The sequence below is a fragment of the Chelon labrosus genome, assembly GCF_963514085.1.
Source record: "Chelon labrosus genome assembly, chromosome: 16".
Lineage (NCBI taxonomy): Eukaryota > Metazoa > Chordata > Actinopteri > Mugiliformes > Mugilidae > Chelon > Chelon labrosus.
In genome coordinates, this window is record NC_140349.1 from 3,331,029 (window position 1) to 3,462,327 (window position 131,299).

The window sequence follows — 131,299 nt, forward strand, 5'->3', positions numbered from 1 at the left end:
GCATCACTTTTCCGTATGAGCCTTCCCCCAGCAGCTTTAGGACCTTGAAGTGCTCCGATGTGTCCATGGCTGTGAGAGACTGAGCCGTCAGATGGCACATCTCATCCAGGAGCTTTGTGGCAGCCTGAGCAAGCAACACAGAAAAATCACTAACTCCATAATCACATTTATAGCATTTATGACAAACATAGATTAATGCTTGAGCTACTCCTTCTGCGATAGTTCTTGACCATGGAGTGTATAAAAGTGAACAACAGCTCTTGAAAAGTGAAGCCAAAGCAAGTAGAGCTCCCCCTGGTGGCTGGCTGCAATATAAGCCATAAGCTCCGCCCCCCTCCTTGTTAGTGGATGGGCCAAACTAAAACACTAAAGCTTGTTGCATACTCCGTGAGAAGCGAGAAATTTGTTCTTGCTCGTAGTACTGCGAAAACAAGAACAAATTTGGTCAAGTGTTGAACTCCGGGGAAGTCCTCATAGGCCCCTCCCACTGCAGCATACGTCACACCCGCTAAGGATTGTGGGAGATGTGGGAGATAGGTAACGAGAGGCACTTTTCTTATTATTTTTTAATGTCGGCCAGTCGTTAACCCTAACCCTAACCCTAACCCTAGATTAATTCTTTGTCCCTAACCCTAACCCCTCGGATCACAGCGTTCATTCAGCATGCACCCACACACGACGATCTCTACCCAGGAGAGATTACTGGCCACGCCCACTTCCAATTTCTGACCAATCACAGAACAGTTGCTTGACACGCCACAAGAAATTACTTCTGCTCAGTCGTTGTGTCAGCCGCAAGTTGCAGGAACTACCAAACGAGGGGTGCTAGAACAAAATGACATCAACTGTCTTAACGTTAAACCTCAACTTTCTTTTACAGATTTAATTTTCACTGCAGGAAAACAACACAAGTACAAAATATTGTTGCAGATTTGTGTTTTATTTATTTAATTCTCTGCTCCCTGGAATGTGACCCAACCGTTGCCCTGATGATGATTGTTGCCGTGATGATTGTCACCATGGTGACGCTTACAACACTGATCCACGGGTATAAACATGTCTCTTAATAGCCTCGTAAAATCCTCTCTATCTCTCTCTCTCTCTCTCTCTCTCTCACAGACACACACACACACACACACACACACACACACACACACTCAAACACACACACATGAATACACATCGATCTGTGTTTTGTCTGATGGTGGGACGTTGATGTTTCCATCACAGCTGACACCCCCGTGGGCTCAGGCCTGGATTCGGTGTCACACGTCCAGACGCCGGTGGACTCATTACGGCTCATTAGCGGACAACTGAAGAGCCGTGAATGTGCTCAAAGCGAGTGCCGCAGTGTTTGAGAATGACTCGACGATCTTAATCCTGTGAAATGATTGTCAGTTTAATTTAAGTTCCGGGAAATTATCAGGATATACACGTTAAACACGAAACGTCGAGTGTTTCTTTTGGCCCCGGACGTTCTTTCATTTTTTGGAGCTACAGCGAGGCATCGTATGGCCAAAGCTCTAATCCTCCTCCACTATGTGTGAATTCATTTTTAGAGTAAGCGGTAACTGAGCCTCCTGGTGTCTGTGCTTTAATAACTGAGGTATTCAGAACCGTCTTAGACAGCCAAGATCAAAACACCTTGACATTAGTGAGATATCTCGGCTTGAGGAATATTGTGAATAAGACAGTGGACTAGATTCCTGCTCAGATGAGTGGAGACGTTGAGATTAAACCACAGAGAGTCCCTCGGTGTGGAGGACGAGGGGCTGGGGGAGGTATTCAGTGAGCTGCATAGCTGACGCTCTCGGACTCGGTCGGATTCAGACAGGCGTAAGATGACCAGACGAGAGCAACTCCGACTCAGTGGGACGCCCGGACGCCCGCATTACATAAGACAGACACGCAAGGTTGGACCTGCTGTATGTGTGTCAGAGATGAATGTCCTGATGATGTCCTCTACATGGAAACGGATCCCTGCAGACCACAAACGCCAGTGTGTTGAATGACAAGACTGTCGCTCTATGAGTTTTATTTGGACACGGACATAAGTAAACCCAACTTGTCTTTTTGGTAACATAATAAATCAAATTTTAAATAACTGATAAGCTTATCGAGGTTCAAATGACATCCACGTTAGGAATTATTTGCAATTATATTTATTATTAAATGCACACTTTGAGTAAAAGTCGTGTGTCTGTGCAGATTCTCCAGAAAACGAAGCTGAAACAAAAGCGACCGGACGTGAACTGAAGACGCTACTTCAAGAAATGTCTTCAAGGTTTCTTTTGGATATAAATAAATTGTTTTAATTTGAATGGTTTCTAGATCTAAACATTTTCACTTGCAGAAAATGAATAAAGCATCACCATAAAAGTGATGAAACCTGTGCATATTAAAACGAAGATTGTGATACTTTATGCAGACGATGCAGTAGTATAACATGGTAATAGTTATAGCATTGCTTATGATGGCTTTTCACTCTGTATCTGGTCTTTCTACATTCTTGTATTTAACTCAAGTCAAATTGCAGCTATCTATACTCTACTTTGTCAGATATTTCAGAGTTTTCTAACTTTCTATATCCAGAATCATGACCCCTGTTAATCTTGATGATCAGACCCAAATAAACTCAAACTGCATGCTCCAGCAGGAAGAAGATAAAACATGTGTGACATATATAAAATGACAGGGTTAACATTAAGTGAACCTCTTCCAACCAGCTCAGACTTACTGTCATCTTTCTGCCGTGCTTCAGTTGCGTTGATCCTCGGTGTAACTTTACTTCATTTGGTGGGTGCACCTGTCAGGAAACGCTTCAGAACAACACCGTCCGCTCAGAGAGGAAACTCTCCCGACTCCTCGTTGGACGCTTTCATATCTGCTGCTGCAACTTTTATCCCAAAGTGATTTGTCCTCACCTCCCCTCTTCCCCCCTCCTCCCCCCGTCCTCTCTCTGCTGCTGCTGCTGCTGCTGCTGCTACACTGCAGGGCAGATCCTGAAGAGTGTCATTCATGGTTGTGTTTCATAGAGAGATAGTGTGTGTTGCCTCATACTTCTTTGGTGAGGCATCGTTGTGTCAACAATGATACTGAGTTCAGTAAAGAGTTTAAAGAAGACTCCCTGGAGTCTAGATGCTGCTGGTGGTGGAGGAGGAGTGGATGAAGGAGACCTCTGATGAAGAGTCCTGGGACGACCATGAAGAGGTGGAGATGTTGAGGAGGAGGGTTGTGCTCTAGATGGCTCAGTGTTTCCTGTTTCATTTTGAAATACTCCCACCTGTGTTGTTAAGCTCCTCCCCTCATTCATTTCAACGGTCCTTCATTATTCAGCCCTTGTGTATCTACGCTGATCAGCCACAACATTAAAACCACTGACAGGAGAAGTAAACAACATTTAAACCATCTTGTGACAGTTCAATGTTCTTCTGGGAAACTTCTGGACCTGGCATTCATTGGTGTGGATGTTACTTAGACATGTAGCACCCACCTAGACCAGACCAGGCACCCCCACCCCATAGCAATGACACTCCTTGATGGCAGCAGCCATCCCCAGCAGGATGCAGCCTGACACAGACACACACACAAAAACACTTTAGGAACAACTAAAAAAAAAACCATGAAGAACAGCACAAGGTGTTGACCTGGCCTCCAAATTCACTAGATCCCAAACCGATCAAGTATCTGTGGGATGATCCACAACAGCTTCAACAAGCAAAGACTGTGCAGCAAATCTAGAGATAAATGACGACGGTTGACTGCACATGAACGGTGAACAGCGTCCTCTGGCAGCAGGAAGAAGAACTGCTCCTACTGGATTTAAATCATACAAATAATAAATAATAATAAAAGTAAAAGCATATGCAGCTGTTGGTCCATCAGTCAACAGATCATCACTTCTTCCTCTCTCTGCAGACACAAACATGTCTACACTACATCCAGTGGAGGGATTCTCCTCCCAGCTGCTTCCAGTGATCAAAGTCCAGACATACAACTGCAGCCTGAGGCTGGAGGCCGGCGTTCGTGACCCCTGAGAGTGAGATCATCTGTCTGTGGCCGTATGTCGACATCAGGCAGGTCACGCCGGTCAGTCGTGGTCGGTATACCTCCCTCACGTGTCCCCACTCAGCCTTTACCAGTGTTTTCATTTCAGCTGCAGATGTTTCAGTAGATCTGCACCATTAATCAGATTCTGATTACATTTCTTGCTCAGGCAGAATCTCAAACTTCTTATTTTATGGTCTTGTTATTGTGTGTTATCCTTAAAGATTTTTAATTAATTAATAGTCACATTCAGACTGGTTAATTTCAGAGGTTGTATAAAACCTTCTGTGTCTCCAGAGGGAGCTGTGTGTAATGTGATGATGGCTATTTTGAAAATGAAACCATGACTGTCCGAGATGGAGTTGCATTGTGGGTAATGCAGTCTCCAGCAGATATGACATACACTATATTGCCAAAAGTATTCACTCAGCCATCCAAATCACTTCCACGGCCACAGGTGTATAAAATTAAGCACCTAGGCATGCAGACTGCTTCTACAAACATCTGTGAAAGAATTCCAGCGTAGTACTATGATAGGATGACACCTGTGCAACAAGACCAGTCGTGAATAGTGCGCAGAGGTCGCCAACTTTCTCCAAAGTCAATCTCTACAGGCCTCCAAACTTCATGTGGCCTTCAGATTAGCTCTAGAGTTCTAGAGCAGTGGAGACGTGTTCTCTGGAGGGATGAATCACACTTCTCCATCTGGTAATCTGATGGATGAATCTGGGTTTGACTCTTGCCAGGAGAACGGTACTTGTCTGCTTGCATTGTGCCAAGTGAAGTTTGGTGGAGGGGGGATTATGGTGTGGGCTTGTTTTTCAGGAGCTGGGCTTGGCCCCTTAGTTCCAGTGAAAGGAACTCTGAATGCTTCAGCATACCACGGGATTTTGGACAATTCCATACTCCCAACTTTGTGGGAACAGTTTGGGGAGAGTCTGATGTGGAAGAACTTGACTGGCCTGCACAGAGTCCTGACCTCAACCTGATAGAACACCTTTGGGATGAATTAGAGTGAAGACTGAGAGCCAGGCCTTCTAGTCCAACAGAAGGCCTGGCAACAGGTCAAACATTCCCATAAACACACTCCTAAACCTGGTGGAAAGCCTTCCCAGAAGAGTTGAAGCTGTTATAGCTTCTTATTTTAGACTTTCTTCCTTTTTCCACACATGTTGAATCATTATTGTTTAATTTACTGGACTTATATTTATTGTACTAACCACCACAAAATATTCCTCGTATGTGCGAACACATGTAGAAAGAGAACTCAGATTCAGATGATTTTATTCTTTTCCTGTAAAGATGAATGAACAGCTTCACTCACAGCCAGTCATTTGTGACCGGGCAAACACGATTGACAAACCAGCACGTCGCCTCGCTGTCTGAGGGAGGGGGTTCCCCTCTTCATATTAGACGTTAGATGTTGCAGCCATTTAGCTATAAAAAAAGATGGACAACTCCTCTATTACATCACTCGCGGGTTCCTGCCTACTTCCTCTGTCTTGGCAGTTCCCAGTTCACAAGAGGCGAGTGAGAGCTGAGGCACGTACCTCCAGCTGCACTAATTTAATGTAGACGAACCTTACGTGACTTTAACAGCAAGTTTCCCAAAGAGCAGTTCTGAAGCTCAGTGCAGTGTCTCCGGCCTGCAGTTTGTTGTTTGATGACTTCTGTGCTTCGACTGCACAGTTTTTTTGTAAAAGGCTACACTAGCGTAGGCAAACTAGGAGGTCAAAGTGCATTTAATCAGTTTGTAAACAGGCTTTGGGCTTGAAATCATCAGTTATACCTAGCCTCTAGTGGCCATTTGGGGAACTGCAGTTTTTAGAACTTATGGTCCAGAGTTCACGAATCCACGCAAGTTACCTCCCGATGCGTCGTTGGGGCAAGACCACATCCAGGACTGTACTTGGTCAGATGTGTGCATCAAGTAAAAGACAAGAACACCCAGTGCCACGTACGTCAAATTAAGCAGAAACATCAATGTTGACCCAATAACATGGGAAAAATATACATGAAAGATGTAAATATAATATATTTAACAAACAACTTACAGTTTTTCTCTTAGCCTGTCAACCAAGGGTAGCGCTCATTAAGAAAGTAGCTATCAAAACGTAAACGGGGAGGATTTGCTTGTGCAGCTCGTAACAGATGAACATGAACCGCTAGCTTGGCTTAAACGGAGCGGCTCTCTGATCGTCCAATCAGAGGACGCGAAAAAGGCCTGAAGAATACCAACTTGAAAAGTGATCGGTTAAAGGAACAGCGTCATTACGATGTGTTTCAAGCTTCAGTTTTAATCGTGAAGGCCCAGGCAGATTTCTTTGACTCCATGCAGCACATGACGACTGAAATATGATTGGATAAAAGCTCTAATGCTAAGCTACACTGCAGGAATCGCCACAGCAGCAGAGAGACAGACGTAAAATAAAAAGAATAAGCTATTGGGAAATATTTATAAGACAAATGTGAAAATATTAAAATCTAAATCAGTGATTTTGATAAAGTTAAGACCAGTAGAGAAGGCTTTGCTGGCCTTGACGACCAACACTGAGAACGCCCAATAATCACCTCTTGAAAAATGAAACCAATGAGACGTCACGTTTCTGTTTCAGTGTAAAAATTTATTAATAACTTCAAACATAAAACAAAACGTACAAAATACATAAATAGCACATTAAAAAGTCCCTAGAGCATGACTGTACTTCAATATTATTATCGTTATTAAATATTATATAATACCTTACAAATAGAAAATAAATGTTCAGCAACAGATGCCTGCATCTCTAGCTAAACAAATACATATAAATATAAAAAGCTCATAAATAAAATACTTAATACAAATAAAATGAATGATAATAATAATAATAATAATAATTTAAAAAAACGAATTGTTCCAAAATGTTTTTCTCGTCTTTTAGATCAACACGTAGCAGGCACGGTGAGTGTAAACAGTCTCAGTCTTTTAACTTAATAAATAGATGTTAATGTGACGACAAATATCGTGTAAACAGAGCGCTCTCATCAAGAAATAAATGCTATTCCAGGCTAAAGTTCAACTCGCTAACGTGCTCTCAGTGAGATGTCGCCTTGTTACACTCCTGAACCCTGGAGGAAAACATTCTCTCAGTACTTCATTGAAATAATTCACAGAACAAGTAAAGAGCTGGATATCCTGTAATCCTATAACCCTCTCAAAATGCCACCAACACGGTTGAAAAATAATATACAAAATCAAGTGGTTTCGTGGGAAGACGTTAGCAGACGGCCGACGTCAGCTGGTCCTCGGCGGTTTAACGTCTGCTGCAGAGCGATTGTTTCTGGAAGTGCCGTAACAACCTTTTGGACCAGATGGAGAAGACCTGTAAGCGTTCAGAGATCTCCACGGAGAATCTGAGAGTGTCGAAGGCCGTGGAGACGACCGGGAGCGAGGGAGCCGCCGACTGAGGAACCTCGGCACTGATCTGAGGACGGAGACAAAGAGGACTGTTTAGGAAGTATTTTACAACTCAACTGGACACACTCCTTTTCTGCACAACTTTAAGAGTTGATGTACTAGGAACAGGCTAGTTATGTACAAATTCTCCCCCTTAGAGCTGACATGGATAGAAAAACATGAAGGTCAATGGGGACTGACTCATTTTTGGAGCCAGCATCTAGTGGCGATCAGAGGAACTGCAGTGTTTGATGTTTTTCAGGTTGCCGTTTATAGTTGCAGCAAAAAAACGCATTTCTGTTGGTTATTCCCTGTTTCCTATCTCTTTGATGATTATTGCATTTACAGGAGTGATTGTTGAATTCCCGTCAACAGGATCTAGTCTGAAAGCGAACACTTTCAATTGAGAGATTTCTTGTGCGGATAATTTTGGCTAAAATGCAGGTTGATTTAAAACTTATTTTTCAGGAAACCCTCCAAGTCCAGTTGCCATTGTTTCAGCCTTTTTGCATTTACAGCTGCTTATAATGTAAAATTCACACCTAAATAAAATAAGTTTGGAGCTACTACTTCTACTAATTTGCCATTTGTATGACCTAACCTTGCTCCTTCTGTAGAAGTTAAAAGGATAAGGTAATATTTTTATTGTCTCACCTGCTGCAGAGAGTTCTTGACGATGTTGGAGATCTTCAGGAGGTGAGTGCTGGCGCCCTCTGTTGGCTGGGAGGATTGACTGTTGTTGTGTTTGGCTGTTTTCAACCAGTCCACGTGGAGTCTGAAGGACTCAGTGTTCCCGTACAGCTGAGACAGAGACTCGTTGACCTGCGGGGACATTGAACACACAGTTACCCACTATAAAAACAAAAAAACAAAACGTTATTTGATAAGGTATATTTAGTCTGATTACCTTCAGTTTGCCGAAATGATGAGCAGCAGTGTGTTCAAACTGAGGAAGGCTGTCCAGTCTGTGTCCGAGAGTATCGAGGTCATAGAGCTCTCCTTCTGGCTGTTGGAGACACGACGAGAAGACAAAGGTTAAAACACATTTAAATACTGGGGAAACTTGAAGAGAACGTAGTAATAAATACTGAATCTGTGGATTAATCATTAGAGGTTTAATCATATCTGATAAATGTCGTAAACACTGTTCACATATTGATAAAAACAATTTTGTTGGGTGCATAAATCCAGGTTATTAGAGTCCATAGTATAATACTTCCCAATGATAAAGTAATATTATTTTTTCGGGAATTTATTAGACATGGAAAAGGTGACGACCAGCTGATACTAATAACTGCTCCTACCAGCAGGTGGCAGTAGTCTGTATTTAAATAATTTAAAAGAGGAAACAGGAAGAGTTACTGTTAGCTGCTTTTACATTTTATTTAAATAGCTGGCAGGTGAAGAAAATCTGGGCTCATTTAAGATAAATCTAAAAATAACAATAAATATAAACGGCTGTTTTGCTGCTGGATGAGTTCTATACTTTAATTATATTGGTTTTTATGAGCAACTACACTGGAGTAATCAATCTGGGTGATTAAAGCACTAAACAAAGTATTAATCTAACATTTTGGGTCGTTTATTTTGAGCGTTTTGTTGTTTTCAGTACAGCTTTTGTGCTGGAAGCCATCAGCTGGATCTCCTGAATGACTCTGACCAGTTGTTCTGCAGTTGTTGTGGAGATATTTGTGGATCTGAATGATCAGATGAGCTTTCTGTGTGACACACATTTGTTGTTTTGTTTGCTTTTATCACTTCCTGTTTCCCTTCTTGTGCCCAACCAGAGAGCCACCTGACTGAGGGCCTGACACTGGTAAATGTTCAACTATCAGCTATGTGTGTTACATGTCATCCAAAAATCAGATTTTTACAAATGTGACATCTTTAAAACACTACCACAGAGCTAAGGAGAAGAAGAAGGAGTGTGGAGTGAAGCCTCACCAGGTCGGGGAGTTTTTTGGACGCAGTCATCAGCATCTCCAGGTGATGGATCACCGAGGCAAACGAGCTGCAGAGGGAGGTGCCGTGGACGGGATGGGACGAGGACTGGACAAAGAGCTCGGCCAATAGCAGAAGGTGCAGGAAAAAGGAGGCGGAGTCATGGAATACTGCAAAGACAAGACAACAGTTTGGTTTATAAGTGTGCTGTGAATTAGCTTCGGTGCAAAATGTCTGTTTTTCAAACTGCAGAGAAACATTTGTCTGCAGCTGCTCAGAGCTGCACACAGCTACACAAACAGGTGGCTGCTGCTGTTGAAACTGACACAACTTTGGTTTCTCTCCCTTCTCACTGACCTTGAGCTGCTGTGTGTGAATCAGAAGGGAAAACCACAAAGCTACTTGGAAACTCGCTTCTTTTTCCAACTTACAAACCACACGAGCCACAAGATTAAGCTCAAGGTTGGGACGGTGTGTGTTTGTCACGGCAGAAAGCAAAACGTCAAACCATTTCTCTGGCATAATTGGCAGATAATAGTCGGTGCCTGCCAGAGGAGCATTCATACGTTCATTAAAAACCTCAAACAGGAAGTAGATAGCGCTGCCGTGCATACATTTTCAGAAAGAAAGAAGAAGAAACATCCTGCAATCCAGACATAAACAGTCATTCAGTTGATCAGATAAGAGCAGCCGATCAAATATGAGATTAAAAGGTCGGTGGCGTGGACGAACGACACCAAAATAGGTCGTTTGCATGTTTAATGAGCGTGGGCGGAGGAAATGCACATGCACATTTCTCAGAGACGTTGCTTGTGATTCTGGGAAATTTAAACATTTGGTTGAAAGGTCAGCTCAATTATTACGTAACAGCGTATCAGCCGAAGATATGAAGTGGTTTGATTTAAAGCAAACATCAGGTTTAATTGAAGCATTCGCACAGATTAAAGGATAACACGGACGCATTCTGTGGTTTTATAGACTCTGCAGAGAGCTCAGATAAAAAGAATATAACAGATCTGCATTTTCGCCAAACTTATCCAGGCGAAGGACTGCTTCTGTTTCAGTTTTACGGCCAAATACAGATTAAGTAGTTTTGCAGTTCCGTTTGCTGTTCGGTCACATGTTAATTTAGAGCATGAAATGAGAGGAGAAGCATTTGGAATATACCTAAATAAAGAGGGTTATAACCAGGGAAAATTCGTCTTTTGTGCATAAAACCGAGCAGCAACTTGCAAAACGTGCAGTTCCTCAAATGTCCACTAGATGCTGATTCCGAAAGTGAGTCAACCCTCGAAGATCTCAATGTAGAAAATTTTTTTGTGTTCCATCTTTATTGATCCAAAACAATTAATTAGAAAATTGTGGAGATGGAGAAGCCGCCGGAAATACACATCAGGCTACGGCGTCAAATTGACGCAGAAGCAAAAAACGTCCATTAGCTAGGTGGAGCCAAGATGGCGTTGGCCAGAGACGCTACACTGAGCTTCAAAACTGCCACAGTCGATGCGTTGTTGATTGTATTTAAAAAAAATATTGTATTTGAAAAAGAGACAAAAAGTTGAGCTACTACAACTACGTACTAGTTCAGTTTACTTTTCTGCCTCTAGTTTTGGTCTCTACCAGTCTCTACTTGATGCTAAGTGTTCACGGTGGATTTATCAGAGCTGAAAACTGCTGCCTGCTGCTGCAGCGAGGTTAATAAACCAGAAGTCGTGGGCTGTAAAATCAACAACAATGAGACGCGAGCGCTGTAAAGCTGAGAGGAATTTAAAGAGTTCAGTGACAGATCTCCGTGGGTTTGCCCACAAACATTCTTCTACGTTTAAATTATTTTACAGGTATGTGTAACACGTTTAAATCTGCAGGGAGAAGAATCGTCAAGCTCTCGTTTCCCTCAAATCCTCTCTAGTTTGTTTTGTCTTAAGCTTCCTTAAACAATGATGAATCTATTCGAGGAAACACTAACGCTTAAATAAAGATTAGCGTCCATGTCGGTAAATCTATCTGCTGGTTTATGCAACCTGAAAAAATCCCAAATCCCCAAGTAACAAAGACACGGCCTGTCTGTTACCGTTAAATCAGGGTTAAGGAATGAGAGGTATGCTGTGGGTTTTTTCTTTTTTTTTGTTTTGTTTTTTTTGTTTTTTCCCAGCCTGCTCTGGGCCTCCTGTTGGAAAAGGAGAGGGGATGACTCAGATTAATCTCTTTGCGGTGACATCAGCGGGGCAGACGCCTCGGGCTGCACTCTTTGGAGGCACAAAACATGCACTTTGTCATGCCTGTCGGGGCACTTTAAACACTTTTACTGCCTTTCACACACTAATGGCGGTACACTTTAAGGATTTTATTGAGGTCAGAGGTCGAGAATGAGACAAGGCAGGGCCCCGAGTTTATACTAGAGACACTATTTTTGGAAAAACTCCATCTCCCATTCATTAAAGTCGTCTAAAACCAATGTTTTCTTTTATTTCCCTTCGTAGTTCATTGCTATAAGTTATGGTTCAACTTTGACCTAGTTTGCCACTTACTGTTCCTCAGTGTCAGGTTTCTTATATCAAGACCAGCTGCTGTGTTTGTGAATAGACTCTAAAAGTGTTCCACCAGTAAAGCTGGATTTTATCAGATGTTATGGTAACGTCGTTACTTTTTGTTTTCTGTGTAAAGAAGTTCCAGTTACTTCTACATTTCTTTGACAAATAAACTCCGAATCTGAATCTGAAGTACGAGCTTTAGCGTTAAAGTGTTTTCCAGTCTCGTACGCGTTAGCTTAGCACGTGGAAAGTGTTGTTATATACGCTTTAACATGAAATAAGCTTCATCTGCTCTTAAAGTGGCGACCTACGGGAAAGAAAAAATCAATCGGGACAATTGTGCAGTTCCTCAAATGGCTGTTAGATGCTTCCTCCAAGCCTGTTTCCACTATATCGTGGCTAAAAGTCATGCATAATATCTACCTGGGCATCACCCGCCCACACGGAGTCAGGCACTGACAAGATGGAGACGACCAGAGACGCCACGCTGAGCTTCAAAACCGCCCACGAAGGGTTCATGCATGATATCTGGGAACCTCCCAGGACCAGAGCGAACATCAAATCTGTGTATTAATACGTTTAATAGCTTGTGTTATGTCTATCTGGACATGCAGTGGACATTCAAGTGTCTCTGGGTGGTCCATTGTCCCAGTCAGTCACAACCTGAGGAGGTGTGGGTAAAAACACACTCCGGCTGCATATGTCACCACTTCCTCGTTCGTCTTGTTTTTTTTTAGGTCACAACCCTTGTGATACTAGTCCCATGGAAATTTAATGAAGTCATTCATGACAATGACCATCACTTGTAGGTGCAGTGTTTCTCCACCAGCACTTTGTTATCCTACCCTTGCACTCGTGTTTCCTAGCGCTTCATCTCCTGCCTGAGATCACTGACGTCCCCGGCGGGACCAGAGGCCCGCTAACGCGCCGTCCTGACGTCACACAGACTATCCCTGTTTAGGGCTTTCCCCTCTCAATCTTTATTTTCTTTGCTTGTTTGTTCCTGTTCGGGGGCCGTGTGGCAGCTGCAGCCTTTTCCCAGCAGCATTAACTGGACAAGGAAACAGAAAAGATGAACAGCTGCGAAATTATCGTCTCCCCCTCCCTCTAAAGTCACGTCTGGATCTTATTACAGGACCCAGAATAAAAATAAAAAATAAATCCCCTCATAGAGATAAGTGTAAAACAATGCAGCATATTTTTCAGTGAGTCAGACGTCGTCTTCCAGACTTTGGGGATCATTGTCTAGTCTGTTTGACAGCATTTTCCGGGACAGACAGTTTTGATGAGCTCAGCTGAGGTGAAGGTTCACCTTAAAGTGAAACCATTCACGACTGTCTGATAATAAACTGCATCTAAAGCTAAAAAACTGCACATGTGACCCCATTACAGCCCCAAAATGTCATCCACTCTTCTACTCCAGCATCCAAAACCAGCCAATAAATCCATTTCTCTTCATGAAATAACAGGCTCTGATTGTTTTCAGTCGGCTCAGGACACAAACTGGAAATCTGGATTATTTCCATTTGGCTCGTGGAAAATTACCCAAGAGGGACTCAGCGAAAAACACCAAGACAACATCCAGCAGCAGCGCAGCGTACATTCATGTATCTGGCAGAGTAAACAGCTGTGACAGCATTAACAGCTCACAAAGTTGCTTAAGAAGCAGCGTGGACGGGTGGAAGGTCTTTGATCGCCGGGAGGTTTCGTCAGCGCTCGTTCACTCTTACACGAAACATCAACACATAATCACGCACTTCCACGGTTTCCGTTTGAGTTCGTGGCCCCTTTTTCTTTTGCTGAGTCAGACAAACAAACACCAGAGTTTCCTGTGTGTTTTTTTTCTCTTTCCTCCTCTAATACAGTGAGCGCCTTATTTCTGACTCTTGAGAACTCCTGGTGAACTTCTGTACAGGTGCTCTGTTAACTTTCAAACGTTCAGGTTTCAGGATCAGGTCCGGCGAGGACACAGACTCGTTTCTCTAATTTTTTAGTATAAACTCAGTCATTTAAAGTCACTACAGATCAATTTAAAGCTGCAAGAAGCAATACGTTTATATTAAAATGCATGCATAACGTAAAATGCTGCACCCACGGAGGCAAACGAACTCAAATTATCACCTGACCGTGGTTCATTCACCTCTTACAAACATTTTAATGTCTTTACAACTCACGATTTTGCAGCAGTTGGCAGCGGTTTACAGCAATAAACCAACTATAGACGTGCTGCTCATTGACAAACATCAGATAAACTCGTGAAGCATTTAACAGAGAAACAGATATTTCCCTTTAGGAGATGGTGGAGACCAAAACGAGTGAATAAATTAGTTAGTTTTACATCAAGAACAGTTAAAGGTGCAGCCTACAGCTAGCGTGGCGCGGCTAAACTCAATTCCTATAAGAATATGAGTCTGGTGACACAAGGACATTAACTTTAGTTAACTTTAAAATTCCTTCTGTCTTTGATTTTTCATCTTAACGCTGTAAAAATAAACTTAAAGCTGCAAGAAACCACACTTTTATGTTAAATCATCAGTTGTCACTTGATTGTAGTTCCTTAAAGTCTAAACAAACATTTTAAAGTCTTCACAAGTCGTCAAACGATGTGATTGGCCCGGCAGATCTCTGCAGGAGAATAATCAGTTACTAAGGGAGAGACTCCAGACCGTTACACTGTCATAGCCTCTAATCGTTTAGTTTCTGGGTTGTTCGACTGCTCAACTTTGAATAAGACTTGGAAGAAAAGCCTCAAGTTTGAACAAGTTCATTTTCATGAGAATCTAACTGAACCCTCAGGTTCCTTGGAAGAAAAGGAAGACGATCTGAAAATATAACTTGATTATGGTGATTTCAGACTGTTAAAGCAACACAACACCTGACTGTTTATTGAGGTCAGCCTTTATAAACTGTGGGTAAACTCCAGTGTGACATGCCGCGGTGTCTCGTTTACTAATGTTGCGTCAACGCTGGAGGAGACGGCGTGATATAACAGCAGGAAGCAGCTCTCTCTCTCTCTGGAATTAACCGCTTACTGGCTGCTGTAAAACAAGTCAGTAAAACTTAGAAACGAAAGTTCACCTGCTACCTGAACACAACCTCTGGTTCACCTCGAGAAGTTATGACGAACGATGGTTTATTGTTTTAGCTTGACGCTGATTATGTCACGTCATCCATTGAAGAAAACTCATTTGATCTTGTTGAATGAACTCACGGTGACTCACTAGTTCAACTTGACGACCTACGAGTTTTAACTCACATCTCGCCTGGAATTTAACATTTATTTTATTTAGGCTGTTTAGAGAGGAGCACAAAAACACTTTGAAGCTAATTCCTGGTGAGGAAACAGCTTCTAAAATCCACCCATCCATTACACTTATGGTGCCGATATCTGTGCTTAGAGGTTTAATCCTCTTTCGTAGAGTCTAGTTTCAAAGGTATTGTCATTTTATAGTCGTAATAATGTCTAATTAAATAATGAGGAAATAGAGGCAGCCTCTAGATTCACGAGTTAAATGGACATTGACCACACAGATAAAACTCGGAAGAAGTCAAAACTATGGATTACTTTAAGTTTAAGTTTAGAAAACTTATCAAATCAAAAAACCTAGCAATCAAAAACCTGTCATGAGAGTTAAAATAGAAGAAAAACATTCACATGACTTCATTGGGCTATAACGTTTTACAGTGTATGACACGGATGGAAACTGGACCATAAAACATTTATCTACAAGTTATTTTTACACATATTTAATCACAGATGGAGCAGAGATATTTCATTTCAAGTGATTTTCATTTTCATTTTTAGTTGCAGTACCACATCTGACCACTAGGTACATGGATGCTGAGTCACCACTCCCCGCCCCTCGTCCCTCGTCCCATAGGCACATCATTGATCTGGCCTCATACAGTGAGCTTGCAGATTACATTACAGTAAGCGTCGTGGTGATGTGCAATGATGACATCACTGTCTGTCCGTCCGTCTGACTCGTATGCCTCACTTCTCTCAGACAAAAACAAGCTCTTCCATTCCGTGCAGCTGTTCATGTTAAGAGTTTTCTCAATAACTTTCATAACTGATCACTTTCCTTGGATTTCCTTAGATAACACTGAGAAAAATAATTCTGCATTCTCGGAGCAAGGAGTTCACTATTTAAACACAACTTCTGTTTACTGTAAAATCTGTTTCTGACCCCTGCACACGTTCAGTTTCATTATTAAATCTCCTCCAAACACCTTTGGTCGCCGGCGCCGGCAGGTGGAATGAGGAAGTCGAGGTGTAGTTCACTACGAGAATTTACGACTCCTCTGCACTTTAACCACACAAAAGGGACAAAAGAGTGGGGTGCAATGACACCGGACAGAGCAGGAAGACGGAAAATGCTGCAAAGGTCTGAACAAAAATCTGCGTCACTTAGATTTTACTTCAACAGCACAGTTACGAGTGAATATATCACAGTACTACTTCAAGGTACGTGTCATTTGTTGCTGTATTTAATCGTAAATGTTTTCTGTCTTGCGGCCCTTTGGAGGGACACGCTCCTTATGTTTGAACCACTTTTAAACTGTGTTATTTTCTACAAAACAAGTGAATCCAAAGATGCGCCAGAATTGCAAACGCAGGTCTTTAAAGTTTTTTAGCTACGACTCAGTATCTGTTAAAGTGCACTACTACCATCCATGGACCACATGGGGAAACCCCTAATGCAACACACACACACATTCACCCACACACACACACACACAAGCATACCAACCAATCAGAGCCCAGCCTGAAAACAAACAGCGGGTCATTCATGAAATTCAAACAAAACCGGTGAAAACACGTTCAGACTGCAGCTAGCGTTCATCAGTCACGGATCCAACTTCACATTCATGTATTCATTCATTAATTCATTCATTCACAGACTCAAACTTTCTCAGGTTAAAAGTAAAAGTAAAAACCACGTGTGTTAAAGCCCCCCTCTCCTCCCTGCCTCCCTCTCTCTCCCCCTCCCTCCCTCCCTCCCTGGTAACTATAATCACACAAACACTCACATCTCAGGTCTTAAAGAATCATAAACTCACTTACGTTTCATTTTTCTTCTGCCGCTGTAGTAAACAAACCCTCTGGGTCCAGAGTGTGTACTGTACGTGTGTGTGATTGTGTTTGTGTGGCCAAAATGTAAAAGTTCCCTTTTATAGCATTGGAGTATGACACATCACCTGAGTCATCAGCCTCCGTCGCCATTCAAACATCGGCGCCCACGCTGCCCCCCCCCCCCTCCTCCCCCCCTCCCCTCCTGCCCCAACCAACCCCTCCAACCCTCCTCTCTAACTGCCTGCTTTGTTTGTCTCTGAATTAAAGTCCTCTGAATAATTATAATCATAACAATAAAATAAAAAATACCAAATTGAGCAATTCTCAATTCTCACTTTTCCTCCCTCCCTCCCTCCCTTCCTTCCTTCCTCCCTACCTCCCTTCCTCCTTCTCAAGAATCAGCCATCACCTCATGCGCTTCTTCTTTTAAAGCCTTTTATTCAAAAACAAAACTAAGAAATGTGGCAGAAATTAAAATAACAGGAGAACTCAGATAACTGAAAAGTGTCAAGAAGAAGAAACCTGTTCAGTGGTGTTGTATTGAGAGTTTTAGATCACACACATATTCTTCTTCTTCTCTGTAAATCAGACATAAAGACATCCGCTTCTAATAAATCTACAGAAGCTGATCAAAGACAGTAATCTCACACACTGACTTCCTGACTGAACTTATAAAAACTTGGTGATAAAACTGTTTCACTTCTGTTTTTGACACATTTCTACGCATTTGCTTTTGTGGAATTTCTAGAATTTATTTATTTTTTGACTTTTTACTATTACTTCAAAGTTTTATAACTTCCTGAACGGAGAGTTTCCGTTCCATGACAGATGACAGATAATAATATTGCTCAAATATACATCATATGTCTTTCTCGGGAAAAACGGATGCGACACGCCCGTTAAGTTCTGCAGCGTTAACATAAAGATTTCAGTGACGTTTGTCTGGCAGACGTCCGCTAGTGCTGCATTTGAAGAGACAGAAATGTGTCTCGGATGTTTGTGGGCAGCAGAATTGGAGCTAATGGCTACGAATGCTGGCCTCACCTCCATTTATTGTCTAATCTATATTCATTTAAAAGGCGGCAACACACCAAGCTGATGGTCAGCGATAAATAAACTGCCCCCCCCCCCCCCGTTGGTTTCAGCACCTACCTGTGTACAGTAACTGGCTGCTGGACTTCCTCACCAACAGACCTCAGTGTGTGCGTCCTGAGTCCGCTGACGTTCACGCTGATGACCCACGACTGCAGCGTCAGATTCACTACAAACCACATCATGAAGTTTGCAGATGACACAACAGCAGTGGACGTCATCAACGACAACAATGACCAGGCTAACAGAGAGGAGGTGAAACATCTGGTGGACAGGTGTGAGACCGGCAACTTGATCCTGCAAAAACAAAAGAGATCATCGGGGTGGAGATCGTCAGCAGCACCAGGTTCCTGGGGGTGCAGATAACGGACCCAGCAGCGTACCTGCTCCCATTCTCACCACCTTCTACAGACACTATAGAGAGCACTGACCAGCTGCATCTGTCTGGTCAGGGGCCTGTAGCACCTCCGACTGGAAGTCCCTACAGAGGGTGGTGAGGACAATCATCGGGGCTTCCTTTCCTTCCATCCAGGACACTTCACCTCAGACCCCTCCCCCCCACCACCATGGACTGTTCTCGTTGCTGGCCTCTGGAAGGAGGTTCTGCACCGAAAAATCATTTTGATGTAAATCTAACTGACAAATAAAGTTGGTCTAAGTCTAAGACAGATTTTAGCTCTTCCAAGCATCCTAGCCTCCAAGCTAACAGTACCTCTTCCTAGTCTCCCAGTTACTAGTAGCTCTTTCTAGCTTCCCAGTTAATGGTAGCTCTTCCTGGCCTTCAAGCTAACAGTCACTCTTCCTAGCCTCCCAGCTAACAGTCACTCTTCCTAGCCTCCTACCCAACGGTACCTCTTCCTAGCCTCCCAGTTACCTGTAGCTCTTCCTAGCCTCCAAGCTAACAGTCACTCTTCCTAGCCTCCAAGCTAATGGTAGCTCTTCCTAGCCTCACAGCTAACAGTCACTCTTCCTAGCCTCCAAGCTAATGGTAGCTCTTCCTAGCCTCACAGCTAACAGTCACTCTCCCTAGCCTCCCAGTTACCGGTAGCTCTTCCTAGCCTCCAAGCTAACAGTCACTCTTCCTAGCCTCCAAGCTAATGGTAGCTCTTCCTAGCCTCACAGCTAACAGTCACTCTTCCTAGCCTCCAAGCTAATGGTAGCTCTTCCTAGCCTCACAGCTAACAGTCACTCTCCCTAGCCTCCCAGTTACCGGTAGCTCTTCCTAGCCTCCAAGCTAACAGTCACTCTCCCTAGCCTCCCAGTTACCGGTAGCTCTTCCTAGCCTCCAAGCTAACAGTCACTCTTCCTAGCCTCCAAGCTAATGGTAGCTCTTCCTAGCCTCACAGCTAACAGTCACTCTTCCTAGCCTCCAAGCTAATGGTAGCTCTTCCTAGCCTCCCAGCTAATAGCAGCTCTTCCTGTTTCCTCTATTGAATGACAAATTAAACAACATTAAATGCATTTTCCGTTACCCTTAACAGGAATAAGCGGGTACAGAAGATGAATGAATGAATGAATGAATGCATTTTTCCTGAATGTCTGACCACTAGGGGGCAGCGGAAACCAACTGTGAACACAACAAAGACACATGAAGAGGAAATTTAAGGAGTTAGTGTTCACTTGATAAATACAGGTTGAACATTCATTCTCCTTTTAGTTCTGCTTTCACTTGTGTTTTTATTAAATCTGAAACCTGCGGGTGAATTTGCCAACAGCTTCCTCTGCACATCCCTGCTTCCCTGTCCCAAGACCTTGTTCCTTTCTTCAAGGTCTTTACTTCGTTGGTGCAAAATGTTTCACAACGTCTAAGCGTGGAATCAACCACTTTCTGTAATATCCAGCTGTGGTGCAAGTTTCCTCGATGTTTCCGCCAGAAAGGCTTTCACTTCCGTCCCTCTGGAGTCATGACGTGCGTGAGCCTTTTTATTTTTTTACTTTTTGACACTGCATCCCATTCATAGGTGGTCTGTGGAATTCAGGTTGGGCCTCTTGTTATCTTAACTATAACTATCATTCCACATGTAGCTGGTATGCTTTGGCTCACCGTCACCCTGCTTCAAGTATTTCAAGTTTCCACGAAAGTGCATGCCCCACACTTTGATGCTTCCACTTTCAAGTTTCACCTTACCCGCACTGCAGCCTGGTGGTCTCATTCTTTGAGCGTCGGCCAAATCTGTACCAGCTGATCTCATTTCAAACGGTCTGTGGAGTGTTTTATCTGACAAATCTTAATTTTGCCCACAATCACACTTTGAAGTCTGACAGCTCTGCGAGTGCCGCTGCTTGTTTTCAGTTCCTTTTTTTTTTTTGGCATTTTCTGCAAATAAACAACACGCTCGCCATCTTTGTTGAAGATTTAACCAACATGTAAAAACGTGTTTAACAGTGGATGATGTCAGGAGTTAATATTCAGCACACTAGGTTGCTGTAGGGGGTCAAATCTAGTACAAACGGCTTAAACATTAAATCTTCAGCCGCAAAACAGGTGGCATCAATGCAATGGGTGTCAGCAGGTTGAACTTCTGTTCAATGCATTAGGACTTACTCACGCACGTTAAGTCACAAATTGTCAGCAGTAAAAGTGCACATTTTATGAATTGGAGCATTATTATCTCATCAAACTGAGTCAGGACTGCAGCGTCAGGGTGGATTATTAAAACAGAGGAATGACGCTGCAGAGTTTCCCAGAAGGCATAAAATTTCCTGCTTCTTATGAAATGTTTTTGATACTGTATGACAAATGACCCTTTTCCCTAAACACCCCTACACCCCCCCCCCCCCCCCCCCCCCTTTTTTTATTTAAGAAAAAAGAAAAGGTCAATGTAAGTGTCATTAAACAGCGTTGGGTCGCAGATGGTGTTTTTGCTGAACTGCTGAACTTGGTGCCAGTGAAAGTGATGCAAACAGAGGAAAGCACGTCATAACGGTTGCAGGCTGAGTCGTAGCTTTTTGTCATCAGAGATAATGCCATATGGGGTAATGGAGAGGCTGTGTGTGTGTGTTCAAGGGGGGGTTAGTGGGGGAAGGGGGGCAGCTCGTCCTCAATAGTGGTTTTCACAGTCGGCCTTACTTGTTTCATCATTTCCCCAGCCACCCACGTTCCGGATATCTCTTTACTTTTTAGTTCCCCGCCCCTCCCTCTCTCTCTCTCTCTCTCTCTCTCTCTCTCTCTCTTTTCTGACCTCTGTTGAATGGAGGAATGTGAGGAATGCAGCAGTGAATGGGCGAGTGGGGGAGGCAGCATGCAAATCACTGACGAACGCAGGTTTTGTTTCTTTCTTTTCTTTTTTTTTTTTAACTTTCTGGAGACGACACCCGTGCGTGCACAGGCCAACCAGTCCAAACATGTAGCGATGCGAGCCAACACCTGCATTAAAACACATGAAAGGACACACTTTGGGCTCGTTGGCTATTTTAAGACATCAAATAAACCTCTAGCCTCAATCCAGACTGCCACCAATTCAGACGGCATTAGGCAGAAATGCAGCATGGCAGCCAGATATCCGCATAGATGCTAAGTGGAGTATGTCATCAAAGTAACCAGCGTGTCGGGGCTTCCTGTGGAATTCCTTGATGATGTGGGAATTTGACGTTCTGTCTGAACCCCCCCAAAAAACACGACTGTGATCTCATTCTGGACGCTACTTTGGAGGGGTTTAGGTCATCACATATGGATTTTATACATGTTGTGTAGTCGGTTCAATTCCCAACTGAGGCTACCCCTCCACCTCTGTCTGTGTTTCATTGCACAGAAATGTAAAAATCTGGCTCGTCTTTCGTCTCTTTCCTCTCATGTTGGAGGACATTCGTGTTGAACACATAGCTGCTGCTGATGGACGCCAAAAATAGCCAGATGATTCCCGAACCCTGATGCAACATTCCCCTGAAACACAGCAGATGTTTAGTCCAGCTTGTCATTTACCGGTTGCTACTGATGCCAAAAACCATCAGGCATCAAACATCACCACTGAAGATGGACGAACTCTTCATGAAAGCACCCAGAGATTTCTGGACCAGTGGTTTTAAAGCTCAGCTTGTTTGCTTCCAGCCTTCGCCATCTTTGCAGTACCGAACTCTGACTTGTTCCCGGCCAGTTTAAAGAAAAAAGAAGCCAAGAGCAGTCAACCCCCTTTAATTATACATAATTTAAACAGGTTTATATGCCTGTGAAGGTTCTCAGTCATCTAGGTCATGGTGTATCCGAAATCGCTAAAGAAAGGAAACTGGACTTGTAGAGTTTCTTGAAGACGTTTCATCCCAGTTGCGTCAAGAAACTTGGTTGACTAGCGTCTATTGATGACCAGGTACCCACCTGTTGTTGAAGGAGACCGTTTGATCCTGTCTTAGGACAGCTTGTCATTTACCGGTTGCATCAAACATCACCACTAACGATGGATGAACCCTTCATGAAAGCACCCAGAGATTTCTGGACGAGTGGTTTTAAAGCTCATCTTGTTGGCTTCCAGCCTTTGCCATCCTCGCAGTACCGGACTCTGACTTATTCCCGGCCAGTTTAAAGAAAAAAGAAGCCAAGAGCAGCCAACCTCCTTTAATTATACATAATTTAAACAGGTTTATATGCCTGTGAAGGTTCTCAGTCATCTAGGTCATGGTGTATCGGAAATCGCTAAAGAAAGGAAACTGGACTTGTAGAGTTTCAAGATGTTTCATCCGAGTTGCGTCAAGAAACTTACTTGACTAGCGTCTGTTGATGACCAGGTACCCACCTGTTGTTGAAGGAGACCATTTGATCCTGTCATAGGACAGATGTGCCTATTCAAACCCCAACTTTCCATTAGTCCTTTCGAACTGAAGACTACTTGGATGAAACATCTACAAGAACAAGTCCAGTTGCTTTTCTTTAGAATTTTTTGTTTCATATAACAAGTGATATAATTATTTAAAGAAACAGTGGCATGGTGGTTAGCACTGATGCCTCATAGCAAGAAGGTTCTGGGTTCTAATCCATCATGGGCCAACTAGTTCCTTTCTGTGTGGAGTTTGCATGTTCTCCCTGTGTCTGCATGGGTTCTCTCCAGGTTCTCCAGCTTCCTCCGACCGTCCAAAGACATGCTGGTTAGGTTCACTGGTGATTCTAAATTGGCCGTAGGTGTGAGTGTCTCTCTGTGTTAGTACCCAGCCTCTCGCCTAATGACAGCTGGGATAGGCCCCATCCCGTCCCCCCGCGACCCTCCAGAGGACAAGCGGTTACAGTAAATGAACGAATGCTGCAAAACTGGACATTTTAACACGTACCTCTACGGGAAAATTGAGTCAAATTGAAAATTGGAGATAGCATCTAAAAAAGTAGCAAAAGTTTCACACAGATAATCCGAGAAACCATGTCATATTTCATGTAGGTCAAAGTATTGCATCACAGTGACCTGCTCTTACGATTGCTGACTTCTGACTCCGTAATACTCATCATGAACACCAGTAAATCCCCTGAGAACTATGTCACTGCTCCGATTAAAGAAGTTTCACATTTCCACTTCGCACGTGACTGGAATCTTGTACGTGAGCCAGAGAGAAATGAAGGGAAGCTTTTCTGACCTTTTCACCTCCAGCGTTAGTTTATAAAGGCAAGTTCTTGACTCAGACCCAAAGCCCCAATTTAAACTCTGTAAACATCGGAAGTTTATTAGACGTTTCAAACGTACAATGATGCCAAACTGGAAATGTGCTCAACAACAAAAACAAAAAGGCTTAACTAAATATTTGCATGACGAGGCTTCGGAGAGTCACTGAAACAAGCAGAGTTATAGATGTTTTTGTTGTTTTAAACTGGAAAAAAGTGGTAAACATTCACAGAAACACAGATATTCCTGTAACATATACTGTGAACTACTTTGAATTTAATTAAAACTGAAAACATCTGGGTTTGTAATGATGCACAGTGGGATTTAAATATTTTTATTGTACAAAAACACACTGGTGCAGGAGTTATCGGTGCTTCGTTCATTCATCTTCTGTAACCGCTTGACCTGTGAAGGGTCGCGATGGGGCACCCATAGAGAGCTTTCACTGGCTCTCTATGGGTGCCCCATTCATTCATTATATACCTTCTCACTAGTCCTCACTCTACACACATTCCTCTGCCGTCTCTTTTTTCTTCTTCTGTTCAGACACGTTAGAACTTGCTGAGACATGTCTGAACACTGATAGCAATCTGTGTCAGATTCATATCAGATTCATATTAGCTAAATCATCGCTTTCATTTGATACCAATCTGTGTCAGATTCATATCAGATTCATATTAGCTAAATCATCGCTTTCATTTGATACCAATCTGTGTCAGATTCATATCAGCTAAATCACCACTTCCTCTCAACTTTAGTTCTGATCTGATCTTTCTCTTCTAATTAGTGAGAAGGAAAAACACTCAGCTACAACTCCATTATTGCCTCCTCTTATCTTCTCACATACATTATCTCTACCCACTGATACTCTTATTTTCACGTCTTTGTAAAGCTGGATTAATGACCAATTTCATACTTTCTATAAAGATATAAGACAAAACTCTTACATATTTCCATCACCACTTCATGATTCTTCATGATTAGCATTATGAGCATTATATAAAACATTATTTCTTAGTTTTCTTTCTTTTACTCTCTCTCATTCCTCATTTGTGCAGATATAACTTTTTCTATCTCTGTTCTTATAATTCAAAATATGAGTCTGGTAACATCTGGATTTCGATATAGGTTGTTTAAACCAATGTAGAGAAATAAATACCTCTGCAATAGTCTACTAACCAATCAGAGCCATTTAGTTGTGAACTAACTAAACTGTCGGTTTCCAGGCTGAGTCCCTAATAAAAAAATGTATTAGGGACTCAGATACCTGTTTATTTCAGAACAGTGTAGGCGTCTTCACCTTTCAGCTCAATCTGCTAAGAAATTCTCCATCACACTGATGCTAATGCACTGAAATCTATAACTTTATGCGAAAGTTTATACGTTTGCTTTCAATTTGGCGACGTAGCTTACGTACCCTAACGCCGTAGCCTGACGTGTACCTCCCCACAAATATAAGTATGCGTCACAGCAACGCAGACAACAAGAGCTGTGATTGGTCCACTTGGTAGCAGCGTGTTTATTCTGTAGTATTTCCGGCTGCTTCCCCATCTCCACAATTTTCTAATTGATTGTTTTAATTGATTTGGATTTGAATTGATTGGACATAGAAATAAAAAAGACAAAGCGTTGACTAGTGTTTTGGTGGCGTTTTTACAGATTGAGCCAGACTGACGAGGGCACAAGTATAAATGGCTCACACCGATGTAGGCTACATATGTAGGTTACGGCGTCTACGTCCCACAGAGGGGGACAGGATCCAGACAGACATCAGCTCTATATTATTACTTTTAGTTATTTATTAGTTCACCTGTGCAACACACTTCCTTTAGAAATTGTTCTTATTATTCTTACAGCTTGTATTGTGTATTCGTAAGTTGCATGTGTGTATGTTTGTGCATTTTCTTTCCTCCTGTTGAGCTGAGTTTCGTTGCATGCACCGTGCAATCACAACAAAAAGGAAACTTAATCTTAATGCAGTTCAAAATTAAGTTATCAATAAATTTTGATGAAAGGTTTAAGCTCAAATCTATCAGGTCACGCATATTGAACATGTCACCGCAAAGTTGGTATATTTCAGAAGGTGAGAGCAATATTAGACGGCACGGATGAATTTCACTTCTGTATGGAAGTGTGGCCTGACTCTGTGTGAAAAGTGAAAGTAAACTGGTATTATATTGCGTTAAATGGAGGATTAGCAGCTGTAATATGGGGAAAAGAAGATCTGCTTCCATTCATACTAATGTTCAAGACATAATTTCATGAGCAACACCACTCTGTGCAGAGTGCCCTTCAGATTCGTCATTTATTTGCATTTCTTTAGAATCCAGTCAACTGATAAGTAGAGATATAATCAAGATGACGTTGTCTGTATTCACTCGGCTATGGTTTTTGATCAGTATGAAAACCCCAGGGGGATAAATGACTCTTGAGTTTATTCACCCGATAGTCTCCAACTGAAAACCAACTGACAACCCACAAGGTAATGAGAAGGAATCCAGAAACAGTAAAGTATAGACTGTAAAACCAAAAGAAAGAGCTTAAAGACGCCAAAATGCCCCATAGAGATGAGTGCAATTATAACGTTATGTCCTTTTGTTTTACTACTCTTGATATAAAGACAGTGAGCTCACACAGACATGGCTGAGATCTGACCACGATGCATGACATAAAACCAAAAAAGTCACTAATTTCAGACTTTTCAACTGCTTCACACTCTTCATTCGGCAAATGGAACTATTCTATCTCTTATCTGATCCTGAAGATGAATTCATTTGTGTTTATTTAGGTTTTTCATAAAGTTTGGTGTCAAGTTTAAGACCTATTAATGTAAAGAAATCTACCCAAATTCCCCAAAGCGCTGTCAATTTTTGTAACGTGCGATTAAAGGAAGTGTTCGTTGCTGCAGCGGCAACACCGTGGAAAGCAAGCAGAGCTTCAAGTGCATTTGCAGAAACAGACCCTGTAGGGTCAAAACTACCAGCAAAAAAGAAGAAAGCAACAACAAATGAGCAGAAAAGGAAAAGTAAAGTCTTTTGAAGTCTTTTGAAGGGTGATTTTAACTTCAAAGCCACGCTAGATGCGTCTCTAAACAAGACTAAAGTTATCAATGTTTAGGTCAACCACACAGCTGAGAGCGCAGAGCTTTCAAAGCAGCGGAGATGTCGATAAGAATAGTAAGAACATGAAAAAAATTGCACGTAACTATGCAAATAATCGCGATTAAGCATTATAATGTATTGACAACCCTCATGCTCATGAACCAGTCACCGCCTCCAGCTTTCTTATCATATTTCCTGCCCGTGGTTCTGTCTTTCTTAGAAAAGACTTTCTTATACGTTGGAAAGCCGTTTATCTAATCACGCACAGCATGAATGCACCAGTTTATATTGGTCTCTTGAGACGTTGCAGCACATTATGGAAAAAAATAAAATTATGGGGAAAGAGAGTAGGAAAAATGAAACATTAGTCATCCCGACTTCCCGCCTACGTTGGTAGAAGACGTAAGAGGACGGGAGGAGGACAAGACCGTGACGTGCTGAGGACGTCTTATCACACTCGTGTCGTCTTTTCTGAATTTTCGGCTCAACTTCAGCCTCTCGGAGAGACTTGGATGTGAAAAACAAACAGAGGAGGAATGTTATCCAAAATGACTTGGCAGAGCAGTGAGATGTAAAAGTTTCAAGAACTGAGCCTCTAATAATTAACTACGAAGATTATGAGGGCTTCCAGGAATAAAATGTGATGCTCATGAAGCATGGTGTAGGCACGGGTTAGGGTTAGGGTTAGGGTTATGCAGGGTGATGCATATACAAAATGCTAGCTTACCACAGCAGCAGTCATTACGTAGAGGATACTCCCCATTTAATGTGAGGAAACCCTCCTTGACGCAGAAAGTTTTCCTATTGGTTTCTTCCAAATTGTGTCATCAGATGAGATCAGACGAGGGAAATCTGTCACCTGTGATGCATTCACTTATTTTGCAATCAAGTACTTTTCTCTTTGTATTCACTTTCCCCTCCACTTGCTTTGTTTTTTTAAGTCTCCTTCCCTCCATGGAATCATTTCCAACAATCGAGGCAACAGAGTAAATTCCTCCAAAGTTTCGGCCACGATTATTCACAGCCGGCACGCGTCACGGTCGACACGTTCGCCTTCTTGTTTATTTAGTCTTGTGTGCGTAAAGATGAGTCTCAGTTTGTTGAATTCTGTCAGAATTTGTAATTTATTTTAGTTAAATGTGTCACGACACTCGTTGCTGTAAACATTTATCTTTCACTGATGTTTTATAAATAATTGCCTCGCCTGATTTGTGACCTCAAAGTTGACTTTCCCACAACTTTACTTAATCCCTTCTCCGCATCTTTACCTCATTGAAATCACTTCATTTTGTGGCTTCACTTTTGTCGTACTTCGTTCTCGTCTTTCCTTTCCCACATCTCACTACATCTGTTACAGCTCTGTTTCTTTGTTTCTCTTCAGTGCACATAATTTTATTTTACTTCACTTTTACTAGCACAGACTGATTTTTACCCGAGCATTTGTTGTCATGTGATTTTCGTTGTGTTGCTGTTGTCTGATTTGCGTGGGTCCTTGGGTTCCTTCAGGCTGCTCAGTCAACATGTTTGCGTATTAAATCAGACAATCGTAATCAAGTTTTTATGGCAACATACCGTGCACAGCTAAAATCCTGCCACAGGCTTGGTTAATCTGGCACGCCAACAAGTGAATAAAACATAACCAAAGCTAGTTTATGCAACGCATGTTTATTCTTTGATAACTCTACTTGCGTGTCCTTATTTGGTGTAATGCCTATGAATAAATATCATTTCGTGGTAATTTCCAAGGGAATTCATATGGTCAAAAACATTTTCATAGTCGGCTCGTCATTTTTAGCCTCTCAAAAAGTGCCATTTTTTGACCATATCTCCCAGAGTAGTTAGTGATGTAGGACGACTGTATCTTCACAGTGCAAGTCTCACATGTCCCAGGAACGAGAGGACCGAATTTCAAGTTCCAAGCCCCGTTCTTTTTTTTTTTTTTTAAGATTTTTCGCAAATTTTAGAAACTTTTTATGTGAGCCCCCTAAGATATCTATATTTGACGTTTTGTAGTTTAAAATAAAAGAAAAGTACTTCAATTTACCATGTATTGTTGTACTTCAATATATTTTGATGAGACGTATTTTTTATCAGGTGAAATATACTCAACGTTAGTGATGGTGTTGCTAATGATAACGTTAGTATTCTAGGGTTAAGACGCTTTATTTTCTTTCTTTTTACGCAAATTCAATGAATTCAAATTTATTCATTTCCCTTCACTCTCTAACATTTCTTCACCTCACTACACTCAACCTTCTCTCCTTAGACCCTTCGCAAAGGCTGTGAATACTTATGTACATGTGATTTCTTAGTTTTTATTTTTAATAAATTTGCAAAATTCTCCCAAATTTTTTATTTTTTTTTCACTTTATGGGGTGTTGTGTGAAGGATTTTGGGGCAAAAATTAATTTAATCCATTCTGGAATAAGGCTGTGACATAACAAAATGTGAAAAAAGCTGTGAATACTTTCCGGGTACCCCGTACATGACTTTTCAGCTTTGCCCAACTTCACTTTAAAACTTTTAATTGACATTTCCTCACATCATCTCACGCTTCACCTCTCCTGACCTCTCTTTAGTTCCCTTTACTTCACCTCATTTTACTTTATCCTGACACTTTACCACTTCTTCTCTTAGCCTTACTTGTCTTTATCAGGTCTCCATTATTAAACATCTTATACAAAAGAATTGGCGCCAAAAACCAGTCTCTAAAAACACACATTCTCCTGCTGTGTGATTAACTATGTGTTTTGTCTGGCTCAGGTAGAGTAGACTCGTACATCGCCAGAGGTTGAGTCATCCGTCGTTGCATACAATGATGATGTGTTTTTTTTTTTTTTTTTTTTTTTTCCCTCCCTTCACAGTACGTGAGTAAGTTCACAAGATTCACTGAGTGTTTCTTAATCACAAGTTATGATCTGCAGCACAGTTGACGGGCGGTTACGAGCGGAGTCAGAGAGGTCAGAGCTTTCATGGTGGAGTTTTTGAGGAGGAGGAGACAGATTTCTGGTCAGATCAGTATTTCACCTTCACTCTTATCTGTAATGAGGTGAAGCTTGTGAAAGGTTAAAGTTTTATCTAAAAGAAACTGGCATGAAACAGATTTATCTCTAGAGTGTGTCAAGAAACCGCCTGGAAGCCAGAGGGAGGATGAAAGCAAATACAAACTCAAAACCAAGAACTTAATGCACTAGCAGGAAAGACAGAGTTTCCAAAAAAAAAAAAAAGGACCAAAAACCAAGACAAGAACTCTGAAAAACAAGGAAATGCACAGTGTAAAAACAGGAGTAACACAACAGTTGACATGACAGTGAACAAAGCGAAAGGCAGGACTATATATAGCCACATGGTCAGAGGGGCTAATGAGACACAGGTGAAACCAATGAGGGCGGAGCCACAAGGAGAAACCAATCCAACAATAAAAGTGGGAAAACACAGGAAGTAAAACAGGACAAGAAATGCCAAGGAAGAACTTCACAAAATACTCAAAATTCAAAACCATGGTACCCGGTTTAATTGTAAAGTTGTTCTGGAGTCTGTCCAATGGGAACCGATTCTGCTCCGGCAAAGATCTACCAGGCCAATCCAATCGTTTGGGGCATGGGGCTGAATTTGTTTGCACCAATTCTACCACCAATTGGTTGGAGGACCATCCGGTTGCATTCAGAGGTTTTTCTTTCTGCTGAATTGGTTGAAACACGCATAAATGTTCTGATAAGAGTTGAGTCTGGCAATGACAGGCTGGGTACCATCTCCTGGAGTTCAAAAATAAAAAAATAAAAAAATAAATATATGTGCACGTGAACATTACACTCTTGTGTTTGCTGACAATCTCGTCCCAAAAAGCCACGGGCGTCTCTTTGGTGCTCTCGTAGTTTCTGGGCCTGGCTGCAGGGATTTGCTTCCACTTACACACAACAACAGCGAGGTCTGGATCACAGTCGGACCTCCAACCCATCTTAAAGTCGTTGCATGGAGGGAATCATCAATGCTGAAGTGAGAAACCTTTTCTCGATGGAGGTGGGTTTGTTCACAAGGGTGGAGATTCAACCCTTAGAGCAAATAACTCATCTCAGGAGTAATGCTAAACTATTTTTATCAACATATAGCAGGTGAGGAAAAACTTATGTTACTAGATGATCATACATTTTTTTAAAAAACTCCAAGAGTTTCTCTAGTTCCAAGTGTAGCGGCTGGCAGGAGAGTTGGCATCACTCAAACGGTGTGGAATTTAGAGACAGGACCGGTTGTTTGGAGCATGGGGAGAAAACACCAATGAAAAGGCAATACTGTCATTCATTCATTCATTCATTTTCTATAACCGCTTGCCCTCTGGAGGGTCGGAGCTGGGGACTGGAGCCTATCCCAGCTGTCATTGGGGTAAGAGGAGGGGTACACCCTGGGCACACCTACGGGAAATTTAGAATCACCAATGAACCTAACCAGCGTGTCTTTGGACGGTGGGAGGAAGCTAGAGGGGCCTTTGTGTGTGCAAACACCTAAAGGCCCCAGTCGGGACAATGGATTAGAACCCAGAACCTTCTCACCAGCTGTGAGGCATCAGTGCTACGCTACGGCCATTCTCAAAATAAATCCTACCATGGATTTTTTATTCTTTCTGCACTTTTCAGACTGAACAGAGTCAGTTTCTCAGAGTTTCTCCATCTAGAGACACAAAAAGCACAAAAAACGACTTTTTCTATTTGTATTTAAGAACATTAAACAATAAAAAACCTTCATCATTGTGAATTCATAAAGATATGTGTCAGTGATTATTATTTTAGTATTTTATTCCTGCAAGTTTGGCGCTGCAAACTCATCATATGACAACAACACAGCATCAGAGCTTCCACCACAGTGACTGTCAAAGCCTGCAGCTGGGTATACGTGTGAATAATATACACAGCCTAATGGTTCATTACTCCCGTCAGCGCCAAGATGACTTCTTCAAACGCTGACTAGTTAAAGAAATTCCTCCGTCTGTGTCAGAAATCCCCGGCGGGTCAAGTCAGAGGGAGTCGTGTTGAAACAGGTCGAAACTCTCGATGTGTTGAGTCTAACACGTCCGTCATGAACGAGCAATAAAAAAATCATTACGAGGGAAAGGAGGAAGTGAGAACGTGCAGGACGGCGTCAGCGGATTAATGAATGAACAGAAGAATTCAACGACTCAGTCATCGTTATCTAAGAGTCAATTTACTGTTAAAAAAATATCTCTGAAATACATATTTTCTGCATAAGGAAGTCAGTGTGTGCAGATGTGGGGATTTGTTTTAAACTTAATCTGAAAATCAATTAGTAATTACATCAGTTAAATTAATTCAGAGAGTATAAAAGTGCTAAATCCAATAAATCCGGTTATTCAAATTTGCTAGTAACTGTACTTTGTATATTATTGTTATATCTGATGAACCAGAGATTTATCTTGTGACATATTTTCTCCCTCTGTCTCTTTATTCTTTTTCTGTAATCTTTGTATTTCTTCCTGAACTTCAGTCTGCACCACCGTTGAGTCTAATGAGGATCGTGTGGTTACATCCAGGAGAAACTGCCCCTGTAGTCTGAAATGTCAGAGGATATTTAAAAGAAGATAACATTCTGCAAGGAGCTGCAGGTTTATCGTGTGTCTGTGCTTGGTTTGACATGAATGAAGATAAGCGCTGAGGCTCTGGGTTGTTGCAGATGGTTTGGTGCTGCCCTCTTTTGTCAGCAGAGAGGAAACAGAGCAGACAATGCTCTGAATGTAGAAGACATCTGAGGCGTTGAAGGTCCCTGTGGACGTCCAACATCTATACATCAAAGTTCTGCTTAAAAAAATAAGAAAAAATAAACAGAAACAAAGAGTTTAAACTATATACAGAGATCAGCCACAACATTATGACCATGAGAAGTGAATAACATTTTAACCATCTTGTGACAGTACAGTGTTCTGCTGGGAAACTTCTGGACCTGCCATTCATTCATGTAGATGTTCCTTAGACTTGTAGCACCCACCTAGACCAGACCAGGCACCCCCACCCCATAGCAATGACACTCCTTGATGGCAGCAGCCATCCCCAGCAGGAGCTGTGGGATGATCCACAGAGGCCCCTCCCCTCAAAGCCCCCCACTAACATCATTCTGTTGCCAGACACCACAGGACACCCTTAGAAGGCCCATGTCCATTCTCTGATGAGTCCACAAAGGAGACCCGCACAATATTAGGAATGTTATGCCTGATCGGTGACCTCACCCATTCCACCCCCACCCACGTTGTCCTGCAGCCATAAACACTCCCTACCAGACCAGACTGCGTTCCTCCGACAGAAACTCTTTTGCGCACCTCTTTAACGATTTCCTTCTCTAGTAGGAGCCCAGTGTTGACACAAAATCTGGCACCAGCTTCACCTGTCATGAATGAATGAGTGGATGAACGAGTGAGTGAGTGATTCACCTCCTGCAGCATTTCTGTCTGCTCCTGTCTGGAGCCGTCCCGAGGCCTACAGGGCCCCCGGACGGAGCGGGACGCGCTGACTCATAGAGGGTCTGTCAGGGAAAGAAAATGATTGATTGTGAAAGACTGCATTAATTCTGTGCTTTGAAGGGCTGATACATGGAGGTCAGGACGTGCCAGAATAAATACTGAAATGTACAGAGCGTCTTAATGGTGGTAGCTGTCATATGGAGCCGGGAAAAAGGAGGAGGAGGAGGAAGAGGAGGAGGAGGAGGAGGGGGGCTCAAATGATTGAACTTACAGGGAAAACTAAAGCTGCTGCATGTTAGAGCAAGTTTGGTCTTTGCTCAAGGTGTCCCAGACATGGAGGGGATTGAACCATTGACCCAACTTTCACAGTTTATGTGTATCTTTATAAGATAATGTTGATGAAAGGTCAAAGGTAGGTACAGCCGGTGCAGGACATAGTGAGATGAGAGGACGTTCCTCCAGGACCATGGAGCTGCATGAAGACACAGGCCTGAGGACAATACATAAAGTGCATATGTGGACTTTGGAGACAATGCACCTATAAAAAGAGATTACACAGAACAGAGTATGAGTTAGGGTGGCATATGAGTTATCCGGGTCCGGGTCACGGGGGCAGCAGCTTCAGCAGGGAAGCCCAGACAGCCACCCCAGCCACTTCAGCCAGCTCCTCTGGAGGAACCCCCAGGCATTCCCAGGCCAGACGAGAGATATAATCCCTCCATTGTGCCCTGGGTCGGCCCCAAGGTCTCCTTCTGGTGGGACATGCCCGAAACACCTCTCCTGGGTGGCGTCCGGGAGGCATCCTTACCAGATGCCCTAGCCACCTCAACTGACCTCTCGACGTGGAGGAGCAGCGGCTCTACTCTGAGCTCCTCCCGTATGTCCGAGCTCCTTACCCTATCTCTAAGGCTGAGCCCGGCCACCCTGCGAAGGAATCTCATTTTGGCCGCTTGTATTCGCAATCTTGTTCTTTCGGTCATTACCCAAAGTTCATGACCATAGGTGAGAATTGGAACGTAGGTCGACCGGTAAATCGAGAGCTTCGCCTTTCGACTTAGCTCTCTCTTCACCACGACCGACCGGTTAAGCATCACTGCAGATGTCACTCCGATCCGCCTGTCGATCTTCTGCTCCCTCCTACCTTCACTCATGAACAAGACCCCGAGATACTTGAACTCCTCCACTTGAGGCAGGACCTCCTCCCCGACCCGGAGTGGGCAATCCACCCTTTTCCGACTGAGGACCACGGCCTCAGACGTGGAGGTGCTGATCTTCATCCCAGCCGCTTCGCACTCGGCTGCGAACCGCCCCAGCAAGAGTTAGAGGTCGTTGTTCGATGAAGCTAAGAGGACCACATCATCCTCAAAAAGCAGGGACGAGATCCTCCGATCACCGAACCTGACACCCTCCCTCACCCGGCTGCGCCTAGAAATTCTGTCCATAAAGATTATGAACCTCACTGGGAACAGGTCCGACGTACTACCGGCTACACGGACCGAACTCGCACTCCTTTGATACAGGGACTGAATGGTCCTTAGTAAAGAACCATCCACCCCATACTCCCGGAGCACCCCCCATGCAGGATGCTTCTGGGGACACGGTTTAATTATGAGAGAAAGAAACATTTAACAAAGCTTAAAAACAAGAGGGAACCCTCAAAAGCTAATTCACTTTAGGACACTAGAGGGCAGCACAAGCAGGAGTAGACAGACAGACAGACAGACGGCGCCTAATCTAGTCCTCCACAGAAATGAAACCACCTTAATTAAATACCTAGCGCCCTCCACATGCAAACATCTGCATTTACATTTATTTATATTCTTTCATTTGTAGCCACTTGGAGGGTTGCAGGGGGGCTGGAGCCTATCCCAGCGAGAGGTGGGTGAGACATCTACGGCCAATTTAGAATCACCAGTGAACCTAACCAGCATGTCTTTGGACGGTGGGAGGAAGCTGGAGAACCTGGAGAGAACCCACGCAGACACAGGGAGAACATGCAAACTTCACACAGAAAGGAACCAGTCAGGACGATGGATTAGAACCCAGAACCTTCTTGCTGCAAGGCATCAGTGCTACGAAACAGTCATTTCCAAAATAAACCATAGCATGGATTCAGCAGAACCAGAGATGCCCTTATTGTTGTTTCACTTTCAACACGTGTAGCTTTCAGACTTAACTGATTCAGTTTCAGTTTCTCAGAGTTTCTCCATCCAGAGACACAAAGAGCTTTAAACGACTTTTTCTATTTGTATTTAAGAACATTAAACAAAATCATTGTGCATTCATAAAGATATGTGTCAACAATTCATATTTTAGTATTTAATTCCTGCAAGTTTGACGCTGCAAACTCATCAGTTTCTGTTTGTAACTGTTAAAGCTTGCATGTTGCCTGCAGCTGGACGTATGTGTTCCTCTTGCTGTGAGGCATCAGTGGTAACCACCACACCACTGTGCCACGCCATATATTTATACCTGCACAATAAAACTGAAAACACTTGCGGCTTTTAACTTTGAGAACATGAAGATTCACGCTGGGTGTTTCAACATAAAACATGTGCAGAGAAAAAGCTTCGGTGTTGTTCACAGGCCCGTTTGTTTCTTCTGCTTTCGAGAGAAAATGATCTTCCTGTCGTAACTTTTTGCCACGTGGACCCAAGGTGACAGCTGAAGGAGGAAGTCCATTATTGCACATTATCTTTTGCAGCCTGGTTTTGGTTTTGGTTTTAGATCTATACAGATATATCGTCTTTTTAAAGGCGTCTTTAAAATCATCCTTTTAATCCGACAAAGCGGTTAAACTCAGACGTTTTCTCTTATTATTTATTAAACTGGCTCGATGTGAACGCCTTTTTTTTGCACATTTGAAGAACAAGTTAATGATCATAAACCCAAAGATTCCTCTTCTTTTTATCAGATTTACCAAAGTTACCAATATTTGCCAATAAACTCACAAACCATTCTTTACTTATTACCGATCGTTTGCTGCATCAGCAGTTCAGTAGAAACCTCGTTCAGTAGAAATACGTCAGACCACACCCGGTTTCTAACAAACAGATCAGTTCACCACATGTGAAGTAAAGCCACGGTCATCTTTGAATAACAAACAACAAAAAAAAAAAAGAAAAAAAAAGAAAATAGAGGTATTTTTGGTAGAAAACAGTTTTTGTTTGTGTCCAACCTGCGTGACTTTACTTTAGTTGATAACACACGGTCATTCATAGACTCAGTCTGGAGCAATGTGACTGGCCGTGCAGTCTGAAGGGGAAAGTAATAACTCTGATTAATGTATTGGTCATCCGCTCTGTGTGTGTTTATGCATGCATGTGTGTGTGTGTGTGTGTGTGTGTGTGTGTGTGTGTTACAAGGACCAAGGATACAGAGTGAGTGTGGCTGTGAGAGAAAAAAAGAGAAGCAGCTGTGCAGAAAGGAAGACGAAGCCAGACACATGACATGAGAGGGGAAGTGTGTGTGTGTGTGTGTGTGTGTGTTCTTGCTGTTATTTAGTTGTTGGAGACAAATTCTTGCAGAATATTGACATGGCGGGGTCGTTACTTTCTGGACCACACGGTGTTTTTGAAGGTTAAACTCCGTTAAGACTTTTAGGGTAAAGGTTACAGCTGGGACGTTTCAAAGACAGAGATGTGTGCATGTTTGTGTGTGTGTGCATGTTTGTGTGTGTGTGTTAAACAGAGGACACAAATAACACCCATCAGAAGATGCATCTCCACTTCTGCCTCCGACCACTGAGACTGAAGCAGTCGACCTCAGGGCTGAGATATCAGTGAGACATGGACAGGTAAGACTTATGATCACTTTCTAAATTTTCTTACATGTATGCCTGAACATGTTCCTGTAGCTGTAATAAGACAAAGTTTAAAAAATACAAAACTTGATATCTGAAATCCTAAAAGGTTTTGTTGCTGCAGCAGGTTTGCAGGAGTTTACAGATTAATATTGTGCAGATTGTGACATTTGTTTATTAAATTACTGACAAAAAAAAAAAAATCCTGCAAGCTAATATTTTGTTGGACCGCCTTCAGCTTTGATTACAGCACACATTCTCTGTGGTATGCTCCTGCAATGTCACCAGATTTATTTCCATCCAGTGTTGCATTCATTTTTCACCAAGATCTTGTATTGATGATGGGAGAGTCTGACCACTGCACAAAGCCTTCTCCAGCACATCCCAAAGATTCTCAATGGGGTTAAGGTCTGGACTCTGTGGTGGCCAATCCATGTGTGACAATGATGTCTCATGCACCCTGAACCACTCTTTCACAATCTGAGCCCCATGAATCCTGGCATTGTCATCTTGGAATTTGATCCATTGATGGAATAACCTGGTCATTCAGTATATTCAGGTAGTCAGCTGACCTCATTCTTTGGACACATAATGTTGCTGAACCTAGACCTGAGCAACTGCAGCAACCCCAGATCATAGCACTGCCCCCACAGGCTTGTACAGTAGACACTAGGCATGATGGGTGCATCACTTCATCTGCCTCTCTTCTTACCCTGATGGTTCTCCACTATCCTTCCAGTTTTTAATAATGCGTTGGACAGTTCTTAACCCAGTTTTAGTAGTTTCTACAATCTCCTTAGATGTTTTCTCTGCTTGATGCATGCCAGTGATTTGACCCTTCTCAAACATCTTTTCCACAACCACAGGATGTGTCTTTAGACATGGTTGTTTAAGAAATGAGAAGCTACTCATTGCATCAGTTGGGGTTAAATAACTTGTTGCCAGTTATCCAATAGAAAGCTCATACCTATTTGCTTTGTTGAAGCCAGGAGGCGACTTTTTTTCCTTGCTCAGACAGTGTTGTTTGTTTTGCACAGTCATAGTCTGTAGGCGGCACAGTTGTTGCGGGGAATCGCTTCCACACTAGTGGTGCCAGAGAAAACCGCGGTAAGACAGACAACTGTATGCCATCAAACACTCTGACTGTAGCTTGAGATAAAGATCAAGACGCAGCAGAAAGTAGGAGAATGTGCATTTCTGCAGGCTGTGGTCGGTTGTTTATTCACACTTTGAGTCACTTAATATAAGGACGATGGCAAAATGCAAAAAGTGGAATAAATGCAGAAAATACATCACGGCAGATTATTTAAGTTAATTCTTTTTAAACCTTCGCCTCAGTGACCTTCTTCTAATCATTCACCACTGCCTTTCAGATCATTGGTCAATTTCTAAACGTAAACATTCGGAAAAAGTCAAACTGCAGTCACGTTTTTAACTTTTTCTTTACTTTATTATCCATGTCAAGCGTGACTCCCAACCCCCTGGAAGGATCTTTACACTCAGTTTTGTAAAATAATTTGTAGATTATTAGAAACAGGAAGCGCTCCACAGCTCACACTAACACTAACCTGGTGATTGAAGCTTTTAAATGATGACGTAGTTGCATCCTGCTTTACAATAACATCCCTGATAAAATAAAATAAGAAGTTCAAACTTCGAGAACCACAAACCTAAGTCATTGTGCACCAACATGCAAACTACTTGTTCCTGTTCCTAAAGTATGAACTAAAACTGTGGTCGATTGCATCAGTGTAGAAAAGTTCAAATGTCTGCTTGCTTCTTATTCATAATTCTTTGACACATGGTTTTATATCTTTGGTCTACTTTAGTCCAGCTAGCTTCAGACATTTGTTTATGACGTTTAAGAGTAGACCAGTTTGGCTCTGGTGGTTGGACTCATGCATGTTACCCAGCAAGTTGTTAGAAGTGAAGCAGAACCCGGAGCTGAAACTGAGTTTGTGGTGAGCTGCTGTTCAAGTCATCTGCAGTGGTTTCAGACGTCGTCGCACCTCTTCTGTGGTATTCTGATAATGATCTGTGTTCAAGTGTCTGGTACTTCCAGTTGATTCAAACATTTGCTTGTTCACCTACGGGTAGTTATTCATGAGAAAAATGCAGTTTCAGTTGTCCCAGAGGAAGAGAGTGCGCAAAAACCCCTATTCTTTCCAGTGGTTAATGGTGGGTTCACTTTATTGGGGTTTATTGTTTGAGTTGGACCCATTTTTAGAGATGCTAACTTGTTTTAGCAGCAAGATTTATTTGCATTTATGAGGCAGATGGATTGTCAAAACCTGAGCTTACATTCAAGGCTAAAGCTGAATGTGGTCAGAAACGTGGCTGCAAATAAAACTTGTATTTCAGGAAACTGCCTCCTGTTCTGTTACACGTATTTTCCTTTAATAACTTTATTATCTTTACAGTTTTAGCAGAAGCTTTATTGTATTAAAGCAGGTGGATAACTTCAGATAAGGTGAGACAAGTGAAATCTTTTAAATCAATCCAGGGACAGTGATGAGAATTTGCTCATATCATTTATAAATTTTCTTGGATTGACGTGATTGTGTTTTGCACAATTTAAAACTTCTCTACTGCCTCGTCATTCCAATCAGCTCATCCTCATCCTACATTCATTAAGTCTTGGTCTTTCATTCTTATCTGCCTTCTGGTGATCGATCCTGCACACTGCGTCTATTTTGCATATTAGTTCAAAGCGGAGAAGCAAACAGGAAACGCAGAGGGAGAGGAGTGCATCCACTAATGTGCATCCCAGAGGTCGCTGACTGAAGTGGGAATGTTGTGGTTAATGCATTCTCCAAAAATTCTTGTTTATCCGAGTCCAGATTCTGAGGAAACTCCACGGGCTGTGAACCAAGGGGGCGGGTTGGGCTCGATCAACACTGGTCGATGAAATGTGTTGTGCAGATAGACGAACATAACTCTTTATCAACTCCGTATATGGTAAGGGAAGGTTGAAAGAAGCGATTGAAGAAGATGTCAGATGTTAAATTTGCAGGAATGTGTCCGCGGGAAATCGGACACGAGAAAAGACGTTGAGAAGAGCTGTCAAGTCAAGTCAAGTTGACCCCAAGAGCTTCCCAGTCAGCCAAAATAATAAAATAAACCAGACAGAGTAACCATAGGGCAACCTCAGACCGAACTAAAAGCAAACAGTCGATTTAAAACAGTCGATAGTGGAGCAGGACTTAATGTGGGATGGAAGACTATCCTAGAGTTTTGGAGAGGCAACTGAGAAGTCACCTTTCGATTTAATGCGAGAGTTAGGGATTGAAAGTTGTGAGGATGACCTTAGTGACCTGGGGGCTGAATATGGAATTAGCATGTCCTAGATGTACTGTGGAGCTAAACTCTTTAGGGCTTTAAAAACAAATAGTAAGATTTTAGAATCGACTCTGTACTTCACAGGGAGCCAATGCAGTTGGGCCAAAACTGGAGTGATGCAGCCCAGAAAGGGTGGAATGGGTCAATCCTGTATATAAGGAGTTGCAGTAGTCAAGCCGGGAGGTTATAAGAGCATGGATAACTGTTTCCAGGTCCTTCCAAGATAAAAACGGCTTTAATTTGGTGATAAAAAAAAAACTTCCTTTCACCACACAATTCACTTGCCTCTTAGAATTCAGAGAGGAATCCAAGAAAACACCAAGATTTTTAATTTCTGAGTGCAGGTTCACAGACATGGGCCCCAATGAGATGTTTAACTTACTGACCGAGGCACTTAACCTGAAGGAAGTTTCTTGCCGTCCAGTGTTTGATGTCATTGAGACAGTCAGAGAGGTTTTGAAGTGAGCTGGCGCAGTCTGGTTTAAGTTGAAAACTTAGGTAATTAAGTAATAAAAGTAGTTTATAGCAGATTTAAGTTCAGCTATGCCTTAAGCACATTTTACTTGTTTCTAGACTCACTAAAACTTGATTTAAGAATGGTGGCCAACTTACTAAGACAAAATGTAAGAATTAAGGTCAGATATGAGGAGATCTGGGAGAAGACAAATGGGTCTGTAGTTATTGTAGTCATTGGGGTCTAGGCTGTTTTTTTAGTAGCAGTTGTACAGTTACATGTTTAAAACTGGCAGGGACAGAAACATTATTTAAACAGTTGTTAATTACGGCCAGGATCAGGGGGCAGATTGCGATGAAGACTTCCTTGAAGAGGCAAGATGGAATGATATCTGAGGCTCAATAAGTAGGCTGAAAGCCAGCCGCCTCTAGGGTGAAACTGTTGGAGGCGGCTAGCTGGATGAGGTGGCTCTGAATTATCAGAATCTGGGGGTGAGATGTTAGATTTAATATTGTTAAGGAAGAAATTCAGAAACATCTCACAAGTCTCGGTAGTTGGAAGAGGGGTGGCAGTAACAGCAGTGTGCTGAGTAATACTTGAGGTCTATGGGGATTTTTATTAACACGGCATAATATTTATGGTAAGATTTTAAAATCGTGTGTTCCCAAAAAAGAAAATTGTTGAGGGGAAAGAAACAAACTTGCAAACGATTAAGGGTGTCTGCACATTTTAGAGAAGTCCACCTTGATGTATTAAGTCATGACATACAGAGCAACAGACCAATGTCACGTTCTCTAAAATCGTGATGCTAGCGTAGATATAGATCCTGAAAGCTGCTGCTGTGACTTTATTGCTTCAGTAGATTTCACATACTCGTGTTGCTACACTCCAGAAGCTAAAGGATTGTTCCAGTATTGCAGAAAATCAGTTTATCTATATTTACTACACGATTTGGAAAGGGTAAAGGGAAACCCACATCTCTGACGACAATCTCTCCTGGTTGATTCACACCACAGCTGTTGTGAAGAAGATACGGCAGCGACTGCACATTTACTGAAAGTCCTGAATAAAAATAACTTGAAACCATGACATCAGAGACACCTGCAACCTCTCAAGAACTCTTCTCACCTCAGCCACCACCTGTTTGACCTCCTGACCTCAGCAGCTCAATGGCTCAATTACGGCCTTGATCTGTGTGTGAGTGGGACTGTTTGTGAGTGCATGTTGTGGAGTATTTCAAGTGTGTTTCTATTTTGCAATTCTGTTGTACCATGCGTACACTGACAATAAAGACTTGTCTGTTTCTATTTCTAATACCGCAGCTTTGCATACATTTCATTTCCATCTTTAAAGGAGCTCTATAGCTACCAGTGGAAGGCCGTGCATTTTCCACTTAGCCCTTCAATGACCTCCAACCTCTTAAGACAATCGTTATGGCACCACTGCAGTAGAAACTATTAACAACATAGGCACAGGATGTTGCATCGTAGACGAGTGTCTCATATAGAGAGACGAATGTCATTACTCAAGCAAGAAACTCATTTAGAACAAGTCTCCTCTCACTCACTGCAGCCACCAGCGCGATATACGTCAAATCCAGCATGTCAACCCAATAAAAAGACAAAAATACACATAAAAGATGTAAATATAATATATTTTACTCAACAGAACTTAAAAAAACAACTTCTTCCGAGCCTGTCAGCCAAGGGTAGCGCTCATAGTTGCTGACCTGAAAGCTTTTCCGGCTGGGTTTGGCTAGCTAGCTCTGGGTTTGGGTGGCCTTTCCTCACAATAACCAGCTTTTCCTTCAAAGTTGAAAATGTCTCTCTAAGAAGATCTGCAACCTAATCGATAGCGTCTCCTTACGCCATCGTGAGTTCAACAAATAGCTATCAAAACGTCAACGGTGACGATTTGCTTGTGCAGCTCGCAACAGATGAACATTAACCGCTAGCTTGGCTTAAACGGAGCGGTTCTCTGACCGTCCAATCAGAGGACGTGAAAATGCAGATGCCACCATATCCCACAGAGAAGGCCTAACTTGAAATGTGATTGGTTAAAGGAATCATTACAATGTGTTTCAAGCTTAAGACTCCTGCAGTTTTAATTGTGAAGGCAGATTTCTTTGAGCCAAGAGACAGACTATTGGGAATAATTTAATAAAATTAATGGGAAAATATTAAAATGTAAGTTTAGGCCACTGGCAGCTACTAATACTTAAATTACTACTTAAAATAGGACTCGTCATTGCAGGAGTAGCTCAGGTGGTAACATCGTGATCGCTCCTTCCTCTTTACGGCTCTAGCAAGCAATGGTGGTGTGACTATGAGTCATAATGTGCAGCTAAAATATAATTCAGCCATCGTTAACATCACATTTCACTGCAGAGTGAAGTCTGAGCTGAATGCCGAGATAGAGATAAAAAGAGATGCAGAGATAAAAACGTCTCCAGGCTTGTTGTTTTGGTCTGAAGCAAAAAGAAACTTTACAGTGATGAGTAAAGTGTGACGAGAATGACGACCAGAACTGTGAAAAGGGTTCTGAGATGGGAAACACCTGTGACACCTTATCAGAGCTTGTTTTCATCCGTCTCGTGTCTTCGTAAGTCTGTGGTTGGGAGGTGAATTTCCTCCTGGTAAACCGCCGCATGTGTCACTGTAAAATAAGAATAAAATCATTCAGAAGTAATTATCATTATTATTATTTAATATCACGGTTTTTATGACACACCGGATTTTGTTTCTGCCTGAATAATTTAAAAGGTATAAAGTAAAAATTATCAGACTTACTGTACATCTGCTCCACAGACATGGTTTTTATAACTGGTGGATTGGCGTGTCACCATTTCTGCTTTTGTGCTGAGCTTCTGCAGTTCTTTGATCAGATTAGCACGAGACCAACTGTCTTATTATCCCCCCCAGGAAACTGTTCTCAGAAAAGTGGCAGCGAGCACGTTTATCTTGATTTTCTATGAGTTATATTCGTTGTCATCGCGTCAGACACTTCATCACACTTTACTTATAAGATGAGATAAGATTGGCGCACAGACAGGGACGTCGTCTTAGAGTCGCCTCCGATCGTGTGTGAGAAGACAAACAAAACAAATACCCAGAAATCTGCAGAGAAGAAGAAGAAGTTTGACATAAGTTTGCAACACCAGACTATTGAACAATTTCTCCCTCAAAGCCATCCAGTCCCTTAATAAACACACTAGTGACTATAAATAATTTGTGACTGCATGTTGTAGAGTATTTCATATGTGTTTGTATTTTGCAATTTCATTATATCACGCAATAAAGGCTTTTCTGTTTCTATAAGAAGTTTGACATCCCTGTGTCTTTAGAGGATAACCCAACCTGTTAGTAATAATAATCATAACATCTCCTACTGTAGGAAGATGCCTTAGCTTTCATAACGATGTTTTATTTCACATACAGTATCGTGAAACGCCCTAAAAACACTGCCTGGCCAAAAAAAAAGTCTCCACCTGGATTTAACTCATCAAATAAGTAGGAGCCTCCCATTGGATAATTACTGCATGGGTGATTATCTCTCAGCTGACAACAAGTTATTTAACCCCAACTGATGCAATGAGTAGCTTCTCATTTCTTCAACAACCATGTCTAAAGACACATCCTGTGGTTGTGGAAAAGATGTTTGAGAAGGGTCAAATCATTGGCATTCACCAAGCAGAGAAAACATCTAAGGGTTAAGAACTGTCCAACGCATTATTAAAAACTGGAAGGAGAGTGGAGAAGCATCAGGGTAAGAAGAGAGGCAGATGAAGTGATGCACCCATCATGCCTAGTGTCTACTGTACAAGCCTGTGGGGGCAGTGCTATGATCTGGGGTTGCTGCAGTTGCTCAGGTCTAGGTTCAGCAACATTATGTGTCCAAAGAATGACGTCAGCTGACTACCTGAATATACTGAATGACCAGGTTATTCCATCAATGGATCATATTCCAAGATGACAATGCCAGGATTCATGGGGCTCAGATTGTGAAAGAGTGGTTCAGGGTGCATGAGACATCATGTCCACACATGGATTGGCCACCACAGAGTCCAGACCTTAACCCCATTGAGAATCTTTGGGATGTGCTGGAGAAGACTTTGTGCAGTGGTCAGACTCTCCCACCATCAATACAAGATCTTGGTGGAAAATGAATGAAACACTGGATGGAAATAAATCTGGTGACATTGGAGAAGCTTATGGAAACAATGCCACAGAGAATGTGTGCTGTAGTCAAAGCTAAAGGAGGTCCAACGAAATATTAGAGTGTGGGACCTTTTTTTTGTCAGTAATTTAATCAAATGTCACGATCTGGACAATATTAATCTGCAAACTCCTGCAAACCCGGCAGAACAAATCGTTTTTCACTCTCAGCTTTCCTCAGCTGCTGGTCAGCAGTTATACATTTTAGATCAGACCTGTGTTGTCTGCATGCAGGATGATCCCATCTTTTGTGCATCCGTTTTGTATTTTTAAGACAGGCCCTTTGGCATATTCTCAGACAGTGACTCCTCTGGGCATATCTGACTCATTCTGGACATCACATCACATCCAGCTCACTCATCCAGTCTGAAGTCTATTTTTCACAGCATCATATGAACATGAAAGCTCGTGATTAGAAAAAAAAACGTACGTGTCTAAAGGAACAAATTGTAGAAAAGGTGTAACAGGAAACAGCCTCGAGATACTGACTGAGATACTAACTCAAATGGTGCTCAGAGCAGTGTGGAAGCAGAGCAAGGAATGATTATATCAAGTAATGGCCGTACAAAACGCTTTTTGTGTCTTGTCATCGGATAAAAACTGGTTTTAACTCGTGCATTTTGTTTGTGTCGAGTATGAACAAGTTCCGTTAGTTCTACAACTAACGGGACTTCTTTCTTTTCCAGCAACACGATGTCTGCCAACGCCTCTCTGTCCACACACGTGCTCAAGTCCACCAAGGATGACCACGGGACAAAGGTGGACATCGACGCCGTCATGGACAACATCAGCATCGTCCTCTACACACTGACCGTGGTGCTCGGCATCACGGGGAACGCTGTGGTGATCTGGGTGGCCGGATTCAAGCTCAAGGTGGTTTCACGGGTTTTAAAATGGCTTCTATAGGCACCATCTTGTGCAAATTTTGAATCTCTGCCGGCAGTTTCAGTCATGACGCAATGCGTTTCGCTTGCATAAGTTAGAGGTGAAGGTTTTTGGTAAAGCAACAGTCAAATTAAATGAAATAAGTGCAGACAGCTGTGCAAAAGTAATGAGTAACTGGGATACTGGTATTTAAGGGCGTAACCCTAACCCTTCCTTTGTTTCTTTTTCCTGTTTCTTTTTCCTCCTCAGCCGAAGGTCACCAACGTGTGGCTGGTGAATCTGGCGATAGCAGACCTGATCTTCTCCTTCACACGAGTCTTCTCCCTCTTAAAGAAGCTCTTCTTCGACTACTGGCCTTTCGGCGTCTTCCTCTGCAAGTTCAACGGCTTCTTCAAATACGGCAACATGTTCTGCTCTGTCTTCCTGCTGGCCGTGATCAGCCTGGACCGGGCGCTCTGCGTCTGGCAGCCCGTCTTCGCGAAGCGCCGACGCACCCTGTGTGCCGCCAGGGTGGTGGCCGTCTGCGTCTGGGCCGCAGCAGCCCTCTTAAGCACCCCTTACTTCATCTACCGCCAAGTCTACGTGGGGAAGAACAACCTGACCAAGTGTTCTTTGGAAGTGAAGGAGGCGACAGAGGGGGACAACAAGACCAAGGTCGCCCTCTACTCCATCCGCTTCCTGTGCGGCTTCATGCTGCCCTTCACGGTCATCCTCATCTGCTACATCCTGGCCGGCATTGGCATCCGACGCACTCGCCTGTCAGGGAAGCATCGTCCTCTGCGTATACTGGCATCGCTGGTGATAGCGTTCTTCCTGTGCTGGGCGCCGTACCACTGCCTCCTGCTGGTGAAGATGGTGGACAGCAAGAACGTGGTGGTGAAAATCTGGCACCCCGTTGCGAAGGGCGTGGCCTACTTTAACAGCTGCGTGAACCCGCTGTTGTACTTCTGCATGGGGCTGGACGTGAGGGGGCGGTTCAGGCAGAGTCTGATGGGCGTCTACAAGAGGGCTCTGGCAGACGAGGGGGACGGACAGACGACCCAGTCCAATGAGCGCTCTCTGGACGACAGCACCGGGACGAGGCACAGCACCATTGTGGTGGCAGGACGGAATCAGACATCAGTGAACGTAGCTAACGTTTAACTCTCTCTTAGAAGTTTTAACCCCACTTAAGATTTAGCTTTTGTCACAGATCCAGAACCAGAGTGAATCTCATTAAATCTCATTTAATCTCCTCTTCTTCAGTCAATAGTGGTTTTCTTTTCCAGCACAAACATCTCAACTGAAGGATATTTAACGAATGAACTGAGCAAACGCACCTGCACCATTATGCAGGTTTGTCAGGACACAAACTACCAAGTTTTCTGTTTCTGCCCAAGTTCTGTTCCAATTCAAAGTACACCAAAATCTGACCAAATACAGTCCAAACACCTGGGTAGGTTCTGGCCCCACCTGTTTTGTAGAGCTTGCATCGGGAGGTAACACGTGTGGACTTGGTATAGCTACATATCCCAGAATTCATTTCAAGTACGCTGCTGTCCTAATTCCAGAATGACACGTCATGTTTCCCACCGCCCCCCAGAGTCTGAACTTGAAGAATTTAACTTTATGCCACCACAAAACAGCCATGACCTGTCGAGGCATGGACTCCTCTAGACTTCTGAAGATGTGCTTGGGTATCTGGTACCAAGATGTTAGCAGCAGATCCTTTGAGTCCTGCACATTGTGAAGTGGGGACTCCATGGATCCACCCTGACTGGTCTGCAGCTACGCAGCCCCATAGAAAACAAACTGTGTTCTGACTCCTTTCTGTCAGAACCAGCATTAACGTTGGAGCTACAGGAGCTCGTCTGTTGGATTAGACCACAAGGGTCAGCCTTTGCTTTCAACATGCATCAGTGATCTTCGGCCAACCGTGACCCATGTCTCTGGTTCTTTTATCTTCCTTGAACCATTTTGGATCAGGAACCAGGAACACCACACAAGAGGTGCAGTTCTTGAGATGTTCTGATGCAGTTGTCCATTACAGTTTACTTTGTAGTGTCTCCACAAACTTCAACTAGTCCAAAACGCTGCAGCCCGTATCATCACCAGAACTCCCTCCATGGACCACATCACCCCAGTTCTTCAGCAGCTCCACTGGCTTCCAATAAAATCCCGCACTGAATACAAGATCCTGCTACTAACCTTCAAGAGCCTTCACAACCAAGCTCCTTCAAATCTGTGTGAACTTCTCCAATTATATCCAAAATGTGTTTAAAAAGGCAACTGGACTTGTAGAGTTCACTTTGCTTTTTGGATATACCATAACCTGGATGACTGAGAACCTTCACAGACGTTCTCAAATTATACGAACCCTGCCGTACTCTCAGATCCTCCTCAGCCACCCAACTTATTGCACCACCTGCCCAGCTGTCCACCATGGGTTCTAGAGCATTCGGTCGCTCAGCTCCACACCTTTGGAACATTCTCCCACCTGACGTGCAAAACATAGACTCTCTGACATGTTTTAAATCCAGATCCTCAAAACACATCTTTTTAAAATAGCTTACTCCATCTAACCTACTCATTGTTATGTACTGTAATCTGCTTATATGCCATTGCATGGTATGTTTTATTCTTAATGATGTTTTATGTAAGGTGACCTTGTGTGTTTTAAAAGGGTTATAAATAGCACAGGATTAGAACAGGTGTAAATTTACGTTTACCATTTAAAATATGTAAAAAGTACAGTTTCCTTGTTTTTACTGGAACAAGGCTTCATGATATCCTCAGGAACATCTATCTTAACACAACAAAATAGTTTTTCACCATTTTAGTAAATTCTAAAAGCCTCTAAAAAATAAAAAATAAAAAAAATAATAAAAAGTGACATCTGTGGTGTCAAAAATGACCCGCCAAGAATATTGGTAGTTGCAGGCATCCATGCATCATTTAAAAAGTTTTGGGTTGCTGTGTGGATCAAATTTGGCTCAATTTACACTCTCCACACCACACACCACCCTACCAGACCCTCCACCACCCTTCCACCCCTCTTCCACGTCTCCTTAAGCATCGTTGGGGACAAAGATGCTCAAAGAGAGGTCTTCAAATACAAAAATGATGATATTTCATCCCCCACTCCACAAACGGATGAAGACAGAAACCAAAGTGACATTGAGGAAGATGTGTCTGAGAATGAGGATGACGTTGAGTATGATCATGAAGAAGCGCCTACCAGATATGCTGTGTCACATGTTCAAGACATCAAGACAACATTTGAGCTGTTTATACCACCATATGTTGAGAACATCTTGCTTGAGATGACAAACATTGAAGGTAGAAGGGTGTTGTGCAACAGCTGGATTGGAAACAACAAACTGGTACCAGTTGGTCCCAGTGTAAATGACAAACTTGCCATACATATAACAAACCAGAGACTATATTTGCATTTGCAATTTTGAGCAAAATAAAGTTTGGTTCCAAGTATAAATATGTACGGGTCAGTTTTGACCCGTAACACAACAGATGTCACTATGGTTAATATTATATAGGTAATATTAAGTACATAAAACTCCACATGTAATTTATTTTTGGTGGTATGTTCTAATATTAATCTATGATAGTCAGATGGAGTAACTGTCCATTGTCTTCACTATAACAAAGATAAAAAGTGAATTTTAATATTTTTTCAAATGAAAACGAGTGGTGTATTCTAAGGTAAAGGGTATATTTGGCCAAAAAATAACATTTAATACAATGCTTACATGGATATGAATGCAAAACAAGTTAGATATGAGGTGAAAAACACAACTGGTTGACAAGAAGTGTTCTTTGATGATTTTGGGCTGTATTAAGCCACGGGTCAAAAGACATGGGCAGCTTTCTAACACATTACAAGGGTTAACACCCACACAGTATCAGACGACAGCAGCAGGTGTGTGAACAGTAGACAGGAAAAGTTTTTAACCTTCTTCACAGGATGTAATTTATTTAAAAGTTAGGTGTGACGTTGTGAGCTGCGTTATCTGTCACCATATTTAACAAGTATCGACTCAGTCTTTATTTATGTAAACTCCATATCAGCAGCGGGACGGCAAATGTTTTATGGAAATATTTATTTAAAGTGCTTTTGCTTATTTTATCTTTACGTGTTTCAAAGTGCTGACTTTACAGAGAAGATGTGACCAGATAAAAGTTCTCAAACTGAGATTAGACAGTTCCTCAGCTGTAAAAATGTGTCAACAGCTGGTGCATGCAATTAAGGTCAAAGAGGCAAAAGTGGAACTGTGAGTCTGGAGCTGCAAGAAGGACGGGACAGGGAAGTGAGACCTTAAAAAGGAAGGCATGGTTTAACTTTAGCCATGTCTGTCATGTGTACAGAGGTCAAAATGAGGGTTAGATGAATCAAAGCTGTACATTTAAGCTTTTTAAACGACCTACTTATGGTTTTATGACGTTTCTGTTGAGCTGTGCTGTAACATTTGGTTGTATAATATCTGTATAATATATGTAAAAGAAAAAATAATTGTAAATACTGCAACATGATTGATAAGAGAAGCAGTGGAAGTGGAAATAAATAAAGGCTTTGTAAATGGTTTCATTTTTCTGAAGGTGTCGACTCAGACGGCTGCGACATATTAACTGGTGCGCCAAGATGCTAAAGAGAGAGATATGTCAAAAGAATAAATGCTCACATGCTAATTTAGATCCAGTGGAAAGATTTAGTGCAAACACAGGAACCAGACAGACAGCGAGGACGTGGAGGTGGTGTTGGTGGAGTGTGGCATGTTTCCTTTCCATGTTCTTTATAAATATAACAGCCTCAGTTAACACGAGCTGACTAACGCTGAGTGAGAACAGAGGAACACGTCTTCAGGGGGTTTTATGCGGGGTTGGTTTCTCCCCAGCTGATAGATAAGCGTTCAGCAACAACGAGATGAGTTAAAGAGAAAGCCATAATTAACTCAAACTGTTCTGGGTGGTAGCTTTTAAAGAAAGAGTGGGATCCGAGAGCGCTTCAAGTTAATGGGTTTGCTCCAAGCTCAATTAATGCCGTCATTTATTTTCTTTGGAAGCTCGGCCTCCAACGTTTCCTCTGAAAAGCTGAAATATTATAAACAGAAAAAAAAAAAAAAGAACTTGAAAAGGGATGTGATCTAGTTGGTTCTGTGAAAACCACAACAACACAGAAGTGTCATGTTTTTTTTTTTTGTGTTTGTTTTTAATGAAAATCCAAAGACTTGAATCCCTGCTCTCACCACGCTCGCTTTGGTTTTCCATTTGCCCCAGGTATTAAACCTGACGAGTGACAACATCTCATCAACCTGATTCAGCAAAGAGACATGACATGCACACACATTCATGACTTTATATCCACACATAGGCTAACGAGGCACAGGTGAGACGACGGGGGGGGGGGGGGGGGGGGCTGGAGCGTATCCCAGCTGTCATTGGGTTAGAGGCGTATATAACAGGGCTAACACAGAAAGACACTCACACCTACGGCCAATTTAGAATCACCAGTGAACCTAACCAGCATGTCTTTGGACGGTGGGAGGAAGCTGGAGAACCTGGAGAGAACCCACGCAGACACAGGGAGAACATGCAGACTACACACAGAAAGGAACCAGTCGGCCATGATGGAACCCAGAATCTTCTTGCATGTGAGGCATCAGTGCTAACCACTACACCACTGTGCTGCCCCATCATGTAATCATAGGAAAACACAGACAGGAAGTAAAACAGGAAATGAAACAAGCAATGAAAGAAGCTTTCAAAATTAAAAACAGGAAACGCAAGGAAAACCAAACAGGGACTCAGAAAATACTCAAAGCTCAACAACATGATATGTACGTCTGACTGAGAGCTCCCTCTGATCCTTCTGATTGAGGTTGTTAGGTTTATTCTATGTTTCCGATTGTTAGTGGAATTCTAGCGTCCACGTAAGAAAAGTTTAGTGTGTCATAATTTGACATACTGCATGTGCACACACTGCTATCTAGAACTAGGAAACATCAGGAGCTAGAAATTGTCTCTGAATTCAAGAACCTTGGTGTGACACTTGATTCCACACTATGTTTCAAGAACCACATGAAAAGAATATCAAATACAGTGAAATTCAATTTGAACAGTTTGAAACAAATACGAGCTTTCATAACAGTTGGTGCTGCTAGAATGTTTTTACATTGAATGGTCACTGGCAGGTGTAAATACATGAAAAATCATTGAGTCACTCTATAAAAAATCATTAAAGGTAGAAAAACCACGTCATTCCACATCTGTAACATCTTAAAGAAGTACAACTTATTGAGCTTCGAGAATTTTAAACTTTTTAAATTTGCTTGTTTGATGTTCAAGGTGTTACATGGACTTGCTCCACCTCCCATGTCTGACTTTCTTAAGACAGCGGTCTCAGGACCAGGGCTTCCTCTAGAGGGGACTGTGAGGTCCCACACAGAAAAACAGCCTTTGGACAAAATCCTCTTTCTGTAAAGACCCGTAAGATCTGGAACAGTCTTCCACTCTCCATAAGGGAGTGTCCCACATTACAAACCTTCAAAACTCACCTCAAACCAGTCTGGTAACCACTGACTTTCATCTTCTTAGTAATGTACCGCCTTGTGATGTGCTCTTATTGTGATGTTTTTGTGTTACCTGTGTAGGGACTGTGGATGCAAATTAGCATTGTTGCTATAATCTGGCATATTTACATCCATTGCTGTCTGAATAGATGTTCATTGATGTGCACTGTGCCTGTCAAATAAATAAATAAAAACAAATGAGTTTAACTGGTTCTATCAGACTCACATTGACAGCTTTAGTCTGCACGCACACACAAACAACAAAAAGAAAGGGATCTGACTTCTGATGCCTGTTGATTCAATGACACACCACAAGGTGGAGATAATAGACTGATTTCTGCTCTGTGCTGCTCAAAGGGATCTGGGACTCCAACAATAAAAGTAATACAGTGAATATGTTCATTCATTCATCTTCTGTAACCGGTTGTTCCTGTGAAGGGTCGCCAGGGGGCTGGAGCAGGGCTAACACTGAGATACAAACAACCATTCACACTCACACCTACGGACAATTTAGAACAGTCTTTCACTCTCCATAAGGGAGCGCCCCACATTACAAACCTTCAAAACTCACCTCAAACCAGTCTGGTAACCATTGACTTTCATCTTCTTGGTAACGTACCGCCTTGTGATGTGCTCTTATTGTGATCTATTGTCCTGTCCTATGTCTCATCATGTCTTTGTGTTACCTGCCCAGGGACTACAGATGCAAATTAGCATTGTTGCTATAATCTGGCATATTTATTTTCATTTAAGTGCATTGATGTTTGCTGAGCCCTTATCAACATTCAAATGAGGGTAAACTAACATGGTTTCATTGTAGTCAGACAGCTGATTAGCCACAATGGCTGTTTTGGTTTGTTTTGGTTTTGAACTTTTCACCACAAAAGGTTCAACATATCTGAGACAAATTCCAGCTTCTTATCACTGTTTCTGGTCTTTATTGTTCTGCTCAACCAGGTCAGGTACTTACACGCATGGAAAGAAAGGACCAACCCTTCCTTGGAGTTGAACTAATGCATTCTTGTATAAAAGCCCACGCTAAATCTTATCTTCATGAAGGTTCTGGTATTTGGCGTTAGTTTAAAGTCCACTTCCTGGCCAAAAAAAAAAAAACAATTTGTTGGACCGCCTTTGATACAGCCCGGATTTTCTGTGGCATTGTTTTGATAAGCTTCTGCAATGTCACCAGATTTATTTCCGTCCAGTGTTGCATTCATTTTCCACCAAGAGCTTGTATTGATGATGGGAGAGTCTGACCACTGCACAAAGCCTTCTCCTGAACATCCCAAAGATTCTCAATGGGGTTAAGGTCTGGACTAGTAGTTTCTACAATCTCCTTAGATGTTTTCTCTGCTTGATGCATGCCAATGATTTGACCCTTCTCAAACAGACTAACATCTTGTCCACGACTACAGGATGTGTCTTTAGACATGATTGTTGAAGAAATGAGAAGCTACTCATCGCCTCAGCTGGGGTTAAATAACTTGTTGCCAGCTGAAAGATAATCACCCATGCAGTAATTATCCAATAGGAGGCTCCTATCTTTTTGCTTAGTTAAATCCAGGTGGAGACTTTTTGTTTGGCCTTCACCTTGAAAAACAATTTCAAGCAAATGGTAATGTTCATCTTAAAAAGGGATGAGGCGTCATATTTCTGTCTGCAGTGGGAAAGCATATTTATCAAGAAACCAAACCAACTCAGTGTGGACTACATTTTTCGGCGAGTGCATCATTTGTTTTCCCTCTGTGAGCAGATTCAACCTTTTCACCAGGTCTTCATGTTTTGGTTAATCGGTAGATCTAATCTGGTTATCAGGTTCTTCTGGAATTTAAGTGACCAAAATAGAAATAAAAGTCCTGATTTTACTTTCTGTTTCTAAATGTTGACATTTATTTTAAGGCTGCCATCCGTAAATGTTTTGGAAATGTGCGCCTGGCTGGATTTGGTTGATGTAAAACATAATTTCACACGGTTTCGTTAATCATCTACAAAGACCGGTGTTATGGCTTTTATTGCAAAAGAAAGATGGACTTCTCTGGGGAGTCAAGAAATTAACACTGGGTTCAATCCCATCTCAAAACCCACCTTTTTCTGCAAGCATACCCTCCCTGACTGTCAGATTTTTATTTTTTATTTTTTTTTGTATTTTAAACCCTGTTTTACTTGTATGGTGACCTTGGGTGCTTTGAAAAGCGGCTATAAATAAAATGTATTATTATTATTATTATTATTATTATTAATAATAATAATAAATCCCGAGCTCCTACTAAGTCTGGTTCATAGCATCCTCATAGTGCAGCACGAAGGTGGACGCATCATGCTATGTTGCTTCTTGGCAGCAGGAACGGAAGACAGGATGAAACCAAATGCTGAGAGTGCAGAGGCTTCCCATCCAGTATAATGGAGTTTAGGATTATTTTTAAAGATTAAGATAAATTGCCGACCGTAAACTGTAATTATGACCAAAGGATCTTCTAAAAAGTCCTGGATTAGAAAGTGTCCAAATAAATTGTGTAAATGGGAGATTTACTAAAACATTAGGTTACTGAGTGTAGAGAGAAGGAGAAAACTCCTAACAATGGGTTAGGGTTAGGTTTGTGGTGTTGGAGGACTGAAATACTGATAAAAATATAGGTTTCTGTTATGTGTTCCATGTCAGAAATACATTGTGGGATATACAATATACAAACTTTGTATATAAACTTAAAGTATTCTGATGTATCCTGAGTAAGAGTACGAGTTAAAGGAATCACTCGAAGTAAATCTCTGACTGACAAATTATTTCATAAATATAATTTATTTTAAATTCTTCATCCCATAATGCACGCATCCAAACAACAAACAAAACTGCCATTATTGCATAAATGGTAAAGAATCTCCTCGCAGCATAGAAATATCATTTTTCTAAAAAAATATTAGGTAAAAACAATTCAAGCATAGCACTGAGGCAACACATAAATATACACTTCTAGACAATGACCAGGAACAGATAATGAGACAAAACTGATTAAAGCTGATGAAAGCTAATTCACCGTTTAAATTAACTTAATTTGACATTATAATGAGTTAGAAGCAGCTACCTCACAGTAAACTTCAAATTATTAATAAATAACGACCTGTTTCATTTGCTCGTAGACTTCATTTGATTCCTCCGAACCAGTTACTGACAAAGTAGTTTGATAAAAGCATTTTTTGTAGATAAAGTGCTCATAGCTAAAATGTAAACAAAAGAAAGAAAAAACAAACAAAAAAACACAGTTCTGGTAACATCACATGCCTAATGGACATTTTACAAAAGCAGTTAGGTTCATAGGATAACTGACTCATCATCGCTGAAGTCGTCAAAGCTTTCCATGTCTTCCTGGGAGCCGTAGGTTGAATCTAGAATGGAGGTGGAGTCATCCTGGGAGGAGAGTGAATAAATATTAGCTGATATGAACATCACAACACCTGGAACACATCTGGCAGGTGACTAAAAGAGTTGTCTTAGTGTCTGAAGGCCTAAGTGATTAGCTTATTACTTAGTAGGTTAGTAGTAGACACTAAATATTCTCATTGGCTATATGCTATACGTTGGAATTTGATCCAGTTGTAAGGGGCTGCACGACTTTGTATATTTTAAAGTCGACAGTTATGTGAGGAAAGACATGACTAGTCTCTGATGATGTCACTAATAAAACCCCAGTAGAAAGTAATGAAATCTAGATTCTTGGCCTGAATACATATGCTGAGAACAGACAGCTCATGTGCTACATACTGTGAGCTGCAGATATGTATAGCCTGTATAAAAACAGGCTGCAACTCAGCACCAATAGCAATAGCATCTAATAGTACTCCACAGCAGTGAAGTCGACAAAGTGACTAGTTGACTAGTCTGTACAACCCCTAGTAGACTATAGTTGTAATGGTAGTCACACTAATAGTAGATGCATGAGAAGCAGTGAACACTGGTGAATAATATTAGCGCGTACCTTTTGTTTCGATTTCTCTGTCTGCTCACTGCGTTTCTGCTCTTTGGGCTCAGTGTCCAGAAAGGCAACATAATGTATCAGCGTGTAGACTCTGGATAAACACAAAAGGGGAACGTTAGATTTTTTTCCTCAAACATCACGAGTGTCCACACACCGTGGAGAAAGAAAATTATGCCAATGATCACCTGTGGTAGAACATGGCAATGTACTGGAGCACGACCGACAGTCCGAATCCCAGAATGAACATGAAGCCGATGGGATCGATTGGGATGTATTCACCGGTTGTCTCCAGGTTGACGTCGAGCTTCGGGATCTGGATGGTTAAGACGTTGAAGGTCTGGAGGGTGAAAGTCGCCACCAGCCACATGGCGTTCACGGTGAAGAAGGCAAAGTTGATCTGTGTGTTGTGAGAAAGAGATTATTAACTAAGGAATAACAACAAAGTTTTCCTGTTAGAGATGCAACAAAGTTTACCTTGTTTCGCAGCTGTTTCAGGTCACTGGCGATCTTCTTCTGCCGTTCTTTGTCATCAGGTAGAGGTTGCAGGTACTTCACCTGCAGCTCATTCCAGAACACCTCCTCGTCCTGCAGGGAAACACAGAAACCGTTTTGATGCCTGAGGCTGCTGTATCGCAAAATTCACTGTATCTGTTTGAGTTCAGTCTGAGATAAAGCCCCTAGGGTAATGAAACATGGTTAGCATCTTGTGAGTAAGCGCTGATGATCATGTTAAGGCACAACGTAAGGTAAATTTTGAGGCGGATGCATACGAACCTTGTCGAGTGAGTCCTCCTGCAGTTGCATATCGGTGGACAAATTCTGAAGCTGTGTGACCCAACCTGGAGAAAAGAGCAAGGCAGGAAAATGTTAGCAAGCTAGCATCACATTTATGTTGGAATATTTTGGCAAAACAAGAAAATCTTAGCGAAATACTTACTTTGATCATGCTCGGAAACAGTTGGTGCTTGCCTGAAAGACAATGAGAAAATTTAACTTGTGCTCTTTGAGTGACACTTTGTATTTTTAATAGACTGTTGGTGTTAGAAACGTACTCTTGTTCTGGATCTGCTGGACCATCCACAATGGTGTTTAGAGGTTGAAGTTCAGACTCTGTGTACTCTGGGATCATGGTCTCCTGGCTGCTACCGTACTCTACGTCTTGTGATCTCAAGTCTGGCTTTTTGCAACATTTGAACCATGATAAGAAGCGTTGGAGGATATTTTTGGCTGCATGGTGAAAAAAAATAAAAAATGCTTCAGTTAAGTTGAGCACAAAGAATAACACTGTTCAGGGATGTCCAAATAAGTGAAGAACAAGCAAAGAAGAAAGAAGGGCAACTGGACTTGTTGAGTTTCTTGAAGATGTTAAATCCAGGTAGGTTCTTCAGTTTTAAAAGACTGGTAGGGAGTTGGAGTTAAACAGGAACATCAGAAACTCACATGATTAATGCTAACAACCGGATATTTACCAATTACAGGGAGAATCCGGTTTCTTTTCCCAATGAACGGTACTCCAACAACCTTCAGAGAGGGGTTTTTCAATTTGAACTAGATGGCTTCCTGTACTCTAAAGGAGTGCCCTTAGTCCTTCAGTTAAGTATCTGCTCATTAACACACCATAGTGATGTGAGTTTCTGATGGGCAACACCCACAGATGTTCCTATTTTAAACCCCAACACTTTAAGAACTGAAGAACCTACCTGGATAAGTGGCGAAACCTCTTCAAGAAACTATATACCATGACCTGGATGACTGAGAACCTTCACAGACAATACAGTTTAGGTGTTTCACCGTCAGTAGCATGGCAATAAAAAAGTCTGGTATCTACCTTTTTGTGATGTTTTCAGCCGCCGTGTAGCTGCAGGTGCGGTAGCCTCGGTAGCAGGTTTTGTCTCTCTGGTGCCCCAAGAGACATTGTTCATGTTGACCATGGAGTAGATGCTGAGCAGTAGGTAAGCGCTGGGGACGCAGATGATGTATAGAAAGCCGAAGAACACGAGGTTAATTTCCTGAGGATGCATTATTGCAGTGGTAACGTAAATTATGGCCATGGCGATCACAAAAATGCTGCTGGGTGTCAGGATGGTTTGGCTCTCCACCATTGAGCCTAACGGAAGACAAAAGGGGTGGACAGATTTTTAGAATGGAACAGGTTTAAGCTTCTCTTATACACATGTTAGACAAAATCTGCATAAAGTTTAACTGCATAAAGTTAAACCTGCCTGAACATGACTTACCGACAATGGTCAATGACACGACCAGCATAAGGAATGCATAAAAGATGCTCAACATAGCTGCAAGAGTGATCTGAGCGTCGGACTTGAGCTTGAAGCAAAGAGCCAGGTAGATGGCAGGAGGTATTGTAGCGATGACCAGAGCGGAACCGGAGGTGATATCGAGGAGGAAGGCCAAACTACCTGCAGGTCGCAATAGACGGAGAATTTTACATATTGAATTTAATTGGAATGAAATGGCATTAAACCTTGAAACACAAAAAGTAACTAATCTGTAACCTGCGATCAAAAGGCAGATGGTGGCAGGCGCCAGAACGGCCGAGAAGAGGGCAAACATCTGATACAACATGAATGGTTTGGACATGGACGGGTTCCTTTTGGAGATAATGTTGGAGGAGCCCAGAAGATCGACCACATTGGCCATGGTGGACGGCCCCCATCGCCGGCGCTGAAAAAGGCAAAGATTATTACATTAGTGTCTTCTTTCAATACGAAGCAACATTTATCAATTAATGTTGCTGACTAGCTCCTGTACTCACCTGGTTGTAGAGTTCCTTGAAGTCCTCTGGTGCATTGGTGTAGGCGTCAGATGCTGCATTGTACTCCACTCTCCAACCCTGCTTCAGCAGCAGTGTGCACAACCAGCGGTCTTCACCTGCAAGTAACACAAAATGTATTCATTTATATGTGTTTGTAAAAGATAGAAGGAGTGTTCATTTAGATAATCCAGATTGAACAAATTGTGACATGAAATAAAGTCAATGAAAAGTGTCGCATATCAAACATCTTCCTTCACCTTGGTCGTACTGGATGTAGTGGCTGGCCTCCATGGACTTGGTGGAGTACCTCTTCATCACGTTGTCGTCCATTAGTGCCTCTGCTCTGAACAGACTGAAGCAGCCCGGGCTGCACAGCACACAGCCAAACACATGCTCCGCCGTCTTCTGCAGCCAGTGACTCACGGCATACTCAAACTTCTGGAACCACACTGCCGGACCTGCAGAGAAAAATATTGTAAACCTGTCATGGAAATTTACCTCTCTCTATTCATCTCAGTTCTCAATACCTGGGTTCCTCTACCATTATCCATCTACACATTCTCCCCCCTTCAATTTTTCCCTTCTACCCCTTTTCATCCCATCTGCTCCAACCCCTTTTCATCTCTTCCCTCCAGGCCTTTTCATCCCCTCCGCTCTGACCCTTTTCATCCCATCCCATCCCCTCTTCCCATTCCATCCGACCCCTTTCCATCCCTTCCCCTCAAACCCTTTTCATCTCTTCCCTCCGACCCTTTTCATTCTATCCCCTCGAGCCTTTTCATCCCATTCCATCCTCTGTTCCCATCTCATCCGACCCCTTTTCATCCCATCCCCTCTGACCCTTTTCATTCCATCTCCCTGAGCCTTTTCATCCCTTCCCCTCCAACACTTTTCATTCCACCCCCCTGAGCCTTTTCATCCCTTCAACTCTGACCCTTTTCATCCCATGCCCTCTTCCCATCCCATCCGACCCCTTTTCATCACTTCCCCTTTGACCCTTTTCATTCCATCTCCCTAAGCCTTTTCATCCCTTCCCCTCAAACCCTTTTCATCTCTTCCCTCCAACCCTTTTCATCCCCTCTGACTCTTTTCATTCTATCCCCTCGAGCCTTTTCATCCCATCCAATCCCCTGTTCCCATCTCATCCAACCCCTTTTCATCCTTTCCCCTCAAACCCTTTTCATCTCTTCCCTCCGACGCTTTTCACTCTATCCCCTCGAGCCTTTTCATCCCATCCAATCCCCTGTTCCCATCTCATCTGAACACTTTTCATTCTTTCCCCTCAAACCCTTTTCATCTCTTCCCTCCGACTCTTTTCATTCTATCCCCTCGAGCCTTTTCATCCCATTCCATCTTCTGTTCCCATCTCATCCGACCCCTTTTCATCCCATCCCCTCTTCCCATCCCATCCGACCCCTTTTCATCCCTTCCCCTTTGACCATTTTCATTCCATCTCCCTAAGCCTTTTCATCCCTTCCCCTCAAACCCTTTTCATCTCTTCCCTCCGACCCTTTTCATCCCTTCCGACTATTTTTATTCTATCCCCTCGAGCCTTTTCATCCCATCCAATCCCCTGTTCCCATCTCATTCGACCCCTTTTCATCCCTTCCCCTCAAACCCTTTTCATTCCATCTCCCTGAGCCTTTTCATCCCTTCCCCTCTGACCCTTTTCATTCCATCTCCCTGAGCCTTTTCATCCCTTCCCCTCTGACCCTTTTCATTCCATCTCTCTGAGTCTTTTCATCCCTTCCCCTCTGACCCTTTTCATCCATCCTCTTATGGCTGATGCTGTGTACCAGCCAGAGACACAGCAGGCCCTGAGTCTCTCATCATCTCCCTTCCTGCAATAAAACTATAAAAGACACTGAATGCATCCAGTCTCTTTGTTTCTCAGTAGAATCTGTCTCTTTATTGAAGGAGCCTAAGGACCTGAGTTTCCACGACAAACCACAGCTCACTATGTTATCAATATTCCTTTTCTTCTTTGCCTTCAGAACCTACCTGATCCAGTGGGGTGAATCCTGCCGCACGCTGCCCCAACACGAGGGTACATTTTCAGACGGTCGATGAGTAGCATCACAGCAGCAGGCTGGAAGTCCGTGTCTCCGTCTAATGCCAGGAGGTAGGTGTTGTGCTTCTCTTTCTGCAGAAACAGGCACAGTTTTTCTTTGTTTTACATCCATCCATCACAGTCTTCTATGCTCCACTGAGAAATAGCATGTCTGTGAGCTTAAGCTCATCAGAAAGTGTCTGTCTTATCTCACCTGGATCTCTGCTTTCAGCATCTCCTCGTCCTCTTTCTTTTGCCAGCGTGCGTAATACTTGGTCATGAGTTTCCAGCCAAAAAGGTAGTAAAGGTACATGACCTGCAAAACAAGAAATAACAATAAGCAAAACCTAATATCTTTCTACATTCAATCTTAAAAGGTATTCCATCCACATTTCGCCCCTTCTCATTCACCCCCTCAAGCCCTCTCATCCCTTATCTATTTCCTTCACGCCCTGTCTACCAATTAACTTCTTTGCATCAATGAAGGTGTGGTATTTGTTAGCAGATAGGGTTTGTAGTTTCTAATTTTCCTACCTGGGACCATCTCTTCTTGTGCCGGATGCGCTCTTTATCCTTGAAGTGAACCACGATGTTGTTCCCGTGAGGCATGGTGACGACAAGACGACCTCCGTACGGCGTCCTTATGATCTTCTGATCGGGGAGTTGCTGTTGCTTTCTGAAGAACTTCTCGTCAATGTTGCTGAAGATGCTGATGACAGAGAATAGTAGTAAATTGCACAGCTAGAAAATAAAAAATCATTTCTGCACCATCTATAAAAATGATCCTTACCCGTAAACCTCTGTGATGATCTTTACAAGGTTCTCAGCGTATTCATTGACGTGACGCCCCTGACACCCCTCAACTTGTTTGAATGCATCGTCAAAGTAGATGTGAGCTTCAAATGTGAAATCGTTGAACTTTGTCTCATTCTTTGGTCTGTACTTGTCCAGTCTGCAGAGATCCGACAAACACAATGAGGAAGTGTGAAGAAATCAACGCTGAGAAAACAAATTTTGGGGATAGAAATGGAGTGAATGAAAGACAGATCCCGCAAACAGAGTCACTGTAACTCACCTAAAAATTGAGATGAGAATGTTCAACATCTCGTCGTAGGTCTCGTGCCACATGGTCGCACACAGATATAGCGTGATCATTTCAGATTCCTTGGACCTTGACAAGATTTGCAAATTTGAGACGTTTATATACAGATTATATATTTGCACACACCTCCAAAGGGAAGACTAGTTCTGCACGTGTACCACTTACTTCTTCTTCCTCCCGCCTCTGGTCTGGATGTCGAAGCGGGTGTTGAGGAGCAGGGACTGTTCGATGAAGGCTCCCTCGTATAGGCGCCTTCTGAACAGATCCTGGGTCCTCTGGATGCGATACACATTCATGTTCCAGAGATGGAGGGTGGCCAACAGAAGACCGATCCACCAGGACGCTGCTGCACCTGCAGGAAGATTAGACGAAGATTACAGACTGCTGTAGACTTTGACATTTAAATGACAAATAACTACACTAACTCTAACTTTACTTGTGTGCATCATATTTGTAATTTGTGCTGACCTGTCAGTAAGCTGATGTCAGCGATCGTGGACAAGCCCAGAGAGCACAGAGTACGTGTAACGTCTAGAACTAGCTCTTGAAACACTCCATTCAGGAGTGTTTGGTCTGTTCCATTCACTACAATACAGTAGTCTGTGAAGTTGACGCCTGCGGTCAAGTTCATGCTTATTCTGTAGTCCTCATAGTTGACGATGACCGGGGTGATGAATAGAACCATAACAGCCAGGGAGGCCAGGTACAAAGGCAGGAGGAAGCAGCGTCGCAGGGCATGCATCTTGCAGGCTGCCAAAGCAAACCAGTGGCAGAGTGCGGAGGAGATCAGCTGGACACCAATGATTGTGACTATAATCATTGTCTCACGGCGTGAGATGGAGGTAATGACGGCCCAGTCCAGTTTGGCCAAAGGGACGTAGGCCCCGACGACAATGGCAGTCACCACGATCCTGAGCATGCTGGAGAGGATGTGCAGCATGTTGCGGCATTTCGACATGTCTTCGAACAGGTCCTTGAGGAATTTGGAGCCGGTGCTCTTGCTGATCGGCCTCAGGTAGTTTTCCCACCAGTTGAAAGACACCAAGATGGACCCACCAATAGCCAGACCCACGCAAATGCTCATCTTGACGTCCGTAGGGTCTTTTGTAATGTGTACGGCAACGAACAGGACGTAACCGAGCAAAATGAGGACGACGGCGAGGATGGAGGGCAGCAGGAAGAGGTTCCTTTGCTTGGAGGTGCACTGAGCGGCCACCTGTAGGAGCGCAGACAGGACCGCTACACTGTTCAGTATCGTCACGTTGGTGACAATGTCCAAGTGAGGCATTGCCGCGATGGTGAGAATTGCTGCACCCATCGACACCAGGAACTCAAAGAACAGAACCTGAGGAATAAGTTAAAACACATAGTAAAGAAATGGCTGAGGATTCCTGCTACCTGTTATTGGCAGCAGTGAAAGATCTGATAAGGTTATGGAACATGGACTCGTGTCTTACAAGGGCAATGGTGGTTTTTCTTGGCTGCTTTGATGTTTTGTAGCACGCTTTCCAGAAACTCTTGAGCAACAGAAGGACGCTGGAGGCAACAAGAGAGCAGCCGATACAAAGCAGGGCTACGGGTTTCTGCTCGGCTGGGAGTGTCTTAGTTCCTTCATTGGACAAGGTGACAAGGAGGAGGAATGATGTCTAAAAGAGAGAAAGCATATCTCGCTGAGTAAAATCCAAACAATGACACACCGACCACACCAGTTACATAAGGATCTAATCACAAATTGAAAAGAGCAGATTCGTCATGCAAATTCTGCAGCTTGTATTCAAACATGTTTTACTTAAAAGAGCAAACCTTGCTACACAGAGCCAGTCCAAACACGATGACAGCCACGACAAACAAAGTGATGAACTTTAGCAGTTTGATCATTTTCCACGGCGTCTGTTCATCTTCGATGACCGGGACCTCTCGGCAGGTGTCCCACGGCCTCCTGAGGGAAGACGCAAAATGAAAAAAGTGTCACATTAAAGGGACATAAGAAGAAAGTAGCTAAAAAAATATTTAAAATTAAAAAATTTAATAAAAATTATTTAAGAATATTGGAAAAATTAAAAGAAAATAAATTAAATAATAACTTAAATTTTATTTTTATTTTCCCTTTAGATGTAATTAGAGGTTTTGGTGTTAAGATATAATAACAATAATAATAATAATAATAATAATAATAATAATAATAATAATGATAATAATGATAATAATAATAATAATAATAATAATAATAATAATATTAAAATTTTGTAAGGCTTGCACTTACTTCGGCAGATCTCGGTCTCCCTCCATGGTGCTCGCTGCAAATGGTTCATCCTCTCATTTGGATGGAGTATTATACTGCAGATGCTGAGACCTGTATGACACGTCACGGCCCGTGGCCACGCCCAACAGGTGAGCTGGCCCCAGGTGAGCTGGCACGTTAATGGAAATTGCAGGTACCAAGCGGTTCAGAAACCAATGAGGAAGTAGGAACTGCTTGATAAATACTACAAGGATAAACATAAAAATAACATTCTTTTGTGACTAAAGATAAACCTCTCGATGATAAAAGTCCCTGCTGAACTGAAGTCATGCCCAAAAAATAAATTAAAAAAAGTCAAAACCCACTTTTGGAAAGAAGGGATTGGCTTTTTGTGTTGTCTTTTGTTTCTTTCTTTGTGTTTCTTGAATAGATTGTTTACGACAGAATAAAGTCAAGTTTTATTATTTTAATAATAGGTAAAGGGATTCATCTTCTAGGGAGCATGAGCATGCATCGAAAGAATTTATTTTGCCTTTGAACGAAAGAGTTTAATACAGAAAGAAATCTCTGTCCATCTCCATGGTGCTCAGCGCAAACAGTCCATCTCCTTATTTGGATGGAGTATGTTCTTGTATGTGCTGACACCTGTGTGACTCATCAGAGCTCGTGGCCCCGCCCACCGCGCGAGCTGCTCCAGGTGAGCCGCCACGTTAATGGAAATTGCAGTGAAGCTCAGCAACCAAGCAGTTTAGTATTTTTGGTTTTGTATTTTTCTTTCTTTCTTTGCATTTCTTGAATAGATTGTTTACGACGGAATAAAATCATTCATTCATTTTATGATCTTCTGTAACCACTTGTCTTGTGAAGGGTCGTGGGGGGGCTGGAGCCTATCCCAGCTGTCATCTGGCGAGAGGCGGGGTACACCCTGAACAGGTCTCCAGTCTGTCACAGGACTAACACAGAGATTTAGCCAATTTGAGCCAATTTAGAATCACCAATGAACCTAACCAGCATGTCTTTGGACGGTGGGAGGAAGCTGGAGAACCCGGAGAGAACCCACACAGACACAGGGAGAATAAAATCTAATTTATTCATTTATTTATTTTTTATTCATCTTTTAGGGAGCATGAGCATGCATCGAAAAATTTATTTTGCGCTTGAACGAAAGAGTTTAATGCAGAGAACAAATTTTAGTTTTCTAGATTGTTCCCCGCCTGTGCACCTGTGCTGGCCTTTCGCGGGCTGGCCTTTCGCGGGCTGTGCAAATGTCTTTGGCTTGTGCTTAATCACCTTAACCGGCCACACCTGAGCAGATGTGAATAAAGGACCTTGCTGGAAAGGCCCAGGAGGCTCACTATGTCTCACCTGTTACCTTTTTGTTTTCTTTTTTTTTGTCACGTGTCTCCACTTTATGTTGAGCGAAATCAAAACCTTCTACTCATTATACCTTACGTATTTGCATATTAAGCCGCCCTAACCCATCGTCACTGACATAGTTTTTTACCCCTTTGCTCTATTTTATTTTTGTAACAGTAACTTTATGAGCGCACCAAGCTTTTCCACAATTAATTCTTTAAATACTGGACTTCATGCACTGTCATCAACCTCCCACACATCATGCGTCATCTAGTATCGTGCAGTCTTGTTTTTATCATATTTGCTGCATGCACGCTTCATCCAGATGAATTCTGCTGCTCTCTTTCACAGTTTTTACCTGTTTGGGTGGATATTCCCCCATATGAACTGAGTCAAAGTTTTTCTTGTGCTTGCTCTGGAGGTTTCAGGGCTTCTGCAAAGCATCAACAGAAATCAAGTTGAATGGAACTAAATTCAACTCCAGTTTTCTGGTAAAAATGTCTATTTCTTCCGTCATTTTGGTGCTTGCTCTGGGGGTTTCGCGTTCAAGCATCTTCAGCTGATTTGGATCGTTATTCACGCTGTATAAATAAAATTTAACTGAGCTTAATTTTGAATTATTAAGCTTTTATTAGATCTGGATAATAAAAATGAATCGAAAAATCAATTGGGAAGTTTTCCTTGACAAATCTCATGCTAAAAAATCAACAGGAATCACTCTCTGCATAGCGTAAATATTAAGTTTTTCCCATTTTTTTTTTTTAACCCTTACAGTGTAAACCTTTCGTAATGTTTTCTTGCAGATCTGTCATGTTTTGCATCCCAATTTTTCTTTTCTCTTGTTCGGTGTTAAGAACCACTGTCTGTAGAAAAGTGCAAAGTCATCTGGATCTCTTCGTTGATCACGTTTTTCTTTTTCTTTGCAAAATAAGTAGCCAACATAACCAGTTTATACGACTTTTATGTGTCTCTATTTCCTGATCTGATTCTATGAAAGTCCTGCGAACGTGCATTTCTTCACTTTTATAAATAGGTTTTAATCACAACGATCTGTTTGGAACGAGGAGGGAGCCGTAATCTGCAAACGATCTGCTCTGAAGGCATACACCCACATGTTTGTTGGCATAATTAACAGGAAGGAGGTGTAAACTTTAACAAAACGTGACTAATTGCACTTTGATTAAACTATTTCTGACATGAATACTGTGATCAGATAAGCTTCCGTGTCGTGGAAGGGCTGTGCGAGAAACTGCTGTGCTAGTGTGTTTCCTCCAGCAGAAAGGGATTCAGTATTTTTTGTGAAAAGTGTCACTTGGAAACCATTTATTTTGTGCCCTCTTGCATTTATACGACTCTTTGCAGAAGTTGCCGTCTTTTAACAGGATGCGGGTCGTTTTTTATGCATGCCACCATGCACCATCCATATGTCCTCTGAAGACTCCTGATGGCTGCACAAATGCCCATGTAGTCCATTTTCTCTGCCTACCAAGAAAAAAAATCCTCTTCATACGAGCTTAGAAGGTTTGGGAACAAAATCTGGACGACTCAAAATCTTTCAAGGTTGCTGCTTCAACTTTGCAAGATTACCAGAACCCCTTCCTTAATTTAGAGCTGCAATACAGGCTACAGGCTACGCTTTGCACCTGTGTGAAAGAAAATAACTTTTTCAAGTGGCAGCAGTCGTTCAAAGGGGAAAACAGGAAGAGCCACAGTTAGCTGGAGGCCAGGACGAACTCCTGTTAGCTTGGAGGCTACGAAGCTAGGAATAACTACTATTAGCTGGGAGGTTAGAAAACTAGTAGGAGCTACTGTTAGCTGGAGGCTAGGAAGTTTGCAAGAGCTACTGCCAGTTGTGAGGCTATGAAGCTAGGAAGAGTTACTGTCAGCTGGGAGGCTAGGAAGCTAGGAATAACGACTATTAGCTGGGAGGTTAGAAAGCCAGTAGGAGCTACTGTTAGCGGGAGGCAAGGAAGCTAGGAAGAGCTTCCGTTAGCTGGGAGGCTAATAAGCTAGGAAGAGCCACAAACGGTCATACAGAGCTGGCGTGTTTGAGACAACAGTGTGTGACACATCGCAAACAGCTGACCATCGGCTCGATGTGTCATGTCCGTTAGACGTTTGCTCTTGGTCGAGCCGAGTCCAGATCACTTCAGTTTTTCCCCACTCTGACCTTTGACATGAACCTTAACTGAAGCTCTAGGCTCCTGTATCTGTAGGCTTTCATTACACTGCAGGGGTTGATTAGATAACAGCAGGGATTAGGATTTAAACATTACCCAGGTTTGTATTTACTGCTTTTTTTTAATCACTTCACTTCCTGGTTCCGAGGGTTTGACAAAAGCTCAAGTCACGTTTCTAGAGATAATTCTGCTCAACAATACAGCACATTTGTTTTTACAAGATTTATTGTGAGATACCCAGGTTATGAAGACTGGTCAGTGGAAGAAGGAAGAACGCCCATGTGACCTGCTTCATGGGTCAAGAAACTTCAAAGAAACCCAAGCGGCTCTTTTGTCTTGCTGCCGAATGCAACTAAAAATGTCCCGCCTGTCAACAATGTGATCATGAGGCGACTTCTGCAGCAAAGCCTTTCTCTGCTCTGGATTAATAATAATATTTTTGCTTAGTTAACTTAACTTTTTTCTTTACAAAGTGCTGCAGTCACATGAAGGGTTTCACCTCCACTACTAGCAACACAGAACCAACATCCTGGAGGAAAGTTACAAGAAGGAAATCCCATAAGTGTGTTAACTGTTTTCATTTTTCTTATTTAGCCTTTCGTAAACAGACAGTGGTTTACAGTAAATGCCAGTCTAGACTGTTTCCTGTGAGCCTGGAGGAGGAAGCAGTCAGTAGAGGTGATGCTGTGCAGCTCTACAAGAGCTCTGAAGGTCACTGCACTCGAGCACGAACGAGATCTGAAGAGAGTGAAACTGTTTCCACAGACGCTACGTAAAAATGATCTGATCAGGAAGGAAGGGCTTACATGCCCAAAAAACATCAATCCCTGTGCCTCCTGTCCAGCGTCAAATCTGAAAACATGTTTCCTCCATCTTTATCTCCATCAACCCTGAATGTCATGAATGTCTAGAGTAGAAGAAGATGTCTCCAGCGTCTCCATCGTCTCTGTCCACATGGATTCCAGCTTGATTCGTCTTGTTTCTTTGCCTCTATGTTTCTGTCCCTGCTGGAAACTCATCGCCTGATGTTTACCTCATGTGGCATGAATGGAGAGAATGGATTTCTAGGTATTTCAGTGAAGACATAATGAAACCAACTTTACGCTGGCGCCCAGGCAAAGAAACACATACAGATCATAGTTTCAGTTGTTGATCGTCTGGGTAGTTGGGCTAAATAAAGCTCATGCCAAAACAAACACAAACAGTTGCTGTTCAGCAATGCTGTATATGAATTTCATTTTAGGAGGAAGTAAAGTCTTAAATTCCCCAACCATTTTATGTTATCATGCATAGATAATAATTTACCGGTCCTCAAACACACCATCAAACCTTAAGATTAATAAGTAAACCCTATTCAACGATCCGATCAGATGATTCCACCTCCACCGTAGGAGGAACTGTCGGGTTTCATCTGCAGTTCTTTGAAGGATGTGTGGACTAATATGTAAAAATAAATTTACACAAGTCTTAGGGTTAATTCTTTGCAGGCAACTGAGACATTAACCATCCGTGAAGGAAATACTAAATCCAAACTGATGAGTCTGGTGATAAAGCGAAGGGACTTTTTTGGGGGGAGTGGAGGGGCATAAGCTGTTTAGGGAAGAGTAGATTATAGGTTTTACAATAAGAGACATCCGTGAGTTTCCTTACCGGTGACGAGAAACTGAAAAAACCCATTTAAAAATAACAGATCTGTTTTTATTCTTCTTTCATTTTTTTTTTTACGTAACTTTAACTTGCGAGTGGAGAACAGAGCTCCTGGGCGCCTTGCACGGCGAGCAACTGCTCCGGCTGTGTTCACCAGGTCAGATTAAATACATATCAATCTACCTAAAATTTTTTTTAAATGCAGACTGTGACGCCACTCCCTTTATGGATTTTGTGACCTGACCCGCTGAAATAAAGTGTAAAGAACAACACCGGGACAAGTGCAAAACACTGAAAAACTGATGATAAAACTAAATAAAATGTGAAATGTGTCTCGGCTGGAGCTTAACCCAGGTTCTCCAGCTTCCTCCCACCGTCCAAAGACATGCTGGTTAGATTCACTGGTGATACTAAATTGGCCGTAGGTGTGAATACGACCCTCCAGAAGACGAGTGGTTACAGAAAATAAATGAATGAATAAATTCAGGAGAGCAACTTTATTTAAATTAATGTGAAAGGAAATAATTGTTCACTACTTTTTGTAGAAATGTATTTATTAGCTGTTTTGTCTTAATAATGTTTTAGGAAATGTCTCTTCATCTCAAAGAATGATTTATCGTAAAGTAAATCCGTGAAGAGGTCAAACTATCTGGTTTTATCACATGAAAACTAATTAATTTAGGAACAAAAAGAAGATTATTTGAAGATTTTCACAGATATCTTGTGATCTGAGTTGATCAGATTTCTAGGACTGGGTGCGTTGAGAGCTGTCAGGTACAGTGGGAGATAAAAAATAAAACACATACTGGCCAGTTCATTAGGTACACTAGTGGAAACACTCTGCAGGTTCTGGATTAAATAACAGAGAGATGCGTTTCCACTCAGTTGTGTCAAGTACCGTGACATGTTGCTGTTATTTTGGCATTGTAGTCACTGGGCTCGGTTAAATAAGAAAAACTTTTAAGTGTTTAATCATCTTTCTAAATGATCATCCAGGTAACTCACCACCTTTCTGACGCAGTTACAACATCAGCTGAACGTTAGATCAAACATGAAGGAGGATTTAGAGCAGGACTGTTATAGTAGAATATATTCATTAGTTCACATCAATCAATTAGTTCATCTATCTATCTATCTATCTATCTATCTATTTATCTATCTATCTATCTCCTTTAATTAATTTTCTTTAATTTTCTGTGGGGGGTCTCCAGTCTATCACAGGCACAGAGAGACACTCACACCTACGGCCAATTTAGAATCACCAATGAACCTAACCAGCATGTCTTTGGACGGTGGGAGGAAGCTGGAGAACCTGGAGAGAACCCACCTGAATTCTTCCATGTAAATATTTACTCACGTGTACATTAAGTTCTCGTAAAGAGATGTGACAGTCTTTCTCTGGAAGGGAGGCGAGGAGTGTCACCCAGATGAGTTATTGTTATTTATTACTCATCCAACCATCCCCACACAAGAACTCTCCTCCTCTGAGCAGTGAAAGGTGTTTCGTTTCAGCAGTTAAGCGGTAAAAGGTTGACGTATGACTAAAACATACACCTGATGCTGCACCCACTTTTTTATTTTATTTATTTATTTATTTATTGTTTTGCTCCAGTAGTCTCCAACCTGCAGGATGAAGGAATCCATGAGCTGAGAATGAACTGGACGATTAAACACATTTAAATCTTTGCACGACTACAAACTGTAGACATTAATTTGATTTAGGTGAAGGTTCTGGGTTCTAATCCAGGTCGACTGGGGTCTTTTTCTTCTCTCCAGGTTCTCCAGCTTCCTCCCACTGTCCAAAGACATGCTGGTTAGATTAATTGGTGATTCTAAATTGGCTGTAGGTGTGAGGAGTGTCTCTCTGTGTTAGCCCTGTGACAGACTGGAGACCTGTCGAGGGTGGACCCCACCTCTGGACTAATGACAGCTGGGATAGACTGGAGACCTGTCCAGGGTGGACCCCACCTCTAGACTAATGACAGCTGGGATAGGCTCCAAATTGAAGCCTTTTTTTCCAGTCCACCTCACTGATTAGTGGTTTTCTTAAGGCTACACAGCTGTTCAGTCCCAATCCCTTGAGTTCCCTTCACATTGTACGTGTGGAAATGTTCTTACTTTGACTATTAAACATAGCCCTGAGTTCTACTGTTGGTTTTCTTCCATTTGATTTCACCAAACATTCATCAATCAGGATTTTCTTCCTGGAAGACGATGGTTCTCCACTATCCTTCCAGTTTTTAATAATGCGTTGGACAGTTCTTAACCCAGTTTTAGTAGTTTCTACAATCTCCTTAGATGTTTTCTCTGCTTGATGCATGCCAATGATTTGACCCTTCTCAAACATCTTTTCCACGACCACAGGATGTGTCTTTAGACGTAGTTGTTTAAGAAATGAGAAGCTACTCATTGCATCAGTTGGGGTTAAATAACTTGTCACCAGCTGAAAGATAATCACCCATGCAGTAATTATCCAATAGGAGGCTCCTACCTATTTGCTTAGTTAAATCCAGGTGGTGACCAGGCTGTGTATATTCCCTCAGTCACTCATCAGATCATTGATGTGAACTAATGAATATATTCTACTATAACAGTCCTGCTCTAAATCCTCCTTCATGTTTGATCTAACGTTCAGCTGATGTTGTAACTGCGTCAGAAAGGTGGTGAGTCACCTGGATGATATGTAGGAGGTTGATTAAACACTGAAAGGTTTTTCTTATTTAACCTAGCCCTGTGAGTACAATGCCAAAATAATAGCAACATGTCACGGTACTTAACACGATTGAGTGGAAACACATCTCTCTGTTATTTAATCCAGAACCTGCAGAGTGTTTCCACTAGTGTACCTAATGAACTGGCCAGTGTGTGTGTTTTATTTTTTTTCTACCACTGTACCTGACAGCTCTCAACGCACCTCAGATCACAAGATATCTGTAAAAATCTGCAAATAATCAAATTCTTTGCTTAAATTAATTAGTTTTCATGTCATAAAACCAGATAGTTTGACCTCTTCAGGGATTTACTTTACGATAAATCATTCTTTGAGATGAAGAGCCATTTCCTAAAAGGTTATTAAGACAAAACAAGTTTCCATCAAGGCTTTCTTTAAATGATGCACACACACTCAGACATCTAGAGGCCTCTACGCTCCTTTAATGCAGCTAATTAACACATTTCTGTCTATGTTTTTATTTATTCTGCACAAAAAAAATTGTCTTTATCTCTAAAACAAAGCACCATCTCCTCTTTTAAGATTTTTTTTTAAATCTTTAGTGGCTCAGATGTGAACCTAAGTTCTACGAAGTCACGTGCGCATCGCCGATTGAGATCAGCCCACAGTAGGGCGTCCACGCCTGGTGCTCATCGACACGTTTCGGTATCTGTGCACCATCATCCGTGAAATGTGGGCCATCTGATTTTCCATCTTTCCAAGGAACTGCAGGTCAGACTGAAAATAAAACACCTGCCGCTTCCTCTAGTGGTCAAGTCTGGTAACAGCAGGTAATAGAAAAGAAACATCTCCTTCAAACTTTCAGCGGTTCATCTTTAATTACAGAAATATGCAGAAAAAAATAATGAAGCTTTAATTCATCGTTCCTCCATCATTGAGCGGGAATGTTCAGTCAACAACAACAACGACAGCAGCCAATCAGGTGAGCGTTTAGTGATTCAAAGCACATTTAACTGTGTGGAATGTAAAAATACAGACATTCAGCATCTTCCAGCAAAACATCGTCACGTTAAACACGTAAAACCGAGCGGGACGCTTCCTCGGCTCCACCGTCCCGACTCCGACACGCAGATCTGAGGACCAGCCGTCGGTGAAATGATAGAAACGTGTGATATCTTTTGGCAGGAGTGTGGATTTTATACGTTAAGCCACCGCCACCACCTCTGGAGGGAGCTCGCCGTCAGCTGGATGGTCCATGCAGTGCAAGAGGGTCGTGAATCTTCAGGTCGAGGTTCCTCCATCCACCTCCTTAAAAAAAACTGTTTTAATCTGCTCAAAAGAAATAAAAAAATAATTAACACAAATCAGGGATGTGCCCATGAACTGCTAAAAAAAAAAATAAAATTCTCCATCAAATGTTTTTCCTCAAAATACAAGTTAACAAAAATAAGAAAGAAAACAATCCTGACAAAAATAATCCACTTGATGCATCTTTATCTAAAACCGTCAGTTTTGACCTTTTCCCCTCTCGGTCTCTGTCCCCTCTCTCTCTCTCTCTCTCCACGCCTCACGCCGCGGGACGTGTCCTCACTCGTACTCGGCGATCAGCACCATCATGCCGACGCCGAACAGCAGCGCCAGGATCTCCATCAGGGACTGGCCGAAGCTGGAGCGGCCCGCCAGCAGCTCGGGGAGCACCGTCACCGTGGCGATGTAGACGAAGCCGCCGGCCGTGAAGGGCAGGATCCAGGCGGTGGCGGCGGCGCCCACGCCCTCGGCCAGCAGGGAGCAGGACGTCCCGGCCAGGGCTCCCAGGGCTGTGAGCAGCTGCAGACACATGGCCTGGAGGCGGAGGGGGAAGATTACAACACTGTTAATGTCAGAATGTACTGTTTAAATTAATTATGTGCATTTAAGTGGATTTTATGTTTATTTCTTGCACCGTTACACAGTTTTACAGGTTAATCAAAAGAAAAATTGGACATAAATCTGTGCAATAAGGTGGAAAAGTGAGCTGCTTGGGTCTAAACGGCTAATTTACAAACTTTACGACTGAACTGTCAGTATCTGAAATACTCTCAGGACACAAAAATAGTAATTTAAGCTGCATGCAGTCGTCCTACGTGCAGGTCTCCTACCTTCTTCTTGGTGCAGCCGGACTGGACGAGGATGGCGAAGTCTCCGATCTCGTGCGGGACCTCGTGCAGCAGGATGGTGACGGTGGTGACGGCGCCCACCGCTGGGCTGACCAGGAACGACGCCCCGATGGCCAGGCCGTCGGTGAAGTTGTGCGTGAAGTCGGCGGCCAGGTTCAGGTACCCCGACACCTTGATATCTGAGATTAATAGACGACTCATTCAGTCATAAAACATCAGCATGGGTGTGATGTGATGACATGTTTCAGGATCTCTGCACCGTCTGTGAGTCATGAAGCTTTCCAGTGAACTGCAGAGATTGTTTTGAACACGTCAAAGTAGAAATAAAAACCTCCTGCTCCCTCTAGTGGCCAGATCTGTTAACAGCAGATAAAATAATAAATACACTGTCTGACCAAAACAAAACAGTCTCCACCTGGATTTAACTAAGAAAATAGGTACCTAACCCCAACTGATGCAATGAGTAGCTTCTCATTTCTTCAACAGCCATGTCTAAAGACACATCCTGTGGTCGTGGAAAAGATGTTAGTCTGTTTGAGAAGGGTCAAATCATTGGCATGCATCAAGCAGAGAAAACATCTAAGCAGATTGTAGAAACTACTAAAACTGGGTTAAGAACTGTCCAACGCATTATTAAAAACTGGAAGGATAGTGGAGAACCATCAGGGTAAGAAGAGAGGCAGATGAAGTGATGCACCCATCATGCCTAGTGTCTACTGTACAAGCCTGTGGGGGCAGTGCTATGATCTGGGGTTGCTGCAGTTGCTCAGGTCTAGGTTCAGCAACATTATGTGTCCAAAGAATGAGGTCAGCTGACTACCTGAATATACTGAATGACCAGGTTATTCCATCAATGGATTTTTTTCTTCCCTGATGTTCACGGGCATATTCCAAGATGACAATGCCAGGATTCATGGGGCTCAGATTGTGAAAGAGTGGTTCAGGGAGCATGAGACATCATTTTCAGACATGGATTGGCCACCACAGAGTCCAGACCTTAACCCCATTGAGAATCTTTGGGATGTGCTGGAGAAGGCTTTGTGCAGTGGTCAGACTCTCCCATCATCAATACAAGATCTTGGTGAAAAATGAATGCAACACTGGATGGAAATAAATCTGGTGACATTGGAGAAGCTTATTGAAACAATGCCACAGAGAATGTGTGCTGTAGTCAAAGCTAAAGGAGGTCCAACGAAATATTAGAGTGTGGTTGGTGACTTTTTTTTTATTATTTACAGCTTCAATGAAAAGGTTAAAGGTTTGTTCACCTGTGCTCTTTTTCTCCTGTTTCTTTGGCTCCTTCTTATCTTTGCTTTCTTTCACCTCTTTCTTCTTCTTCTTCTCTTCCTCTCCATCACTGTCCTTGTCCTTAGTAGCAGCTGAAAACAAAGACAATCATTTCATCTTCAGATCTTCTACACACACTTAGATTTTAAATTCTTTAAACAAAAACCACTGACTGCGTATAAGTGAGTCCACGCTAACGTACCGTGGGAGTGTCCATGTCCGTGTCCTCCCTTCAGCAGGCGCACAAACTTCTCCACGACCAGGAAGGCGATGATCCCGCCGAGGACCCACAGACCCACCGACATCATGTGGCCGTGGGCGGCCCCTGTGCAGGCGGAGGATACGGAGCGGTCAGTGGAAGAGCGACGCACGCTGTATAAAGTTCAAAGTGACGTCAAACGTGGAGGAAAGTGATTCACTGCGTACCGTGGGAGTGGCCGTGGTCCTGTGATTCATCGCTGGCGTGAGAGTGTCCGTGATCTCCGTCGTCGTGATGGGAGTGGGGCTCTGCGGGACAAAATAAACGAGAGGCTGAGCTGCTGCTGCTGCTTTCAACAGAAACGAGGCGAGGGTGAAACTCTGAATCCTCCGCTCGCAGGGCGAAACCAGCACCGCGTGAAATGAGTCAATCTGCTGCGTTTTAATCAAAGACAGACGGTTTTATCTCTGAGCCGATGAGCCAGACGTGTTTTAAGTACTGTACACAAATGCAAATAAAAGATAAGAGCAACGCGCTGCCACGTGAGGGAACTCGTGCAAACAGATGGAACACAAGCGAATGAAAACAGACTCATCAGTTGAACACGTGCAACGCAAATACAAGCAGAACAAGACTCTCAAGAAAAAGAAAAATGATGTAAAGTGTCTGAATAAATGATTAAATATCATCAATCTGCAAATGAAGATTATTTTGAATTGACGAGCTAATAAAAAGATCAAGTTTATCAACCTTCTATTAACTGGTTGGTTTGGTCAGCTGCTTAAACCTGATGCAATATAATAATAAATACTTTTTGTACCTTAACATATTTACCATTATATAGTTTCTCTTTGTCTTACCTTATACCATTTCTTTTTTTTATTTTGCACCGTCATTCCCTGCCGCTGCAACACCCAAATTAACACCCAAAGCGATAACTAAAGTCCTATCTCATCTTATCTTATCTTATGAGGACTAACTCAATCAGGACGTTAAAGCAAGCAACAAAAAACAAACACTTCTCACACGACTGATGAGTAGCACGCGAGTAACAGCTACAAAAGGCGTAGCACTTTAAATAACAAACTCATCCCAGCAGGTGCGTCACTGTTCAGGGTTCCCTGGAAACATCTGTGCTGCTTGCAGCGTGTCCCTGCATTAGCAGTGCACGTGTGTCGTCTTTACTTTGCCTGTTTGCATGCATATGTTAGGCTGCAGTGAGTTCTCTCAGGGTACTTCGCTGACATTTCAGGTGAAATCTCACAGCGGAAGCAGACGTCTGCAGCTCAAACGTCCCTCAGCAAAACTAATAAGGACTAATAAATAATAAAAGACTTCTCCAGCTTCCAAGTTCTTTTTAAATCTCAGATAACGTCTCCTGGACGGTAAACACCTCTGCAGCAGAGACTAGACTCTCTGGGAGAGCTTTGTAAGTAGAAGCAGAAGGGTTAAGGTGTTTCTCCTGCCACGCCACCATAGAGTGTGCCGTAGCACTGCATCTAGGCGTGGTAAACTGGCTGCAGATAAAAAAAAAGAACGTGGTAAATAAATAAATGAATTCATCTCCAGCCACTGACGCACACATGTCTCCCATCCAGGACATTAACTGTTCTTTCTCCTGACCTCTGGAAGAAGATGCAGGAACCAGAAGGTATGCACAAGCTAATTTCTACCTGTGGGCCATCAGGGTAATGAATCAAAATCTTGTTCTGCAGATTTTAACTCATTTATTATGTTAATACACTATTTATTCATATTTTACATTATTTATTTGGCAATATTCTACTTTGTCGTCATTATTTTGCATCGAACCAGAAGTGTAAATGGGGTGCAGAGCAAAATTAACCCAGTAATAAGGAACAAGCTATGACTACTGTGTTAAATAAGTAAGCATTTTGCACAATAAAGGCTGGTCTACGTTAGGGCTGCAGCTATCGATTATTTTTGTAATCGATTAATCTAGCACTTTATCGATCGATTAATCGATTAATCGGATATTTTTTTTACGTTTTTAAACAACCAAAACAAATGATGCATAACGAAAATTATGTGGCTGTAAAATGATCAAGCATTTGCCTTTTATTTCTCAAAAAAACAGAGAACTCCAACTCCAACATTTGGCTCCAAAACTAAGCCCATGTATTGCAATTTACCCATTAAAAGTGCCAGTGCCAACAATTACATAACAATACAGTTAAGCAAACTTACTGTAAAACAAAAAGCAATTTAATTTATTAATATGCACAACAAGTTTCATGCTGTAGTCTAGCCCTGACATCAAAGTAAATATCCGTTTTATGTAGATTTCTACACCTGCAGCATTTACCATTAGGCTACTAACAAATAATACATAATTTCTGGGGTGAGCCTATTTGCTATGGTAACCTAGCAACCTGTGTGTTTTTTTGTGAACGCGTGCTGTGCGTGAGGAAGAGTGCGAGAGATGAGGGTGCAGAGAATTTAGTAACGTCAATGATTCTGATAAGCTCAGGCCGGTCGCGTTCGCCTCGCGGCCGCTCAATTTGTGATCCGCTGCGTAAATCCTTCGGCTGGCCCGGTCGTCCCGATTGCCACTCCGCCCCTGAAGCTAAACATCATATCTAGTCAAACCGCATCATGACATCGCTACATACAGTATGCGATTAAAATCAGCGAACATTAATGTATAGGTTTAGGTTACGTTACCTTGTTTCAGCGACGCTTGGTGAAACAGCATGTGGATGTTTTCCGTTCAGATGCTGGATCATTGAGCTTGTCCTGCTGTGATACGCCAGGTCTACTTTGCAGTATACACTGCACTTTGTTCTCTTCCTTTTTTAGAATGTAATGATCCCAAACTTTAGACATTTTTTGCCGTTTATGGGCATCTTTACTCTCCGCCATCGCGCCAACTAAATTCAAAATGTATCACGCGCTAGTGGTGTGCTTGCATAGGTGCTTCCAAAACAACGGTCCGTGTGGAACAATCAGATCCCTGCGCGTATAGTGCGTCATAGGAATTTAACGAGGCTTCGAGGCAGAGTTTTTGCCTCGACCAATTTTTGTAATCGAGTTAATCGAGTAACTCGACGAATCGTTTCAGCCCTAGTCTACGTGTCACCTAGCCACCTACCCAGAGCGTGTGGGATGAGGTGCAGGAAGGCGTCGCCCAGCAGTCCACCAGAGGCGAAGCTGAGCAGCACCTTGAGCAGGTTCTGGTGCTGGTCGCTGTTGGACTGGACCGGGATCAGGAACAGGATGAGGAAGGGAGCCGCGCTGATCAGGAGGGTGGCCCCGATAGCCTGCAGACAATGACGGAGGGAAGTTTACATTGTGTTCTGTTCCTGTCGGAGAAAAACGCCATCGGGCCGCGGGTTAGTACCGACGGTTCAACAACGACGAGCTGCTGTTAGAATAAAAAACGTTTTGAAGTTTCTCCGCGATGTTTGTTGTGTTATGCTTCTGTTAAAAAGCTGAAATAGTCCAGGATGAATTTCCATTTATACTAAATAAGACTAATAAGATAAAGTGCTACCAGACACAGCTCAGGTTTAGTCCCTACACTCCTCTACATGGTTTGGGGGAAAACACGCAGAAGCCTTTTCAGAAACCTTAAACACCAGCATAATTGGAGAAAACGACTATTTTCAGTTGGGACCTGCGGTTCTGTGCAGTTATTTAGGGAAAGTGAAAACACAAGGCCTGCAACGCGTCACATGACACAGCTAAAAAGTTGCAGATGTCAGTTCCAGACTCTGTGCTCCAGCTGATTTATTTATTTTTTTTATTTTTTTTACCCACTGCAGCAATTAGAAGCAGATGTAGATGCAGCTTCTTCTTCTTCTTTCTGGACCCAAATGGACATTTTTTTAATTTAGTAAGTCCTCCAGACCATTGCTAGCTCTGCTAATGTCCACATTTGACACGTTCAGCCAATATTCACATAGCCCCAAAAGAATTAAGGTTCTGGGACATTATATATAATGACCAGCCGTGGCCTACTGGTTAGCGCTTTGGGCTTGTGACCGGAGGGTTGCCGGTTCAAACCCCCGACCGGGAGAAAGCGGCTGACGTGCCCTTGAGCAAGGCACCTAACCCCTCACTGCCCCCCGAGTGCCGCTGTAGCATGGCATCTCACTGCTCCGGGTTAGTGTGTGCTTCACCTCACTGTGTGCTTGTGTGTTCACTAATTCACGGATGGGATAAACGCAGAGACCAAATTCCTTGTATACACAAGTATACTTGGCCGAGAGACCTTAATCTTAATCTTAATAAGCCTGGAGCCACGGATTGTTAGTTTAGTTTAGCATAAAAAGGAAAATCATCCTAACATTACCTCTTCCTAATTAAAAAGTTATTTTTAATTTACTTAATGCACAAAAACTGCAAGTTGTGGTTTAATGTGTGACTAAGTGCTGGACTTTTTCTCTTGGCTGGAGGCTGTGACTTAGAGGGAGGACGTATAAACTCTTTAAGAGCGGCTTCACGCCTATATTTACACAAGCAGATTCAACTTGTGCTGTTAAAACGGGAGGTAACACATTCATGCATGTCTGCACCGCTGATACCGCGGCTGCTGTATCTCCTCCTCGTGCAAATATCTCTGACCGTGCGTCGCACCTGTGTCCAGAGCTCCACTATGTCCCTCTTCTCTCCCCCTGCCTCCCGCTTCGTCCTCTCCCCGCCGTGCGAGTGGCCGTGACGGGACTCCTCCTTGTGTACTCGAACGATATCCTCATTATGAGCGTGTCCGTGATCGTGGGAGTGGGCGTGTCCGTGATCATGAGCGTGTCCGTGATCGTGGGCGTGTCCGTGATCATGAGCGTGTCCGTGATCATGGGCGTGTCCGTGGTGCTCGTCTTCTTCCGCGGGGAGGTTGGCCTCGGCGCTCCACTTGCTCGCCCCGTGGAACATCTTCACCTCGGGGTGGTGATCGTCGTCTCCGTGGGAGTGGCCGTGGTGATGGTGGCCGTGGCCGTGGTGATGGTCGCCGTGGCCGTGGCCGTGGTCGCCGTGGGAATGGCTGTGGGCTTTGGCCGACTGGGAGGCCAACAGCAGCGCTGCAGATGTGGCCAGTGTCAGCGCCAGCAGACGTACACAGCCCATGTTATCCCCTGACACCAAGAAGGAAGAAAACAGGACAATAAATTTAAATTTATTTGTGTGGAACTGGTGTTAAAACCGTAAAACATCAGTTCAGAAAAACACTGAAGGCTCCTCGACTCGTGTAAAGACTTTTAAAACTTCCTCTGCAATCTTAACATAAGTAAATAAACTATTTATTGTGTTAAACCCGTGTTTAAAAGCTGACACAGTCATGGATGAGTTTCTATTTATACTAAATAACTTAAATGTGTTCCAGCTCTGTGCATAATGTTCCTCAGTGACTCTTAAATGAGATTTCTCCACCTTAGACTTAGACTTAGACAGCATTTATTCATCCACAGGGTAAACTGCTTGGTCACTTCATCAGACTGGACAGTTTGCAGGACGCCCACATGGCAGGCTGCAGCTTTTTAATTCAAATAGCTTTATAGCAGCAGCAGGCAGTGACTGTGCAGCACTTCTAGCAACCTGATGCTGCATTAGGTTTAAGCTAAGCTAAGCTAAGCTATGATGGACATTCACTTTCTGGTGTCCCCGTATATAAGTAAACTGCAATATTAAACAAAACAGAAGCACTAAACAGTAAAACAGCATCTGATGCGGATGCAGTGTTTACTTTATAACGACACATCTTCTTGCTAGCTCATCCATTTGAGCTTAGCTAGCTTTGTGCTTTTTGTTTATTAGCCGGTTAGCTTCATGCTATCATAAAGCTGATAATCTTTTTTAAACCTCGTTTTAAAACGTTAATCTCTCATTAAACAGTAAAAGCCAGACATCAAACAACAACAACATCCACCAATGAGCACCGGTTTCCATAAGTTCATGCTAGCTGGCTAACTGGCTAATAACCAGCCTGCTAGCATGTAGCTAGCACAGAAGCACCAATAAAGACATTATTCTGGGGAAAATAAACTATTCGTTCTTACCGGATAGTGCCAAATATCAGCTCCTGTTAGACCTCTGGATAACTCTCTGTCCTGTGAGCTGAGCTGCTGGTATTTCTGTCCACGTTGATGCTACTAGTAGCTCTGAATAAGACGTGGCATTTACTCAACTGAACTCACCGAAATCTCGCGAGAACAGAGTTCCATTCAAAGCGTTCCACCTTCAGTTTTCTCCTGTCCTCTCTATTTGTTTTGTTTTTTTCCGTCCTACAATACCATCTTAATACGATTTAAACAGTTTAACACATAAAACAAAATTAACCAAAAAAAATATTATTTCTAATAATTTTAAACGAAACGAGAGGTATTATCCAAAGTCTCGCGAGATATTCAACTTAAACTTCCACACAGGGCAGCAGCATCCTGGAGAAGAGCAGGATGCAGGACCTGCACGGAGTTAATAAACAAATAGTTCATATAAATATATCACCAATACATATAATATAATATAATATAAACGTTTAAAATGATTCAACATCCAATAACAGACGTCAACGCCTTATAATATTAGTCTATTGAATTATTTCATCAACATTTAGTCATAACTTGTTTTGCATCTTATAGATAATGGAGCCTGCTCAGATGTACTGAAAACCTGTTTTATTCTACCTCAGCTACTCAATATCTGCCACTTTACCAAGACAACCATTATTATTATTATTATTATTATTATTATTATTATTATTATTATTAACATACAGACCACGTGGCTTGAGTGACATCGAGTCTTCGCTTGACACGCCCCCTACTCTACAATAAAAAACAGCAGATCATATATGTGGGTAGTGATGGTGAGATGAATACGACGGAGTATTAGGGCCACACATGAAGAAAAAAATATTTTTGCCATGACGAGATTAAACTCAAGTCTTCGACATGATATTTCAACTTTATTCTCGAAATGTCGAGCAACTTGATCAATTGTCTTATTGTATTTTGCGATACAACATAACCTCTCTGTATTGCACGCAGATGTAACCATCGATATCCTTGCATCTGCCCATTTCCAGCAATTTCAGTATGCAAGAATGCGGCCACTTCTTCCAAATTTGTATGATTTCTCCTTCTGAACAGACGAAGTTTTTGGCACAACCTTTTCAGCGGCCACTAATCAATCACCACACTGTGGTTCTGCGCTAAAGCAGCGAGGATTTCCTTATTGCCTGATTCTGAAGTAGGGTACAGTGACCAAATCATCTACACAAGGCATTGTGTTGAATCGTCAGCCAATTGTCTGATTCTGGATTCAGTGTGGGTATCCTGTGGAACGGTCCTCTCTCCAAACTATTTTGAACTAATTTCAACTTTATTCTCGAAATGTCGAGTTTAATGACTTTAAAGTCATCCAACCACTTGAGCCAATTGACCTTTGGCTAAGCCCCGCCCCCCTTAGTTACTGTTGCTACGTCCGACATTCTCTTCTGGGCTGTGGTTTTCTGGTTATCTATAAGGCTCTGGTATCAATATCAAGGAGCAACACTGTTCATGCAAAGCTGGGCACGTCTCCTATTCACTTCTATAATCGTTATTACGAAGCAAACGGACTAACGTTACGCACGTATAACGTTGTATTTCTTCAGCGTGTGCTAGCGTATCAACAACTATGCAACTTAAGCTGTAACGGTGATGTTTTGGTTAGCTCCACAGGGTTTTGCGCGCACATCATTGGGCTTATCCATACCCTGGATGCTGGATATATACCGACAGTATAGCCTGCCGTGACCGAAAATATGAGACGCCTGCGTTAAAGTCAATGGAGCGCTGTGGAAAAAGTGTCGGACCCCTGTGGGAGCTGTGATTGGTCAATCTACATTCTAGGGCGGGGCTTAGCCAAAGGTCAATTTGTTCGAGAACGGGCTCATCTCTCGAAGCTTCATGTGCACACGAAACCACCTACTGGCCAGGTGTATAATCACAGGCAGCTGTAGCTCTTCACCACATAATGTGTGATGCATTGAATTGTTGTCTGTAATGGCTCTTGGGAATGACTATGAATTACAAAAAAAAATAAAATGTATGACCAAATAATTTCTCTGCTTAAATCAGATGTGTATGATAAAATATTTTTTGAATGTATTCTGTGTGTAGATTTTCCCAAAATGGTAGTATCATATGATATGGCAGGTTGTGTAATGTTTTTCCGACACTTTAGGCAAATGGCATGGGCTTAAACAGGCAGAGGAAAGTGAAAGTGCTTGCGGAACTAGAATGAGGGCACTGAATATGTCTCTTCCTAGCTGGCTCCATCCTCTTACCTTTCTTTCTCTCCTCACTCTAACAAATCTTGAAACTATCTCTCTCTCTAAACCCTCCAAACTATCTCCAAACTATCAAAACTCTATCCAAACTCTGAATTGACCGCAACTCTCTATTAAAAACCCCGAGGAGTTTATATTGCTGAAGCAGTCACGTGGTACAGACGGGCAGCGAGGCTTCGGATTTTTGGCCCCTCCCCTAAATGAAGCAAGCCTCGATACGCGCTTCCCGGAAACGCCCCCTCCATTACTCGACACTCGTAGTGTAAAACCCGGATCTTTTGAGGGATTCGGATCGTCTGAATCACTCACTTGTATGAGCCGGGTTTTTCGAGTCACTTGAGTCACTTGACCCAAAATGGCCCCTTTGCGAAAGAAAGTGTTTCCAGTACATTCACTCGAGACATAATAAAGCATAGTAAACACCTTATAAAGGATTATTACAGTTACCTGTTAGTGCCATTTATCAGTTGTGATACATAGCCACTGAAAATCATGTCAAGTATCTTACATAAGCCTAAACCTAAAGCTCAAAATTAAACTGCAAAAAAAAAAAAAAAAAAAAAAATGAATGAGGACAGGGTCACTACTACGAAATAATATTTTGTTTTCTTATAGTCTAAAATGTATGTGGAGTGGATGCAGAGGCTATTAATTCACTCACAACGTTAAGTTTCGTTTCTCTTCCGACCGAGTGAATGGCTGTTGACTCCCTGCTCTCCGCAGCGGATTCATGAGTGGCGGATCGGACTCATGAGTGGCGGATCGGACTCATGAGTGGCGGATCCGCAGCGGATTCATGAGTGGTGGATCGGACTCATGAGTGGCGGATCCGCAGCGGACTCATGAGTGGCGGATCGGACTCATGAGTGGCGGATCGGACTCATGAGTGGCCAATCCGCAGCGGATTCATGAGTGATGGATCGGACTCATGGGTGGCGAATCCGCAGCGGATTCATGAGTGATGGATCGGACTCATGAGTGACGGATCCACAGCGGATTTATGAGTGGCGAATCAGCAGCGGACTCATGAGTGGGGGATCGGATTCATGAGTGGCGGATCAACAGCGGATTCATGAGTGGTGGATTCGCTACAGATTCCCTACTCATAAATCCCTGCTGGCTGAGTGCAGGTGGCGCTGCTAGTGGTCAGGTCGAGTAGTACATTTTGTGATCTCACTCAGCAGAGAAGCAAAATGTACATATGTTTGAATGGTGCCGTTTATTGATTATATATTAATCAAATGTGGTAGGACTCAACTGAGCTGATTCAGTAGACGTCTAGATTCATGATTCATGAGTCTTCTTTGGTGGCTGGTTCAATGAGCCGGATCCTGAATCTTTTTTCCACCGCTACTCGACACAAGCTTCGAAGCAGCACGTCTTATAACATCACTATCTGTGGGGCTTCACTTATTTCTGAATTCAAGATGTTCAAATTGTTTGTTCTTTCCCTCTTCTGTCACTTTGCATCTCCAGGTAAAATTATTTTAAATGTTTCTTTGTGACATGTTTATGCAGCAGTTCTTATACTTGTAAGTACTTCCTGGATGGAGGCGATAATGTTGTTATTGTTTTGCTTTCGCTTCAGTTAATTTGATCTGCAAATGGTCGTTTTTCACCCAAATCAACTCTAGACTGCACCTGGTGTTGATTTTGTTAATTTTGAGGAGTTTTAACCGATGACATGAATTTAAACTGCTGCGACTTAACTTTCGTGGTGTTGCACGCAGTTTACTCACAGATATCAGTGACAGTTAGTGTTGTAGTACTCGAGAGACCGCATTTTCAAGGTCTTGGTCTGGTCTCGGAATCGACTGCATTTTTACTCGGTCTTGTCTCGGTCTCGGTCAAGCTGGACTCGGGATTGTTTGTCAAGACCATTCGATACCATGTGATTTTTGTAATGACACGAACAAAAACTGCGGCCAGCATGGGCTTGTCTGGAAGGGCCAACGTGTCTGCGGTGTGGACGTTTTCAATATATCTAAGAAAGACCCACAGGTAGCGATTTGCAAAATGTGCAATGCTGGCATTTCAAGAGGGGGTGCATCTGCAGAAGAATTTCTCCATGTCGGGTGTAATTTATCACCTGAAATCCGAACATCCAGATCGCTATGCTGAATATGAGAGGGATGCGTCACAGAAAAGGAAAATCCCTCCGCTCACTCCACAATTAGACCGCCAGTTATGTGAACTGAATTGCATTAAAGTTACACACGACCCACAACATGAATAACAAAGACCATAGGCTGAGGAATAGATAAAAAATAAATAAAACCATCTGAGGATTTTCAAGAGGTAGCTCAGCTAGGTGCACATACACAGTAGGAGAAGAAAATAACTTCTTCTCCGCCATTACATTTTTCATCTCGCGCACACCCTACAAGCAACTCGCACACCCTCACCACACTTTGGGAATCCCTGCCTTAGATGATCAGCCGTTATCTGTTGTAGAAGATGCGGGATGTCGTTGGCCTAATAATTTCTTTGTTTTTCGGTTTTAGGCCTTGGTTTCCTTATTTTCGGTTTCGGCCAAGAATTTTAATATCGTTACATGGCTAATATAAAGCAATAACATAAAAATAATTAAAATTGTTCCACCAATGTATAGGCCTATGTGTGTGTACAGCCATCTGAAAAACTTGGTTATATCCAGGGCTCTCAAGTTACGAACTTAGCTTGGAGATTTTCTTTTTGTTTGTTTTTTTTGACGGGGGCGAGGGTGAAGTGTGTTTGAAGATTGGCCAGTTGGCCTTACCAACAGTTTGAAATTAATTTATTTTTCAATATGACAACTAGACTAATGCTTCTGTTTATTCAGTTCGGTCTCGGTCTTGGACTTGGTCTCGCCCCCTCAAAGTCTTCGTCTTGGTCGCGGGTTAGGTGGTCTTGACTACAACACTAGTGACAGTACGAGACGACGCCTAGTAGTAATAATACTAGTTATTGTTATCATCATTTCTGTTTTTGTTATATTATATTATAATTAAAGCAGTTACACCGTGTTTGTCCAACAGTGAAACGCTCCCTGCAATATCTCAGCACTGCATCTTCTGGGATACCAAACTTCCCAGAGTTCATGGCAGCAGCAGTAGTTGATGATGTTCTGGTGGGTTTCTGTGACAGCATCATACGGAGAGTTGAAATCAAACAGGACTGGATGAAGAAGTTATCAAAATTTTATCCACAGCACTTGGAGTGGTACACTCAAAAGTGTTTAGACGGTCATCAGTTCTTCAGAGACAACATTGACGATTTAAAGCAACGCTTAAACCAAACTGGAGGTAATGTCACAATTTTCTGCTCAAATATTTTAAACTCATCTGCTGTAGATGTTGCTTGAATCTCTTTTTTGTGTCAGTATAGCAACGTTTTCATTTCTGTACCTGAAGGGAATCAGAGAGCTGTCTATCAACATAACCTTATGCAAATCTAACTCTTTCTGCTGTGTAATGTGGCCATTGCTATTAGTTCTGGTCTGTCTCTTTCTCAGATGTCCATGTTCTTCAGAGGATGAGTGGCTGTGAATGGGATGATGAGACTGGAGATATCAAAGGTTTTATTCAGTATGCTTATGATGGAGAAGACTTTATTGCACTGGACGTGCAGACGCTAACTTGGATTGCACCAAAACCACAGGCTCTCACCACCAAACTGATATGGGATACTGATAAAGCTAGACTACAGCACAATAAACACTATTGCACCCACACATGCCCTGAATGGCTGAAGAACTATATGAACTATGGGAGGAGCTTTCTGCAGAGAACAGGTAGTTATCTGATATATTGTTTATACATTCTACAACTGTGTACACTTTCAGTGTCTAACTCATAGTTCTTAGTAAACAGTCCAAAGGTTTATCAAAACATTCTCTCTCTCCAGACCTCCCCTCAGTGTCTCTCCTCCAGAAGACTCCCTCCTCTCCAGTCAGCTGCCACGCTACAGGTTTCTACCCTGACAGAGCCATGATGTTCTGGAGGAAAGATGGAGAGGAGATTCATGAAGGAGTGGAACATGGAGAGATCCTCCCCAACCATGATGGATCCTTCCAGATGAATGTTGACCTGAACATTTCATCAGTCTCACCTGAAGACTGGAGGAGGTACGACTGTGTGTTTCATCTCTCTGGTGTGGAGGACGACATCATCACCAAACTGGATGAAGAACAGATCACAACCAACTGGGGTAAGAGTGACTGTGGTTTGTTGGATATTTCAGGCCTTGTCCTGCAGGTTAGTTGGTAATTTATCTAACCAGACTGTAATGAGGCTTTGAGATACAGAAAATTTTGTAAGAAGAGTTTCATTTTATGGAATGTAAATGAGGTGGAATGTACCTCTGTTCTAACCTTCTTTATCTGGACTGTTCTTAATCTTTTGACGTTGTTCTTTGCTCAACAGAGAAGCCCAGTAACATGACCATCACCACCACCATCATCATCATCACCATCATCATCATCACTGCAGTGGTTGTTCTTGTTGTCATCTTTGCAGCAGCTGCTGGATTCATGGTTCATAAAAAGAAACAAGGTGAGCTACTTTGATTTAGTCTTTGAGTTGAATCCTACAATTTGAAGCATCCAGCAGTAAAAGCTGAGTAAGTCTCAGAGTCAGGAGAAGTCAGGAGAACATGACTATACTATGATGATGAGGGAGAGAAGTGATGAAGAAAGAAACAAAGTGAGAATTAAACAGAAGAGCAGAGTGGATTTATTCTTCAGGTTGAGTGAGTAGAAGAGGATCATATTCACTGGAGATAAGATGATGAAAGATATTCTGACATTAACAACTGGAACTGAAATGACCTGTCTTTACTTTTCATTTCAGACCAAAAGGCTCCACTTGGTAAGTAAAACTGATTTTATTCTGTTTCAACTGATCTAACAAACTGTTGATGATTTCTCCAGACTATGAGTTGACCTTTAACTCTGTTTGTTTCTGACCTTACAGATAGTGAAGACAGCTCTGAGCTCTCTGAGAGACTGAATCCAGAAACCTGACTGACAAAAAGATGACAACATAGCTCACCTCATATGGTTTTATATTAACAAAAGTGAGATATTTACTAAGTTAACAACAGAGTGAACATAATCGGTTTGCTATTTAAATGTGTGAATTCCTAATTTGGTTTTAAATGTGTTTTCTAAATGTTACGTATTCATGTTAGAATAAGAAAACCTTTAATTATCCTACAATGGGGAAATTGCAGTTTGCAACAGCATGCAGAAATGACAGAGATAGAACAGATAATAGACTTATTGCACAGACTGGTGTTATTACACCATAAGGTGTAACAATATTGCACATATTAGGAGCGCTCGCCATGGAGCCTAACAGCAGCAGGAAGGAAAGACCTTCTGTATCTTCACACATCGAGGGTGAAGCAGTCTGTCACTGAAGCTGCTCCTCAGCTCCGCCAGGTCACCGTGCAGGGGGCAGGATTCATCGTCCAGCATGGAGGACAGTTCAGACAGAACTCCCCCGTCACCCACCTCCCCCACCGAGTCCAAGGGGCAGCCCACGAAGCATCTCCGGGGGGATCCCATGTCCGTCCCGAGGGAACACCACAGCGCCACGAAGGGCGATCAGCCGCTCCCTCCTGTAACCAATGCGCATGCTGGCTGCTTCTTACATAGTTACGCTGGACGGTCTGGACGTTAAAAATATTTGGCTATGGCGAGACTCCCAATAAAAAACAAAACTAAAAAAGTGCAATGCTGTCTAAAAAAGTATATACAAAAGTAATCTCCACAAAAAGTGAATTAAATTCGGAAAATAAGAGAGATCTTGTAAGAGCTGTTGCAAGCAGCTGCCAGCTTCAACCGGTGCCAAAAAAAAAAAAAAAAAAAAGTTTGCAGTGTTATATTTAAGAGAATGTTACATGAGTGTTTTTATCATTTCAAAGATTTTATCATTTTAATGACACGAGTCATGAATGTTATATTGTGTTGCTTTGCTTTAATGGAATATAATATAATGAGGATCTCAGATATTCTTTATTCCTTTCCAGTATTCCACTATAGATGTCATTTGATATTATCCCTACAGACATGATTTACTCTTCTGTTCTCTTGTGTGTCTCTTGTTTAGGGAGCTTTTCACATATATAGTAGTGTGTATTTGTGCACAGATGTAGTGTGAATATGAAAGAAGGCAGCTTAAACATATGTTAGGTAAGAGGTTAGAAAATACTGGATTGTGATTGAACATGTACAACATGTCTCCACAGGACTGCTCTGAAACTCTGTCTTGATAAAAAATATTTGAATATCAGGGTCAGATGTGTTGGTCTTTATATTTGTGTTTTATTTTAAATAAAGTCTAAAGTTTGTTTTAAAGGTCATCTCTCTTCATAAATCCACACACTTCTCTGTGACTGTAGTTAGTTTAACAGGGTTATGAAAAGTATTCATGCTTTCAGTGTTCTCACAGATGAGCTGAATGAAAACATCTGGATCAGTTAGCTCCCAGACAAGATTAGCTTAGCTTAGCTTAGCTTAGCTTAGCTTAGCTTAGCTTGAACGCTTGGCAGAAAACAAATATTGTGAAGTTCTTTTCTTGAATTGTCTTATTTTTTTCAATGCTGAATCCAATATGAGCCACAGCTCATACAGCAGTACTTCATTTAATATAATTTATAATATTTTAGCCTAGTTTTACCACAGTATAGGCCTATTTAGCAGAAACTTCCTACTTTTTACTGTGTCAGCTGTTTAATTTGTGTTACGTCTTCCTGCTGCTTCATCTAAAGGTTTTTTTGTCTCTACATGTCTGCTGTTAAAGTCCAAACCACACCAGCTCATGTAACACACAGAACCTGAAACACTGGATATGATGCAGTTCCTCACCTGAAGAAAACTGATGATAATTATAATAACGTTATTCAAGAATCTCTCATGGACCAAAAGGCAGTTATGTCTGCAGCTCAGCACTAGATTCCTGACAGTGATTTATTTTTCTTTTGCATCACAAAAAAAAGCTGAAATCCAAGTAGCTTCTTTAGTTTTAAATAACTGGTGGAGAGTTGAGGTCTAAACAGGAACATCTGTGCATCAGAAACTCAAGTAACAACCAGATACTCTGTTTTGATCCTGCTTTCCTTCCCCAGTGAATGGTACTCTAACAGTCAATTACAGGTAAGTATCTGGTTATTAGCAGACACTCATCAGACAAGTTTCTGGTGGGTAACCCACAGATGTTCCTATTATTTAAACTCCAACTCCCCACCAGTCCTTTAGAACTACAGACTTGGAAGAAACATCTTCAATAAAACCCTAGAATCCAGTTCCACCTCTCAAAGTTAATAGTGTACATGTTTGTATCAGATGGCTCATGGACTGATTCTGAGTCAGCTTGGTTCTCTTGTACTCCTTTGACTGCTAAACCTTATCCCCTTTATTATTTTCCCCTCACGGGCATCTGCACTTGGTCCTCTTGAGACCCAAGGTTTTGTTTGGTATGCATTTTTAATTTCAAGGTATATTTGGGATTAGTAAAAACAAAGCATCATCTACACGGGACGGGATAGTGCCAGATATCCGCTCCTGTCAGACCTCTGGATAACTCTCTGTCCTGTGAGCTGAGCTGCTGGTATTTCTGTCCACGTTGATGCTACTAGTAGCTCTGAATAAGACGTGGCATTTACTCAACTGAACTCACCGGAATCTCGCGAGAACAGAGTTCCATTCAAAGTGTACCACCTTCAGGTTTCTCCTGTCCTCTCTGTTTTATTTTTATTTTTTTTCGTCCTACAATACCATCTTAATACGATTTAAGCCACTTAACACGTAAAACATAAAATAAATCAAAAAATAACAAAATATTATTTCTAATAATTTTAAAAGAAACTGGAGGTATTATCCAAAGTCTCGCGAGATAATCGTGGTGCTTAAACTTCCACACAGGCAGCAGCATCCTGGAGAAGAGCAGGATGCAGGACCTGCACAGAGTTAATAAACAAATAGTTCATATAAATATATCAACAATACATAAAATACATTCATATAAATGTTTAAAATGATTCAACATCCAATAACAGACGTCAACGCCTTATAATATTAGTCTATTGAATAATTTCATCAACATTTAGTCATAACTTGTTTTGCATCTTATAGATAATGGAGCCTGCTCAGATGTAATGAAAACCTGGGGGGTATTCCATCAACGTAGCTAAGAATTGCCAGACTTAGGTGTAAGCTTGAAGCTTGACTAAGCTCCACTTCCCAATGTAGCTCCAAGTCGTTCCATCAAGTGAAATCAGCTGGCTCCACCTGACGCTTAGTCAAGCCTCACCTGTTAAGCCTCAACTTGTGCACGCCCACAGGGCAAATAAAAAGCCCATTATAGTCGAGTGCCGAACACTGTCAAAAATGCCGAAAAGCAAGGGAAAGTATTTCAGCATCATCACGTTATATAAATCGCCCATCAAAGGGACAAAATATATGTAGACAATAATCTACCAATTGATTTCTTGATGGTTTTTGTTTTAAACTAATCAATTATGTGGACCTATTAATACAACCAAATCCCTAAAATTAAAAGGAAAATCCCCAAAGAACAAAAAGACAGCCCTAATAAGTAACATTCATATGAACATAATTAAAATAGCATTATTGTTTCACTGCAATTTATGTGAAATTCTCCTTATTTTATCATTTGGCAGCCCTAGTAGTAATGTTAGAAAGTGATATTCATCACATTTATCAACTGATTGTTATGCAAATCGATGGGATAGCTTTAATTTATTTCCTGCATGGCCAATTGTCCTGTTTAATTGTATAGAATTTATATCATTTTCATTTAAGCCTGTCATTTTTACATGCTGTATTTGTGCTACTTCTGTATTTTGTCCCAGATGCTATATGTTGAATTGTTGTATTTTCATTTTATTTTATGTAAAGCACTTTGAATCACCTTGTGCTAAATGTGCATATAAAGTTGCCGTGCCTACATTTTTGATAATGATAAGCTACATTTAATTAAAGTATTTTACATGACTGTCACAAACCTGCAATTGCATAGAATGTCTCCTTGATCTGCTGTGGGTCATGATGGCCAGGGAAGGTGATGTAGATATTAAGGAACTGCTTCAGGGCCAGGTAGACTGCTCTTACCTGTAATGTGTTTGCTCTGTGTCATGTTTAATGTATAAATATGAAGGATAACTATGGAAATTACTTTATTCAAATAAATATATTACTTCATTGCCATCTGTCTCTGTTTCCAATTAGTCATGGCCTATGACAATATGACATCATGGACGCCCCCATGTGATCACCTCAACTCCTTTGCATAATATGTGGCGATGCTGGAAATAACCACAAATGAATAGAGGACATATAATTATTACCTCTCTGCAAACAGTTGCCTTGCTTAACTTCTCAGCATCACCAACACTGTAGAGAAATGTACCACTGGCAAAGAACCGCAGTGCAATACAGACTGACTGCACAGTGGTCAGAGACTGGCTGCGGTGAGTGACCCTCATAATGTGTGGTTCAAGCAAACTGCATAATGCTTTGCCTGCTGAACCGGTACCTCTCCCACAGGTACACATCTGTGTGGGTCAACGGGTTGGTCCTGTCCTGGAAGACCCTTGGTGCTGGTGGTGGTTTTACACATTTACATCTAATTGTGGTTTGATGTACATATTCAATCTTTTATTTTCAATGCCTCAATTTCCTTTTATTATATTTTTTGGCTAATTAGTTTAATTTTATTAATTAATTTATTTGTGTCTTACTTTTTATATTTTATTTTCATGATAATGTTCTTTAATGTACTTATAGATAATATATATATAATTATTAGTATAAATAATTTCTTTAATACATTTTATTATATATTTTATGTTTTACATATTATTTTATCATTCTATGACAGTTGTGTGTCTCTGTTTCTGTCTATTGGACATTCTTTGATCATAGATGGTGCTAAGCTTCACTTTTAGCCTGCTACAGACCAGGGGGGTATTCCAGAAAGCAGGTTTAACAAACACTGAGATAAAACTTAACCTCTGGGTTGTCTGAACCTGAGGCGACTAAACCCGAGCTGTCGGTTCCAAAACACCGGTTAGCAATCAGTTCAATCAACCCCGGATTGTTTAACCCAGAGTTGTGCGCGATCACGGCGAAGTTATAAAGGCATCATCTATTGAGAGTCGAAACCATGAGTAAAAACGGCAAAGCGCAGAGCAGCCTATTTTTCTGAAGCGGAGCAGCAAGTTCTGCTCGAGGCGTACGAGGAGGAAAGAGCGATAATCACGAAAAAAGCAATACTTGCGCGTCTGCCAAGGAACGAGATCTTGCTTGGCAGAGAATTGCCGACCGCGTAAATGCGTAAGTTTAGTAGGATATAGCACACTAATGTGTCAGAAGCACAATAATTCAGTAGATATTAGGCTACATATTAACTGCTTTGTATGAGACTTTCTTATACTATAGAATACCTTGTCATATATTGTATTATTTTTAATTAGATGTAACCCGACCGCCCTCAAGAGAACGTGGCCGCAGGTCAAAACAAAATATAAAAACATTGTCCAAGTTGGTAAGATATATAGGTGCATCATCTTAGACATCACTTATCCAGTATTATATTCTTGAATTGCCATATTGCAACAAGTTACGTTCATTTCAAAGCCAATAGGAAGAAAGCAGAGGAGAGGAGGACCGGTTCTGGGCCAGCGGTGCCCCCTGTGGAGGAGTTGGCGATCAGTATCAATGGAGGGCGTCCGATGATGGAGGGGATTCCTGGGGGCACGTCATCGGAGCCTTCAACCTCCCAGGAGGAGCAAAATGAACAAGTGCAATGTATTTACCCTAATAGGCCTACGCCTAAATCACTGATGTCTAATTTGTGTAGCCTTGCATGTTCGAAAATGACCCATTTATAGCCAATATTACCGTTCATATAAATAATAGGAGGTGAAGAGACATTATCAGCAGTCACGGAGGAATCAAATTAAAGATCGAGGTAAAGAAATGGGCTGTGCAGAGACTAGAGCATAGTTGCTTCATGTTTTCTGTCAGTGCATGAGAACACTGGATCAGAACATTTGCTCTATAATGAAGTGTTTTCTCTTTTCAGGCCATGAAACACGCAATGGGCAAATAAATGTGTGAAACAGTCTTACGTGCATTTATTTTATTTTTTTTGGTTGAAGTGATTGTGACAGATTTCATCACGCATTCTTTGACCATCTCTGATGTCAAGTTGCTGAATGTGTTCCTATCTGCTCCTCAATAGCAGGAACTAATTCATTGCGCAACGTTGCAATGTTGTGCAATAGGCTATTGCACGCGCAACAATTACGATGAGCGAATCCACGATGCGTAACGTTCGAAATGTGGGGATGGAGAATGTTGTTTAAATATATTAAAGATTCCGCAGAAAAACAGTAGTGCTCTGGCAAAAACTCATCAGGAAAAGAAAGGATATTAAGTCGTGGTCTTATACCCTCTCACGGTGAATAGCCCGAATGATTTGTGCTTCAATGTCAATTGGATCTTCCTCAAAAAGGAAACGTCATTGTGTGACAAGTGTGGAAACAGCGGTCTGGCTGAACGTGCCCTTAAATACCCGAACATAACCTGAACAAAACCTACCCCTACCAGGTTAAGTTCAGAGCCTATGTTACTATAGTTACTTACATAGCCTGATCATTTTTGAGCGTTCTGGAACCGAAATCCCAGGTTTACCGCTAACTCAGGGTTTACATACCCAGTTAAGTTCAGAGCCTATGTTACCATAGTTACTTACATAGCCTGATCATATTTGAGCGTTCTGGAACCGAAATCCCAGGTTTACCGCTAACTCTGGGTTTACATACCCAGAGTTAGCGGTAAACCTGCTTTCTGGAATACCCCCCTGGTTTGCCTGGCAGGATAAGTTACCATGGTTACTTGGCTGGCATTCACATTAGCCACCTTGGTGGAACAGGGTTGAGGCTCAGATTGATGGAACGGAAACCTGAGCCACAGTTCTGGCTTAGCCATGGTTGAGGCTTAGCCGGAGTCATAGTTTCCATGGTTACTGAGTTGGGGCTAATCTCAGCCTCTTTGATGGAACCGAACTCTCACTCATATTAGCCAGACTTGGCCATTTAAGCTTGACTTTGCCTTTAGCCTGCTTGATGGAATACCCCCCTGTTTTATTCTACTACAGCTACTCAATATCTGCCACTTTACCAAGACAACCATTATTATTATTATTATTATTATTATTATTATAAACATACAGACCACGTGACTTGAGTGACATCGAATCTTCGCTAGACACGCCCCCTACTCAACAAGAAAAATCAGCTGATCATATCTGTGGGTAGTGATGGTGAGATGAAGCCTCATGAGGCATCCAACCACTTGAGCCAGTTGGTTCGAGAAAGGGTTCATCTCTCGAAGCTTACCACCACCTACTGGCCAGGTGTATAATCACAGGCATCTGTAGCTCTTAACCACATAATGTGTGATGCATTGAATTGTTGTGTCTGTAATGGCTCTTGGGAATGACTATGAATTACAAAAAACAATGTATGACCAAATAATTTCTCTACTTAAATTATCACATGTGTATGATAAAAGTGAATGTATTCTGTGTATGTAAATTTTCCCCAAATGGTAGTGTGAGAGTGGGGCGCAGGTGTGACGTCAATGAGGGGCGACTTTGTTGTTGTAGGGTGTGCGCGGGGGAAAAAAGGAGAGGAAAGAAAAAATAAACGGAGCATGTTGCTCAGCTCCAAAGAGTATTATGTTCGTGAGTTTTTGTCAGCAGAAAAGAGTTACTTTAGAAGCTCTGTACACCTCGGAACGCTACATTGGTGGCAGCGGTAATTGGAGTGAGTCCTGGCTTTTGGAGCAGTTTTCTCTTTCGGCAATTACTGAACTTTTTTAGTCGGTCCTCCGAGCCGGCTAACTGTACTCGTGTGGTTGCTTTGGAGCGGCATGTTCGGAGGACTGAAGCGCGACGTTACGGACTGTGACATGGATGAAGATTATTTCGGGAGTACCGCTCCGTGGCGTGAGTGGCGTGAGGGTGGAGCTCCCGCCGCCGTTTCGTGGCGACGGCGAGAAGCCGTTTGCTACGTGGGCGAGGCAGTTTGAAGCCGCGATCCACGCCCAGACAAGGGGAACCAGGAGCGGGAGTTACACCGCTGCTTTAGTGGATCTCCTCCCTACCTACGAGGCTGGACGGCGCAGCTTTCCTGTTGTGGGACACTCTACCGCCGGAAGTTCAGTGTGATTATGAGCGAGTGAAGGAGAGGTTAAAGGACGCCTTTGGACAAAAACAGTTCCTCCTGTACTTTCAGACGTGCATCTCCGCGCGGCCCCGTCAGCCGAACGAGTGTTTGGAGGTCTATGCAGCCGACGTCTCCAGGCTCGTGGCTGAGGCTTTTCCTGATTATGACAGAGCTGCCAGGAATGGTGAGACTTTTAGACGTTTTCTTGCTGGGCTCGATCCTGCCCTCCAAGCTAAGTGCCATGAACAGGGGGCGACAGATGTGGATGAGGCTTTGATTATAGCAGGCCGTTGTGAACGGGCCAGGCAGGCTCTGAGGGCGAGCTCACCTGGATTGCCCTACTCCAGCCCGCATCCTGCTGTTGTGGCCGCTCTCAATCCGGTGTCACAGAGTGTGTTGGACTGTAATGCTAACGCCACAGAGAAGCTTGTTCATGCCATGGAACGACTCACCTCGAGGATGGACGATTTGCAAACGGAGGTGAGGGATTTGAGAGCACGTACCTGTGGGACTGAGTGTGGCGGTCGTGGCTCCCCTTTTCCTGGGGCTCGTCAGCGGAGCCCAGGGGAGCGCAGAGAGCAGCAGCGCGCCTGTCACTGCGCTTGTGGCGGGTTCGGATGCAGGTCCACCTCCAGGGACTTCCGGATGGACGACGGCGCGAGAGGGCTGTCTCCGCAGCGCAGGCTTCAGGGAGGATACGGTGACAGGGAATGGTCTCCACGAGAGCGGTGAACCCGAGACACCACTGCTGGCTTCTCGCCGCGCCGGCTGGAGAGTGAGGACCAGAGGGAGCCGCGCTTTGCAGAGGAACGTCAGCCGCGACGCGGAGTGAGGTTTCTATCTCCCTCGCGACGGTCACCGTCTTCATCCCCGCGAGGAGAGAAGCGGGGAAGCTTCCAGTAGCTGGCATCGAGACCCGGATGCCAGTGTCGCCACCACAGGGTCACCATGACAACTCTGCAGCGGTGACTCCGGACCCCACGGTGGACTCCTGTTCGGTGGGTGAGTCCGAGTCTACGGCCTATGTTAAAGGACTGGTAGAGGGGGTTGATGTGACTGTTTTAATTGACTCTGGCTCTAATGTTTCCTTGATTTCTGAGGAGTTCAGGATGTCCATCCCAGCTCTACGTAAACGTGTGTTGAATACACAGTACATGTATGCACGTGCAGTGAATGGACAGTTATTGGACACTTTAGGTACTGTAGCGCTTCCAATAAAGTTGGGGGGCAGGTCTTATGAACAAACTGTGCATGTTGTGCGGGGAGCTACACAGGCTATCTTACTGGGTTTTGATTTCATGCGGCTGACTCATGCAGTTATGGATGTGGGTCGTGGGCTTCTCAGCATTGGGGGCACTAACATTCCTCTCTTGCAAGCTACAGACTTTATTCCGGAGTGTTGTAATATCTCTATGTATACTGATGCTACTGTTCCACCTTTCAGTGAAATGATTGTCCCTGTCCAGGTGGGGCCCCCACAGGTTGCTGGACCAACTATTGACTCTTACCTGGGCTATTTAGAGCCTGATGTGCGTGATAACATGGGACTGGTGGTCGCTCGCACTGTAGCGCCAGTGAAAAATGGATGCACGGTGGCACGGCTACTCAACCCGACCAACCAGGAACTGAAACTGCGCCCTGGGTCTCACCTGGGGGTATTTCACCATGTTAATGACTGTGACATACTCACCCCTGCAGAGGTTCTTGATTCTCAACAGGTGGATGCCCCCCTACCTGATGTAGCTGATTGTCCGCTGTCTGGCGATCAGAGGCAGCAGCTGCAGGCCTTGCTGGGGAAGCATCAGGGAGTGTTCACCCCTGCACGGGGTGGAACAGTCAGCCCCAACCTGATCAAACACCACATTCAAACAGGTAACCACCCCCCAAAAAAGCAACGGGCCTACCGCACCTCCCCTGACAAGCGGAGGGAAATAAACAGGCAGGTCCAGCGCCTTTTGGAGGATGGCATCATCGAGGAGAGCTGCAGCCCTTGGTCCTCTCCTGTGGTTCTCGTCAGGAAGAAGAATAACACATGGAGATTTTGTGTTGATTATAGGGGCCTCAATGCTGTGACAATAAAAGATTCCCACCCATTGCCGCGTGTCGATGATACACTGGACGCTCTTGCAGGAGCCACCTGGTTCAGCACCCTGGACTTCTCGGACGGCTACTGGCAGGTGGAGGTGGCGCAGGAGGACCGTGAAAAGACCGCCTTCACCACCGGCCAGGGCCTCTACCAGTTCAGATCCATGCCCATGGGACTCACAAATGCACCAGCGACATTCCAGCGGGTTATGGAGCTGGTGTTAAAGGGGCTGCCATGGCACATCTGCATGGTGTATCTTGATGACATATTGATATACAGCAGGTCGTTTGAGGATCATCTCTCTGCTCTGGGGGAGGTCTTCACCCGAATCGGAGCAAATGGCTCCTACGGCTGAATGCTAGGAAGTGCCACCTGGCCCGGGACCATGTGGTCTTCCTTGGGCATGTCATCTCTGCTGAGGGGCTTCGCCCTGATCCCAAGAACACAGAGACGGTGAAGTCATGGCCTGTGCCAAGGTCTGCCACGGAGGTGCGTGCCTTCCTGGGGCTCTGTTCGTACTACAGGAGGTTTGTGAGGAGTTTTGCCCAGCGAGCCGCCCCCCTTAGTCACCTTACTGGGAAGGATGTCCCGTTTCAGTGGACTGTAGATTGCCAGGAGGCGTTTGAGTTCCTGCGGGACGCTCTCTGTGCTGAACCTATAATGAGTCACCCAGACTTCACTCACCGTTTCATTCTATACACCGATGCTTCCCAGGTCGCTGTGGGGGCAGTGTTGGCACAAGATGCTGATGGTCTGGAGAAAGTGGTGGCTTATGCTAGTCACTCCCTCACGGCGGCCGAACGACGATGGTCTACGTATGACAGGGAGCTGTGGGCGATAGTGTGGGCTGTTCGGCACTTCAGACACTACTTGGGTCTTCGCCCGTTCACCATTGTTACAGATCACCGGCCGTTGTTGGGTCTCCGACGGCTTCCCATTGATAATGACAGAACGGGGCGTCGTAGCCGCTGGGCCCTGGAACTGGATCCTTATGACTGGGTAATCGTGCACAAAAGTGGAAGTCAACACACTAACGCGGATGCTCTTTCACGCAGACCCGAGCTCAGTGCAGAGCTAATGGACAATGATTCCCCTGAGACTACTCCCACTCTCGTGCACAAAGGCACCCAAACAGTTATGGACAATGACCCCTGCTCTGTGTGCGCCATAGAGACTCCCACTTCCACCGTGGCCCCTACAGCTGCTCCCGGCTCCAGCCCCGGCCCCCCTTTGCCTTCTGATCCCCAGGCTGGTGTGGACCGGGCCTTGATCTACACTCTGTCACACAATGGCTCCAATGTCAGGGAGCTCCAACGGGGTGACGCTGACATCAGACAAGTGTTGACCTGGCTGGAGGAAAGTCAGAGGCCCCCTAGGTGGCAGGCTTGTGCACAATTCAGAATTGAATTGAGAATGACTCCTAAATTCCAATTCAATTCTTGAATTTGAATTGAATTTGAATTTATGTCAAAAACAGGATCTAGAATTACAATTCGAATTTGAATTAAAGGAAGCAGAATTGCAATTCAATACAAATTCAAAGAAATTCATATACATAAGTGAAGTGTTTAACAATGAAGCTTTACAATATATATCAGATATGATTTCATTACATATTCTATAAATGATATTAGTTTGAACTACTTGTACAGATTACATTAACAGGAAATGTTTCCCCCCAGCAATGAATGTTAAAAGCTCTAGTCACAGAAAACATAATTAAGTTTGATTTATTGGAATTGTAATTTTGTGGAACACAATGGAACGTGACTCCATATCCCAGAATGCTTTGCTTTAACCAAGTATTTAAAATGGTTGCCAAACAATTTGAGGTGGACATTTGTTTGAAAGCTTCTTTTCTACACAATTTGATGGTCAACACCGGACCGAACGGTGCAGACTCAATGATAAAACATTTGAGGAGCTATTGAGAATTAGATGCAACAGTGTTGCTCAATGAGTTTTGCATTGGAATAAATGACAACTGCATTTACAACGACTTATTGGATTACTTTGAAATGAAAATAACATTTTGAACAAAAACCAATCAAACATTGAGGGAGTAATTTATTTCAAGAATTTGATCATTATCTAAATGTTGGAACAAAATGTATGCAGGGTTGAGGAGTGACTAGTTATGTGTAATGACATTATGCTATTAAATTACAAAATTAATGTAATCGTATGTGAGATTCAACACATTCTTTCTGTTGTATGACTGTGTGGAATTTATTTGAATTGCCATGAATTTAATTCCACTTCCTGTCATTCCAACTCCAATTCAAATTAAACTTCCTGTGGGGCGGAGTCAATTCAATTCAAATTCCAACTCATGAATTGAATGGCGGCCAATTCTTAAATTCTGAATTGTGCACAAGCCTTCTAGGTAGAGGTTGAAGGATGCTGGTCGGGGTTTAAAGAGACTGTGGCACGAGTTTCCCCGACTGACTTTCGTTGATGGACTGTTGTGCAGGATTGTGTGGCTGTCTGATGTGGGGCAAACAACACAAGTTGTGGTCCCTGCTGTCTTGGTCCCTGAGGTCCTCGGACACCTCCATGGCACACCTTTGACGGCTCATCTTGCGTATGAACGGGTCTTGGCACATGCCAGAGGTGTTTGTTATTGGCCCACTATGTGCGGTGATGTTAAAGCTTGGTGTGATCAGTGTTACGCCTGTCAGAGGAGGAAGTCCCCAGTTCCTCGACATCATGCCCCTATGAGGACTTCACAGGCGGAGAGACCTTTCCAACGTGTCGCAGCCGACATACTCGAGTTGCCCGTCACCTCTAAAGGCAACCGGTATGTTTTGGTTGTTGAGGACTATTTCACTAAGTTTGTTAATCTGTATGCCATTGCTGATCAAAAAGCCACCACAGTTGCTGAGTGCCTCTTTCAGAACTACATTTTGGAACATGGTGTGATGGAAACGCTGCACACAGATATGGGGAGGCAGTTTGAATCAGATATGGTGAAACATTTGTGCGGGCTGCTGGGTGTGAAGAAAACTCACACCACTCCATACAATCCAAAGTATGACGGTATGGTTGAAAGGTTTAATAGAACACTTATTGACCAGTTGGCTAAAACGCTCTTGTCATCTGAGGGAGAGTGGGACTCTTTCCTGTTGCAGGTTGCTTTTGCATACAACACCAGTGTACACTCCAGCACCGGGTTCACACCTTACTTCCTCACACACGGCAGGGAGGCCCGGACGCCGGTAGATGTGGTGCTGGGCTCGCTGGTGCAAGTCAGGCCGGTTGGTGGTTCCCCAGAGGACTTTGCTAGCTCTCTCCTCAGGCGCTTGGACACTGCTTTTAGTCATACAAAGGAAAACAATATTGTGGCAAGCAGAAGGCAAAAGACTTTCTATGATACCAGGTTGAGGCATGAACCATACGAGGTTGGGGACCTTGTGTGGTTGAACGACCCCACAGAGAGCCGACGTAAACTGGCTCCCCACTGGAAGGGGCCTTACTTGGTGCAACGGCGTATGGACAGGGATGGTGAGGTTGGAGTCACTTACCAGATTAGTAGCCCATTTGGAGAGGAGCCCCCTCTTCAGACCATCCACTATGACAGGCTACGGCGCTACAATCTGCCTGTGACTTTTCCCTTGGAGGGCCCGTCGAGGAACCTCCTCACCCTTTCCCCGCCCTCTGCGCTGCAGGAGGATGCTGCCATGCCTGGTAGCCCTGCGGGCGTGTCCCTCTTTGACGAAGACATGGCCCGTGGTCGCGGCACTGGCTTAGGTGCTGGTGGTTGCTCTGACCAGGCAGTTTCTCCGCCAAGGTTCTCTCGGGCTGGTAGGTCATCACGGGCCCCTGCTTGCTTTAGGGACTATGTAATGGAGTGACTGTTTTATACATGCTCATGTTCACTGACTCCCTGTGTTTTAAGGGGGGGTTTGCATGTATGTTGTTTTTGTATTTCTATTGTGTGGGTTAACTAGGCTGTTTACACTTTACTGTTGTGTTTACTGAATAAGTGCCTCATGGCCTGTTTGGCTGTTTACATGTGTTGTGTTTTATATGCACATTTTACTCTTTCTCTCCCCTGTGTTTTGTTTACATATGTATTGAGAGATGGGGACATTCTCTACGGTAAGGGGGGACGCGTGTGAGAGTGGGGCGCAGGTGTGACGTCAATGAGGGGTGACTTTGTTGTTGTAGGGTGTGCGCGGGGGAAAAAAGGAGAGGAAAGAAAAAATAAACGGAGCACGTTGCCCAGCTCCAAAGAGTATTATGTTCGTGAGTTTTTGTCAGCAGAAAAGAGTTACTTTAGAAGCCCTGTACACCTCGGAACGCTACAGTAGTACCATATGATATGACAGGTTGTGTAATGTTTTTCTGACACCTTAGGCAAATGGCATGGGCTTAAGGAGGCAGAGGAAAGTGAAAGTGCTTGTGGAACTAGGAAGTGGGCACTGAATACGAAGCAAGCCTCGATACGCGCTTCGCGGAAACGCCCCTCCATTACTCGACACATGCTTCGAAACGGCACGTCTCGTAGCATCACTGCACGTGGGACTTCACTTATTTATGAATTCAAGATGAACAAATTTTTTGTTTTTTTCCTCTTGTGTCACTTTGGATCTCCAGGTAAAATTATGTTAAATGTTTCTTTGTGAAATGTTAATGCAGCAGTTCTTATACTTATAAGTCCTTCCTGGATGGAGGCGATAATGTCATTGTTTTGCTTTCGCTTCAGTTAATATGATCTGCAAATGGTCGTTTTTCACCCAAATCAACTCTAGACTGCACCTGGTGTTGATTTTGTTAATTTTGAGGAGTTTTAACCGACGACATGAATTTAAACTGCTGCGACTTAATTTTCGTGGTGTTACACGCAGTTTACTCACAGTTTGCATATCAGTGACAGTTAGTGTGTGTTGTAGTACTAGAGAGACCGCATTTTCAAGGTCTTGGTCTTGTCTCGGAATCGACTGCATTTTTACTCGGTCTTGTCTCGGTCGAGCTGGACTCGGGATTTTTTGTCAAGACCATTCCAGACCATGTGATTTTTGTAATGACGCGATCAAAAACCGCGGCCAGCAGCACGTGCTTGTCTGGAAGGGCCAAGTGTCTGTGGTGTGGACGTTTTCAATATATCTAAGAAAGACCCACGGGTAGGGATTTGCAAAATGTGTAATGCTGGCATTTCAAGAGGGGGTGCATCTGCAGAAGAATTTCTCCATGTCGGGTGTAATTTATCACCTGAAATCCGAACATCCAGATTGCCATGCTGAATATGAGAGGGATGCGTCACAGAAAAGGAAAATCCCTCCGCCCACTCAGTTAGACCGCCAGTTATGTGAACTGAATAGCAATAAAGTTACACATGACCCATAACATGAATAACAAAGAGCATAGGCTGAGGAATAGATAAAAAATAAAATCCATCTGAGGATTTTCAAGAGGTAGCTCAGCTAGGTGCACATACACGGTATGTAGAAGAAAATAACTTCTTCGCCATTACACTTGGCCTAATAATTTCTTTGTTTTTCGGTTTTCGGCCTTGGTTTCCTCATTTTCGGTTTCGGCCAAGAATTTGCATTTTGGTACATGCCTAATATAAAGCAATAACATAAAAATAATTAAAAGTGTTCCACCAATGTATATAGGCCTGTGTGTGTATAGCCATCTAAAACTTGGTTAAATCCAGGGCTCTCAAGTTATGAACTTAGATTTTCTTTTTGTTTGTTTTTTGACGGGGGCGAGGGTGAAGTATGTTTGAAGATTGGCCAGCCTTACCAACAGTTTGAAATAAATTTATTTTTCAATATGACAACTAGACTAATGCTTCTGTTTATTCAGTTCGGTCTCGGTCTTGGACTTGGTCTCGCCCCCTCGAAGTCTTGGTCTTGTCTTGGTCTCGGGTTAGGTGGTCTTGACTACAACACTAGTGACAGTACTAGACGAAGCCTAGTGGTAATAATACTAGTTATTGTTATCATCATTTCTGGTTTTGTTATATTAATTAATATATATTAATTAAAGCAGTGTTTGTCCAACAGTGAAACACTCCCTGCAATATTTCAGCACTGCATCTTCTGGGATACCAAACTTCCCAGAGTTCGTGGCAGCAGCAGTACTTGATGATGTTCTGGTGGGTTCCTGTGACAGCAACATACGGAGAGTTGAAATCAAACAGGACTGGGCGAAGAAATTCTTAAAATTTTACCCACAGCACTTGGAGCCATACACTCATGAGTGTTTAGACGATCATCAGTTCTTCAGAGTCCACATTGACGATTTGAAGCAACGCTTAAACCAAACTGGAGGTAATGTCAAAATTATCTGCTCAAATATTTTAAACTCATCTCCTGTAGATGTTGCTTGAATCTCATTTTTGTGTGTCAGTGTTTATAGCAACGTTTTCATTTCTGTACCTGAAGGGAATCAGAGAGCTCTGTATCAACATAAGCTTATGCAAATCTAACTCTTCCTGCTGTGTAATGTGGGCATTGCTATTAGGTCTGTTCTGTCTCTTTCTCAGATGTCCATGTTCTTCAGAGGATGAATGGCTGTGAATGGGATGATGAGACTGGAGATGTCAAAGGTTTTAATCAGTATGCTTATGATGGAGAAGACTTCATTGCAATGGACCTGAAGACGCTGACTTGGATTGCACCAAAACCACAGGCTCTCACCACCAAACTGAAATGGGATGCTGATAAAGCTAGACTAGAATTGAATAAACACTATAGCACCCACATATGCCCTGAATGGCTGAAGAAGTATGTGACCTATGGGAGGATCTTTCTGCAGAAAACAGGTAGTTGTCTGATATATTGTTTATACACTCTACAACTACGCTTTCAGTTTCTAACCCATAATTCTTAGGAAACAGTCCAAAGGTTTATGAAAACATTCTCTCTCTCTCCAGCTCTCCCCTCAGTGTCTCTCCTCCAGAAGACTCCCTCCTCTCCAGTCAGCTGCCACGCTACAGGTTTCTACCCTGACAGAGCCATGATGTTCTGGAGGAAAGATGGAGAGGAGATTCATGAAGGAGTGGAACATGGAGAGATCCTCCCCAACCATGATGGATCCTTCCAGATGAATGTTGACCTGAACATTTCATCAGTCTCACCTGAAGACTGGAGGAGGTACGACTGTGTGTTTCATCTCTCTGGTGTGGAGGACGACATCATCACCAAACTGGATGAAGAACAGATCAGAACCAACTGGGGTAAGAGGAAGAACATTGATGGATAAATTGATGGATAAGTTTATCTGGACTATTCTTAATCTGTAGTTTGTTCTTTGTTCAACAGAGAAGTCCAGTAACATGACCACCACCACCACCACCACCATCATCATCACTGCAGTGGTTGTTCTTGTTCTCATCTTTGCAGCAGCTGCTGGATTCATGGTTCATGAAAAGAAACAAGGTGAGCTACTTTGATTTAGTCTTTGAGTTGAATCCTACAATTTGAAGCATCCAGCAGTAAAAGCTGAGTAAGTCTCAGAGTCAGGAGAAGTCAGGAGAACATGACTATACTATGATGATGAGGGAGAGAAGTGATGAAGAAAGAAACAAAGTGAGAACTAAACAGAAGAGCAGAGTGGATTTATTCTTCAGGTTGAGTGAGTAGAAGAGGATCATATTCACTGGAGATAAGATGATGAAAGATATTCTGACATTAACAACTGGAACTGAAATGACCTGTCTTTACTTTTCATTTCAGACCAAAAGGCTCCACTTGGTAAGTAAAACTGATTTTATTCTGTTTCAACTGTTTCAAACTGTTGATGATTTCTCCAGACTATGAGTTGACCTTTAACTCTGTTTGTTTCAGGCCTTACAGATAGTGAAGACAGCTCTGAGCTCTCTGAGAGACTGAATCCAGAAACCTGACTGACAAAAGGCTGACAACACTTAATGATTGACTGACCTCATATGAGATAAAACATGATTTTATATGAACAACAGAGTGAACATAATCTGTTTGATATTTAAATATGTGAATTTATAATTTGGTTTTAAACCTGTTTTCTGAATGTTGCGTATTCATGTTAGGTATTAGACGTTTGCAGTGTTGTATTTTGGAGAATGTTACATGAGTGTTTTTAGCATTTCAAAGATTTTATCATTTTAGTGACCCAAGTGATGAATGTTGTATTCTATTGCTTTGCTTTATTAGGATATAATATAATGAGGATCTGAGATATTCTTTATTCCTTTCCATCATTCCAGTATAGATGTCATTTGATAATCCTACAGACATGATTTACTCTTCTGTTCTCTTGTTTAGGGAGCTTTTCACATATATAGTAGTGTGTATGTGTGCACAGATTTAGTGTGAATATGAAAGAAGGCAGCTTAAACATATGTTAGGTAAGAGGTTAGAAAATACTGTATTGTGATTGAACATGTATAATATGTCTCCACAGGACTGCTCTTGATAAAAATATTTGAATATCAGGGTCAAATATGAAGGTGTTTATATTTATGCTTTATTTTAAATAAAGTCTCTATTTGTTTTAAAGGTCGTCTCTTTTCATGAGTCCACACATTTCTCTTTGACTGTAATTAGTTTAACAGGGTTATGAAAATTATTTATGTATTCAGTGTTCTCACAGATGAAAACAGAAAACAGAAACGGTCTGAAGCTGGAACTGGACAATTATCTGCTCAGATACTTTAAACTCATCTGCTGTAGATGTTGCTTCTATCTCTTTTTTTGTGCCAGTGTTTATAGCAGCTTTTTCATTTCTGTACCTGAAGGGAAGTAAAGAGCTCTGTATCAACATAACCTTATGCAAATCTAACTCTTCCTGCTGTGTAATGTGGGCATACCAATAGCAATATTGGTTCTGGTCTGTCTCTTTCTCAGATGTCCATGTTCTTCAGAGTTTGAAGTTTGAGGTTTAAATAGGAAACTCCTACTGAGTTTAAACTCCTATTTAAACCTCAACTTCCCATCAGTCCCTAGAACTGAAGAAGCTCCTCGGATGAGTGGTGAAACGTCCTCTCAAAAAACTCTACAAGCCCAGTTGTCACAGACTGACCAGTTCACGGTTGTTGTCGCCCTCTAGTGGAAGGTCACTGAAATACAGCTTTCACTGAGAGTCTAATCAAACAAAGACATCCAGGCTGGATTGTTGTCTTCAACAGATTGTTTTCACACATGAGTCCTTTTAACAGTGCTTACAACTGCTTTAACTATATATAAAAAATAATAAACTAATTGTTAAAGTAGAAGCTTACAAGTTACACTTCTATATTTACATTAATCATCCCTTAATTTCTTCTTGTATTCACTGGTTCATGTTCTTGCATCTCTTTCATGCTGTTGATTTAGGCTACTGTTGTCATCACTTACATCACTTAGTAAGTCATCCATCAGTCTCTTGCATACAGAATGCTGCTGCTTCATTACTAACTGGATCAAATCGATCTTCTCAATCAACACTATTCAGTTTCAGTTTAAGTTTTTCCCACATTTTATTGATGATATTCAGAATAAAGTGTCAAGTAACAGACACGTCAGAAATATTTTTATATTGTCCTGCACAGCCAAAATGAAAAGGCTTGTTGTATTCAACATAAATACTACAGCAGTTATAACATTAAAGAAGTCTCCTTCAATGTTTGACAGTAAAACCACCACATTAAAGATATCTTACCAAGATTTTGATACGAAACTGATTATAGATGTTGTTGTATCTGAGCCTGCCTTGATGTAAATAAAGTTTAAAAAAAAAAAAAAAAAAAAAAAAAAAAAAACGTCTCGCGGAAGCTCCGACATTTTGGGTGGAGTCAGTTCTCATCCAGCTGGAGTCTTGACCACATGTGAAATAAGATGAAATAAGATGATAAAATCATTTTTGCTGCTTCTCTTGTGTCATGTTTCATCATCAGGTAAGATCACATTCACATTCTTCATCGTCTTTTCTTTAAATTCTTTCCACTCGACTCTGTTCTGCTGCAGCCTCGAAGTTTAGTTTCACTTTAAGTTCAACTAATAATCCAAATAAAACACTTTCAGTGCAACTTGAACATTTTTATCTGCACTAAATGTTTTATTTATGTGTTTACTGACGTTAGAAACCTTGACACGTTTCCCTCTCGACTCTCCATGTTTCTCTTCCTCATTCCTTTAACTAAATACTGATCGTATGTTTTTTATAGCGACAAGTGTAAAATGTTTTTGTAAGTTATTATTATGTAATTGTAACTATTTCATTTACAGTGATATTTGTTTTTTGTTCCACAGTGAAACACTCACTGAAATATTACTCCACTGGATCCTCTGGAGACACAAACCTTCCAGAGTTTGTGACTGTTTCAGTGGTTGATGACATCCAGGTGGGTTACTGTGATGGCAGCAACAAGATAGCAGAAACAAGACAAGACTGGATGAAAAAATTATTTGATGACAATCCTGAAGTCTGGGAATGGCACAGTCACCAGTGTTTCAACATTGGACCTCCCGAATTCAAAATCAGGATGAACAGTATAATCCAGCTCTTCAGTCACAGTGAAAGTACAGGTAGGCCTACATATTCCAGGTTTTATAAACAGTTGGTTCAGGAAGGACACTTCTCACCACCAGTCATTTAGAATTGAAGGAGCTTCTTGGATGAAACATTTCCATTTGACATCCCATGTCCTGGATGACTGAGAACCTTCTGATTCAATTCAACTTTATTTATATAGCGTCCATAACAATACAAATCGTCTCAAGACGTTTTACAAAACCCGGCCTGAAACCCCCAGAGCAAGCCTGAAGGCGACGGTGGCAAGGAAAAACTCCCTTTTAACAGGAAGAAACCGTAACGCACAGCAGTTAACATGCTATACAGTAATAGCACAGAATTGCATGACTAGTAGTAGATAGGAAATTAGAGGACAAGAGAAAAGAAAGTGGAGGATGTGAGAGAGGAGAAAGAAGAAAGGAGGACATGTGTTTGGTGCATCGTCCCCCAGCAGCCTAGGCCTGTAGCAGCATAACTAAGGGATGGTTTAGTCCAGCCCTAACTATAAGCCTGATCAAAAAGGAAAGTCTTAAGCTTGACCTTAAAAATAGAGAGGGTGTCCGCCTCCCGAACCCAAACTGGGAGCTGGTTCCACAGGAGAGGAGCCTGATAGCTGAAAGCTCTACCTCCCATTCTAGTTTTTGAAATTATAGGAACCACAAGTAGGCCTGCACTTTCAGACCGAAGTGATCTGTTGGGATGATATCACATTCAACAGTGGTCACCAGCAGATGGTTACCATTTATCAGTTCAGCAGTCTTGGATGTAAAGACAACTACTTTAGTATACATGACAAATGAATCATCTGATCTGACTTAGTTCATCACATTTCATTTTAGGTTCAGGTAATCCATATAAAAGAGCAGTATCACTGGGGTTGATAATGTAAATAAATAAAACATTTACAATTCAACCTCACTTGTGAAACAATCGGTGCAGCCACAGACTATTTAAATGATGTAAAATCATTTATTGTGAAATGATGTTGGTCTGTCTTTCAGAGCAGTACAATGATCAGTTACCCCCTCAGTGAAATGTTCCTGACCAGGTCCCTCTCCTTGGAAACCATGGCCAGTACATTCAGACATTCACTGCTGCAGGTTGTTGACAAACCACAGGGTTAGCGGTCCAGTCCCTGGTACATGGAAGGACAGTGTCAAGTACACATGTTGAAGAGTCCTTGACACTGAACCTAGAGGAGCCCCCAGTGCTCAGCTCTGGTGTGTGCTCTTATTCACTCAAGCTAGGACGTCTAGATGTGTAGAAACACTTTGAGTAGTAGGCTACCAATCAGTAGAAAAGCCCTAGATAAGACCATACCACTGACTTGTGTTTCACATGAATGTCTTGACTGTTTGTTGAATGACTGCCCCATAAATAAAAAGGTCACATATGACTAAAGCATGCTACTGAAACCATTCAGATTGTACTGCAGCGTCTGCATACCAGTGCATCACACAATGAATAATCATTTAAAATCATCTTTAGATATTTGTACATCACTGTTCATTGTGATCTCTGTTGTCTCTCTCTCAGGTGTTCACATTTTACAGAGGATAGGAGGCTGTGAATGGGATGAAACGACTGGAGAAGTTACTAGTATTGTACGGTATGGTTATGATGGAGAAGACTTCATTGAACTGGATCTGAAGACAGTGACGTGGACCGCTCTGAAACCAGAGGCTGACATTATCAAACAGGAATGGGATACTGATACACATAGAATCAGATACACTGAGAAATTATTCACTCAGACTTGTCCTAACTGGCTGAAGATGCGTTTGAAGTATGGAAATAACTCTCTGCTGAGAACAGGTAGAGTCACATGACCTGATGTAGTTTGCTGAACACTATACTGTTTATTGTATATTCATTGTATTATCAGTTCAATGAGTCTGACTCCTCTTCTGAGAAAGATAGAGAGATGTTTGACTTTAAGTCAGTGCAGAGACTGTGATAAACAGTGAACCAGTAGCATGAGTCAAGTAAGTTTACAGATTCTCAGTGTGGGACTGAATATTGAACGTTGACAAAGGTAGAAATCAACCATGCAGGCACATTGCAGCATTTCCTATTTAATGACACAGAAAGTCTACACACTACTGTTCTGATTCATTATTTGATGCTTATTGCTCTGCAATGTTTTGATCAGTTTGATCTTTTTAAACCACTTCTTCGGGCATATACAGTATTTAGACAGTTTGATGTTGAAATATTTCTCTCACAAAAAAGTACATGCAGTGTTTTGTGTAACTATCCCAGTACTAAGGTTACAGCAGAGAGGAGGCTCTCTGAAGGAGACGTAACATTAGCAACAACTGATGTGTTGTTATTTCTTTACTCCAGTGATCACACACCAACATCTGCAAGAAAGAAAAAGAAATGACAAAGATTCCCACACTATAGCTCTAATACATTTAATGAACATGATTTATTCATGGTCTAAAGAGAAATAACTGATCACGTGAACTTTCATTAAGCACCACCATCAGTTCAATATATCCTTTAATATATGTTATGACCATAGATCAGCCTCATCTGTACTCTGTGTTTGTGATAATCAGCAAAGATGATCATGTTAGCAATAAATAGTATGTCTGTAATTTATTCTTTGTATTTACCTGATTAATTTCTTAACAATCAATTCTTGTCCCCCCTTCCTCCGCTCTCTCTCTCTCTCTCTCTGAGTGGAGTGTGAGCTGAGGAGCTGCGGAGCGAATTGAGGAGAAATCTGAGTCTTTTCTCGGTTTCTATCTCGTTTGATCAGCTTTTTCGTGGTGTGGTGTGTGTATGAATATATTTGTGTTAGTTTGAGTGTAGTTTTGGTTAGTTTTGGGTTAGTTTAGTGTTTGTTTGTTAGTCCTTTGTTTGTCAGCCACGCTCTGAAGAGCTGGCATGGCGCCCAGCAGCGTCTTCTCTGTGCTGACTCGGAAGCACGGCATCAAAGTTGGTGCCGGCTCTCCGTGCAGTGTGGAGGAGGTTGCTCTGGCCGTGGGGGAGATCATCGGGCACGGATCTGTGAGATCTGCTGCCCGGATGAACAGTGCAGTGGTCCTGTTCCTGGAGAAGGTGGAGCAGGTGAACAGGTTGGTGGAGACAGGTATCACGGTGAAAGGCATGTTTGAGCCGGTGACACCGCTGACACAACCAGCGACAAAAATAACCCTGTCAAACGTCCCACCTTTTATCAGTGATGAGTTCTTGATTAAAGAGCTATCAAGACATGGTAAGGTGGTGTCACCTATAAGGAAGGTGTTATCGGGCTGTAAGTCTCCTCTGCTGAGACACGTCGTATCTTACCGCAGACAACTCTTCATGATCCTCAACAACAAAGATGAAGAGTTTGACTACAGGTTCAGAGTCCGAGTGGATGAGTTTGATTATATTTTATTTGCAACATCATCCACTGTTAAATGCTTTGGATGTGGTGAGGAAGGACATTTAATCAGGGCCTGTCCAAGCCGCGGTGCTCCGCCCCCCCCGGGCATGGCCGATTCCGCGACGGCGGCGGCGGCCGCCGCGGAGTCGTCCGCTCCGGTGTGTGGGAGGGCGGTGGCTGCCGCTGCCGTCGGCCGACCCGTTCCGGCGGTGCGGCGTTTATCCACTGCTGCAGGTGGAGGTGCCGGAACTGAGGGGTGCAAAGAAGATGTAGGAGCTGCAGAGAAACAATTAGTTACGGAGATACAGAGACAGGCTGCAGAGAGCACTGAGGTGAGTAGTGAGAGAGAGGAGGTAAGAGGTGAAAAAATGGGTGAGGTGACAGGTGACATTCCAGGTGAAGTGAGCAGAGAGGGGGGTGAAGTAGGGGTAGAGAGGGAGGCAGGTGAGTTTTCTGGTGAAGCAGGGGAGGAAAGCAACATAGCAGGTGAACTAGAAGAGACAGGTGAAGTAGATGAAGTGAAAGAGCCTGGTGAGGCTGTAGGTGAGGTGGATAAAGAATATAAAGTAACAGGTCATCAGTGTGAAGCAGGTAAGGAGGGAAAGGCAGGCGAGGTAACAGGTGAGCTGAGTGAGGGAGGAGCAGCAGCAGCTGAAGCTGCAGAGATGGAGGCTTGTGAAGCTGGGTGGGAGTCTGCTCCCCTCAAACAGCGTTGTAAGAGGAGAAACGTGGTGACTGTGGAGGCCGGTGGAAAGGCTGGACGTTTGGCAGATAGACAGAGTGCTGCAGCTCTGTCTGACAACAGTGACAGTGAGGGGTGTGCGTCAGATATTAGTATCTTGTCTCACACTCAACAGGTTGCTACTAAGGTGTATCCTGCTCACAAATTCAAATCTTTTTTACAACAGACCAAAGGAATGAGAAATGTGGTTTTAGAGCAGTACTTCCCAGACATACAGGGCTTCTATAACTCAGCCAGATACACTGTTATGCACAGAGCAGAATCTGACCTGACTGAACAAGAGCTGTTTAGATTAAAGAAACTGATCGTTAAAGTCAGAAAACAAATAGTTTCTTAATGATGGTGCAAGTAGGGATTCTATTTTTATTTATTTCATTGATTGTTTTTACTCTTGTTCTTAATATTTTTTATCATTATGGATGTTTTTAAAGTTGGCAGCTTAAATATAAATGGTGCCAGAGAAGCTCGGAAAAGAGCTGTAGTGTTTGAGATGACCAGAATGAAACACATTGATGTTTTATTTATCCAAGAAACATACAGCGACGATGGGAATGAGATAGACTGGAGCAGAGAATGGGATGGAGAAGTGATCTTAAGCCATAAAACCACCCTCAGTGGAGGAGTGGGCTTCCTGTTCTCTGCAGGTTTTACTCCAAACTCTGTGGAGGTCAGACATGTTGTGGAGGGGAGGTGTCTCTTAGTCAAAGCGTGTTTTGAACATTTTAATGTGGTTTTTATCAACATCTACGCTCCTAATAACGGTACAGAGAGGAAACACTTCTTTGAAAAGGTGAATATTGTCTTAAATAGCTGCAGCTCAGAAGATTATTTATTCATGGGTGGAGATTTTAATTGCACTGAGAATGAGTTTTTAGATCGTAATCATGCAGAGCCTCATCCAGCATCCCAGCATGCCTTGAGGCAGTTGGTCTCTTCCCATGACCTGGTGGACGTATGGAGAAGGATGCACACAGGCTGCAGACAGTACACATGGTCCCACGCTAGAGAAAACAGAATCTCCTTGGCCAGACTGGATTGTTTTTATGTTTTTAAGCACAGATTTGGTGTTTTTAAAATGTGTAAGATTTTACCAGTTGGTTTTACTGATCACTCGTTGGTTTTATGTAGCGTTTCTATCAGAAACATTTTATCAAAAAGCGCCTATTGGCATTTTAACTCTGTTTTAACTGTTGACAAATCTTTCAGGGAGGCTTTTAGTTTTTTTTGGAATGATTTTAGACAGAAAAAACACGAGTTTGCCAGTCTGAGGCAGTGGTGGGACCATGGAAAAGTCCAGATTAAACTTTTGTGTCAGCAGCACACTCTCAATGTCACGCGTGACATCACCAGATCTATTAGAGATCTGGAGACTGATGTTGTAGATCTCGAGAAAGTAAGTGAGTCTACAGGAAATCGAGGATATATTGAAATCCTCAAGACTAAAAAGATGGCTTTAGCCAACCTGCTGGACACCAAAGTACAGGGTGCGCTGATCCGGGCCCGGGTCCAGAACATCATGGAGATGGACGCTCCGTCAGCTTATTTTTTTGGACTTGAAAAGAGACAAGGACAGAAGAGACAGATTCACTCTCTACTCTCTGAGACAGGAGAAGAGCTGTCAGAGCCAGGTATGATCAGGAAAAGAGCTGTAGAGTTTTACGCATCTCTGTTCAAAAGTGAATACAAAGAGAATGAAGAACTGATGGAGGTCTGTAATGGACTTCCTCAGATATCCACAGAGACCAACTCACAGCTCGACAGCCCGCTGACGGTGGAGGAACTACACGCAGCTCTGCAGAACATGCAGGGGCGAAAGGCTCCAGGCATCGACGGACTCACGGTTGAGTTTTACAAGGCTTTCTGGGACATCTTGGCTCAGGACATCCTGGATGTTTTTAATGAGAGCCTGTTGTCTGGGTCACTTCCCCAGTCATGTCGGAGAGCCGTCCTCACCCTTCTACCCAAGAAAGGCAACCTACAAGAGATCAGAAACTGGCGTCCTGTCTCTCTCCTCTGTACAGACTATAAAATACTGTCCAAAGCCTTCGCCAACAGGCTAAGAGGAGCCATGGACCAGATTATCCACCGAGACCAGACGTACTGTGTGCCCAGAAGGTCTATGGTAGATAATATCTACCTCATTCGGGACGTTTTGGAGGTCTCCAGTTCATTAGGCATAAACACTGGATTGATCTCATTAGATCAAGAAAAGGCTTTTGACCGCGTTGAACACGGCTTCCTCTGGAAGGTCATGGAGAAGTTTGGTTTCAGCGCTGGTCTCATAGCCAAGATCAAGGTGTTGTACAGTGACATTGAGAGTGTGCTGAAGCTTAATGGTGGTCTGTGTGCTCCTTTTAGAGTGCATAGAGGCGTCCGGCAGGGCTGCGCCCTGTCTGGGATGCTCTATGCACTCTCCCTGGAGCCCCTCCTAAAGAACATAAGGTCATCTGTTCAAGGTCTGGTTCTACCTGGTTTTAACAGCAGTGTGGTTTTATCTGCTTATGCTGATGATGTCGTTGTTTTTATTAGAGATCAGCAGGATGTGTGTGCTTTAAACTCGGTAATAGAAAAATTTTCTGCTGTGTCGTCTGCGAGGGTGAACTGGAGGAAGAGCGAGGCCCTTGCTGTTGGCGAGTGGCGTGAAGGTCTCCCGGTTCTCCCTCAAAACCTAATATGGAAAAAAGATGGCTTAAAATATCTCGGCATCTACATAGGAAACAGTGACATTGAGAAGAAAAACTGGGAACATATTTTAGAAAAAGTAGACAGTAAACTGGCTAAGTGGAGGTGGCTCCACACACAGATGTCTTTTAGAGGGAGGGTCCTAATCCTGAACAACCTGGTGGCCTCCCTGCTATGGCACCGGTTAGCCTGTCTGGACCCTCCATCAGGTCTCATTGCCCAGATCCAGGCTAAGATGGTAAATTTCTTTTGGGATAAGTTACATTGGATACCTCAGTCAGTGTTGTTTTTATCTAGAGATGAAGGGGGCCAGGGCCTGGTCCACCTGGCCAGTAGGACAGCCACCTTTAGGCTCCAGTTTATCCAAAGATACCTGACTGGACCTGAGGATCTAGTGTGGAGAGACGTAGCCAGCTGTATACTCAGGCGTGTCAATAATCTGGGGCTGGATGCTGCTCTGTTTTTAACTGATTTTAAATTTCTGAAGTTAGGTGGGTTACCTCCTTTTTATCAGGGTGTTTTTAAATCCTGGGCGTTGTTTAACTGTAAGAGAAGTGAGAAGTGTGACTCTCTGTACTGGTTGTTAAAGGAGCCGATAATCTGTGGTGCCAGACTTGACGTGTCCTGCAGCACCGTGCCTGGGCTGATGGGGGCGCTGTGCAGCTCCCACACCGTCTGCCTGAGTCAGCTGGTAAATGCAGCAGGACCGGCACTGACGGAAGGCCAGGCTCTGAGCTCCGTGCTGGCGGTGCGTTCCGCCCGGCTGACAGAGAAGATCCTGGAGCTCTGGAGGAAGAGGCTGACGGAGAAGGAGAGAGTCCTCCTCCTCAAATACAGCAGAGGAGAAGCTGAGCCCGACCCCACAGACCCGTACCCAGAGATCCACCTGTGCCCCGGGTTCACAGAACTCAGCGGGCCTCTATTAAAACATAAAGAAGAGAAAAACCTGAGCCTGCAGAAGGCCGACAAGAAGACTCTGTACACCAGCTGCGTTAAAACCATCAATAAAAGGTGGCTGAACGACAGAGCAGAAAGTGTGTGGACTGAGAGGCTGGGGGGGCTGAGCCCACAGTGGAGAACTTTGTATAAACCTCCTCTAAAAAAGAGAACCGGAGATCTCCAGTGGAGGATTTTACATGGTGCCATCGCAACCAATGCCTTTTTATCTGTTCTTAATGTTAGTGCTGTAAATGAGTGCCCATTCTGTGGTCTGATCGAAAACATTTTTCATTTTTTTACTGAGTGCAGGAGATTGTCAGAGATTTTTAATGTTTTAACTGGTGTTTTTAATCTGTTTGGTATTATTTTTACTGTTCCTGTATTCATTTGTGGAGTTGGTTTTAAAAGAACAGAAACAGCAAAGTGCCAGCTCCTAAACTTTTTAATTGGTGAAGCAAAAATGTCCATTTACTTGACTCGTAGAGACAGACTGCAGGGTGGGCCGAGTGTTGACCCTGTGACCCTGTGGAAGTCCAGCGTGAAGGCCAGACTGAGGCTGGAGTTTGGCTTCCACAGAGTCACAGGAAACATAGATGAGTTTAAACAGCAGTGGGCTCATAAGGAGCTGCTGTGTAAGGAGATCAATGGAGAACTAATATTTGCACCATTCCTTGACTAACTTATTAATCATATAACTGTTTGTTTGTTCTGCAAAAAAATGTAAATAAAGTGCTGTTTTAAAAATCAAAAAAAAATCTCTCTCTCTCTCTCTCTCTCTCTCTCTCTCTCTCTCTCTCTCTCTCTCTCTCTCTCTCTCTCTCTCTCTCTCTCTCTCTCTCTCTCTCTCTATCTCTCTCTCTCTCTCTCTCTCTATCTCTCTCCAGACCTCCCCTCAGTGTCTCTCCTCCAGAAGACTCCCTCCTCTCCAGTCAGCTGCCACGCTACAGGTTTCTACCCTGACAGAGCCATGATGTTCTGGAGGAAAGATGGAGAGGAGATTCATGAAGGAGTGGAACAAGGAGAGATCCTCCCCAACCATGATGGATCCTTCCAGATGAATGTTGACCTGAACATTTCATCAGTCTCACCTGAAGACTGGAGGAGGTACGACTGTGTGTTTCATCTCTCTGGTGTGGAGGACGACATCATCACCAAACTGGAGGAAGAACAGATCAGAACCAACAGAGGTAAGAGTGACTGTGGTTTGTTGGATATTTCAGGCCTTGTCCTGCAGGTTAGTTGGTAATTTATCTAACCAGACTGTAATGAGGCTTTGAGCCACAGAAAATGTTAGAAGAAGAGTTTCATTTTATACAGATGGAAAGTAAATGAGGTGGAATGTACCTCTGTTCTAACCTTCTTTACCTGGACTGTTCTTAACTTCTGTCGTCGTTCTTTGTTCAGCCAGTAACACCACCATCATCATCATCACTGCAGTGGTTGTTCTTGTTGTCGTCTTTGCAGCAGCTGCTGGATTCATGGTTCATAAAAAGAAACAAGGTGAGCTACTTTGATTTAGTCTTTGAGTTGAATCCTACAATTTGAAGCATCCAGCAGTAAAAGCTGAGTAAGTCTCAGAGTCAGGAGAAGTCAGGAGAACATGACTATACTATGATGATGAGGGAGAGAAGTGATGAAGAAAGAAACAAAGTGAGAACTAAACAGAAGAGCAGAGTGGATTTACTATTCCTTCCAGAGAAACGTCGCCCATCTGGTAAGTAAAACTGAGTTTGTTCTGTTTCAGCTGATCTAAGAAGCTGTTTCTGCTTTTTATTTACTATGAATTGACCTTTAACTCTGTTTCTGACCTTACAGATCCTGAGAGCAGCTATGATCTCCCTGAGAGACTGAAACCAGAAACCTGATTGACAAACACAGTTCACTGAGTCACCTTACAGTATATGGGATTATTAAACCATCATGCATCATCTCATGCATTATAGTAGTACTAGTAGTAGTAGTAGTAGTCGTAGTAGTAGTAGTAGTATGTGTGTGTATAATGACTTGAGTCACTACTGGTAGTACAATGTGTTTTTTAAGATGGATTATATAATGACTTACAACACTAACATGAATTTCAGGGACACACTCAGTACATTGTCAAAAACACCTGATACTAGACTCATGAGACCACTTTTGTTTCTTTGCTCACACATGGTCTCATGGAGCCTGTTGTGGTGTAACCATGGTGCAAATGTAAACTCAACTACAAGATTCTACTTTTTATCTTTTCATGTGTTAATCATCCTTTCATAATATTTTCTGTAATGCACTTTTACATCACTTAGTAAGTCATCCAGCAGTTGGTTATCAGATTATCAAGAATGCTGCTGGTAGACTACTAACTATGGATCAAACAGACCTTCTCATATCAGCCCTCTTCCTTTTCACTGGCTCCTTGTGGCTTTCAAATAAGTTTATTGGTAAACAGAGAGAGAGAGAAATGGATGGAGGGATGAGAAAGGTCAAGGGGAAGGGATGAAAAGGGTTGAAGGGGGTGGGGGCACATCTCAGGAAGCTTCAGATCCTTGACCACCTGGTTCCTGTAATAGATGGAAGAGGAAGAAAAGAAAAGAGAGGGATGGGTAGGATGGGGGTTGACAACTGAGATGAACACACTTTTGACACATTTTTTTAGGTGAACATGTGAAATACAGTGATATGGGGCGTGGTCTAGTTCTCAAAATTATTTATTAACATAATTTATTAAAGTTAATACTTGAATATCAGTGTCATATGTGTTGCTGTCTAACATTTCAGGAATATCACCAATTTATTATTTAATATGTGTCAAATGTATTGATCTTTTAATACTGATGTCTGACTCTTTAATAAAGTCTCCTATTATCAAAAGTTTGTCTCTTTTCACAAGTCCACACACGTCTAGTAGAGTAACAGGATTATGAATATTATTTGTGTATTCAGTTAGCTCCCAGGCAAGGTTAGCTTAGCTTGAACACCAGTCTAATACTTAGTCTAATGATATTGTGGCTCAAAGAGGAACTCTGTTAATACGACCTTTTCTCCATTTTTCACATTTAGGTTAGTGCACATTATATATCTGACAGTAAATTGCATTTTCAGTTCAAAACAAGCATCTACATATTGTTAAACTTGCTAATAAACCAAATTATGAGGAGATTAAAATATGGTTTTCTGTGTTATAGGATGGAAGAACTCATTTTCTGTTGTTTCAACAACAGAAAATGTTTTAATATGACATTTCCATCTCAGAGAGCAGCAGCAGGCTACATACAGCATGTGTTCACACTCTGTAGGTGTCAACACACCAAACTTCCTTTAAAGCATCAGATTGTTTTAACTTGTTCATCAGCAGCTCTGCCTCAATGTGAATTGAAGACTGAACTCCAACTCTCTCCTAAAACATGATGACATTTACATTTTTGTTGATCTTCTTCTGTCCCAGTGCGTCTTCAGGTAAGACTATGTTTTATTTCAAACTTTTCAAGATGATTAACATAAGATAGAGCACAGTGCAGCTCAGCCTCAACATTTGGAGTGGTGTTTTTACACAGAGGGTCCATTTTCATCTTTGACTAAATTAACTAAAACTGTTTATTTGTGCTACTAATCAAGATGTATTGAGCAATCACATTTATGAGTTTATATCAACTTTTAATATGATTTAATATCTTGCAAACAGAGTGTTAATTTGAACAGAATACCTTTATTTTGCAGAGGTACTATTTTATAGATCATTTAACATTTTAAGCCTGTCAGGAAGGATGGTAAAGTAATGTTGGTAGGACCCAAATGCAGGACAGAATGGCCTGAGCCAGGTGTAGGCAAAAGGTATTTAATTAACAAAAAACAGACAAAACCAAAGGCGCTGCAGATGAGGCAGGAAATCTTAACTTGATGAGACCAAAACTTCTTTAAAACATAACCTATGAACATGACGAAACAAAACCATGAGATAAGAAACAAAAAACTATGACGAATTACAAGAATCAAGACTTGAGCTAAACAAGACGAAGCAAAACTATGTGACAGGTACAAGAAGTGACAAGTACAAGATCACAGAGAACAAAGGGGAAGGCTATATATACACACAGGGAACAGAGGGATGACGAGACACAGGTGACAAATCAAGACAGAGCACAAGGAGAAATCAATGACCTAATCAAAAGGGGGAAACACAGGGAGTAACACAAAGCAGGAAATCAAGAACTTAACAAAATAAAACAGGAAACAGAAACCCAGGAAAACTAATCACAAAATCATGACCAATCCTTGCAGCTATTTTGAAAAAGCCTGAGTGACAGAAGCACCACAGACTTCAATCAGCTCCACGACTAAAATGAACAACCTTGGATTCTGTGGATAAGAGGCACAGAGTAAAATTTGTGTTTGTGTACATCTTTGTGATTTCTGCCTCCTCCTGGTTATCTGGTTTGTTATAATTAGAGTAAACTGAAGTGATGCACTGAATCTTTGGTTAGGTTTTTATCTTGATTTTCCACTGTGCTACTCACGAGATGTTCAATCTAGCACCTGTAAGAAGATTCGTCTCCATCAGAGATGACTCTAGTGAGGGTGGTGTTATGTGCAGACTGCCGGATCTTGACGGACCAAAAAAAAAACAAACATGAAGAACAGCACAAGGTGTTGACCTGGGCCCGTATTCCTAAAGATTCTAAGAATCCTCTAAGAGAGCTCCTATCTTAGCCTAAAAATTCCTAGCTAGAAGTCTTAGCTTAGGAGTGATTCCAGAAAAATCTCAGAGAACTCTTAGCAAGGAATGGACAGAAACTCTTATCTTAGTGAGGAGGCGTGGTTGACCCCGTTGCTAGGTGTGAGTCATCATTTCAAGAGGTGTGATTGGTTGATCCTAAAACTAGATAAAAATACAGTTTTGGTGATAACTGGCCTAGAATGGACGTCAAATTAATAGACTTAATAACAGAATCTAATCTCTATGAAGACTGTGTAATTATAAATAATACTTTACATATAAATAAATAAATAGTAAGCTATACTTTAAAAAATATCCTATAAAATGTGTGATTAAACTCAGGCCCACTTGCACAGTATTCACATGTTGATAGTTCTATTTATTTGCTTTCATTCATTTACCATGCTGGTAACATTTTGCACTTCACCCATTTGGTATTAACGAGGGTAAAATGGCTCAGCTTTCATCAGTTTCTGTGATTGCTAACCGGCCTAGAAGAAGCAGTGTTGGTTGGTTCAAATCTTCCAAAAACTGAACAGAAGAAATGAAGAAGGAAACCCAACTGTACAGAGGAACAGTGTTTGCTTCTGGATCAACTGGTCAATGAGAATAAAAGTGTTTAGAGACGTAGATTTAGCCCCAAGTCATCACTGCTGCATTGTTGCATTTTTGCATTTTTCCTGTTGCTAAATACCTCAGTGTTGTGATGACTTTCATTTCCAGTGACATTGCGATTGTAACAAGCTTGATTGTCATTCAGTGTTTGGAGAATATCTCTCCTGTCTCTTCTTTCAGCCATTTTCTCCTCTGCTTAAGAAATTCCTAAGACTCCTAAAAGTCCTCCTTATTTTTATTTATTTATTTAAACAATTAACAAAGGTCAACTTGGGAACCACACCGAAGGCACCTGCGGGAGGGTAACAGAGAGGAGTTAGTAAGTCAGTCTGGGCCGTGATCCCTCACACAGCCTCTCTTTTAAACTGAGAGTGGTGGCAGCCAAAGACTACTGGGCACTGGGAACAGGTGCCCCGAGTTATTGCAATCAGCCTCAGAGAATGAAACCACACGCACACATGCCCACAGGGGCATCATAATATTGTGAGCGAGCAGGTTCTCCAAGAAGGTTCTGGGTTTGAACCTTCCTGTCCTATTTGGATCCACTCACATTCTTCGTTCTTCACAGAAAAGGAGCCATGGACCAATGAATTTATCCCATTAATCCAAACAAGCGCTCCAATTTATACGACCACATACACTATATTACCAAAAGTATTCGCTCACCTGCCTTTACTCATTCTATGAACTGAAGTGCCATCCCATTCCTAACTCATAGAATTCAATATGATGTCGGTCCACCTTTTGCAGCTATTACAGCTTCAACTCTTCTGGGAAGACTGTCCACAAGGTTGAGGAGAGTGTTTATAGGAATTTTTGACCATTCTTCCAAAAGCGCATTGGTGAGGTCACACACTGATGTTGGTCGAGAAGGCCTGGCTCTCAGTCTCCGCTCTAATTCATCCCAAAGGTGTTCTATCGGGTTCAGGTCAGGACTCTGTGCAGGCCAGTCAAGTTCATCCACACCAGACTCTGTCATCCACGTCTTTATGGACCTTGCTTTGTGCACTGGTGCACAGTCATGTTGGAAGAGGAAGGGGCCCGCTCCAAACTGTTCCCACAAGGTTGGGAGCATGGAATTGTCCAAAATGTTTTGGTATCCTGAAGCATTCAATGTTCCTTTCACTGGAACTAAGGGGCCAAGCCCAGCTCCTGAAAAACAACCCCATACCATAATTCCTCCTCCACCAAATTTCACAGTTGGCACAATGCAATCTGAAATGTACCGTTCTCCTGGCAACCTCCAAACCCAGACTCGTCCATCAGATTGCCAGATGGAAAAGCGTGATTCATCACTCCAGAGAACGCGTCTCCACTGCTCTAGAGGCCAGTGGCGGCGTGCTTTACACCATTGCATCCGACGCCTTGCATTGCACTTGGTGATGTGTGGCTTGGCTGCAGCTGCTCGGCCATGGAAACCCATTCCATGAAGCTCTCTGCGTACTGTACTTGGGCTAATCTGAAGGTCACATGAAGTTTGTAGCTCTGTAGCAATTGACTGTGCAGAAAGTCGGCGACCTCTTTGCACTATGCGCTTCAGCATCCGCTGACCCCTCTCCGTCACTTTACGTGGCCTACCACTTCGTGGCTGAGTTGCTGTTTTTCCCAAACGCTTCCATTTTGTTATAATAGAGCTGACAGTTGACTGTGGAATATTTAGGAGCGAGGAAATTTCACGACTGGATTTGTTGCACAAGTGGCATCCTATGACAGTTCCACGCTGGAATTCACTGAGCTCCTGAGAGCGGCCCATTCTTTCACAAATGTCTTGTTTCACAGTCTGCATGCCTGAGTGCTTGAATTTATACACCTGGGGCCAGGCCAAGTGATTAGAACACCTGATTCTGATCATTTGAATGGGTGAGCGAATACTTTTGGTAATATAGTGTATGTCGTGTGTACATGCTCTCGACTACGACCCATGGGAGCGTTTCTTGACTAGCGCTCCTACCGGTAACAGGAGAGTATTGCGGATTGCGGGGATTAATCCACTATCGGTATCAACTGTTGTGATGTTAGTTTACACACAGGTTCAAGATGTCTGGTGCACTTAATTGGCAAAAACAAATGAGCAGATACAATATAAGTTGCTAATTCAGTTGTAAATCTGTCAGATATGATTACCTTACATGATTTTTCTCATTGTTATTTAAAAGAAAAAAAGCATCCTTATCTCATGGGCTGAGCCCTCAAAAGGCTCTCTGAATCTAAGCCTGTGCACAGCTGTGTTCATGAAATGTGAAAATCCATACTTTGTTGTAGGATTATAATAAAGATATTGTTGGAAAGGTCTCAACCTGGGGAACAGCATATGTTAGTTAGGGGATTGTAAATGCCTCCTTCTTTGAACCCTGACTTCTGTGAAGATCTGAAGGGCTGTAATTCTGCATCAAAAGGGGCTATAGACATGGGACAAAGTGTTCTAGAAAGCTTATGAACTCAGCTGTGTGACTATACCTAGTGGATATAGAAAGAAAGTGTGGGCCTTGTTCAAAATGGTAAACATATCTTTTCACCCACTTGACAATTATATACTTAAATTCTGGTCACAGAAATGTGTTTCCCACACCCTTAAACCCCCAGCTATGTATTCATTTTATTATTTATAACCTCCTATTCTAGGAAATCACTAATCGTTGTGGTCGTGATGGTGGTTTCAGTTTAATTACTGAGCAGGAAATCACATTCACATGAAGTTACCTTCTAAGCCAGTTGGGCCGGTTACACCACTGTGGGATGAATATGTTAATGTTGTACATGGGTTTCTCCTCATTATGTTTCCAACAGTGAGCTATTATTATTACTACTACTACTATGTGTCAAACTGCCTTTTTTTCAGTATTTATTAAGTTGGGCCTGATTCTGTACCGTTTCTCTTTTTTAATGCTAATGTTTTGTGTTGTTAAAGCTAAGATGTTTTTTTATGTTTATTTATGTTTGCGTGTTTCATATTGCTAAGTGTCTAAATGCCTAAACAGAATTAATGACATCAGGACCGTCCACACCTTATGATGGTATTCTAGAAATCTGAGCTCACCTGAACTCTCACAGCAGTTACTTGTTCTCTTGCAGCTCAGAGTATTGATTGAACTTTAATGTGGATGTAGATCCTATAGAATATGTTTAAATGCTGAACCCAATCATCTGAGCTGGTTTTAGTTCATACTGTGATTTAGGTTGAAAGCTGGCACATTTGTACCTGTGAATGAATAATTACAGTCTTTCCAATAAATCAAATCAGAAAATATGAATCTATCTCTAGATCTTATCATGTGTTTGTCTTCCTGCTGCTTCATCTAAAGCTGCTTGTCTCTACTTTACTGCTGCTAAAGTCCAAAACACACCAGCTCAGGTAACACGTAGAACTTGACCCATTGGACATGATGCAGTTCTTCATGTGTCCCGTGCTCCCAATAAACTCTCTAATATAGACAGAGTGAGTTTATTTTTCTAGCAGTGTTTCCTGGTGAGTCAGTTTTCTTCTTATTCCTTGTTGTTTTTAAACCAGCATGTCTTGACTGTTGAATGAAAAAGGTTGAATAAAAAGGTCACATATGACTAAAGCATGCTACTGAAACCATTCAGATTGTACTGCAGTGTCTGCATACCAGTGCATCACACAATGAATAATCATTTAAAATCATCTTTAGATATTTGTACATCACTGTTCATTGTGATCTCTGTTGTCTCTCTCTCTCTCTCTCAGGTGTTCACATTTTACAGAGGATAGAAGGCTGTGAATGGGATGAAACGACTGGAGAGGTTACTGGTTTTAAACGGTTTGGTTATGATGGAGAAGACTTCATTGAACTGGATCTGAAGACGTTGACGTGGACCGCTCTGAAACCAGAGGCTGACATTATCAAACAGAGATGGGATAATGAGAAAGTTACAATAAAAGAAATTGAGCATGGCCTCACTCACATTTACCCTAACTGGCTGAAGATGACGTTGAAGTATGGGAATAACTCTCTGCTGAGAACAGGTAGGGTCACATGACCTGATGTAGTTTGCTGAACACTATACTGTTTATTGTATATTTGTTGTATTATCAGTTCAATGAGTCTGACTCTTTTTGATTGTCTTCTGTCAAAGATAGAGAGATGTTTGGATTTAAATCAGTGCTGAAGCTACGATAAACTGTTCAATATATCCTTAAATATACTATATGACCATAGATCAGCCTCATCTGTACTTTGTATTTGAGGTTAATAAGCAAAGATTAACAAACTTGAACATGCTGGTATTATCTTAGACTTAGATAAACTTTATTCATCCACAAGGGAAATTGCTTGGTCACAGTAGCATTAATACTCTTAAGAACCACAGATAAAAGATTAAATAAAATAGTATAAGCAAAATGTACAAATTAGCATATATAAATGTACAAGAAATAGAGATGGAAGAATATATATTATATACACAGGGATGATAGTAAGGTGCAATAGTGTCCATTACCATGACTAACATGGAGTTATCTGTTACAGAAAGGTGAGTTGTTGTACAACTGGACAGAGAATGGTATGAAAGTAGTCCTGTAGCGTTCAGTGTGGGAGCGGAGCTAGATCAGTCTGTTCGAGAACGAGCTCCGCTGCCCCTCTATTGTCTGGTGTAGTGGATGTGACGGATTGTCCATGATGGAGAGCAGTTTGTCCAGTGTCCTCCTGTCCCTCACTGAGACAAACGTCTCCAACTCACTGCCAATCACATGACCAGCCTTTCGGATCAATTTGTCGATCCTACTTATGTCCTTTTTGCTGGTGCTGCTCCCCCAACAAACCACAGCAAAATACAGGGCACTCGCAACAACAGACTGGTAGAACATCTCCAGCAACTTGCTGCATACGTTAAAAGACCTAAGCTTCCTCAGGAAGTAGAGTCTACTCAGTCCCTTCTTGTACACAGCATCACTGTTGTCCCTCCAGTCCAGCCTGCTGTTCATGTGGACTCCCAGGTACTTATAGTGGTCCACTACTTCCACATCTAGGCCCTGGATGGTGATGGGCTCCACTGGTGTCCTCTCCCTCCTGAAGTCAATGACCAGCTCCTTGGTCTTGTCCACATTCAGGAGTAGGTGGTTTGTCTGGGACCACTCCACAAAGTCTTCAATCAGTGTCCTGTACTCCTCCTCATGTCCATCACTAATACACCCAACCACTGCAGTCATCAGAGAATTTCTGCAGGTGGCAGGACCCAGAGCTGTACTGGAAATCGGAGGTGTAAAGAGTGAACAGAAATGGAGACAGCACAGTCCCCTGTGGTGCCCCCACATTACTGACAACAGTATCAGACAGGGAGCCCCCCAGCCGCACAAACTGGGGCCTGTCAGACAAGTAATCAGTAATCCAGGAGACAATGGAGGAGCTGACACCCATCCTGAGCAGCTTCTCACTCATCAGAAAGGGCTGAATGGTGTTAAAAGCACTGGAAAAAAAACAAAAAACATGATCCTCAGAGAGCTCTTCCCACCATCCAGGTGAGAGTGAGCACGGTGCAGCAGGTAGATGACAGCATCATCCACACCAACATGAGGCTGGTACGCAAACTGAAGAGGGTCCAAGTTTGCGTAATTACCCAGGAACACGGAACTGAAATGGAACACAAGGGAACATACACAGACAACTTGACAGAGAAAAAAAGGAAAGTCAGGACTATATGTAGCCACATGGGCAGAGGGGTTAAGGAGACACAGGTGAAACTAATGAGGGCGGAGCCACAAGGAGAAACCAATCCAACAACAAAAGGGGGAAACACAGGAAGTAAAACAAGACAAGAAACAACAAGGAAGAACTTTACAAAAAAAAAAGCAATATAAACACACAGAAAGTATTCAAAATCCAAAACAATGAAATTGAATGTGTGATAAAAGTAACTCCATGATATTTTCTACACAAATACAAATGTTTTTTTTCCAACAATAAGATTTTTTTTATATATATATAATTAGCTTATAAGCGTTCTTCTAAGTGATACATAAGAGTGTGTACAAACTTTTTATTTTGATGAATTATGTGCCTAGAATCTGTGTCACTCCTCTCTGCTGATAACACAGTGTTACTGTACAATGTTACTAGAAGATGTTATTGTTGATTTGGGTCTGTTAATTTTTAGATTGCATCTATTTTGGTGAGGCCTCTCTAAAAAAATAAACAACTACGAACATCACTGACAAATGCTGAAGCCTTTTCTTGGTCCGCTGTATGTTAGACTCCCTGCACACTAAAAGAGAGAGCAGTATCATCAGATACTTTGAAATGTTGCCAGAGAAGGTCCGCCATGAAATGCTGCCGTCCATTTTTGCACACGCATCGTTGAACTCTGGGGTATTAAAGCACTCCTGATTAAATGAGACCATAAATCCTGTCAGTTTGTCATAGAATCCAGTAGGTGGCACTGGTGTTAAATACCAACAGAACAGAAGTGACAAATACCTTCAGCATAACATAACATAACATAACAACATAACATTAGTACACCTCTTAAGGATGTCACCCAGGAAATATGTGCAATTTCAAAATAAAAGCCCATGAAAAGGTCTTAAAATGAAAACTATTAATAAATAAAAAACGAAAATCTCTGTCTCCACAAACTGATTCCTCTTCAGACTTTACACTCGCTATTTATTTATTGACAGAGTGACTGACTGAATGAATGAATGATTGCGAAATTACTCTCATCGCTTTTATTTTGAAAAGCTGTTCTTGCAAGCACTCTGAACAGATTCATACTACAAAACTAAGTGTGGGCTGGCTTTACCTCAGTCAGCCTTTACTTTCTGATTCAGCCTCCCAGCTCGTTACCAGCTGATTATTTGGTCCAGTGTCTTCATCACAATAAAATAAAATCAGGATGAAAACGTTGTTCTACCTGCTTCTCTTGTGCCATGTTTCATCATCAGGTAAGATCACATTCACATTCTTTATCATCTTTTCTTTAAACTCTTTCCACTCGATCTTACATGTTTATCTGAGCCATGGCTTTAACCGCTCTGAAACAGCTTATATTAAATATTAGCCTAAATCCATATTTTAATTTATTATTATTTATATAATTTTTACTATTTAATTTACATTGACATTATATTTGTTGTTTGTTCCACAGTGAAACGCTCACTAAACTATTACATTACTGCATCCTCTGGAGTCCCAAACCTTCCAGAGTATTTGAGTGTCACAGTGGTTGATGACATCCAGGCTCTATACTGTGACAGCAACAAGACATCAGAACCAAGAGAGGACTGGATGAACAAATTACTTGATGAGAATCCTCAAGTCTTGAAATGGTGCACTCAGCAGTGTTTTGAGATTCAACCACAAATCATCAAAAACTTGATGAACAGTTTCATCCAGTTCTTCAACCACAGTGAAAGTACAGGTAGGCCTACATATTCCAGGTTTTCTAAACAGTTGGTTTGGGAAGGACATTTCTCCCCACCAGTCATTTAGAACTGAAGGAGCTTCTTGGATGAAACATTTCCATTTGACATCCCATGTCCTGGATGACTGAGAACCTTCACACTCAACAGTGGTCACCAGCAGATGGTTACCATCTATCAGTTCAGCAGTCTTGGATGTAAAGACAACTACTTTAGTATACATGACAAATGAATCACCTGATCTGATTTAGGAGTCCCCAGTGCTCAGCTCTGGTGTGTGCTCTTATTCCCTCAAGTTATAACGTCTAGATGTGTAGAAACACTTTGAGTAGTAGGCTACCAATCAGTAGAAAAGCCCTAGATAAATACAAGACCATACCACTGACTTGTGTTTCACATGAATGTCTTGACTGTTTGTTGAATGACTGCCCCGTAAATAAAAAGGTCACATATGACTAAAGCATGCTGCTGAAACCATTCAGATTGTACTGCAGCGTCTGCATACCAGTGCATCACACAATGAATAATCATTTAAAATCATATTTAGATATTTGTACATCACTGTTCATTGTGATCTCTGTTGTCTCTCTCTCTCAGGTGTTCACATTTTACAGGT

The 131,299-nt window shown here is 42.5% G+C and overlaps 9 protein-coding genes across 9 annotated transcripts in view; 5 read left to right on the forward strand and 4 right to left on the reverse strand.

Annotated features, from left to right (window-relative positions):
- LOC311500944 (serine/threonine-protein kinase SBK2-like) overlaps nucleotides 1–1,021 on the reverse strand; it is a gene marked incomplete at its 5' end in the record, with an annotated part of 2,356 nt that extends 1,335 nt beyond the window's left edge. Inside the window, 2 exons of the mRNA XM_084562581.1 lie at nucleotides 1–124; nucleotides 980–1,021. The exon at nucleotides 1–124 is cut by the window's left edge and continues 21 nt beyond it. Coding sequence (XP_084418707.1) covers nucleotides 1–124; nucleotides 980–1,021 — 166 coding nt within the window. The remainder of the gene's footprint in view (nucleotides 125–979) is intronic.
- A 6,147-nt stretch (nucleotides 1,022–7,168) lies between these two features.
- LOC311500945 (uncharacterized protein) lies at nucleotides 7,169–12,474 on the reverse strand (the record flags this gene model as incomplete). Its single annotated transcript, XM_084562582.1, has 6 exons — nucleotides 7,169–7,533; nucleotides 7,626–7,636; nucleotides 8,138–8,335; nucleotides 8,391–8,489; nucleotides 9,374–9,790; nucleotides 12,379–12,474. 6 exons carry the CDS (start codon nucleotides 12,472–12,474, stop codon nucleotides 7,341–7,343), a joined length of 1,014 nt encoding a protein of 337 aa, XP_084418708.1. The 3' UTR covers nucleotides 7,169–7,340.
- A 32,016-nt stretch (nucleotides 12,475–44,490) lies between these two features.
- Nucleotides 44,491–49,333, forward strand: LOC311501307 (formyl peptide receptor 2-like). Its single transcript, XM_084563034.1, has 2 exons — nucleotides 44,491–45,949; nucleotides 46,211–49,333. The coding sequence occupies exons 1-2, from the start codon at nucleotides 45,770–45,772 to the stop codon at nucleotides 47,102–47,104; spliced, it is 1,074 nt and encodes a 357-aa protein (XP_084419160.1). The 5' UTR covers nucleotides 44,491–45,769; the 3' UTR covers nucleotides 47,105–49,333.
- Nucleotides 49,334–55,831: 6,498 nt separating this feature from the next.
- Nucleotides 55,832–64,709, reverse strand: LOC311500946 (chitin synthase chs-2-like; the record flags this gene model as incomplete). The annotated part of the gene is made up of 22 exons (XM_084562583.1): nucleotides 55,832–55,927; nucleotides 56,496–56,586; nucleotides 56,681–56,892; nucleotides 56,970–57,080; nucleotides 57,270–57,334; nucleotides 57,433–57,464; nucleotides 57,548–57,672; nucleotides 58,409–58,602; nucleotides 58,667–58,912; nucleotides 59,009–59,177; nucleotides 59,269–59,384; nucleotides 59,526–59,726; nucleotides 61,270–61,411; nucleotides 61,533–61,634; nucleotides 61,853–62,027; nucleotides 62,109–62,270; nucleotides 62,394–62,489; nucleotides 62,586–62,772; nucleotides 62,889–63,765; nucleotides 63,878–64,066; nucleotides 64,224–64,359; nucleotides 64,684–64,709. 22 exons carry the CDS (start codon nucleotides 64,707–64,709, stop codon nucleotides 55,832–55,834), a joined length of 3,750 nt encoding a protein of 1,249 aa, XP_084418709.1.
- An 8,659-nt stretch (nucleotides 64,710–73,368) lies between these two features.
- Nucleotides 73,369–82,355, reverse strand: slc39a7 (solute carrier family 39 member 7). The gene is made up of 8 exons (XM_084563849.1): nucleotides 82,173–82,355; nucleotides 80,758–81,251; nucleotides 79,271–79,439; nucleotides 76,386–76,466; nucleotides 76,162–76,284; nucleotides 75,941–76,051; nucleotides 74,655–74,851; nucleotides 73,369–74,358 (listed from the first exon to the last, which is right to left on the reverse strand). Exons 2-8 carry the CDS (start codon nucleotides 81,241–81,243, stop codon nucleotides 74,104–74,106), a joined length of 1,422 nt encoding a protein of 473 aa, XP_084419975.1. The 5' UTR covers nucleotides 81,244–81,251; nucleotides 82,173–82,355; the 3' UTR covers nucleotides 73,369–74,103.
- Nucleotides 82,356–85,684: 3,329 nt separating this feature from the next.
- LOC311501319 (major histocompatibility complex class I-related gene protein-like) lies at nucleotides 85,685–90,848 on the forward strand. The gene is made up of 7 exons (XM_084563066.1): nucleotides 85,685–85,924; nucleotides 87,466–87,732; nucleotides 87,942–88,220; nucleotides 88,334–88,636; nucleotides 88,852–88,980; nucleotides 89,278–89,295; nucleotides 89,401–90,848. The coding sequence occupies exons 1-7, from the start codon at nucleotides 85,735–85,737 to the stop codon at nucleotides 89,448–89,450; spliced, it is 1,236 nt and encodes a 411-aa protein (XP_084419192.1). The 5' UTR covers nucleotides 85,685–85,734; the 3' UTR covers nucleotides 89,451–90,848.
- Nucleotides 90,849–104,255: 13,407 nt separating this feature from the next.
- On the forward strand, nucleotides 104,256–107,694 carry LOC311501322 (major histocompatibility complex class I-related gene protein-like). The gene is made up of 7 exons (XM_084563071.1): nucleotides 104,256–104,372; nucleotides 105,788–106,054; nucleotides 106,270–106,548; nucleotides 106,660–106,962; nucleotides 107,048–107,164; nucleotides 107,462–107,479; nucleotides 107,573–107,694. The coding sequence occupies exons 1-7, from the start codon at nucleotides 104,258–104,260 to the stop codon at nucleotides 107,629–107,631; spliced, it is 1,158 nt and encodes a 385-aa protein (XP_084419197.1). The 5' UTR covers nucleotides 104,256–104,257; the 3' UTR covers nucleotides 107,632–107,694.
- A 1,816-nt stretch (nucleotides 107,695–109,510) lies between these two features.
- LOC311501342 (major histocompatibility complex class I-related gene protein-like) lies at nucleotides 109,511–121,492 on the forward strand. The gene is made up of 6 exons (XM_084563106.1): nucleotides 109,511–109,638; nucleotides 109,994–110,269; nucleotides 111,792–112,070; nucleotides 118,882–119,184; nucleotides 119,402–119,497; nucleotides 119,813–121,492. Exons 1-6 carry the CDS (start codon nucleotides 109,590–109,592, stop codon nucleotides 119,860–119,862), a joined length of 1,053 nt encoding a protein of 350 aa, XP_084419232.1. The 5' UTR covers nucleotides 109,511–109,589; the 3' UTR covers nucleotides 119,863–121,492.
- An 8,263-nt stretch (nucleotides 121,493–129,755) lies between these two features.
- The window catches only part of LOC311501338 (major histocompatibility complex class I-related gene protein-like), a 5,502-nt gene continuing 3,958 nt past the window's right edge, over nucleotides 129,756–131,299 (forward strand). The window contains exons 1-3 of the mRNA XM_084563100.1: nucleotides 129,756–130,206; nucleotides 130,410–130,682; nucleotides 131,281–131,299. The exon at nucleotides 131,281–131,299 is cut by the window's right edge and continues 260 nt beyond it. Of these exons, the coding sequence (XP_084419226.1) occupies nucleotides 130,158–130,206; nucleotides 130,410–130,682; nucleotides 131,281–131,299 (341 nt within the window). The 5' untranslated portion in view covers nucleotides 129,756–130,157. The remainder of the gene's footprint in view (nucleotides 130,207–130,409; nucleotides 130,683–131,280) is intronic.

What these genes read in the sequence shown, in the direction of transcription:
- LOC311501322 (XM_084563071.1), top strand. Translation starts at nt 104,258, where the DNA reads ATGCTTCGAAACGGCACGTCTCGTAGCATCACTGCACGTGGGACTTCA. An exon ending in ACGCTTAAACCAAACTGGAG is followed by an intron (nt 106,055 to 106,269) that starts GTAATGTCAAAA and finishes TCTCTTTCTCAG; the next exon opens with ATGTCCATGTTCTTCAGAGG. An exon ending in GATCTTTCTGCAGAAAACAG is followed by an intron (nt 106,549 to 106,659) that starts GTAGTTGTCTGA and finishes CTCTCTCTCCAG; the next exon opens with CTCTCCCCTCAGTGTCTCTC.
- LOC311501307 (XM_084563034.1), top strand. Translation starts at nt 45,770, where the DNA reads ATGTCTGCCAACGCCTCTCTGTCCACACACGTGCTCAAGTCCACCAAG. An exon ending in TGGCCGGATTCAAGCTCAAG is followed by an intron (nt 45,950 to 46,210) that starts GTGGTTTCACGG and finishes TTTCCTCCTCAG; the next exon opens with CCGAAGGTCACCAACGTGTG.
- LOC311501319 (XM_084563066.1), top strand. Translation starts at nt 85,735, where the DNA reads ATGATTCATGAGTCTTCTTTGGTGGCTGGTTCAATGAGCCGGATCCTG. An exon ending in ACGCTTAAACCAAACTGGAG is followed by an intron (nt 87,733 to 87,941) that starts GTAATGTCACAA and finishes TCTCTTTCTCAG; the next exon opens with ATGTCCATGTTCTTCAGAGG. An exon ending in GAGCTTTCTGCAGAGAACAG is followed by an intron (nt 88,221 to 88,333) that starts GTAGTTATCTGA and finishes CTCTCTCTCCAG; the next exon opens with ACCTCCCCTCAGTGTCTCTC.
- LOC311501342 (XM_084563106.1), top strand. Translation starts at nt 109,590, where the DNA reads ATGATAAAATCATTTTTGCTGCTTCTCTTGTGTCATGTTTCATCATCA. An exon ending in GTGTCATGTTTCATCATCAG is followed by an intron (nt 109,639 to 109,993) that starts GTAAGATCACAT and finishes TTTGTTCCACAG; the next exon opens with TGAAACACTCACTGAAATAT. An exon ending in GGTTCATAAAAAGAAACAAG is followed by an intron (nt 119,498 to 119,812) that starts GTGAGCTACTTT and finishes CTGACCTTACAG; the next exon opens with ATCCTGAGAGCAGCTATGAT.
- slc39a7 (XM_084563849.1), bottom strand. Translation starts at nt 81,243, where the DNA reads ATGGGCTGTGTACGTCTGCTGGCGCTGACACTGGCCACATCTGCAGCG. An exon ending in ACAGGAGAAAAAGAGCACAG is followed by an intron (nt 74,852 to 75,940) that starts GTGAACAAACCT and finishes TATTAATCTCAG; the next exon opens with ATATCAAGGTGTCGGGGTAC. An exon ending in CCGGCTGCACCAAGAAGAAG is followed by an intron (nt 74,359 to 74,654) that starts GTAGGAGACCTG and finishes CTCCGCCTCCAG; the next exon opens with GCCATGTGTCTGCAGCTGCT.